At 43.5% G+C, this 144,179-nt stretch overlaps 3 protein-coding genes across 7 annotated transcripts; 2 read left to right on the forward strand and 1 right to left on the reverse strand.

The window, feature by feature from the left end:
• The first annotated feature begins 13,880 nt into the window (after positions 1 to 13,880).
• On the forward strand, positions 13,881 to 95,719 carry LOC147433840 (uncharacterized). Of its 5 annotated transcripts, XR_015185314.1 has the most exons (8): positions 13,887 to 14,767; positions 14,933 to 18,703; positions 18,878 to 18,918; positions 18,994 to 19,368; positions 19,471 to 19,583; positions 20,274 to 20,867; positions 20,955 to 21,011; positions 95,666 to 95,719. XR_015185314.1 is itself a non-coding variant. In XM_086490473.1 (7 exons), exons 1-6 carry the CDS (start codon positions 14,248 to 14,250, stop codon positions 68,015 to 68,017), a joined length of 4,830 nt encoding a protein of 1,609 aa, XP_086346599.1. In that variant the 5' UTR covers positions 13,887 to 14,247; the 3' UTR covers positions 68,018 to 68,062; positions 95,666 to 95,719. The 5 variants fall into 5 exon arrangements, 4 of the variants coding, with proteins under 4 accessions (XP_086346600.1, XP_086346596.1, XP_086346599.1 ...); XM_086490473.1 differs by lacking the exons at positions 20,274 to 20,867; positions 20,955 to 21,011 and adding an exon at positions 68,008 to 68,062; XM_086490470.1 differs by lacking the exons at positions 20,274 to 20,867; positions 20,955 to 21,011; positions 95,666 to 95,719 and adding an exon at positions 85,168 to 85,440 and having other exon boundaries at positions 13,886 to 14,767.
• Positions 95,720 to 96,543: 824 nt separating this feature from the next.
• Positions 96,544 to 97,938, reverse strand: LOC147433841 (uncharacterized). The gene is made up of 2 exons (XM_086490476.1): positions 97,806 to 97,938; positions 96,544 to 97,419 (listed from the first exon to the last, which is right to left on the reverse strand). The coding sequence occupies exons 1-2, from the start codon at positions 97,919 to 97,921 to the stop codon at positions 97,305 to 97,307; spliced, it is 231 nt and encodes a 76-aa protein (XP_086346602.1). The 5' UTR covers positions 97,922 to 97,938; the 3' UTR covers positions 96,544 to 97,304.
• On the forward strand, positions 96,977 to 97,812 carry LOC147433842 (uncharacterized). The gene is made up of 2 exons (XM_086490475.1): positions 96,977 to 97,193; positions 97,384 to 97,812. The coding sequence occupies exons 1-2, from the start codon at positions 96,977 to 96,979 to the stop codon at positions 97,548 to 97,550; spliced, it is 384 nt and encodes a 127-aa protein (XP_086346601.1). The 3' UTR covers positions 97,551 to 97,812.
• Positions 97,939 to 144,179: the final 46,241 nt, after the last annotated feature.

A 144,179-nucleotide genomic window follows, 5' to 3' on the forward strand; every position in this document is an offset into this window, starting at 1 on the left:
GCACAGCAAAAAGGCATAGATTATGAAGAGACTTTTGCTCCCACTTGTTGTATGACTACTGTGCGTTTTCTATGTGCATTGGTAGCTCATTTTGGTTGGGATGTACATCAATCAGACATTGTTACTGCTTTCTTGAATGGTGACATATTTGAGGAAGTTTATGTAACGCAGCCTCGCGGTTTTGTCATAAAAGGACAAGAGGACAAAGTGTGCAAATGTAACAAGGCTTTGTATGGGTTGAAGCAATCTCCTTGTGCTTGGTATGAGAAAGCTGACACTCATTTGGTCAAACAAGGCTTTCGTAACAGTCCAACAGAAAGCACATTGTATGTAAAGCGTGAGGGTGATGTATTTCTCATCGTGGTTCTTTATGTTGATGATTTGCTGATCACTGGACCAAATGAGAGACATATTGCTGAATTTAAGGCTGATTTGAATGCTACTTTCAAGATGAAAGATTTGGGGCTGTTGCATCATTATTTGAACATACAGTTTAAGCAGTGTGATGGTGGTATTGCCTTGTGTCAGAAAAGTTACATAGAGACATTGCTATGTAAGTTTGGACTTGAGGATTGCAAACCTATTGCCACTCCCATGGAAACAGGTTTGAAGTTGAGTCTACATGATGCTGGCGATCCTGCTGATGTCACTCTTTACCAAACTGCTGTTGGCTGCCTCATTTATGTATGCAACACGAGGCCGGATATTCAGTTCTCACAAGTCAGCAGATTTATGCATAGCCCAGGGTCTAAGCATTGGCAGGCTGTCAAGAGAATTTTCTGCTACCTTAGTGGCACTTTACATCTTGGCTTGTTTTATCCCAAGGGGGGATCATTGCCGCCAGACTTACATGCTTTTTCGGACTCAGATTGGGCTGGTTGTTTTGACACGCAAGTGTCCACAAGTGGTTTTTGTTTCATGCTTGGCAATTCATGTATATCATGGTTGTGTTGGGGTATAAAGCCCAATGTGGTCGCCCAGGTAAGTGGGTGGGCCGCCCGAAGGCCTCGGTGTTGTCAAAATTTCATTCTGAGGTCATCTCGGTCACCGTTCGGCTTCGACAAAGTTCTGCGCAGGCCATTTTCGACTACGTGGTCTCAGCGGGTGCAGATCCGACTCTACAAAGTTGGGATTTTTGGTCTACGACTGCAGGTGCTGAGGATATCGACACTCCCAGAGTGTTGATTTGTGGCTGTCTACACATCGAAGGACGGCTCACAGTTCTTGGAGGCGTGTCACATACGACGTGGGCGCATCTACACAGACTGTAGGCGACATCCACTAGTTAATCAGGTAGCTTGTGTTTGCTGCTTGATATTCCAGATTTCATCCTGACATTGCAGGTACTTCCACATGGGATGTATTGTCAGAGATGATGTATGTCTGTTGAGGGTTTGCTGGCTGTGAGTCACGCAGCAAACAACCGCCGCAGCGGTTACAGCATACAGTGGGAAATTTGTGGATGTATGACTTTGTGGGAAGTCTATGTACTGTGTGATTTACTACAGCCTTTGTTGAGGGTCGAGTGAGGTTTTATTGAGCTGGGGGATTCTCGAATGTTGAGATCCTTTCGGTGATACAGGTCTTGGAGCGATCCCTCGAGCACCCTTAGATAGGCAGCTAGGATGTATTGACTGTGAGTTAGACAGTTGGGATTGCATCTTTGCTTTACTGCCGTTGAGGCATTGTCGCAGTCTATGCTTACAGGACAGTGACAGGACAGTCAGAGACAGTACATGTGCAGGACAGATTTACCCACAGCTTACAATGTTAGAGAGACAGTGTTTTTTGGTCTGTTTTTTAGTACACCAGAGCCATTTTACAAAGGAGACTCTACCGAAATTTATGCAGAATCTGAAGCTTTCTTGGTTCATTTGACAGGTTGATATTGGTTCAGAGGTCAGTTTACAGGGGAAACTCTGCCGAATTTTTCCCAGGAAAGTAAACTACTGTGAAGCGTAGCTATGGCTGGATCACAGGACACTGCTCTTTACAACATCAAGAAGCTGGATGGAACCAATTTCCCATTGTGGAAGTAGCAGATTTGGCACGTGTTGGTACAAAAGAAGCAGATAAAACCTATAAAGCTCAAGGGGATAAAACCAGAAGATATGGACAAAGATGAATGGAGCGAAATGGATGGATTGGCACTTTCTACCATTATGCTGACTTTGGCAGAAAGCGTTTACTTCAATGTAGCAGACGAGATGTCGGCTTATCAAGCATGGTTAAAGCTGAGTGATCTTTATGAGAAGCAAAGTGCAGCGTCACAGGTATACTGGCTTAAGAAGCTTGTTGACTTGAAGATGAAAGAAGGGACACCTATGTCCAATCATCTGAATGAATTCAACACAATCTATAGTCAGTTGTCAGCTCAAGGTGTCAAGTTTGATGAACCTGTTAGAGCTATGTTCCTGTTGATCACATTGCCGGAAAGTTGGGACACTTTTCGCACAGCTTTGAGTAATTCTGCACCTCCAGATGGTTTGAACATAGCACGTGTAGAAGGAAGTCTGCTTACTGAAGAAACCAATAGAAAGACAATGCACAAAGGCAAAGGAACAGCCTTAGTTGTCAGGGAAAGGACCAAAGAAAAGTACAAAGGTGGAAAGAGGAATCAGTCTCGTAGCAAGTCCCGCAGTGCTAAAGGCAAGAGTGACATAGAATGCTACCATTGTGGCAAGAAGGGTCACATGAAAAGAGACTGCAGAGAATGGAAAGCAGAAAAAGGCAAAGAGAAAGCTAAAGACCATGGTGAGAAGAACAAGTCCTCAGTGAAGATTCAAGAAATAAATGTGACAAACACTGTTGCAGAGGATGACAGTCTAGTGTCAGGAGACATCTACTTCTTGAAGAATACACTGGACTCAGCTCTTCTTACAGCATCTGATGGAAATGCACTGAGTGACTGGATTATAGACTCAGGGGCATCACTTCATGTGTCTCCAAACAAGGAGTGGTTTACCTCTTATGTGACCACTAAAGATCATGTTCGGCTAGGCAATGGGCAGACATGTGAGATCTTAGGTGTTGGAGATGTTCAATTGAAGTTTCAGAATGGCTCTTCTTTTACGCTGAAGAATGTGAGACATGTTCCCGCAATTACAAAGAGCTTGATCAGCACAGGTTTACTTGATGATGCTGGCTACGTCACCACTTTTGGACAGAACATGTGGAAGATATCCAAGGGTTCTATGACAGTAGCACATGGAGTAAAGTCTAGAGGACTTTACATGATTTATGTATCAAATGTCTCTAAAATGTAATCAATGTTAACCGAGTAGAGCCGAACGTTTCTTTCTGGCATAGCCAGTTAGGACATATGTCCAAGAAGGGAATGGAAATCTTGTCTCATTGTTTATTTGCCTGGCTTTTCATTTAATGATTTTGAATTCTGTGAACATTGTCTGTATGGTAAGCAAACACAGCAACCACATAAGCATAGAAGCAGTAGAAGAGATACACAGTTGGCACTTGTTCATAGTGATTTGTGTGGACCTATGCCTAACCTATCTCTAGGGGGAGCTTCTTACTTTATGACATTTATAGATGATTACTCGAGGAAAGTATGGGTTTACTTTCTCAAGCACAAGGATGAAGCGTTTAGTGTTTTCAAAACGTTTGTGACACTTGTGGAGAATCAGAGTGGCAAGAAGCTTAAATGCTTACGCACTGACAATGGTGGAGAGTATGTTTCAAAGGCCTTTCAGGACTTTTGTGAGTCAAAAGGTATAAAACGTGAACTTACTGCTCCTTACAATCCTCCTCAAAATGGTGTTGCTGAGAGGATGAATAGGACCATACAAGAGAAGGTCAGAAGTATGTTGTCTAATGCACAGCTGCCAAATGGGTTTTGGGTTGAAGCTGTATCAACAGCTGTTCATCTTGTAAATAGATCTCCTAGCAAGGTTTTGCACAAGGATTCAGTGCCAGAGATGGTATGGTCAGGCAAAATGCCCTCATACAAGCATCTCAGAGTCTTTGGCTGTGAGGCATATACTCACGTTCCAAAGGAATTTAGGAACAAACTTGAGCCAAAGAGTAGAAAGTGCATCTTTCTAAGCTATGGTAATTCTGGTGAGATGGGGTACAGACTTTGGGATCCCGAATCCAGAAAGGTTGTCCGCAGCAATGATGTTCACTTTAATGAATCCAAATATCATTCTAAACCAGAGAGGAGTGAGGAGATTAGAAGAGTTGTCTTCCAAGAAGATGGACCTGCACGTGCAAGACAAAATGTCAGGGGTCAAGAGGAGCAAGGACAGGATAGAGTGGAACCACAGGTTGTGGCTGAGCCTGAGCCTGAGCCACCTATTGTGCGTAGATCTGGACGTGTCACGCGACCTCCTGATAGGTTTGTTCCATCTATGAACTATGTCATGTTGACTGATTGCAATGAGCCTTCATGTTACAAGGAAGCAGTGCAAATGAAGGACTCCGGGAATTGGCAATTGGCCATGCAGTCAGAGATAGCTCTGCATAAAAACAAGACATGGAAGCTAGTTAAATTACCACAGGGCAAAATGGCTCTACCTTGTAAATGGGTTTACAGGTATAAGATCACCGCTCATGATAGTCAGCCAAAGTACAAAGCAAGGCTTGTTGCCAAGGGCTTTAAGCAAGAACAAGGCATTGACTTTGATGAAGTCTTCTCTCCGGTGGTCAAGATGACTACATTGAGATGCTTTCTTGCATTGGTTGCCATATTAGATTTGGTGTTGCACCAAATGGATGTCAAGACAGCGTTCTTGCATGGTGATTTAGATGTGGAAATTTACATGCAGCAGCCAGAAGGGTTTGTTGAGAAAGGCAAGGAAGATTGGGTATGCCAGTTGTTAAAGAGTCTTTATGGCTTAAAACAATCACCGAGGGCATGGTACCATAAATTCCACAAGTTTATGCTTTCTCAAGGCTACAAACGTAGTGAGTTCGATCATTGTCTATATACAAAGAAGGCTAAGGATGGTAGTTGGCTGATCCTTATTTTGTATGTGGATGACATGTTGATTGCTGGCAAGCACTTGGAAGAAATTTCAGCTTTGAAGTCAAAGATGGCAAAATCGTTTGACATGAAAGACATGGGTGAGGCAAGTCATATACTTGGTATACGCATTGAGAGAGATAGATCAAAGAAGTTGATTTGGTTATCTCAAACAGAGTATATTGACAAGGTTTTGCAACATTTCAATATGGAGAAGGGAAAGGCACCGAGTGTTCCATTGCCACCATATGTGAAACTTAGCAAACAAGATTGTCCTGTGTCTGAGGAAGAACAGGCTGAAATGGATAAGATTCCATATGCGTCTGCAGTGGGTAGTTTGATGTATGCAATGATTGCTACTCGCCCAGACATTGCATTTGCAGTGGGAGTAGTAAGTCGATACATGTCAAACCCACGCAAGAAACATTGGGAGGCAGTGAAAGGAATATTGAGATACCTGAAAGCTACAAAGAGTATGCGTATATGCTATGGGAGTCAGGAGCTAAGTGTAAAGGGTTTTACAGACTCAGATTATGCAGGTGACTTAGACAACGGAAGGTCTACGTCAGGGTATGTCTTTACATTGGCGAGTGGAGCAGTATCATGGCGTTCTAGATTACAAGATTGTGTTACTCAGTCTACTACAGAGGCTGAATATGTTGCAGCATCAGAGGCATGCAAAGAATCAATTTGGCTTAATCGACTAGTAACAGATTTGGGAATCAAAGAAGAGATGCCTGTGTTATATTGTGATAGTCAAAGTGCTATACAATTGGCTCGCAATCCAGTTTATCACTCAAAGACAAAGCATGTGGATGTGAAGTATCATTTCATCAGGGAAATGCTCAAGGATAAGCAACTTCAGCTTGTCAAAGTTCACACCACAGAAAATCCTGTTGATCTACTTACAAAAGGACTTCCCTCAGAGAGCTTTGCGCATTTTCGCAAGCAGTTAGGTGTAGGGTAGTACATCACTTCTCTACATCTCTTGTATATTAGCTTGTATAGTAGCTTCTCTCACACTTAAAGTACCACATTGGACTTTAAGTGGGAGGTTGTTGGGGTATAAAGCCCAATGTGGTCGCCCAGGTAAGTGGGTGGCCCCCCAGGTATGTACACATATTCTTTTGTTAAAACCTAATAAGAACTCACTAGGCTCTACACATTGCAGTAGAGCGAGTTCACCATATCGTCGTGCTCTTCTTCTCGCACTCTCTCTCGCGTCACACTTCCACTCGTACTCCTTCAGGTTGAGCAAGAAGCAACCTACTGTGGCCACTTCGAGTTGTGAGGCTGAGTACAGGGCAGTCTTCATAGCTACGGTTGAGTGTGTATGGCTCAGACGCCTTATGGTTGATTTGGGTGTTGGACAGGACACTGCCAACACTATCTACACTAACAGTCAGAGCGCATTGGCAATTGCGAGGAACCCAGTTTTTCATGCTCGCACAAAGCACATTGAGGTGCATTACCACTATGTCAGGGAGAGGCTCTCAGCAGGAGAGATCAGCTTGGCTTATGTGCCAACATAGGACAACCTTGCAGATCTTTTCACAAAGGCATTGTCTCGTGAGAAGCTTGAAGCTTTCCGCAAAGCTTTGGGCTTACTCCCCTTTGTGGACTGATCCTGTCCTCAGGGCATGGCACTTCGCTTTACTCATGTGCCAGCTCTCGTTCACCGCATCACTCCAGGGGGGATTTGTTACCATATACATGTGGTAGTGATGTGTGTGAACACACTAGGACCGCCGGGGCATTTTTTCCCTCTTTAGGAGGTTTTTTCCCCCGTGCATTGTATATACGCCCATCACTCTAGGGCTATCTATCTTTCCATTGCACACTAAGTAACAAACTCTCTATTGTGTGCCTTGAGTTTCCTTCGTCTTCTCCAAGCTGTGTGTGTTTCTCTGCAACCCTAATTCCAACAACATGCACTTTATGTGATTTGCCTCCTGGCAAAAAGCTCATTGGTACGAAGTGGGTTTACAAGTTGAAACGTAAGGCGGATGGTGAGATTGATCACTATAAGGCTCGACTTGTTGCAAAAGGCTATGCACATCAGAGAGGCATAGATTATGAAGAGACTTTTTCTCTCACTTGTTGTATGACTATTGTGGGTTTTCTATGTGCATTGGCAACTCATCTTGGTTGGATCTTGGTTGGGATATACATCAATCAGACATTGTTACTTCTTTCTTGAATGGTACATATTTGAGGAAATTTATGTAACGCAACCTCATGATTTTGTCAACAAAGGACAAGAGGATAAAGTGTGCAAATGTAAGAAATCTTTGTATGGGTTGAAGCAACGTGCTTGGTATGCGAAAGCTGACACTCATTTGGTCAAACGAGGCTTTTGTAACAGTCCCACGAAAAGCACTTTGTATGTAAAGTGTGAGGGTGATGTACTTCTCATCGTTCTTCTATATGTGGATGATTTGCTGATCACTAGTCCGAATGAAGCACATATTTTTGAATTTAAGACTAATTTGAATGCTACTTTCAAGATGAAATATTTGGGGCTCTTGCATCATTACTTGGGCATACATTTTAAGCAGTGTGATGGTGGTATTGCTTGTATTTCCTTGTGTTAGACAAGTTGAATAGAGACATTGCTATGTAAGTTTGGACTTGAGAATTGAAAACCTATTGCCACTCCCATGGAAACAAGTTTGAAATTGATTCTTCATGATGTTGGTGATCCTATCGATGTCACTATTTACCAAATTATTGTTGGATGCCTTATTTATGTATGCAATACAAGACCGGATATTCAGTTTCCAGTCTCATAGGTCAACAAATTTATGCATAGCCTAGGGTCTAAGCATTGGCAGGCTATCAAGAAAAATTTTCGCTACTTGAGTGGCACTTTACATCTTGGCTTGTTTTATCCCAAGGGGATATCATTACCGCCATATTTACATGCTTTTTTGGACTCAGATTGGGCTGGTTGTTTTGACACGCGAGTGTCCATGAGTGATTTTTGTTTCATGCTTGACAGTTCATGCATATCATGGTTGAGCAAGAAGAAATTTACTATCGCCACTTCTAGTTGTGAGACTGAGTATATGGCAGTCTTCACAACTACCATTGAGTGTGTATGGCTCAGACACCTTATGGATGATTTGGGTGTTGGACATGACACTGCCAACATCATCTACATGATAGTTAGAGCGCATTGGTAGTTGCAAGGGACCCAATTTTTCATGCTCGCACAAATCACATTGAGGTGCATTGTAGAGAGAGACTCGCAACAAAAGAGATCAACTTGGCTTATGTGCCAACATAGGACAACCTTGCAGATCTTTTCACAAAGGTGTTGTCTCGTGAGAAGTTCAGAGCTTTTCGCAAAGCTTTGGGTTTACTCCCCTTTCTGGAATGATCCTATCCTTAGGGCATGGCACTTCCCTATACTCTATGTGCCAGCTCTCGTTATCGCATCACTCCCATGGGGATTTGTTACCATATACATGTGGTAGCGATGTGTGTGAACACACGTAGGAAGGTTGGGCCATTTTTTCCCTCACTATGTCCCCCCCCCCCCCCCCCCCCCCCCCCTGCCCCCCCCCCCCTGCATTGTATATGTGCCCATCACTCTAGGTCTATCTTATATTTTCATTGCACACTAACACTAGGTTGGTAACCTAACAGGACATAAAAGTGTCCTTTCAGGGTTTTGAAAAAACCTCCAAAACCATAGTAGATCCACTCATTTTGTAAAATCCTTTCATGAAGTTATAGTTCAAGGCCTACTACACATGGAAAAAATAAGAAACTTGTAAAATTTCTCATCTTTTGGTCACACCAAGCCTCCAAAGTTGATGGACCAGTACATTTTCATCAAATTAGTCATTTCTTACGGTTTGTTGCATAAAAATAAGATTAGGGATTTTTGTAGGACTTGAGATAAATTCCCTAGTTAACTTCAATGGGTTGGTGATCAGAACATATGATTGCTTCTCACTCACTATTTTTTGTTTTGCCAAAAGAAATAGGTACAAAAAAGTTGAATTTTTACCATTCTGCAAACCTATCATCAAAGTTTCTATAGCCACGCTCAATACAAATAATATATGCATGTTTTCTTAATTCCCTATTGTCCTTCAGGTTCATAAGAAGCCATGGAGCATGTCAAAAGAATAATACATCTCTTACCAAGGGGAATCTTGGGGACAAAGATGAAGTGCTAAATACAGGAACCATGAAAAAACTGGGTTCAACATTATGAGTTGTAGAATCCTATAGAAACTATTCAATATCTAGCCAAATTTGATTCTTATGACTAGATATGGTTACTACCTACAAAATGCATGTAGTTGTCACAAGAAACTAACAATATTGAAAAAGATATACTTGATATACTAAAATGTTTCATTTTCTTCTATAATTGAAAAATCAACCATCGTTGTCTACTATGCAAAATAGAGTATTAGGTGCCCCAAAACTCAAGGATTATTAGCTTTATGTTACAATATGTGACATAGAAAATCAAAACTGCATTTGGATATCATGAAAGCCACCAAAAAAATCATAGAAGAGCTAAAATTGGCTAAAAAACAGGATTTGACAATTTTTGTAATTTGGTTATAGCTTACAACTTTAACATTTATTTCTCCCTAGAAGCATTAGGACATGTTGAGGACTACTAAAGATAGTTCTCTAGTATTATAGACCTCACAAACATGAATTCTAGAGTGGTATAGTTGCAAAAAGTTGAAAAAAGCCAAAAACAGGACTCGTTTTTTCACACAGTTTAGGTTGTGAAATGTTGTGCAAGGACAAGGTTAAAGATGGAATTGATATTCCAAAAAAATGTCGAGTTTTTTTCAGCTCATGAGACAACTTTCTAGACAGATAGCACCTCAAAATCCATTTTGAAACTCTTGACATAATTCAAGGAAAATGGTCACTTAACAGGACATAAAAGTGTCCCGGGACATAAAAGTGTCCCATTACCAACCTAGTGCTAAGTAATACACTCTCTTTTGTGTGCCTTGAGCTTCCTTCGTCTTCTCCAAGCTGTGTGTGTTTCCTTGCAACTTTATTTCCAACATGTATATGATCCTACATAAGGGTTTTCTACTCATGAAAAAATTCATTTTTTGGCCCAATATACCATTGAAAAACCTTATCCCTCTATCGTATAGGATTCAAGAAATAAAAACCTTTGCTACATGTGAGATAAAAGAAGAAGATACACGAGCAAAGATTTAATGATGGGTGCAACAAGATAATGGAGGGTAGAGAGTGTGAGCAAAGCTTATAGATTCACACTAGTCAATATGTGCATAAGAAATTCCAAGATGAACACAATCGTCTATGTGAATTATGGTGTTGTGCACAAAGTGAGGATGAAGCCACAACCCTGTATAGAAATATACGAGCTTAGCAGGCCTCATGCAAAGTGGCACTCAAATTTATCACAAATGGATTTTTGGGTAAGTTGTGGCATGTATGGTCTCCTTGTTGGAGGAAACACTTTGTTGGGGTAATATCACCAACCAAAATTTTGGATGCAATTAAAAAGCATCATCTTATAATGTCATTGAAAAAAACCTTTTTGTAGGAATTAGAGGATTTATCATTCATTCCCACAACAAACTTGGCGGAAACAAAGCACGCCAACTGATTAGCAAGCAAGGGAAATTTATAGATGTTGAGCTTATATGATGCATGCATGTCTGATCTATCTAATTTGTTACTTCAAAGCATGAAGAAGCTAGCTGTTGTGGAGGGTAGATATCATAGGGCTAGTCCATCTATAGAAAAGTTGGCTTGTCGTGCCGAGCAAGGCCAAGCCTCCATAACAACAGCTATTGCAAGAGAGGTTGAGGGACACATTGGGGGTACTCCTCTCTATCAACATCCAATTGTTGAAGTGGATAATGTTACAACATCTAGGAAGGAAAAACAAACACGTCATGTCAACTATGCGGAGGAAAATGCTTCACATCGACCTGAGTAACTAACACAAAATGTTGCTAGGAATCGAAGAGGTACGCAAGAAGTGAGTGAAATGGTCGCTCAATAATGCAATGAATATGATGAGGGACTAGTGGCAAATGTGACTGAAATACATAAGATAACATGGGCAATTCATCGCATACCAAAGGGCAATAGAGTCCAACACAAGCTTGAAAGTGCAAAAAGAGTATCAAAAACTCTGATATAAGGGTAGTAGCACCGTTGTTTTGGGAAATCAAAACTTGGGATAACGGAACAGAGAGTGCTTATGGAAGAGGCTCAATGGCTCAATTTATGTGGTTGTGCAATGACAATGTGGATCACACATGGCGGATTTGTAACACAATCACACAGTGTCCAATTAGAGTACCAAGCATATGGCCTGCAAGAAGGGAACAACCTTAACACCTAGTGAATTGATGACTTTAGAGGCTGCAGGATACACAATGAAGAAGAGTGCAATGACAGATTCACAAAGTGTGTGTTATCGACTAGGCATCTCAATTGCATTCTCGAAGTGAATAGACTCATCAATTTCAATGGAAGCTCAAATTGTGGGTCGCAGTGCTGTTAAGGCTAACATGCATGAAAAACTCATGGTTGGTACATCTAGCTCACAAGTATGAGGCAAGTTGTATGAAGTTCACATTGCAAATAGTACAATTTGTACATGTGGAGACTTTACAGATCACATAGCACAAAGAAAACCATACATGGCTTGCAAGCATATTTAGTTTCTCTTCCTTCGCTACTTTGGATTGGATGTGAACCATAACATGTTTATCCATCAAAGCAATCTCACAAATAAAGATCTACTTTGAGTGTTCAATTATCATTGTAGTATGATAAGGAGCACCACATTAGTAGTGGATCCCATGAATAACCATGCCATATGGTCTAATTATACCTTGTAATGTCGCTTTATATATTTGAAACATTTTGCAATGATTCATTGTCATAACGATGTTGATTTCCTAATGTCTGCATAATTGTTAGTTGAACAACATTTCCCTTGCTAAGTGTAACTTTTAGTAGAGAGAGGAAGAGAGAGAGAGAGAGAGAGAGAGAGAGAGAGAGAGAGAGAGAGAGAGAGAGAGAGAGAGAGAGAGAGACCTGGGAGAGAGAGAGAGAGTGAGACTAGAGAGTGAAAGAGAGAGAGAGAGAGACTTGGAAGAGAGAGAGTAGAGAGTGAAAGAGAGAGAGAGAGTAGAGAGAGGAAGAGAGATCTATTGTAGCGGTCGCGCCTTTTGTTTGGTATTGTTGGCAGTGAGAGTTCTTGGAAAGAGCTTTTTCTTTTGATTAATGCGATGCAGTGTTGAGAGAGAGAGAGAGAGAGAGAGAGAGAGAGAGAGAGAGAGAGAGAGAGAGAGAGAGAGAGAGAGCTAAACTTAGGTTGTAAAGAGAGGGAGCTGGATAACAATAAAAATAAGCTAGCTCCAATCGCCTTTGAGCAAGCATTTTTGCTAAAATATAGGATTTAGGGAGAAAGAGAACAAAAGCTTGCTCCAAAGCTCGCTCCGTTCCAATCCCTTGCTCAAGATAGTACTCAATTTCATCTCTATTGGTTCCTTAATGGATGGAAGAACATCGACATGTAAACAACTTCCCTCACATTTACTTGAATGCGCCCATGAGAACTGACGACAATACTGTTTTTGGTTGGACTGAAGGGGTAGGTAGAGAATAGGATTGCTTAGGAGGTGGTCACAATTTTCGATAGTGACCATGATCTGAACACAACCATTGGAAGTGATTTCATACCACTCCTAAAAACAACGAAGGTGGATATTAATGCATGCTAGGTAAAATTGTACTTCGCTTCTCCTGCCTACAATTTGTATCAAGTTGTACATTTCTTGCAAGTAATTGTTTATTATTTGCCGTAGGAGTGCTCAATGGACACAAGAGAGAATCCTTTGCAGGCAGAGGTAGCGAAAAACGAGGAGAGCCAGTAGGAGAATGTGAAAATAATACAACGACTTGAGGATGTGTTGGTGCATATTAAGTGGCAATTGCATGGTGACGCTACATATGGCACTCGAGTCATGTCACTCTTTTTGTTGCGAATGTTCCCGCCTTTGCATCACATACCTTGTGCCACTCCCTATTTCACGTTCACAATTTCTACGGTATGTGAACTTGGAATCTAACATCTAAAAATTTCTTTTATGCGTAGCAAATAAATAGCGTTCACTCCATAAAAATTTCTTGGGGGAGATAAATAGCTACTAGGAAGTTAAAATCATAAAAAATCACGCATGCAGAGCTGCTTCCCCCTTTGAATGCACTGAACATTAAAGGGCGGCCACATACACCCTCTAAGCAAGAAGTGTTTGACAGGCAGACGTAAAGCAAAGGCATGCAAGAAGGTTTCAGCTGACAGCACTCGATCGACCCTTCGTGAGCTTTCTCTCCCGCATTTTTGAAACAATAATCTCCTTTTGTCTCTCATTATTGGAACCAAAAATTGACGGCGCATCCTACATTTGGAAGGTCCTTCAACCACCCTCTAAACAAGAGGCGCCAGCTCCACATAGTTTGCTGTATGAGAATGTAGCCTCCATACAATAACACGCCTAGGGGCTCTCTTATCCGGCCTATGTGAAGGCTGTCCTTAGACTTGTATTATGCCAGGATGGTTGAGCGCCTCAAAGAGCCAGAAGAGGTTAAAATATGAGGTTGATCACTGGTGGGATCGCCCCCTTTAGGTACTTCATTTTCAGTTGGAACTCGAGAAACTATTTGCATGTGAGGTGCATGCAGAAAAGTTTGAACTTTTGGAAATTTGGACTGCGAACTTTGACGTTGCATGTGACACAGTGCGGTCCGCTTGGGTTCTTTCTGCTGTTACCTGCGAAGAAGGTGGCCCCCGAACAGTGCTGTCCGGCCTCGGGTATGGGTTCCCAAAGCTTTTGGCCGAGACAACGGCCTCTTAAACGGCACTCTCTCTCTCTCTCTACTGCCGTGTCCTGAGCTGCGCCAGCTCTCTCTCCCCTCTTCTTCCGGCCAGGCTTTCCCCGCCTTTCTTGCAAGATTCCGCAATCGCCATCTTGGTCTATGCTACGCAGCACAATCTTTTTCTCTTTTTCTGATCTCAGCATTGTCCGCTGACATAGCATCAAGCTTCCATATTCCCCTCAAATAAGCTGCTCCTAATCCTGAGAAGCCTGAACACTGAATTAGCTGCTCTCGCCATATAAGACTAAATGCATTCTTAACGCTATCTCCCTGCTTAGCTCGGCATCTTACATGATCCTGTAGGTGCATCTGGCCTTTTAAACTCAAGAGCGCTCTTCGCTGCCATGAATTCCATGGCTCTAAGGAGAAGTGACTGTCAAGCTATGTCAAGGAACACAGGCAATTCACCCCGCAGGCAGGGCGCCACCGACGTTGCCAGTACCTGCGGCGGCTCCAAGCCAGCCCAAAGAACACCTTACACTACAAGACAGAGCCTTTCCAGGTCTTACGACTCTCCTGAAGGAATACACAGAATTTCACAGGTTTCAACAAAAAAGTCGGGATGCCGCATGCTACGCAGATCTGCAAGTCCGCCTGCTTCTTCTGCTGTTCGAAAGCATATCGATGCCTCGAGTGCAAGAAATCAAACGATACTAGATGACGCTGCTTGGATGACTGAAAGAATTCAAAATTTTCAGAAGACTGGTTTTTCCCGCTACACTTCCAGGTCCAAGTTGCGTGATTCAGCTCACATTGCCGCCAGCTGTGGTCAGTCGCTCTCTGCTAGTCATTTGGGCTATGAAGAATCGTTTTGCTTCTCAGAAAGTCCCAGTCAAAGCTCGAATTCTCTGCAAACTCAGACAGGTAAGCTCCGCATAACATAATCATAGCATAATCTCGTTCCTTTTTTTTTTTCCAAGAAAGTAAGTTCAAGAGGCTTCGGAACTCACCTCTCCTTATCACAGGCTAGGTTCAAATAATTTTGCTACTGTCTTAATATATGCCCATACGTTTATCCATGTATACCAGCTATCACCTACGCGGATGAGCCATTATCTGCTTTCAGACTTTCAGAAGTAACACTCAGCGAGGAGGATTTGCTGACAAACTTTTCTTCAACGTGCAATTCGACCCCAGTCTCCCTCCAATCTGGTTGCACGTTTGATCGGACAGCAGCAGATTACTATCAGGGAAATTCTTGTTTGGACAATGCTAAGTGTATGTGCAGTAATACTGCACATAAAGATTCGGCAACCTGTTCACACAATAATTCTTCGAATATACGAGGTGATCTACTTCATAGGCTTGAGGCATTGCAACACCGTGCAGAACTGGCAGCAAAGTCTTCACACTCTAACGAAACTGATTTTAATAAGGACAACCAGAACTGGGATGTACAGGTGTTACTCTGGAGTCAAGACTCACTGTCTTCTACCCATGGTCAAAATGCAATTTCTCTTCGAAGCGCTGCTGCTAGTCCCACTCATTCAACGTTTGAGTCTCCCTCTTGGCTACCAGAGGGACCAGAAAACTCTTCTGATTCAACCTGCTGGCTGCATGCGGAAGTGAAGAACCAACCTTATGTAAGTCATCTCGTGTCCTCTTCAAGTAGAATTATCAGGCCCGAATATTACTTGCCTTTATCTAAAGAAGAAGAGCCTGCTCATAAAGCTGTGGTCAGCAGTTGTCTGTCATCTCCCAACTATGAAAGAAAATTGGTACCAAAAGATGACAACTGTAAAAGGTCAGCTCCGCGAAGATCATCACCTTTGTGCCAACATAGAGCTGAGGATATAATCCCCAGAAAGGGCTTAAGCTGTCACAAGAAAAGTCTTCCAGCTAGAAAAAGCAGGAGATCCTTGGAAAAGTCTACGGATTCAGTGAATAGATCTGCAATGGCTCGAGGTCTTATCTCTGCTACCAGATTTTCATTGTTGGAACCCTGTCCAATTGCAGCCAGAGAAGCCTGCTTAACAGAATCAGTATCCACTCAAATTTCTTCCTGTGCTGGCTATAACATGTATACCAACCCTATACATGACGTCCTTTCAATAGAGGAAGATGGCCAGGTACAAAAGAAATTAGATTATGAAGTTGATTGTGATGGCGAAGCTAGCTGGATCTCAGAGGAGAATGTTGAGGGTTTTTTGCGTAGTCGGTGTCTCACAGTGGATCATGTTGATGCTCTGAACACTTCTCCTGAGTTTTCTGATGCGAATGGAGGTTCCATAACTAAAGAAACAGTATCTTTGCTTGGTATTGATAAACACTCACAAACCAAGGATAAAAAGCCTTGTCCTTATGAGCAAAGCCTCTCAAGTCTTTCTGGTAACAGAAATGGTTGTTTGCACGATCAACTTACTAAATGCAACAAAGTGAGTATGGAGAGAAGTGCAATGTTTAGTAACTGCAAGCAGTCTTTTCGTGGTTCAGAAGGTAGTCCAACTATCAATAGCCAAACATCCTCCTACTGTCAAGGTTTCCTTGCACATTCACACTCTAGTTTGCCAGAACTTGATGATATGAACTTACTCCGTAAGCCAGTAGGCCAGGCCTGCCTCACCGAAGAAGGTAAGCTCCATGACTCTGATCCATTGTTATGCTGTAAGACCATTCCTGACTTTAAACACGCCAATGGGTCTCAAGAAGAAGCTAGAACCATGGGGCAACCTTATAGTGAAGAGAAACATGTTCTTTGTTGCAAAGGTTCAGAAATAGTTTCCTCAGAGGCATTGAGTGCTACTTTGGAGACACAGAAACAGTTGCCAATTGCAAAGATGCCTACACCATTTTGCTTGGAAAGAAGCAGAGTGGATAACTCAAACACAGAGATTGCCAAACAATCTTTGTCCTTAGATACCATCGTGTCATCTGAAATCTGCAGGATTGAATATAAACACTCGCCAGTTGTTGCTGAAGTGTATGAAAAGGCATCACCTCTGCAGGGCCTGTCAGAAGGCTCAGCTTCACAGTTAGAGTACAGGAATTTCACAAAAATTTCCCGTTCTTTATCCTTCAACGACAAAGGAACAGATGAACTTGAAGCAAGGTCAAACGAGAGTACATGCAATGACCTCAGTGAGCTGAAAAGCAAAAGCTTTTCGCATTACTGGATCCGTAACAGTGCTTACTCTCTGGATGTATCTGAGCTTTTAAATAGTGTAACGAGGGGCTCAAGGGAGCCAGATGAAAGGAACTCTGGCAAGATTCTTCAAGGTTCTAAGGGACAGGAGACTAATGGTCAAATGGAACAGGAGCTATCGAAGGAGGTTCAAGGCGTAGTAGGTATGGATAAAGAGCATGGAGGCACTTGTGTCTCCTTATATTTGCCCAAGACATCTTGTATGACTGCCTCAGCAATTGTGACAGGTGAAGTTTTATCTCTAACTGGATTGAAATGCTCACAGCAGTGTCATCAAATTCAGTTGGTAGATAGCTCAGCTGAAACACTCAATGGACTGCGCGATGATTCTAAGGTTGTGAAAGATGGAAAATGTTGGCAGAAGCCTATTATGTCAAAAGAAGTGCCCAAATATCCAGGAAATTCAGAAATTTTTGATAGGGTAAATCTTCAGGAAGCTTTAAGCAAAGGAAAAGATGTTGGCACAAAAGTTGTTTCCAAATACAAGGATGAGCCAGAACAGGAAGAATGTGAAAGGTGTGAGGAGTTGACCTTATCAGAACAGTGTGTAAGCAAAACTTCAACAAGCTACCACAACAATCATGTACTCTTAGGAGGGACAACAAAGGATAGCAACAATCTTGAACCTCAAATTCCATGCTCCCCTAGTCTTCAGGACAGCAAGACGTCATTGAGCGGACGGGTGATGAAAACACCATCAATACTGTCAGTTTACAAAAATCCCTTGTGGCTTGATGAAAACAGTACCAATTTTGAAAACCATCACACTCTTCAGGATGAAGAATTTCTGGATTTCACGTATCGTACTGAAAGGAGCATAGGCTTTCTTGATTCAGTTAAGAGTAGACTCAGTTTTTCAGAAAGATTTGAAAACAAAACTTGGGATACGTATAAAGGCATGGGTGCATTCATTAGCCCGCCCGATTCTCCTTACTGCAATGACAGAGAAAAGGTCTCAGAAGCTAGTCTCCTAGGGTTTGCAAATCTTAGTGATGTGGATTCTTTGTGGGATGCTCGGCGCAAGGTTGACAAGAAGCTTAAAAAATCCAGTGAGGAAGTTGAAAATGGCAATGCTTCTGTTTGCAAGTTGCAAGTGGTAGAAAACTGTTTGGCATCCAAGGACTTGATCAGCTGCAAACTGCCTGGATTTGATGCAAAGCTGAAACTCCCTACTTCTGACCATGCTGATCAGCAGCAGCTGTTAGTCTCCCATGCACAGCCGTCATTAAAATCAGACCTTACTAGCCAAATTGCTTCGTCTTCAAGTTCTGTCAAAGTCTTAAGCATAGTTGATGGTAATTGCAACGGTCTCTCTCTCAGCTCAGCACCTCTTTTATGCTCTGAGCGATGCTTACAATTGAAGGACGCCTCAACAACTCATACAAAAAACTCTTCCTATGGTGCAAAAATGTCTGTTAGCTTGGAAAACTGCTCAAGCGAGCAACTTCTTTGGCCGGACTCCGCGTCTTTAATCAGCAAAAATGTCACGATTCAGGATGTGGCTGTTCTAGCTCGAGAAACCAGAGACCACAAGCTTTTATACACTGCTCCATCAACGGACAGCACCGATGAGGCTGAAGCTGGAGAGGCAGTGGATAATCCTGATAGAAGCATAGACCGATTGAGGCAAGAACCCTGTGCTCCAATCAAGGCTACAGGTGCATCATTAACACAGCTTCACATGCTCTCCTTACTTGAGATTGAAAGATTTGGCATAATTGCTTCGAAAGCAAAAGGGCAACGAGTGCAGTGTGTGAGTTTAGAATGTGCTGGTTACTGCATTTGTTCTGCATTAAGCCGAATGTATAAGATTCTTTGCATATTTGGCGCAGGTGCAGAATGCCGTTACCCGCTGGACAGTGACTTAAGCTTCGTAAGTGTTCCTATTAATATTGCAACCTTAACAATACAAAAGCTGATGAGTTGTTAAACTGTGCTGGTGATAAAGGTGAATGGTATCGACAAAAACCAATCATCAAACGATCCAATTATGCTATCAAATGATGAGATGGAAGCACGCGAGGAAGTAAAGAGGGTGACATTTGTTTATTCCAGCTCCAAAGAGTCCCCTAATAAGAGTGTTAATGCTGCACTCCCGGACGTGCCCCTCGACTTGTCATCAACTTGTGTGTTGTCACTGCTCTCACGTGCAACCAAGGGAGATGGAAATCTCAAGAAAAGAGAGCAAAAGAAATCACTGGAGCCGGACAAAACACTAGAAAATCAAGCAGACTTGAGTGGACTAGGAGGAAAGGTTGAAGCACTTGAGGCACAGATTGATAAGTTCAAGCGAGAGAACGAGAAACTACAAAACCTGGTGACGGTAATCCCAAAATGCATGTGAATGTGTAACTAAGCAGAAATATGTAGCATCTGGAAAAAGATCAAATTAGAAACAATAACCAATATCAATGTAACTTGGCAGTGTATGATTAGAAAAATGAAGCAGTTACAACAGAGTTTTCGAGGCAGAAAAAGGCTCGGGACCAGCAAAGGATGCATGACATGCCTGTATTCACTTCGTGTACAAAGATGCAGGTACGTTGTTACCTTTTGTTTGCCAATGTTCTTAGTGTGTAAGAGGATAGCAATGTATATCAGAAATCTTGAAACTAAAAAGCAGCGACCTTTAGTGCTTCATTATGCCAGTCAATCAGTACTTTAAATTTGAAATATGTACACACTTCGCATGTGTTTTTATTTTCGATGCACCAGAGGGACTACAGGGGGAGGTGCTTATCCCTTCCAAATATTAGCCATGAAACATGGTTGGGCAAGGGCCACATACCATCGGGCAAGAGCATGGCCACCTAATTGATGCAGCACATGCTGGGAACGACGGAGAGAACTCGTAGCAACCAGCTAGGAACCTCCTCCTCGGGTGACCCACCCCAAGAGGAGGATGCACTCGAGTGTCCAAGGGCAATAGCCCTAGCAACGTGAACACCAAGTGAGCACAAGGTGTCCCTCTAGAGGTGACCCAACAGGGGATTTGAACCCACAACCTGTAGGTTGAGAAGCCAAAGCCTTACCGTTATACACACTTCGCATGTTCTTGCGTCTTATGGAAAGAACCAACGCAATTGCAGAGCCGATTTAGTAACAGGAAATACCTGCCTTGCCCTTGACATAATTTCGTGAATTTTAGTCACAATTCGATGTGTATTCAATGGACTAAGAAGACATGGTTATTATCAAAATTCTGATAAAAGCACTTATTGATTGCAGGGGGATATCCCATTGTGTTGCCGACATCAGTGCAATGTGGTTGGATTGAAAGTTTGGGCTTCGAAGGGCTAGTCTTTTGTGATTTCATTTGTGAAAACCTGAAATATTAATTTCAGTTAGCTTCCAACTGAAGCTAGACAAGAGAGAACGCTTTTTGTTAAACAAGACTAAGTGCCCATACCTACCTCTTAGCTTTTCAACGTCTCCTACCTTGTGTTATGAGTCTATAGGCCTACATACCAAAATAATCTATTGTCTAGCTTAGATGCTGGTTGAAGATTGTTAAAAGGTAGCTGTAATCACCTGGCATTGTTAACTGAGAGAACTATTATTGTATACTACCGCAATATGCAACGCTCAGCAATTAAAAAGCTAAATCGAGTAGAGAGACTGGAGGAGCAGAAAAGATAGGAGGCTTGACCGGCGTCTTTGGCTACAAGCATTTTAGGAGTAACCAGAATAGGTGCAAAAAGAGCTAGAAGAAGAGAGGAAAGAAAAGATGCGGACTGGGAATCGACTTCAACAACTGTAGATCTCAGCAGAGCTAGCAACAAGCAATACAATAAAGTCATTTCATTCATCGGTTCTTTGTAGGTACCATCCAAGATACATTGGACCTGTTGATTTCCTCATTATGAAGCTTGAAAATTGTGACGCTTTGCTAACATTGTGGTTTGACAGGGGATCATTACCATACAACACCATGGAAAATCGATCAGTTTGAAAGCCTGGCTCTTTGTGGGTTCCTTCACCCTAGGTCTCATGTGATACCCTTTTGTCATATGCATATATTTTCTTTTAATCAAAATTATATTTTCAAAATTGAAGGATTATGGTTTAAGATTTGTTGAATCCTATTGATCCATGAACACGATTAGAAGTTCTTAGACGGTCTTCTCACATGCAAAAGCGGTTTTTTCTTGACCTACTTCAAACACAGTGGTGGCTAAGTAGTCTAGATCCGTTTTGGCGGCTGGATGGTATCTTAAGACTCTGTCTTGACGATTGAATGGCACCCCAAGACCCGATCTGACGATCATATATTTGAGTCAGCTTAATGGCAAGATGTCATCTCAAGTCCCGTGTTTACGGTTGGATGTCGTCAATCAGTTCTTATGTCTCATCGGATCGGATTATATCAATGACCCGTACTACATAGTTAATGTGGATGTTTTCTTTTTTTGGCGATTGCATTGATTGCATGTGAGTATTGTATGGCATCTGCTGCGAAAGCACAAAGTTTGAGTTAATGATTGCACATATGATGATTCTAGTGCATCCAAGATACCTGCTCTGTCAAAGTCGACGATGTGGCAGCGTACGCCGTAGATACCAAGGGGAGAATGCACGAGAGAGAGAGAAATGAAATGAAATGAAATGTTATATTAACGTCTTCAAAAGGCCAAAATGACCTATGAGACAAATCAGTTACAAAATAGTGAATCTAATACCATGTCTGGGTACAAAAGAACTAGAAAAGAACTAGAAGTGGAACAAAATACTACTACTACTACTACAATCTAAAACTACATGGGTGTAGCAGCTGATACAATAGGTACCCGGTAAACTGGATGTAACAGTGTGTGAAACAAAGATGGAAGAAATGGTGAGGATCCATCCTCATCTGCACTCTGGATGTCGAGAGAGTATGGCTCGAATCTTCTGTTGTAGTCTCCGTCGATGCTGTGTAGCTCCTCTCCTCAGTCGTGGTCGTCTGTATCTCTGTAGCTCCAATGCTCGGTCGATGAGAGTGCCAGTAGTGGTCGAATGAGAGAGAGAGAGAGAGAGAGAGAGAGAGAGAGAGAGAGAGAGAGAGAGAGAGAGAGAGAGAGAGAAATGAAATGAAATGAAATGTTATATTAACGTCTTCAAAAGGCCATAATGACCTATGAGACCCGAAAGTTACAAAAGTGGTGGATCTGATACAAAGTCAGAGTAACAAAATAATGTAACAACATTACCAAACAAAGATATCTACTATGGGGGCCTAAGCTGGTCGATGTGAGCCAAGCATAAAACTAAGCGGGAAAATTTGGGTGGCTTGTTGGGATGGCTGAATCACAAGAGATCTAGCATCGGTCGTTGGCGAATCTCATCAATTTCCTCCATGGTTAGTAGTCTGACCGGGCGTCGTGCATGCCTGGCCAGCGTGCTCCGAATTTTCTATCGTAGAACCTGTCGATGCTGTGTAGTTCTTCGCAGTCGTGGGCGCCTGGATTTCCCTAGTTCAGTCGCTCGGTCAATCAGTGTGCCTCTGGTGTGAGACGAGGGGGAGTGGCTCTTGCGGCCGTCCCGTGTCTGCTTTGAAGAAGTCTGTGATCCGTCTTTGAGACTGGCTAGCCTCGCCATTCATCAGGCTATCTCTGTGTCTGCGCAGCTCGAGTAAGAACAAACCTAGACATCTCTGATCTTCGTATCCCATGACTCTTGAGAGTGGTCCAAAACCCTCTCTGAACAGGCAGTGGAAGCGACCTCGTATCTCGTAGTAGACGGGGCAGCGGCATGTATAGTGTAGCTCTGTCTCAGGTTCCGTGTTACACAAGGGGCATGTCCTGTCCTCTGCTGGTACTCCGCTGTACCTCCCAGTCTCAATCCGCAACTGGTGAGAAGATGTGCGTACCTGGCATAGTTACCAGGAACGGGAAACCGGAACGGGGAACGCGCAACGGAAACTGCCACAAAATGCCATTCCCTGTTACAAGTACTCACGTTTGAAACACGGAACAGGGATTCGGAACGGGAACTTAGAATGGGAACGGGGAACGGAGACCTGAAAACGGCCATTCCCTGTTACTATGGTACCTGGCCAATAGCACAACGTATCCCATGAGACAAGTGAGTATCCATGTATCTGGGTCTCGCCACAAAACCATCTTCCGTAAGCTGGAGAAGGTGGTCTCTGTAGAAAGCCATCTTCGTGCCCAATTCCTGTGCTGGTTGTATCCATGTCCTCCTGGTGTCTAGCTGGGTTAGGTCTTGGCGGATGAGCTTGGTGATCTCTGACTGTGTAAGAGTGAGAGATGGTGCATCCAGTGAGTAATGGAATGGTGGCAGCCTGTCTATGCTGAACCCGTGTGCCCGAAACCATGATGTCATCTCCCCATACTAGCATGTTGTATCTCCTTGTATGGCTAACTGTCGAGAGGATTCAAGTGCTATGTGAGCATATCTGTCTCTAGGAAGTTCCCATGTGCGGTTTATGAAGGAGACTGATCTGGTGAGCGCCTCCACCACAAGTGGGGGGGGCCGCTAGCTCTGCTCGGATAATGGCACATGGTACTGATGCCTTGGCTCTAATGAGCCGCGAGATCATAGAGACGAGGTTTCTCCATGTTCCCCCATCTGTCTGAGCGACCCGGCCTCCCGTGGTGATCCAGTGAAGGTCCCCATATCTCGGTTCCATGGAGCAGTGCTGAAGCCACCAAGGTGTCAAAGAGCCAGAGCTTCGTCCGGGGCTCCTGAAACTGAACCTGCGAACACATCATCTCCAATCTACCCAATGCTGTGTGGGCTCTAGTAAGTCTGGTCTCTGTTGCTCTTCTGAGTGAGAATGTAGGTCCACTAAAAACCACTCCAAGGTAAGTGTAAGCGTCTATGTACTCCACAGTCTCCTGGCCGTATGTGAATGTAGGTGCTTACCTCCTGATCCACTCTGGGGTGGTGTTAAACACCATAACCTTGGTTTTACCCAGGTTGACAGACAAACCACTTTCGTGTGTAAACGTGTGCAAAGCATCCAATTGACGTTGCATTCCCTCTGGGGATTCGGAGATCAACACTATGTCATCAGCATATAACAAAAGTGGAATCCATGTCCCTGCCAACTGAGCACCTTTATCCCCATCGCTGTCAATGTAGTCAGAGACCTCATCCACATACATACCGAAAAGGGTAGGAGAGAGCGGGCAGCCCTGCTTCACCCCAATAGTGGAGTGAACCGGTGTAGAAAGTCCCTCCGGGGTGCGTACATGCCCTACTACTGATTTGTACAATGCCATGATTCCCCAAATGAGTTCTGTGGGTACTCCCATTTCCTGTAATCTGCGCATCAGTCTAGCTCTAGGTACCGTGTCGAAAGCTTTGCGGAAGTCCACAAAGCTACAATAGATCCATCTCCTATGAGATCTGCCTTCCTCGATGATGGCCCTGAGTGTTAGGATATGGTCAAGAGTGGAGAAGCCTCTCCTGAATCCTGCTTGCCCAGTTGCACGTATTCCTTCCCTCTCTGCCAATCTACTCAATTGTTGCTCAAGAATGGATGCATACAACCGTGCCAGTGTGTGCCCAATCATAATAGTGCGATAATTCCCAGGCTCCATGGGGTCTCCTGATCTGAAGATAGGTACGATCGTAGATAGGCTCCAAGTGTCCGGTAGGCCCTCACACATGGCCCGGTTAAACATAACTGCTAGGAGCTCTGCTAGTAGGTCTTTGGCATGCATGAAATGCTCAGCGACTAGGCCATCATGATCATATGCTCTCCCAGTCTTCATCCTATCTCAATAGCTTTCTTCACCATCTCAGCGGTGAAAAAGCCACATGCATGTGGGCATGGATCGGGGGGGTTGGGGAGGGGCGGCTGTCCAGGTACTGTGTACAAAGATGATGCGTACTGACCCCATGTCTCTGTGGAGGAAATAGCTGGGGGGGGGGGGACTGGCTCATGAAAGAGCCGCCACGCCTCACGCGAGTCCTGACTCAAGAATAGCTGATATAGATCCTGCTCGAGTCGAGCCAAAAAAGCCCTCTTCTTTCGCCGCACCAAGCGTCGGAAGTCAATTTGTGACTGTCTGTGAGTGACGTCCCCCAACAGCACCTCCCTCTGAAGTCTGGCTCTAGTCTGGCGGCACTCCTCGTCATACCAGCTGTCCTGAGGCATGCTCCCCGATCGGCGGCTTTGCTCAGGTTGGGTGTGTGGGTAGGCTTCTGCTGCTGCCTCATGTAGTGTCTGTGTCAGTATAGTAGTTAGCTCCTCCTGAGGTCGCCCCGGGTCCTCAGTGCATAGGCGTTTGTAGATTCCGTCCACGTATATAGAATTCGTCTCCCGTGTGAATGTGTAGCGAGTAGGGGCTGCTACTCGTGGCCTGTGTGCTACACTGAACTGGAAGGAGATGGTCATTGACACCAGAGCATGATCCACTGCCACCCCGACCGGTCTGGGCCCAACTGTGAGATCTTGGATATTGGAGATGAGATTCGGCTGTGCCATGACATAGTCCACTGTGCTGGCTCCATGTCTGTGTGGGAAGCATGTAAATCCTCCCGCTGCAGGAAATCTCTATAGGCCGTTCAAGATGGCCAATCCATGTGCAGTGCCCATGTCTATCAGGTGTCGCCCATACTCAGTATATTCCATATCGTGTGATATTCTGGAAAGACCCGTCTCTTCAACATCTAGTTCTCTTAGCATCTCCTCTGAAGTATCATAAAACACTGCCTGGTGATGGGCAGTCCTAGCATTGAAGTCCCCTAGGATGATAATGTCACCGTCCCTAGAGAACTCCCATATGTCATCATCCAAAATAGAGAAAGGGGACTGTCCTCTGGGTGATGCATAAACTGATGTACTCGGGGGAAAGTAGCAAATAGCTACATAGAGGTATCTGCCTGCCTCTGCTTTCAGTCTCACCCACATGTACCTAGCCTGCTCGTCCATGCGGGCTATATGTATCAGTGGCTGCAGATCCTCTCTAAATAACACTGCCACTCCTCCCGAGTCCCGCCCTCTGTGCTCTGAGCGTGTCTCCTGTCTATAGGCTGTCTCCCACCTGTATCCGCTGATGTGAGGCATGGATTGCCCAGGGCCTGGTGTGTCTCAAAGTAAAAGATGATGTCTCTTCCAATAAAGCTATCCTCAAAAGCCCCCACATCAAGACGCATAGATCCATTGCAGTTCCAGGCAGCTACTTTGAGTGTGGTCCCATAAGTCTCGCACCGTCATGTGGAGCGTCGCTCTAGTATCACCACTTTCCCGTCTCGGTAAAAAGCGATCTTGCCTTTTCCCCTTGCCGCTCTAATCTCCGGCATTACTTCCTGCATATGAGCAATCTGCGAGAGGGTGAGATCATCCCCGAGAAAGATGCCAGTCTCTTTGAGAGTTGGTCTTTTCTTCAGGAATGACTTCTTTGCTTCCATGGTGGGAAAACGGAGGATGAGTGCTCTTTCTTTTGAGGTTTCTCCACTGCTTCCATTTTTCTTTATGTTGCTGTTGCCCACTCTCCATGCCCTTGTGTGCATCGGCTCAGGAATCCCTATCAAGGTTGCGAGTTCTTTTACTTCTTCGTCCACATTGCCTTTGTCGTTAAGACCGCAAATTCTCACATGTAAAGCGCGCACCCTTCTCCTCTGCTCCTCCTCTAGTGTCTGATTGATGATGATGTTGGGTGTGGACGTGGGCGTTATCTCCTTGCCTTTTCCTTTCTTTGCCACCTTGATCCATTTCTCGGCTTCGTCCGCCTTCTGTTGAGTTTTGGTAAGAACATCCACCCAAGAAGTCGTCATTTCTTTGTGCTGCTCTTCTCCCTCTTTGATGGCCCGTACTTGTTCCTTGATCGTGTTGATTTCGTCGATTACAAAGGGTTGCAGTTCGCCGTCTTCCAGTGTGTTTCTTGATCGTGCTTTGGCGAGATCTTTCTTGAGTGACGCGATCTCTTCCTCTTGGGCCGTCACTCGGTCTTCCAGCGTTCTTATCTTGTTCTCTTGGATCAGCACGCGTCCTTCGAGTATGTTTATTGTGCCCCAAAGATTGCGGTTCAACTTGGTAACGGTCTCTGTCATTTCCTCTTTGCATTTTTGAATGGCATCCTCCAGGGGGTCGGCTTCATCGTTCATTTTCCTCATGCTTGATCGCCGTCCGCAAGGGAGTTAGATGACGTGTGCACCCACCCTAGCAGCGGGTGCGGCAGCTGAGCGAGTGGGAGGGTCGTCCGCAAGGGGGTCACCAGGTGTGCGTGTACACCCACATTAACGACGAGCGCGGCGGGTGGTGGAGCATGAGGCGGTAGGGGGCCGGGGGGGGGGGGGGGGGGGGGGGGGGGGGGGGGGGTTAAGGTATGGTAGAGAAAGTTGGGGAGGGGGCGGGGAGGGGTTCCAAAAAAAAGCGGGGGCATGCTACGCGTAGTAGAGGCGGAGACATGCTATGCGTAGAAGAAAAAAAAGGGGGGAAAAAAAGGGGGGGCCGTCCGGCTGGGCTGCAGGCGGGCACAGCAGCGCGGGGGCTTCCGATGGGAGCAGCGCGCAAGAGCGTGGGTGCAGAGGCAGTGGGCGGGGGGCGAAGGGTGTAGAGCGCGCGAGCCTGCAGCGGAAGCAGGGGCAGCCAACAGGCGTGAGGGAGGTGCGCGAGCAGAGGCAGCGGGCGGAGGCAAGGTGCAGCGGGAGCAGGGGCAGCCAGCGCGCGCGCGCGAGAGAGAGAGAGAGAGAGAGAGAGAGAGAGAGAGAGAGAGAGAGAGAGAGAGAGAGAGAGAGAGAGAGAGAGAGATGAAATGTTATATTAACGTCTTCAAAAGGCCATAATGACCTATGAGACCGGAAAGTTACAAAGTGGTGGATTTGATACAAAGTCAGAGTAACAAAATAACCTAACAACAGTACAAAACAAAGATATATACTATGGGGTCCTAGGTTGGTCGATGTGAGCAAAGCAAAAAACTAAGCAAAGAAATGGGCGGCTTGTTGGGATAGCTGAATCACAAGAGATCTAGCATCGGTCGTTGGCGAATCTCATCAACTTCCTCCATGGTTAGTAGTCTGACCGGGCGTCGTGCATGCTTGGCCAGCGTGCTCCGAATTTTCTGTCGTAGCCTCCGTCGATGCTGTGTAGTTCTTCGCAGTCGCGGGTGCCTGGATTTCCCCAGTTCAATAGCTCGGTCAATCAGTGTGCCTCTGGTGTGAGACGAGGGGGAGCTCTGCTGTGGGAGTGGCTCTTGCGGCTGTCTCGTGTCTGCTCTGAAGAAGTCTGTGATCCGTCTTTGAGACTGGCTAGCCTCGCCATTCATCAGGCTATCTCTGTGTCTGCGCAGCTCGAGCAAGAACAAACCCAGACATCTCTGATCTTCATATCCCATGACTCTTGAGAGTGGTCCAAAACCCTCTCTGAACAAGCAATGGAAGCGGCCTCGTATCTCGTAGTAGACGGGGCAACGGCATGTATAGTGTAGCTCTGTCTCAGGTTCCATGTTACACAAGGGGCATGTCCTGTCCTCTGCTGGTACTCCACTGTATCTCCCGGTCTCAATCCGCAACTGGTGAGAAGATGTGCGTAACTGGCCAATAGCACATCGTATCCCATGAGACAAGAGAGAGAGAGAGAGAGAGAGAGAGAGAGAGAGAGAGAGAGAGAGAGAGAGAGAGAGAGAGAGAGAGAGAGAGAAATGAAATGTTATATTAACGTCTTCAAAAGGCCATAGTGACCTATGAGACCAGAAAGTTACAAGGTGGTGGATCTGATACAAAGTCATACTAACGAAATAACCTAACAACAGTACAAAACAAGATATATACTATGGGATCCTAGATTGGTCGATGTGAGCTAAGCAAAAAACTAAGCAAAAATGGGCAGCTTATCACAAAAAATCTAGCATCGGTCGTTGGCGAATCTCATCAATTTCCTCCATGGTTAGTAGTTTGACTGGGCGTCGTGCATGCCTGGCCAGCGTGCTCCGAATCTTTTGACGTAGCCTCCGTCGGTGCCGTGTAGTCCTTTGCAGTCGTGGGCACCTGGATTTCCCCAGTTCAATCGCTCGGTCGATCAGTGTGCCTCTGGTGTGAGACGAGGGGGAGCTCTGCTGTGGGAGTGGCTCTTGCGGCTGTCCCGTGTCTGCTCTGAAGAAGTTTGTGATCTGTCTTTGAGACTGGCTAGCCGCGCCATACATCGGGCTCTCTGTGTGTCTGCGCAGTTCGAGCAAGAACAAACCTAGGCATCTCTAATCTTCGTATCCCATTACTCTTGAGAGTGGTCCAAAACCCTCTCTGAACAAGCAATGGAAGCGGCCTCGTATCTCGTAGTAGACGGGGCAGCGGCATGTATAATGCAACTTTGTCTCAGGTTCCATGTCACACAAGGGGCATGTCCTGGCCTCTGTTGGTACTCCGCTGTATCTCCCAGTTTCAATCCGCAGCTGGTGAGACGATGTGCGTAATTGGCTAGTAGCACATCGTATCCCATGAGACAAGTGGGTATCCATGTATCTTGGTCTCGTCACAAAACCATCTTCTGTAAGATGGAGAAGGTTGTCTCTGTAGAAAGCCATCTTCGTGCCCAATTCTTGTGCTTGTTGTATCCATGTCCTCCTGGTGTCTAGTTGGGTCAGGTCTTGGCGGATGAGCAGGTTCCATGTCACACAAGGGGCATGTCCTGGCCTCTGCTGGTACTCCGCTGTATCTCCCAGTTTCAATCCGCAGCTGGTGAGACGATGTGCGTAATTGGCTAGTAGCACATCGTATCCCATGAGACAAGTGGGTATCCATGTATCTTGGTCTCGTCACAAAACCATCTTCTGTAAGATGGAGAAGGTTGTCCCTGTAGAAAGCCATCTTCGTGCCCAATTCTTGTGCTTGTTGTATCCATGTCCTCCTGGTGTCTAGTTGGGTCAGGTCTTGGCGGATGAGCTTGGCGATCTCCGACCGTGTAAGAATGAGAGATGGTGCATCCAATGAGTACTAGAATGGTGGCAGCCTGTCTACGCTGAACCCATGCGCCTGAAACCATGATGTCATCTCCCCATACCAGCATGTTGTATCTCCTTGTATGGCTAATTGTCGAGAGGACTCAAGTGCTATGCGAGCATATCTTTCTCTGGGAAGTTCCCATGTGCGGTTTATGAAGGAGACTGATCTGGTGAGCGCCTCCACCACTAGTGGGGGGGCCGCCACCTCTGCGCGGATAATGGCCCGTGGTATTGATGCCTTGGCTCTAATGAGCCGCGAGATCATAGAGACAAGAGGTTTCTCCATGTTCCCCCATCCGTCTAAGCGACCCGGCCTCCCGTGGTGATCCAAAGAAGGTCCCCATATCTCAGCCCCATAGAGCAATGCTGAAGCCACCAAGGTGTCAAAGAGCCAGAGCTTCGTCCGGGGCTCCTGAAACTGAACCTGCGAACACATCCTCTCCAATCTACCCAATGCTGCGTGGGCTCTAGTCAATCTGGTCTCTGCTGCTCTTCTGAGTGAGAATGTAGGTCCGTTGAAAACCACTCCAAGGTAAGTGTAAGCGTGTGTGTACTCCACAGTCTTCTGGCCGTATGTGAATGTAGGTGCTGACCTCCTGATCCACTGTGGGGTGGTATTAAACACCATAACCTTGGTTTTACCAAGGTTGACAGACAAACCACTTTCGTGGGCAAACGTATGCAGAGTATCCAGTTGACGTTGCATTCCCTCTAGGGATTCGGAGATCAACACAATATCATCAGCATATAACAGAAGTGGAATCCATGTCCCTGCCAGCTGTGCACCTTTATCCCCATCGCTGTCAATGTAGTCAGAAACCTCATCCACATACATACCGAAAAGAGTAGGAGAGAGCGGGCAGCCCTGCTTCACCCCAATAGTGGAGTGAACCGGTGTAGAAAGTCCCTCCGGGGTGCGTACATGCCCTACTACTGATCTGTACAATGCCATGATCCCCCAAATGAGCTCTGTGGGTACTCCCATTTCCTGTAATCTGCGCATCAATCTAGCTCTGGGTACTGTGTCAAAAGCTTTTCGGAAGTCCACAAAGCTACAATAGATCCGTCTCTCATGAGATCTGCCTTCCTCGATGATGGCCCTGAATGTGAAGATATGGTCAAGAGTAGAGAAGCCTCTCCTGAACCCTGCCTGCCTAGTTGCACGCATTCCTTCCCTCTCTGCCCATCTACTCAGCTGTTGCTCAAGAATGGATGCATACAACCGTGCTAGTGTGTGCCCAATCATAATAGTGCGATAATTCCCAGGCTCCATGGGGTCTCCTGCCTTGGAGAGAGAGAGAGAGAGAGAGAGAGAGAGAGAGAGAGAGAGAGAGAGAGAATGAAATGAAATGAAATGTTATATTAATGTCTTCAAAATGCCAGAGTGACCTATGAGACCAGAAAGTTACAATGCGGTGTATCTGATACAAAGTCAGATTAACAAAATAAATTAAACTAGGATAACAAAATATAAATACTGCGGGATCCTTAACTAAGCAGTACAATGTGAAGACAATATGGGAGGGGAGTAGAGATCCATCTTCATAGAGATCCATCTTCATCTGCACTCTGGACGACGAAAGAGTATGGCTCGAATCCTTTGCTGTAGCCTCCTTCAAAACTGTGTAGCTCCTCTTCTCCATCAGGGTCCTCTAGATCTCCCTAGCTCCAATGCTCGGTCGATGAGAATGCCAGTAGTGCGGGTAGACCTCTCCACTGTTGGCTGCTCCTCTGTCTGTTCTTCTGGGTGTACAATATCTAGTGTAAAGAAATCCGTGATCTGTCTTTGGGGTTGTCTCTCTTCAACTCTCCTCAGTAAAGTTTCTCTATGCCTGTGTAACTCAAGTAGATATAGCCCAAGACATCTTTGATCCTCATAACTCATGACCCTAGATAGAGGCCCAAAACCTTCTCTTAATAGACAATGAAAACGGCCTCGTATCTCATAGTACACTGTGCAATGACATATGTAATGTACTTCTGTCTCTGGCTCTAGATGGCATAAGCGGCATATCCTGCTATCTGCTGGTGTCCCTTTGAATCTGCCAGTCTCAACCTCGAGCTGATGTGAAGACGTGCATATCTGGCCAATGGCACAACGCAAACCATGAGAGAGAGAGAGAGAGAGAGAGAGAGAGAGAGAGAGAGAGAGAGAGAGAGAGAGAGAGAGAGAGAGAGAGAGAGAGAGAGAGAGAGAGAGAGAGAGAGAGAGAGAGAGAGAGAGAGAGAGATGAAATGAAATGAAATGTTATATTAACATCTTCAAAAGGCCAAAGTGACCTATGAGACCAGAAAGTTACAATGTGGTGGATCTGATACAAAGTCAGAGTAACAAGATGACAAAATGACAAAATAAAATACTATGGAATCCTAGACTGTTGGGTATGGACAAGCAGCTAAAACAGCTAGCTGGGATAGCTAGATCACAGGAGATCCAGCATCGGTCGTTGGCGGATCTCATCAAACTCCTCCATGGTCAGTAGTCTGACTGGGCGTCGTGCATGTCGAGCCAAAGTGACCCGGATCCTCTGATGCAGCCTCTATCGATGCTGTGTAGTCCTCCGCAGTTGTGGGCGTTTGGATCTCCCTAGCTTAGTCGCTCGGTCAATCAGTATGCCTCTGGTGTAAAGCGACGAGCTCTGATGTGGTAGTAACTCCTCCGGGTGTCTAGTGGCAGCTATAAAGAAGTCTGTGATCTGTCTCTAAGACTGGCTAGTCTCTCCTCTCATTAGTCTCTCTCTGTGTCTGCACAGCTCGAGCGAAAACAAACCCAGGCATCTCTGATCCTCGTACCGCATGACTCTAGAGAATGGTCCAAAGCCCTCTCTGAACAAGCAATGGAAGCGGCGTCATATCTTGTAGTAGACGGGGCAGTGGCATGTGTAGTGCAACTCTGTCTCAGGCTCGATGTCACACAGGGGGCATGTCCTAGCCTCTGTCGGTACTCCGCTGCATCTCCCAGTCTCGATCCGCAGCTGGTGTGAAGATGTGCGTATCTGGCCAATAGCACATCGTATCCCATGAGACAGGTGAGTGTCCATGTATCTGGGCCTCGTCACAAAACCTTCCTCTGTAAGCTGGAGGAGATGCTCTCTGTAGAAAGCCATCTTCGTGCCTAGCTCCTGTACTGGCTGTATCCATGTCCTCTTGGTGTCTAGCTGAGTCAAGTCCTGGTGAATGAGCCTGGTGATCTCGGACTGTGTAAGAGTCAGAGAGGGCGCATCCAGTGAGTACTGGAAAGGAGGCAATCTGTCTATGCTGAACCCATGCACCTGAAACCATGACGTCATCTCCCCATACCAGCATGCTGTATCTCCCTGCATGGCTAACTGTCGAGAGGACTCAAGTGCAAGGCGTGCATATCTGTCTCTGGGAAGTTCCCACATGCGGTGTATGAAGGAGACAGATCTGGTGAGCGCCTCAACCACCAGTGGGGGGGCAGCTAGCTCTGCTCGTATAATAGCACGTGGTACTGAAGCCTTGGCCCTAATGAGCCGCAAGATCATAGAGACCAGAGGCTTCTCCATGTCCCCCCATCCATCATTGCGGCCTATCCTCCCGTGATGGTCTAGTGAAGGTCCCCAAATCTCAGCTCCATAAAGCAATACAGAAGCCACCAAAGTGTCAAAGAGCCAGAGCTTCGTCCGAGGCTCCTGAAACTGAACCTGTGAACACATCCTTTCCAATTTACCCAATGCTGCATGGGCTCTGGTCAATCTAGTCTCTGCTGCCCTCCTCAATGAAAATGCTGGCCCACTAAAAACCACTCCAAGGTAAGTGTAAGCATCTGTATTCTCCACCTTCTCCTGGCCGTATGTGAAGGCGGGCGCTGACCTCCCGATCCACTGTGGGGTGGTATTAAATACCATGACCTTGGTTTTACCAAGGTTGACGGACAAACCACTTTCTGGGGCAAACCTATGCAAAGCATCCAGGTGATGTTGCATCCCCTTCAGAGAGTCAGAGATCAAAACAATATTATCAGCATATAACATATAGCAATAGTGGAATCCATGTCCCTGCCAGCTGTGCACCTCTATCACCATCTCTCTCAATGTAGTCAGAAACCTCATCTACATACATACCAAATAGAGTAGGAGAGAGCGGGTAGCCTTGCTTCACCCCAATAGTGGAGTAAACTGGTGTGGATAGACCCTCTGGGGTGCTTACATGCCCAACTACTGACCTGTATAATGCCATGACCCCCCAAATGAGCTCTGTGGGTACTCCCATCTGCTGTAATCTGCGCATCAATCTAGCTCTGGGCACTGTGTCAAATGCTTTGCGGAAATCCACAAAGCTGCAATAGATCCGTCTCCACGTGATCTGCCCTCCTCAATGATGGCTCTGAGTGTCAAGATATGGTCAAGAGTAGAAAAACCCCTCCTGAAACCTGCCTGCCCGGCTGTGCGTATCCCCTCCCTCTCTGCCCATCTACTCAGCTGTTGCTCAAGAATAGATGCGTACAACCGTGCCAATGTGTGTCCAATCATGATAGTGCGATAGTTCCTAGGCTCCATAGGGTCTCCCAACTTGAAGATAGGTACAATAGTAGATAGGCTCCAAGTATCAGGCAAGCCCTCACACATGGCACGATTAAACCTAACTGCTAGAAGCTTTGCTAGTAAATCTCTGGCATGCATGAAATGCTCAGCCACTAAGCCATCATGATCATATGCTCTCCCAGTCCTCATCGTGTCAATGGCCTTCCTCGCCATCTCAGCGGTGAAAAAAACACGTGTGTGGGCATGGATCGGGGGGGTCGGGAAGGGGGGGGGGCTGCTCAGGAACTGTGTACAAAGATGATGCGTACTGGCCCCCGCCTCCGTAGAAGTGATGGCAGGGGGGGGGGGGGGGGGGGAGTGCTCATGAAAGAGCCTCCACGCCTCATGTAAGTCCTGACTCAAGAATAGTTGGTATAGATCCTGCTCTAGGCGAGCCAAAAATGCCCTCTTCTTCCACCGCACTAGGCGTCGGGAGTCAATCTGTGATTGCCTATGAGTGATGTCCCCCAAAAGCACCTCCCTCTGAAGTCTAGCTCTAGTGTCCCGGCATTCCTCATCATACCAACTGTTCTAGGGCATGCTCCCCGAACGGCGTCTTTGCTCAGGCTAGGTATGTGGGTATGCCTCTGCTGCTGCATCATGTAGTGTCTGTGTCAGTATAGTAGTAAGCTCCTCCAGAGGTCGCCCTGGCTCCTCTGTGCACAGGCGTATGTAGATCCCATCTATGTATACAGAGTCTGTCTCCCCCGTGAAGGTGTAGCAAGTAGGGGCTGCTGCCCGTAGCCTGCGTGCTATACTAAACTGAAAAGAAATGTCAGCGATACAAGAGCATGATCCACTGCCACACCAACAGGTCTGGGTCCAACCGTGAGGTCCTGGATACTAGAGATGAGGCTCGGTTGTGCCATGACATAGTCCACTGTGCTGGCTCCATGTCTGTGTGGGGAGCATGTGAAGCCTCCCGAAGCAGGAAACCTCTATAGGCCATTTAAGATGGCTAGTTTATGTGCGGTGCCCATGTGTATCAGGTGTCGCCCATACTCAATATATTCCGCATCGTGTGATAGTCTGGACATGGCCGTCTCTACAACATCTAGCTCTCTCAGCATCTCCTCTGAAGTATCATAAAACACTGTCTGGTGCTGGGCAATCCTAGCATTGAAGTCCCCTAGAATGATAATGTCACCATCTCTAGAGAACTCCCATATGTCATCATCCAAAATAGAAAGGGGGATTGTCCTCTGGGTGACGCATAGACCGACGTACTCGGGGGAAAGTAGCAAATAGCAATGCAGAGATATCTGTCTGTCTCTGCTTTCAATCTCACCCACATGTGCCTAGCCTGCTCATCCCTGCGGGCTATATGTATCAATAGTTGCAAATCCTCTCTAAATAACACTGCCACTCCTCCCGAGCCTCGTCCTCTGTGCTCTGAGCGTGTCTCCTGTCTATAAGCTGTCTCCCATCTGTATGCACTGATGTGAGGCATGGATTGCCCAGAGGCTTGGTGTGTCTCAGAGTAAAAGATGATTTCTCTTCCAGTAAAGCTATCCTCAAAAGCACCCACATCAAGACGCATGGATCCATTACAGTTCCAGGCCGCCACTTTGAGTGTGGTCCCATAAGTCTCACACCGTCATGTGGAGCGTCGCTCCAGTATTACTACTCTTCCATCTCGGTAAAAGGCAATCTTGCCTTTTCCCCTTGCCGGCATTACTTCCTGCATATGAGCGATCTGCAAGAGGGTAAGATCATCCCCGAGAAAAATGCCCGTCTCTTTAAGAGTTGACCTTTTCTTCAAGAAGGACTTCTTCGCTTCCATGGAGGGAAAACGGAGGATGAGTGCCCTTTCTTTTGAGGTTTCCCCACTGCTTCCATTTTTCTTTATATTGCCCACTCTCCAGGCTCTTGTGTGCGTCGGCTCATGAACCCCCATCAAGGCCATGAGTTCTTTTACCTCTTCGTCCACATTGCCTTTGTCTTTAAGACTGCAAATTCTCACATGTAAAGCGCGCACACATCTTCTTTGCTTCTCCTCTAGTGTCTGATTAATGATAGTGGGTGTGGACGCGGGCGTTATCTCCTTGCCTTTTCCTTTCTTGGCCACCTCAATCCATTTCTCGGCTTCATCCGCCTTCTGCCGAGTTTTTGTAAGAACATCCACCCAAGACGTCGTCATCTCTTCTCCCTCTTTGATGGCCCATACTTGCTCCTTGATCGTGTTGATTTCTTCGATTAATGAGGGTTGCAATTCGCCCTCTTCCAGTGTGTTGCTTGATCGTGCTTCGGCGAGATCTTTCTTGAGTGACGCAATCTCTTCATCCTGAGTCGTCACTCGGTCTTCCAGTGCGTTTATCTTGCTTTCTTGGATCAGGACGCGTCCTTCGAGCATTTTTGTTGTGCCCAATAGATTGCGGTTCATCTTGGTAATAGTCTCAGTCATTTCCTCTTTGCACTTTTGAATGGCATCCTCTAGGGGGTCGGCTTTATTACTCAGCTTCCTCATCCTTAATCGCCGTCCGGAAAAGAGCCACTGAGCGCACATATGCATCCACACTATGCATACATTGTCTCCCACATCAAGCATACATCTGCATCAAGCATTCCTTTGCCGAAAAAATCTACTATCTGGATTTCTGAATTCCCTTGGGTTTTTTAGTTTCTTGAAAAATTCCTGAAAATCCCTGTTGTCTGTCTGCAGATTTTTGAAAAATTTGAAAAATTCTATCTGTCTGCAGATTCCTAAAAAAATCCTAAAAGTCCTGCAAATCCCTGTTGCTAGAAAATTCAATTCAAAATTCTGTCTGCAGTGCAGGGGCGGGTGGGGGTGCTGGCTACAGAAACTGTAGGTCGCAGCAGGCGTGGGCGAGTGGAGGCACGCGAGGAGGAGGTATGGCAAGGGAGGGACAGTGCGTGGGCAGGGCTATGCAGGTGGGGCAGCGCGAGGTGTGTGGGCAACTGGGGGAGCGCGAGCAGAGGGTAGTGCGTGGGCGGGGCTATGCAGGTGGGGCGTGCGTGGACAGCTGGGGGAGCGTGAGCAGAGGACAGCGTGAGGGCGTGGCAGGTGGGGGGGGGGGGGGGGTGGGGGCAACGCGTGGACGGGGCTATGCAGGTGGGGTAGCGCGAGGTGTGTGGGCAGCTGGGGGAGCGCAAGCAGAGGGCAGCTTGTGGGCGGGGCTATGCAAGTGTGGCAATGCGAGGTCCGTGGGCAGTTGGGGGAGCGCGAGAGAGAGAGAGAGAGAGAGAGAGAGAGAGAGAGAGAGAGAGAGAGAGAGAGAGAGAGAGAGAGAGAGAGAGAGAGAGAGAGAGAGAAGCTTTGGTGGAACATTCACAGTAAACCTGTTGTGCTTGTGCTTGAAGAAAAAGGAGAGGGCAGCGCGTGGGCGGGGCTATGCAGGTGGGGCAACAGAGAGAGAGAGAGAGAGAGAGAGAGAGAGAGAGAGAGAGAGAGAGAGAGAGAGAGAGAGAGAGAGAGAGAGAGAGAGAGAGATGAACCAACCAACCTTGGCAATGAATTGATACCATATACAATGGGTTGCAGAGAGAGAGAGAGAGAGCTGAACCAACCAACCTTGGCAATGAATTGATACATATACAATGGGGGCAATGGGTTGCATATATACTCACTAAGTAAATTGCCCTACCCAGACTTGACAAATAAGTGAAATAAATACCTAAAAGCCAAAATAAATATTGGGATCACATCGGGCAGTTCACTTGAGATGCCATAACTTTAACACTCTCTCGGCAGCCATGCCAATCTCTTCTGTCAAATCTTTATCACCGTTATCTCCATCCAGCTTGCCTTTGCCTTTGTCTCTTTGTGAGTTCCTGCTTTTTTCTTTGGTTTCAAACTCCGGAGCCAAACAAAGTGTCGTGTCATATTTATAACAACGACTGTCGAACCTCGTGGGTACCGAGGCAGCTAATTGAGTGTTGGTACTTCCGTCCTTGTTAAGCTTACCTTTGCCTCTGTCCTCTAGCGAACTCGTGCATTTGCTTTTGGCTTCACAATCTCGAGCCAAACAAAGCGACGGCTTCCTTGAGAACTGAGATTGAGCATAGGCCGCTAACTGGGAACTGGTTGATCTGCTTTCCATAGTCAATGGTTGGTGTCGGTCATCAATGTCGTTGGCGCTCGAGCAAGGGGGGGCCAAGTTGAAGTTGAAAGATTTGGAAATTTGTTCTTTCTCACACTCCAAAGAGTGGCCGCACAATCCCGAAGCCGCTCCACAAGCTCTTCGTTGCTTTTGCAGGCGTTATTTAAGATGCAAAGCACAAACTGGCCCTAAGATATGCCGTGCATATACATTTCAAAACACCAACACTAGAGGGCTCCGAAGACTAGCAATTTGTCTATTGTGTTTTAAAACGGTAGCTGATTGCTGCTCTTCACTGGGGCATTTTTTTGTAGCATGCGTTTCAAAACGCAGTCGGGGACTTCTCTTGGGGGCAAGTGGTTTGGACCACAAAGCACATGCCAACCTTGGAAGCATATCAAAACGCAGGCAAAACCGCCTCTGCACCAAGCACTTTGAAACGCTGCCTTTCTTTGCCTCCGAAAAGTGCCGCCAATGCACTAGCATTTTACAACGTTGCACATAGAGCGTCGTCGCCTCCAAGCTTCAAAGCACAAGTAGAGGCATAAACGCCGATGCAAGAAGCGTTTTAGAATGCTGTTGTCAATGCTCTTTCACTTGCCGCCATGTTTTCTTCTCCTATTCCTCTTCTTCACAACGATGCCCTCTTCCACGATCAACGAGTCTTGCGCTTTGATACCATGTCAAACTCGACGATGCGGAACTACAGAGACCAAGGGGAGAATGCATGAGAGAGAGAGAGAGAGAGAGAGAGAGAGAGAGAGAGAGGGGGGGGGGGGGGGGAGATACTATTGAACCAACCAACCTTGCCAATGAATTGATACATATACAATGGGCAATGGGTTGCATATATATCCACCTAAGTAAATTGCCCTACCCACACTTTGACAAAAAAAGTGAAATAAATACCTAAAAGCCAAAATAAATATTGGGATCACATTGGCAGTTCACTTGAGATGCCTTAACTTTAACAAGATCTTATGCAGATCATGAGAGATATCTAAAGTTGAGCGTATATAAGGATACTCTGATTCATGAATGTCGTCTATATTGAGCATGCGATTTGACAAGCAAGATTGCATGCTGTTCGTGTCTATGATCTTTGATGCTTTTTCAATTTTGATAGGTGTAATTAGGGGTGATTACTCTACTTCAAGAGGGGGTATGTCAGAAAATGGTGATGTGGTAGTATCGTGTAGCTGTATGGCCCAAGTATCATGGTGTGATTAACGATGAGTTTCACGGTGGTGCATATGTTCATGATGTGGCAGAACATCCATTGCCCAAGAATCGTGCTGTGATTAACGATGGGTTTCACAGTGGTGCATATGTTGATGATGTGATAGTGCGTTTCTATGCAACTTTATCTAAAGATTTTCCTGAATGCCTTTAAATTGAAAGCTAGGGGCTGTGTTTTCTCTCAAATTATGTGAGTAGTCTCATTCGATAGTTGAAACACAATTGTTGATCAATGATAAAGAAATATTGCCGTTTTTTCTCAAATCATGTGAGTAGTCTCACTCAATAGTTGAAACACAATTGTTGGTCAATGATAAAGAAATACCGCGAGGGCGCCTGACTTGGGGGCCAATACTCTTTTAAAGGGAACTTTATCTCTTCCCGTCGCCTCCAAAATCCAAGTGTGAAGCTGTTCTTGTTCTGTACTCTAATAGTTGTTTTGAGTTTGTATTACTGATTATTTCTATTTGCATGTGGTGCCCACTAGTTACACAAGATGTTAGTCTATCAATGGACCTTTCATTTTTCCCCACAATGAAATTGGCTCTTGAAATTCTAGATGGTGGGACTAGTCTCTTTAGAGAGATGCCTCGCACTTGTCCTCGTGGGACCAGACTCTTCAGAGAGCTGCCTTGCACAGGTTCTCTCTAGAGCCTACAGGTTGAGGCTTTCCAAAGTAATCACCAGTGGTAGATGCCATGTGGAAGCGTAGTAAAGCAGTTCTATACTGTACGACTATGCCAAGCAGTTAGAACCCCATGCCGATACCTATAAATAGGACCGGTTAATCTCATTTTAGTCATCTTAACACTTGCGAGTCCTGCATGGTTTCACTCGGGAGAGCCTAGGAGAGCTTATAATCACTCAGTGTTGATCCTTTGTATCGTTTGTACTTTTCAGTCAATCATTCCAAAGTTCTATAACCTTGTAGTTGACTCTGAATCTGAACTAGTTATACTCTAAACTATACTCTATAAGCTGAATCTGAACCACTTTTTGAGTTGTCTCATTCAGTGTCTTGTACTTTGAACTTGCCTCCTTGAAATCTGGTGCTAGTCTAGTATGAATCTGTCATCGGAAGTGTGCTCTATTTGCCATCTGATAATCTGATCTTTGGTATTTGAACCTGATTAGCTCATCAAAGTGCATTTAAGAGCGAGAATGTGAGGGAGCAAGAAATCTCAGCTCCCACAAGGAAATTCAACGACTTAGTGCAACGAGCTCTCAAAATGGAACAACAAGCCAAGAAGGAGAAGGGCTGAAAAGGTAATCTAGCTGAAGTTCCAGTGAGTCTTCAGACACGTCATCAAGTTTGAGTTAATCTGATGACAAGCAATTCATTTTGAAGAACTGCCCAGAACCAGAAAGAAGGGATCATGATCAAGGAGAATCAAAGGATTGTCAAAATAGATCTCTGAGATCTCAAGGACCAGGCCCTTGATTGGAAAAGTAGAGACTTGGTGCATAAGATGTAAATCCAAAGAGCATCAAACCGATGAATGTGTCTAGTGCACGTATTGCAAGGCTTTTGGTCATTTATGGAACAATTGCAAGATTAAGATACACCACTTCATGGTAGGAAAAGACGTATCCTTGATTGCATTGACCAACCCTGATCCAGAGAAAGTCACTGAGAACGTGGATAATAGAGCCAATACTAGTTGTATGGCTGGGAGAGGCAGATACTAGAATTTTTTTGGTAGAGGTAGAGGAAGAACTGATTTTACCAGAAGGAATTTCAGCTGTTATACATGTGGAAAGTACGGGCACTTTTTAACACAATGTTTCGACAATTTGAAGGCTAAAGTAATCGAGGGAGACATGGCAAAGCCAATACCAGTGCGTGTGATTACTAGGAGCTCTGGCATTGTCATTGAGGAATCCTAGAGGAGCAAGTCACTCGATCCAAGTAGAGTGAAGAGAGGCAGAAGTGGAAAAAGCAGAGGGCAGTATGGAAGGCCAAAGGAAAAGCCAAAGAAGTGGACGAGTGGCAGGAGCAAAGGGTCTTGGTTGCTTGGATCGCGCAAGATCTAGAGCACAAAAAACCAGAGAAGCCTGAGTAGGTTCCTATAGAAGCTTTCGCCAGTAGCCTCAATGGACTAGATTGGGGGATTCCCGACACTGGTTTTGGTGAGCAAACTCCTAAGAAGGTAGCTGGTTTTGACATGAAGAGTTTGAACGGAGTTTTACAAGTCAAACCTGATGTGGAAAGCGTTGATAAAAAGGATTTGGAAACAGAAACCGTTTGGAAAGAATGATCTGACTTTGCATCAAAGAGTCCATTAGCCAAGAGACAGAGAGTCCCGACACAGGCATGACACTGCGAGGATAGTTCTCTAGAAGGGAGATCGTTCAGATAGCAGTTTGAGAAATAAGCAGGACGAAATCTATGTAAAGGTGTGCGAAAGAATCAAGAAGTTGACTAATGAGCTGGATAACATGAGGAAAACTTTGCCAAAGGCGGCAAAGTTCATCAGGAAGCAAAGAAAAAAGGATTCGGATGCAATGACAATTAACTAGTCGGAAATTAAGGATGATGAGGTACCTGTCATTTAGATTGACTATAAAGTAAGAAAGTAGTGGAAGTTGCTGTTGGGGGTCATTCTAGATGGAGAGGCTGGTGTCCACATCCTAGGCGAACATACTAGGTAGAACATACTAGATGAACATAGTAGGTAGATAAGCTTACACCATTTAGGATTCACATGGCAGATCAAAGAATTGTGCAAGCAAGTGGCGTGATCAAGAATCTCCAAATCAAAGTGGATTCAAAAACGTTCAAGACGAGTTTTTTGGTAATGAATTTACAAGGTGCTTATAGTATGTTGTTGGGAAGGCCGTGGTTAAGAAGTGCAGGGACCATACATGATTATATTGGCTAGACATTCACTATACAAAGGCCAAACAAGAGAATTCAAGTTAAGACATATAACACCAGAACATGGAAGAAAGCAATGAGATCTGAAAAACTATGTCGAACATGGAAGAAAGCAATGAGATCTGAAAAACTATGTCGAAAGTATGACACTAAGAAGATAAAAAGAATGCTAGCCTCAATGAATATATTTCCCATAGCTGAAATAGACCTCGACGCAGATTTTTAGATCAGAAAAGGGCTCAAGAGCAGCAGCAACAGTACCCTGAAAATTTGACTGAATATTACTAAGGGGAAACAACCAAGTAGTCTGGATGGGAGAGCTTCAGTAGGGACAAGGAACCAGACATCTCAGATGGGCAATTCGGAGGGTGCCACTGTCACAAACTGATGACGTGCAATGACCACACGGGTGAGGACCAAGTGACGTGGCGGAACAGTACAAACATCACACTGTACGGACATGCCCATAAATGGCACTGACATGCTGACGTGGATTGCCGTATGGATTTTCGTAAAAAGCGCTAACATATGCTGATGTGGTAGTAATACAGATTTTCACAAATTTCATTGGCAGCTTTTTGGCCAGTAGCTTTTGAGTTTAGTGCTTTATGCTTTTGGGGCTTTGCTTCTTGAGCATCCCTTATAAAAATAAAAGAGCCCCTAGGGCCTCACTCTGCAGAGCATTTGGACGCAGAGTTTGAGAGCAGAGGTCCCTCGGGAGTTGTATGTTGCAATGATTAATGATAAAGAAATACGGAAAGGGGCGCTAGACTTTGGGGCCAATACCTTTGGGCTCGGAACTACGCCGGGCCGTGTCGACTCTCTCTCTATTAAAGTTCGGTGATTTAAAGTTCTTGTTCGTGTGTTGCTAATGGTTTCTTGCTTGGAGTGTCCAAGCTTGTTATAGTGGTATCAGAGCTTAGAAAGATTCTTCTTCTACGGAGGATCCGATCCTTTTTACAACACACGCACATTTTTTTGTAGAAGAACCTTCGTGCCGTGACTCCGGACTTATTAGCCACTCCCCCACCCTTCGTACATCGCGCATCAGGTGCGCTCCCATCTTCATTGCTCCGTCTTACAGGGAATAAGCCATAAAGAACCCTAGATTACACATGGGTTCTCGCGGAGAATCCAACAGAGATCACACTTCTCAGTGGCTAGGTAGAGAAAAGTTGAAATCTGGCACGAAAACTAAAGATTTGGACAAATTCTTGGCAGAAAAGTTTGCCAGAACAGAGTACAAACGTCAATTGCATGTTGACATGCGTGTGGAAAGATTGATCAAGTACTCCAGAGACTTGAGATCTGCGAAGCACTTGAAGAATTACCTGATTGATGAAATTTACTCGTGATGGCGCAAAGCCATTGATTCTCCTCTCAGGTCAGGAGGAAAGCTGAAAGGACACATGAGTGCAGACAAGCGGAACCTATACTGGCAGAAACAGCTGAATAGAACTCTTGAAAAGAAGATGAACCAGAGGAACACCAGAAGATAAGCCAGAGAGTCACAAAGCAACAGCGGAGCGCGCAACAAACCCTTATCTTCTTTGATGGAGAAGCCAAGGTCAACTTCAACCGAATTGGTGACTCGATTTGGAATTACGCCCAAGGAAATGGGGCCGCAGGCTAAGGCTGTTCTAGTAGAACCCAGACGGGATGTTGCGGGCACTAGGACTTTTACATCATGCCTTTTGAAGGGTGTGACGCCCTCCGAAGAATCCCTTGGTTCCCCAAGAACAGTGCCGTGGTCGATTATAGGGCAGGGAAAGCCATCTTGAAGAATGAGGAGGGCAAAGGGATTGTACTTGATGGAAAACTGAAAGGGAGTCTGTCCTACTTGATGAAATCCAGTTTTTTTGTTGTTTACCCGATTTTGAACTGAATGATGATTAAAGGTCGAATATGTCAGACCTCGAAAAAGGAACGACAAGATTTTTTGCAAGCTCAAGCTGACTGTTTCTCTGAGGGCTTACCAGGCAAGTTGCCTCCTTCACGTCCTGATCGCACGATTGATTTGATTTCCGATAGTACACCACCGAACTAGCCATCTTACTGACCTAGCCGAGCCCAAAATGAAGAAATAATGAACCATAATAGATTTTCCCATCTCGAGGATCGATGATATACTCGACAGACCTCAAGGTTCTACTTGCCGAATTGATATGAAGAGTGGTGGAGATGTCTACAAGACAGCTTTCAGGATGATTTTTGGTGATGCCGATCTTACGAATGTTCCGGCTACATTCAACGTCATGATGGATAGGGTTTTCAGAGGGTGCAGATCATTTGTGGGCACTTTCTTCTCCAAGAATGAAGCTTAACACAGACACCATTTGTTGGAAGTTTTCGAAACACTGCGGAAGCATAAATTAGTTATAGATGTGAGAAAGAGTGAATTTTTCTTGCCTGAGATACACATCGTGGGACACATCGTCTCAACAGAAGGGGTAAAAATGGACCTTGCCAATATCGAGACTATTCGTGATTGGCCTGATTTGAAGAATGTTCATGAGGTTCGAAGCTTTCTGGGCTTGTGTTTTTACTATTGGCAGTTCATTTGCAGAGAGATTCTCCTTTGCATGTGTTGACTCAGAAAGGGTTCATTTTACTTGGAGACCGTTAAAGATTGCAGCCTTTCAAACTCTCAAGGAAAATTTGACAACGGGACCAGTTTTGGCCTTGCCAAACTTGCAAAAGCCATTCGAAGTTTACTGTGATGCTTGTGGTCGTAGTCTGGGAGCAGTCTTGATGCAAGAAGGCCATGTCATTGCTTTACAAGAGCAGGATGTTTTCATGTCCTGAAGTGGTTGCACAGATTTATGAAAAAGAGCCGTTGGCAGTTACCCAGGCTCTTACACAGTGGCGATACTTTCTAGTCGGAGTTGACTTTACCATCTTCATAGACCATCAGAGTTTACACTACTACTTGTTGCAGAAGCCGCTTTCAGAAAAGCAGATAAGGTAGACTAACATCTTGTCACGGTTTCACCTCCAAATAGTCCATGTTCAGGGACATAAGAATTTAGTGGCAAATGCATTGTCTAGAAAGCCCTTGGTTCTGGCTATTTCCGCGATACATCATTGAAGCTTCAAGGATATGGTAGATCAGTATGCCACAAATCCTGATTTTGTAGATATCTTTCACCGGATGTATAGTGGAGAGACAATTGCAAGCTATTCCATACAGGATGGCTACAACCTTTGAGGGAAAAGATTTTGACAGAGTCCCACTGTATACCTTTTTCCGGCCACTGTGGTATAGATACCACCTTGAAGGGTGTTGACCGTTACTTTTACTGGCCGAGGCTCAAAAAGGATGTGGACGAGTTTGTTGGCAGCTGCTTAGTATGCCAAAAGGTCAAGTTTGACAGGCATAAGGCACTAAGATTTCTACATCCTTTACCCATACCCCCCGTCCTTGGGAAAGCATTGCCACGGATTTTATTTTTTAAACTTCCCAAGACTCAAAGTGGGCGTGATGGCATGTGGACAATCATCAACAAGTTCAATAAACAGCCCACTTTATTTCGGAAAAGAAGACAACTAAGCTCGATCATTTGGCGAAACTGTTTGTCTCACAGATTTTCCGAATATATGGCATGGCTGAGTCCATTGTTTCGGACAAAGATCCCCGGTTTACTAGTTTGTTTTAGAGGGCAATTTGGGAGAACATTGGCTTGCGATTGCAGTTCTCGTCCTCGTTCCACCCGCATACAGATGGGCAATTTGCGATAGGCAATTCAATGGTTTTGGATTTATATTTCGGATGAGAAGACTTAATGGGAAAAGTATTTGCCCTTGGTGGAGTAACACACGGGGAAGGTGCCATTTGAAGTATTCGAGGGTGCTAAGAAGGTTCCTCAATTTATAAGCACCAAAGACAAGATTTTCTGAAGTAGATTCTTAAAAAAGTCTAGAAGGCAATCTAGTAGTTCAGAGGAGGAGAGCTCGTCCTCTTTTGACAGTGACCAGATCAATAAGAAAGCCAAGGAGTTCAAGGAAGGGAGTAAGGCCACCAGGATTGAGATGTTTTCAGGCTACCAAGACACCCATCGAGCCCTTGAGTTTGTACAACAGTTTGACGTGACCTTCTTTGGAGGGCGGTTCACAAAACACTCCAAGGTGCAAAAAGGCTGCATCTTACTTAAAAGGAATTGTACAGACATAGTGGTCTACTTTGTTGTTACGAAGAGAAGCACCTGCGACGTGATTAAAATTCAAGACAATTTTCATGTCAACTTGGATATCAAATGAATATGTAAGAGATGTCATCACGGCTTGGCATCACTTGAAAATGACAGAGAAAAATATATTAGATGACTACTGCCAGAGGTGTTTGGATACGTATTTGCCAGTGTCTCCGTTTCGGCAAATTACTTTGAAAGTCTAGATTGAGCGTTTTTGTTGTGGTTTGCTAAAAGAGATTCAATACTATTGTCTTAACCAGAAGTCTGACTTTATTCAGAGACTTATGCAACATCTGGTTTAGACTATTGTCTAAACCAGAAGTCTGACTTTATTCAGAGACTTATGCAACTTACCCACAGGTCCTAGGGCACAAGGAAAGAAAGGGAAAAGGGAATTAGGGGGCACAAGGAAAGAAAGGGAAAAGGGAATTAGGTGGTAGATCAAAGAATTCCCCAGACCTAGGATAAGAATTTTGAAGCAGATCAGTATGATCTAGATCTGGATACTGCTTTTGCCAAGGTGCATGAGGCTCTTGAGAAGTCTCAAGCACGACATAAGAAGGCAGCCGACAAGATTCAACGCGACTTGCAGTTGAAGGAAGAAGATCAAGTACTCTTATGGTTTGAGAAGGCACGCCTAAGAAACGAAAGGGAAAGGAGCGGCTTTTTCCAAAGCTAAGAATGCGGGACTATGGCCCTTTCCACATTCAAGAGAAGATAAATGATCTAATGTTCAGGCTGAAGTTGCCAAATCCTTAGAAGATTCACAATGCTTCTCATGTGACTCTATTGAAACCTTTCAAGGGTGAGGTGCCGATGGACAGGGAACCAGAGGAGCAACCTGAGGTGGAAGAGAGCGAGGAGATACTCATTCCAGAACAGATACCAGCTCCCAGGAAAGGAAAGCGAAAAGGTAAAGTGAACAACGGTTCTTACTTAGTCAAGAACTCTCCGGCATTGGATGCGAAGTGGATGGAGGAGGACCTAGTAGATACTCCTAAAATTTGGAACTTTACCTTGAGATTTTGGTCTAGCTTTGACTATTCTGAGAGATCTCGGAGATCAGCGGGGTTGAATCTAGTGCAGACGGGACCGCACAAGAGCGGAGTCACTCCGCTCCTTTGTCACAGATTACCTAGATGGAATAAAGTCACTAATTTTCTTTTGGACTTCAAGGATACTGATGTGCTGACAATATTCTACTGGATGACTTTATGAAAGAAGTACTTCTACATGGGAATTCTTGAAAATGAATGTGATTTTTTATGCTCACTCATGTGATTGTGTTTGAGTGCAAGATGCGACCGCACAAGAGGGGAGTCACTCCGCTCCTTTGTCACAGATTACCCAAATGGAATAAAGTCACTAATTTTCTTTTGGACTTCAAGGATACTGATGTGCTGACAATATTCCACTAGATGACTTTATGAAAGAAGTACTTCTACATGGGAATTCTCGAAAATGAATGTGGTTTTTTGTGCTCACTCATGTGATTGTGTTTGAGTGTAGGTGTTTGAAAGACGAAATTATTGCAGCATCTTGGTCTTGAGAATCTATGGACACGATCGCAATAAGAATTAGTTATGAGGTCTGGTGTGGAACTAGATACGATTGCTATATACGTTGCCAGGAATCATAGTCCTAGATCTGAATGGATTCTATGTGATATAACTTGAATGTGATGTAATGTGACTGTTGTCTTTGTACAAGTGCTAGATTTGTGTCGTCTAGTGCGTCGGTACTTAGAGTTAGTGTCTATTGAACTGGTTTATGGCTTGTGTTTGATTTTGCAGGCGTAATTGAGGACGATTATAATTTTTTCAGGAGGAGGGTATGTCACAAACTGATGACGTGGCATGACCAGCCGGGCCAAGATCAAATGACGTGGCAGAAGAATACGAACAGCAAGCTATACGGATAGGCCCGGAAACAGCGTTGACATACTGACGTAGACTGTCGTGCAGATTTTCGTAAAAAGCGTTGACACACGTTGACGTGGCAACAATTCAGATTTCGGAAAATTCCGCTAGCGGCTTTTGGACGAGTAGCTTTTGAGTTTCGTGCTTTTTGAATTGAATGCTTTTGGGGCTCTGCTTTTTGGGCATCCCTTGTAAAAATAAAAGAGCCCTTGGGGCCTCACTTTGCAGAGCATCTGGACGCAGAGTTTGAGAGCAGAGCTCCCTTGGGAGTTGTACTTTGCAATGATTATTGATAAAGAAATACCGAAACGGGCGCCAGATTTTGGGGCCAATACCTTTAGGCACGGAACTACGCCGGGCCATGTCAACTCTCTCTCTCTCTCTCTCTCTCTCTCTCTCTCTCTCTCTCTCTCTCTCTCTCTCTCTCTCTCTCTCGCTATTAAAGTTCAGTGATTTTGAAGTTTTTGTTTGTGTGTTGCTAATGGTTTGTTGCTTGGAGTGTCCAAAGCCTGTTACAACCACAACTCTAGATAGCACAACACCAGGTATGGCGAGACCAGATGATGTTGAAACAAAGTTCATAAATCAAAATGCCCACACACCTAAGGGAAGTAGTCAGGGGACATTTGAGGAGATCAGGCATCAGCTAGTATAGATACCCTTTACAATGATTATGCTGTTGGGATAAGAATAGAAGAAAGGGTGGGGGAATGCCGAATTGGTTATTACCAGAAGATCAAGAGGTAGAAGAGTGGAACCTAGGTACAAAACTTGATCTAGAGATAATCAAAATCAACAAACATCTCAAGCTTGAAGTCAAAAAAAAAGCTAGACAACTTTTTCAAAAATATAGAGATGTTTTTGCCTGGGAGCATACGGATGTGAAGGGAGTCGACCCTGAAGTCTGCTAGCATAGAATACCACTTAAGCCTGATGTGCGACTTGTTAGACTACAGATGTATAGAATGAACCGTAACTATGCTAAGAAGGTCCAGGAAGAGATCGATAACCTTTAAAGGGAGGGATTCATCACAAAGGTTGCAAGCAATGGCTGACTATTTTGTATAGTAGAAGAATGGCAAACTTAGAGTGCGTGTCTACTTTCGAAAGCTGAATGCTTAGACAATCAAAGACATATTTCCATGACTCTTTTCTGATATGATGCTTGATGAGATAGATGGACATGAAATGTACAACTTTTCGAATGGATACAACAGGTATAATCAATTAAAGATTGCACTAGAAGACAGTGCTAAAACGACCTTCATCACTGAATGGGGAGCATTCATATATGTGGTTATATCATTTGGTTTATGAAATGATCTACCAACCTTTGAGAGATGTATGATGGAGATCTTTAGTGAGTTTTTGCATAAATTTTTGGCCATCTTCGTGGACGACTTCACCATATTTTCATTTGAAGAGATACATCTCTTACTTTTGGAAATGGTATTTGAGAGATGCAAAGAATGCAAAGAAAAGAGGATTTATTTAAACCCCTTCAAGTCAGTATTCATGGTATGGAAGAGATAACTGTTGAGATGCCAGATGGTTGAAGACAAGATTCGAAGTGTCCAACAGAACAAAGTACCCATGAATATATATGAACTTAGCTCTTTTCTAAGATATATTAACTATTATCGAAGATTCATTCATATATTTGCAGCCAAGGCTCTTCCGTTAAATGAATTGACCCAGAAAGGTGTTAAGTTTATATGGTCCATTGAGTGTGAAGTGGCCTTTCAATCTCTGAAAGAGGTCAGCAACACGAAACCAGTCCTTCACCAACCAAAGTGGGATATCTTGCCTCTGGGAGGTCGGTGCTATTCTAGCTCAACCAGATGGACAAATTGATTATCCGATATACTTTGCCAGTCGATGATTCAACTAGGCAGAGCAAGGTTATTCAATACATACAAGAAAGCATTGGGAATGGTTTTCGGTGCTAAGGAATACAGACACTATTTGTTGGGAAAGTTATTCCACTTTTATATAGATCATTAAGCTCTTATGTATTTGACTAATAAAGTTGTCATCTAGAAAAGATTGATCAGGTGGATGATGTTTCTGCTAAAGTTTGAAGGCATCTCATCAACGTCATTAAGAGATGAGCCAGTAGATGCTGAGTTTTTTTAGACTTCAATTGGTGAAAAGATAGATCTAGAATGGCAAGAAGTTTATGGTTTCTTGCAGTACGGGGTTTACTAGATCTCTGGACGCAGTTGATTGATTAAGAAGACACTAATCCTCATAAGTGTGAAATCTACTATTATTGTTGGATCTTTGTATAGATTGGGCATTGATGGGGTCTTAAGGAGGTGTTTGCCTATGTAAACAAGATTGCAGATCATATCACTGAGGCCCACACTGAAAGTTTGCGAGGGCACTTCTCTATCAATACCACTCACAAGAAGATTATACAAGCTGGGTTATGGTGGCAAAGCATGATGTCAAATGTTTGAGCCTTCTGCAAGACATGTGATATTTGATAGAGAATGGGCAGACCACCATTCAACCTCTAGAGGTATTCATGAAGTGGAGATTGGATTTGACGAAAGAAAAGTCACACATGGAAGAATAGGTACATAGTTAGGGCAACATGTTATGTCAATAAATGGGTGGAAGCCAAGGCATTCCCCAACAACACCGCCATGTTCACAGCCTGGTTCATATATGAACATATCATATGTCAGTATGGCTACCGTATGGAAATAGTCTTAGATCAAGGAGCTCATTTCATTAATGAAACTATTCAGATCTTGATTGGTATATTCTCCATGAAGTATCGAAAATTGACACCGTACTACCCCAGATGTAATGGATAGGTTGAGAGCAGCAACAAGACTATAAAAACCATTTAAACTAAGATTCTCCAACAAGCTCTACAACTAGGATGAAAAGCTTTAGACTACGCCATGGGCATATCGAACAACTTACAAGATTACTACTGGAATGACACCATTCAAAATGATGTACGAAACAAAGGCCATAGCCCCATTGAAACTTGTAGAGCCTAGTCTTAGACTTACAACTGAACATGATATGAATAATAACACTAACTTGAAAAAGAGATTGGATGACTTATTGAAGCCTGATGAAATTAGACAAAGGGTAATGCTAGAGCAAGAGGTGGTGCAACAATGGAGAAAACAGTGGTATGATAACAAATTGAAAGTGTGAGTATCATAAGGGGAATTTAGTTCTATTATATCAATTTAAGTTAGGGCCTAAGAAACCCAATTTGAAGATTGCATAGTCTCAACCTTATGAGGTTGACTTGGTATTTTTGAACGGTACACTTAAATTGAAAGAATTATCTGGATCAATGCTACCTGGTAATGGATCAAAGATTAAGCTATATTATTTAGCGCTAGAGGAACCCCCAACACAACCTATTGAACGGATACATTGGATTTTGAAACTTAGACACTTAATTTAATTCTGGTAAGATCTTATTGAATAAAGGTGACCAGAGTTTCCTAATTGATGATAGTCTGGAACCTATCAGACATGTGGTTCAATAGCTAGACCATTTGGAGACTCAGCCAGATATTGGGACAGTATCTGAAGGGACCAATGATAACTGACGGTACATTAAAGGGCGAATCTTTTCAAGAAATCAAGCAATGATCATTACAAGGACCCGACCCGAACATGTGCACCACGTCAATAATGATTGTTCTTTCCTCGAAGCGCGAAAGGAGTGGGGCATTCATGGCTCGAATTAGAACTATGCATTCGTGACCCCAAGTCATTTTTGTTGCCAGCCTCTCCAGACACAACACTACCTTCGCAACAGCTTCCACCTGCACCCATTGCGCAAGACATCACCTCTGTCATCGCCCTATTTCTATCTCCAAGCAATTCTAGTGAGTTCTCGTTTTCTACGAGGGTACATCTCAAATCTCAGCCATGGGCAAAACCAAAGCATCGAAGGCCATGAAGCAAATTTTAGTAGCAGAATAGCTTGCGGAAGAAGAGCAGGTTGCAGCCATCACATACCAAGCTATTGGTAAATATGTTTTGAAGGATGCAGAGAAGGAATTGCTAACCAATTGGGGGATGGTTATATCGCTAGAAGTGGCAAATATTCCTATAGACATGTCAGTTATTCAGAAGTGGTGGGCACATTCGACGTAGAAGCAACCACGGCGACCATAAATGAACTACAAATTTAGCTCACTGCAACACTAATTGCACACGTCTTTCGACTCCCCTATCACGAGAAACCTAAGGTGTACACAATTGATGAAATCAGTGATGTTTTGAAGGAAATCTGGAGGATAAGGCATTTCAGATGTTAGCCCTCAAATATAAAGCAATGTTTAAGTTTGCAGCAGAAGCCATAAGTCTGAAGAACAATCTGATATATGTATCTGAAAAGAGATTTAGTGTCATAAATTGTTCACGTACCCTAGCCGACTTGTAGATCCGGCCGATGTGCCTAAACCCTAAGAGAAGAAGTAAAAGGAGAGGTAGCAACAGAAGTTTTGCCAACTTACAAAGTCTCGCCGAGTGGGGGCAATTTATTAAAAGAGTTCCTACCAACTTACGGGACTTGTCTGATGGGGCCCAAGTGACACAAAGATATTAAAGCAAGAACAAACACGAAAGACTAGCGTAAAAATTGATGACATGGTAGTTGTACAAACGTCTGGATTTCACATTGGTTGATGACGGACTTCTGCGAATTGCTCTGCAACATGTTGACGTGGCAGTTGTATCGATTTCCGTGATTAGCGTTGGTAGCTTTTCAGCGCTAGTTTTTGGACCAATACTTTTAGAGTTTGTAGCTTTTCATTTTCAAGCCAAGGGCCTTTAAATATGTGGCAAGGGCTCATTATCTGGCACTCTTCCAGATGAAGGTGCAGATAAGTGACGTCACCGTTGTCGTGATGCTTTGCTTTCACTAGGAGAAAAGCACAAGATTCATCTGTTGTTTTTAAGGTTTTGGTGAAAACATGTGAGGTTTTGATATGGTGTTTTGTAGTATTAGCGATTGCAGATAAGTATGCTAAATGCAGTGAGCTTCATGGTTTGAGGACTTTATTACTGGAGATGGTGTCATTTGAACACGATCATGAACAAAAGGCATGGAAGAGGTTGATATGTATTCCAATATGATGCATTTTAAGGAGTAGGGGAGGTGCTTCAACAATTTATTATCTGGGACAGTGTTACTTGGAATACACTGATAGGAAGCAAAGGCAATTTGGCAGTGGCAAGAAAGCTTTTGATGGAGTTTGATTTGTGTCATATGTTGTGCTTGGCGGTGCCGGTAAGTTGAGAGATGACCATAAGTGCTTAGTGAGTTAATTTCCAGGATGAAGCCCCTTGAAGAGCATTGATTGCGGCGATGGCCAACATGAAGGTGGTAAAGATGCTTCGGAAAACATATGTTGGAAAATGCTTTGGTCGATAAGACTATGCTCAACAATATACCAAATTAAGTGGCCTCCCGGATGTGGCATGTGAATCATTGCTTGAATAGGAGCTAAAAATAAAACTCCACAAAAGCTATTGTAAAAAAAAGCCAAGCTGAGTGAGCGATCAAGGTGAAGGTTGAGGCCGTCGAGCAAGAGAACAGAGAAGCCGCCGCCGAGTTGATTGGGAGAAGCGGTGGACCAAGAGGGGGTTGCTTTTGGCGAGGGCGACCAGGAGAGGGCGCCGTCAGAAAGGGCTAGCAAGGGCTTGGCGAGCCTGGTAGAAGTCGAGCAAGGAGACAGTGAACAACTGGTAGGTTGGCAGGAGCCGATGAGGCGAGCACAGGCAAGAGAGAAAAGGGAATTGGGAGCTACCGACAGAGGGGCGTAGTTGCAGGAGAAGAGCAAGACGACGTGCAGATTCACAGGACCTTGCGAGGGCAGCACTGTTGAAGAAGTTGAGCCACCAAAAGGGTGTGCATAAAAAAGAGAAGGCGGCAAAGGTGTGTGCACAGGGAGAGTTGGCTGAGAAGCTTGGGAATGTTGAGTTCAAAGCCACCAGGTGTGTGTGCACGAGTGACATGAGCAGACAAGGCGAGTTCAATAAAAAAGAAGTCGAGCTATAGAGTTTGGAGGTGAGCGGCGTTTGCAAGCCGACGAGCACCGTCCTGGCAGGAGCCGATGGGAGCGCTGCAATGTGGGGCGACCAGGGAGTAAAAAAGCATGCGAACGTTGTTTAGGCAGAAGGCTTGAAGGCGACGAGCGTGGGTATATTTGAGCCAGTATAACTGGTTTATAGAGGAGATTGAGGAGCAGATAAAAAAGGGCGATAACCAGGGGAGGTGACGAGCCCGAACACGATTAGAAGAAGAGCGCATGCTTTTAGGAGATAGAGAGGTATCAAGAAGTGAAGGCTTTCGACAAAGCTGGCAAGGGGAATTGGAGAGTAGGAGAAGGAGAGCCAATAAGGGCAGTACAAAGCTGCAAAGGAGGGAAGCAGGGGAGCCGGTAAGGGGCGGTACAGAGCCACAAAGAAAGGACTCTCTCTCTCTCTCTCTCTCTCTCTCTCTCTTCATTATCAAGAAGCTAAAGAAGCTACTAGTGTCATTAACATCGTAGTTTTGTAATTAAAGTCCATATTGGTTATGTATTATCAAGTTGAAGTCCTCCAGATATCAGTTGTAAGCTTTTAGAGTAAATGTTAGGCCCATTGTTTGGTGTTATGCATCTTTCTCTAACACTTTTCCTACAGCCAACAGCCCTGTGCTGACCCGGCTCACTAACCGCACAAAATTACCCCCGACACCGTTGTGCCGAGTTCAAGTAATATAAAGAAATACCGAAAGGGGCGCTAGGGTTTGGGGCAGTGCTCTCTTAGGATGGAACTTTGTCACTCCCCGTCTCGTGTGTCATGCACTCTCTCTCTTTGAGCTAATTTGAAGTGTTCAAAGTTGTCTCGTCTGTTGATTTCGGTTGGCACGTGGTGCGCCCCCCCCCCCCCCCCCCCCCCCCCCCCCTTGTTACAGTGGTATCAGAGCTACAGTTGTGTGCTTTTTTGAAAGCATACCGGTCCTTCCTAGAACAAACTGAGCACTATGGCGTTCATGGATTCAACCAAGTATCTGCAGCTTCTCCGCGATGAGCTTCGCAACATTCTTTCACGGCATCCGCAGCAGAATCTCCCGATGTTGCAGGATTTCCAATGTTTTTGAACTGCATGTTAACCCCTCTGATGCCCAAGGTGATACTTGTCAAAGTAATGAGGTGTCTGCCCGAGAGCATGCAGCAAATCTCTAACCCTGACCGTTGCTGAAAAACCCTAATTTTGGAAACCCTAACCCTAAAACCTGCAAACCCTAAAATCTGTCAAAAACCCTAACCCTAAAAACTGTCATAAACCCAAACCCTAACCCTAACCCTAGGGCAGCAGGCTGGAAGCTCTCGAAAAAAGCGCTGGCATGCTGTGCAGCAGGGCCTGGATTTTGCAGCGCTGATTTAGGGCTGCGGCAGATTTTCAGCTTTTGCGTCAGTTTTCTCTATGTAAATTAAGCAGGAAAGAGAGAGAATTCTATTGCTTTTATTTTATTAAAAGCCCTACAGAGAGAGAGAGCTTGTGAGAGAAAAAGAGTTTGCTTTTGATCTGAAGCTTTTGAGGCTCTGCTTTTGGCATCCCTTGTAATTTAAATACGTGGTGAGGGCTCACATTTGCAGAGCATCTGGACGCAGAGTCTGAGAGTGAAACCCTTACCACTCTTGTACTTTGAACTGATCAATACATAAAGAAATATTGAAAGGGGCGCCAGTCTTTGGGGCCAATATCTCTAGGCGCGGAACTCCGCTGGGCCAATGCAAATCTATTGTGAACTGTGAACTGTTTTGAAGTGGTTATTTGGTGCCGTCGTGATTGATTCTTGACTTGGAGTGTCCAAGTCTGTTACAGTGGTATCAGAGCATGGCCGATTTCTCTTCTATGGGAAATCCGATCCCCAATTTTTTTTTCCGTGGCACCTATGGCTTTACGCAAATATGGCTTCACGCAAGGATCAGTCGACTCCCTCTGCATTCGGAGATGCGGGTAGGGATCACAACGAAGATTCCGACAGTGTATGGCGCCTCGGCCTACTCAGGCGGAGCAACAAGAGATGAAGTCAATTGATTGGTGATGCAACAAAGATGCTGCTCAGTTTTGCGAAGGACTCGAAATTGGCAAAATATATGAGCGAGACGTCTTTTCAGGAAGTGCACGCACAGTGGCAGAAAACCACAACACCACCCCCGAAACCCCGCTCTCAAGAAACCTTCTGCTCACAAGCAATATTCAGAGAAGAAATTAGAAGAGGTGGTTGATGCACGGATTGCTCAGCTTTTTGACGCACAGAAGAAGGCCAAAAAGCATGGCAAAATGCAGAAGAAAGGCACTGACTTCCCGGGTTATTTGGGTCGTCAGTCGACATTTGATAAAGCAAAGAAAGACTTTCTGGAAGATAAAAGCAAGAAAGTCCAAGAGTATAAGGAAGGCGGACAGTCGATCAAATTTGACACTTTTTTAGGATACAAAGATGCTTCGAAGGCTTTGTCTTTTATACAGCAGTTTGACATTGCTTTCGTGGGAGGACGCTACTCAGAGCACTCCAAGATTCGGAGAGCTGTCTCTTATTTTAAGGGAAATGCTCGAACTTGGTGGTCCACGCTTCTTTTAAACAAGACCGCGCCAGTTAAATGGCTGAAATTTAAGAAGCTTTTTATTTCTTCTTGGTTGACGCAAGAGTATGAACGCGATATACGAGCTGCTTGGAACCATCTTCGAATGACCAAGAGAGATACAGTGGATGCTTACTGTGAGAGATTCTGGAGCTCTTTTCTACCCGCCTCTTCATTCAAGAAGATCTCGTTCAGAGAACAGATTGAGCGGTTCACCTTGGGTCTACACTACCTACAGAGATCCGAGATCACTGCTTGGAACAAAAGTATGCTTCTATTCAGGAGTTGATGAGTCATGCAAAGCGTGGCTTTGCCGTTCACTATGGCAGTCTGACCTACCCCACCGATGAGGTCATGACACAACGAGCAGAACAGACTTCAGGAAATGAAAGTAGAAAGAGAAAGAGCAACCCAGAGAAGAAGGATGCACGACCCAAGCTTCCTCAGGAGAGAGCTCGCTTCATCAGGGAGGGGAAGTGCTTTGGATGCGGGGAACATGGACAGATATCCGCGAAGTGCCCTAAAAAGGCACAGAAAGAACAGAATGACAAGAACGACAACAGACAGGCCTGTGAGTTCGAGAGCAGCTGAGGAACGTGGAAGAAAAGGCAAGATGAAAACAGAACTGGTTCCAGATTGTGTGGGTACCGATCCCAACACCATGGACGAGAGTACAGAACTTTGCCGAGCTTGGGGTAAAGTGAAAGATCAAGAGGCCCTGATCTTCTTTGATGGAGGAGCCTAGGCCAACTTCATTTCACTGGAATTGGCGGCGCGGCTTGAGATCACTCTCGATCGGATGGGACCACTTGCGGAGGCTGTTCTAGTAGCACCCGACAAGGACGTAGCCATTACACCTGTCATTGGCAAACTTCGGTTGCATTGTCAAGGGTATTTGGGGCATGAGGACTTTTTCATAATGCCTTTGGAAGGTTGTGATGTTCTCTTAGGGATTCCTTGGTACCACAAGAACAACGCCGTGGTCGATTATCAGGCGAGGAAAGCGACATTGACTACATAGAAGGGCAGAACCATTGTACTCGATATTAAACTGAAGGGCGAATCTGTCCCTATTGTATCGGCTTCGGCCATTTCTAAATTAATGAAATCTAGCCTGTTTTTTTACTCGATCTTTATGAAAGAATTGAGCGATAAGGATAGGACAAATATGTCTAAACTTGATAAAGAACGCAAAGATTTTCTCCACTCTCACGCCAATTGCTTCTCGGAGGGCCTACCATGCGAGTTACCACTTGCTCGTCTTGAAGATCATACCATTGATCTGATACCTGGAGGCACACCACCTTACCGCATGAGCTGAGCACAGAATGAAGAGATTATGAACCAAGTGAAAGACTTCTTGGAAAAGGGTCTTGTCCAGCCTAGTACTTCACTCTATTGCTCTCCAGTGTTGTTAGTTTCAAAGAAATACGGATCTCGAAAAATGTGCATCGATTATAGAGCTCTCAACAAAATCACCATCAAGAACAGATTTTCGATTCCTAGGATCGATGATATACTCGACAGATTACAGGGATCTTCGTGCTTTAGCAGGATTGATCTGAAGAGTGGATATCATCAGATCAGGATCCCGTCGGGAGACGTCTATATGACAGTTTTTCGGGCGACTTTTGGGTTATTTGAGTTTTTGCCGATGCCTTTTGGCTTAACCAATGCTCGTGCGACATTTAACCGGATGATAGAGAGGATTTTTCAAGAGTACACGCTATTTGTTGGCACTTTCTTTGACGATATCATTGTTTTCTCCAAGAATGAGGCAGAACACAGAGATCATTTGCTTCGAGTCTTTCAGGCATTACGAGATCACAAGTTAGTGATTAATGCAAAGAAAAGTGATTTTTTCCTACCAGAGATACACTTTTTGGGACACATTGTCTCAGCAGCAGGAGTGCAAATGGATCCTGCCAACATAGAGACTATTCGCGATTGGCCCGATTTGAAGAATGTCCATAAAGTTAGAAGCTTCTTGGGATTGTGTTCGTACTACAGGCGGTTCATTCGAAAGTTTACGAGGTTGCTTCCCCTTTGCATATCTTGACACAGAAAGGAGTCCCTTTCTCGTGGGGACCCACAGAGGTGACTCGCTTTCAGACATTGAAAGAGAAATTGACTCTACAGGACCAGTTTTGACTTTGTCGGACTTGCAAAAGTCATTTGAAGTATATTGTGATGCTTGTGGTCGTAGTCTTGGTGCGGTCTTAATGCAAGAAGGCCATGTCATTGCTTACGAGAGTTGATTGTTCTCAAGGCCGAAGATGACAGTATAGATTTACGAGAAAGATCTTACTCAGTGGCGGCATTACCTACTCGGAGCGGATTTTACTGTCTTTACAGACCATCAGAGTTTGCGCTACTTCTTGTCAGAGACGTAGCTTTCAGAAAAGCAGATGCGGTGGGCGAACATCTTGTCACAGTTTCATTCACAAATTGTCCATGTGCATGGACAGAAGAATGTGGTGGTAGATGCTTTGTCTTGGAAGCCGTTGGTTCTGGCTATTTCCGCCATACATCATAGGAGCTTCGAGGATATGGTCGACCAGTATACCACAGATACAGATTTTGCAGACGTTTTTACACAGATACGGGATGGGGAGACAATAGCGGGATATTCCATTCGGGATGGCTACTTGATGAGTAAAACCATGTTGTGCGTTACACAGCCGTTGAGAGAAAAGGTTATGACTGAATGCCAGCCACTGTCCACCTTTTACGGGTCACTGCGGCATTGCTACCACCATGAAAGGGGTAGAGAGATACTTCTTTTGGCCGAGACTCAAAAAGGATGTTGAAGAGTTTGTGCACATTTGCTTAGTATGCCAGAAGGTCAAGTTTGACAGGCATAAAGCACAGGGATTGTTACACCCTTTACCCATACGCACCCGCCCCTGGGAAAGTATTGCAATGGATTTCATTTTTGATCTCCCGAGAACACAGAGTGGTCACGATGGTATCTGGACTGTTATTGACAGATTTAGCAAACAGGCTCATTTCATTCCAGTGAAGAAAACAGTCAAGCCGGATCACTTAGCGAGACTGTTTGTGGCCCATATTTTTAGATTACATGGCATGCTTGAGATAATTGTCTCCGACAGAGACCCCAGATTTATGAATTTGTTTTGGAAGGCAATTTGGGAGAACATTGGCACGCGGTTGCATTTCTCGTCATTGTTCCACCCGCAGACTGACGGGCAATTTGAGATTGCCAATTCAGTGGTTCTAGATTTATTGAAGTCTTATATCTCGGATCGGAAGACTCAATGGAAAAAGTACTTACCTTTGGTGGAATTTGCCTACAATAACACGTACACTCTTCGACGGGGAAGGCGTCATTTGAGATTGTTGAAGGTGCTGCGAAAGTTCCACCCTTTCTAAGCACGAAAGATAAGATTTTTGAAGTGGATGAATATTGCGAGACTTAGATACGGCTTTTGCCAAGGTTTGCGAGACTTTGCAGAAATCTCAAGAACGACAGAAAAAGACTGTGGATTGCCATCATTGTGACTTGACATTGAAGGAGGATGATTGGGTGCTCTTACGTTTTGAGAAGGCATGCCTGAGAAAGAAAAAGGGAAAGAAGAGGCTTTTTCCAAAGCTTAATATGCGATACTACGGACCTTTCCAGATCACTGAAAAGATAAATGATGTCTCCTTCCGACTGAAACTGCCTGATACTTGGAGGATTCACAATGCATTTCATGTGAGTCTCTTGAAACCTTTTAAAGGTGATGTGCCTGATGAGCAACCCGAAGTGGAAGAAAACGAGGAGATCCTTGTTCCTGAACAGATTTTGGCACATAAGGAGACGAAGAATAAAGGTAAAGTCCGAAGGCGGTTCTTGATTAAGTTCAAGGCTTTATCCTGCATTGGATGCAAAGTGGATGGAGGAGGAGGACCTAGCAGATACTCCTCAGATTGTGAAACTTTACCTCGAGGCTTTTGGTTTAGCATAGTCTACTCCAAATGGAACCCAGAATTCAGCTTGGCCGGAGATCTGGTGTAGTGGGATGCACAAGAGGGGAGTCACTCCGCTCCTTTGTCAACATATGCCTTGATTTAGATACTAGAGTTATTGATGTCTCTTTGAGCTTCAGGGATACTGAAAGCTGACGGTATTCTGCTGTATGACTTTATGAAATGGAATTCCTGATTATGATACTGATTTGTTCTTGGCTTCTTTTAAGTGCAGGAACTGATAGACGAAACAACTGCAACATTTTGGTATGATTGATCTCGAATAGACATGGTTGCAATAGGGGTTAGTCAATCGGACATCGATGAGGTCCCAATTGAATCTAGATGAGATTGCTAGCTACATTGCCGATAAATCATGATCTAAGATCCGAATGAATGTTGAATGTCATGTGATATCCTGTGATGTCGTGTGATGTGACTGTCGATTCGTACATGTGCTAGATGTGTGTTCCTAGTACGTAGGTACTAACAGTCAGTTCTGCTAAGACGGTTTATGGCCTTTGTCTGTTTTGTAGGCGTAATCGAGGGCGATTACAATGCTTTCAAGAGGGGGGTATGTCACAAAGTGATGACGTGTCTGCCCGAGAGCATGCGGGAAACCTAACCCTGATTGTTGCTGAAAACCCTAATTCTGGAAACCCTAACCCTAAAACTTGCAAACCCTAAAATCTGCCAGAAACCCTAACCATAACCCTAACCCTAAAAATTGTCATAAACCCTAACCCTAAAAACTATCATAAACCCTAACCCGAACCCTAGGGCAGCAGACTGGAAGCTCCCGGAAAAAGCGCTGGCATGCTGTACGGCAGGGCCCGGATTTTGGGGCGCTGATTTAGGGCTCCGGAAGATTTTTAGCTTGTGCGTCAGTTTTCTCTACGCAAAATGAGCAGGAGAGAGAGAGAGAGAATTTCATTGCTTTTATTTTATTAAAAGCCCTAGAGAGAGAGAGAGAGAGCTTGTGAGAGAAAAAGAGTTTGCTTTTGATCTGAAGCTTTTGGGGCTCTGCTTTTGGCATCCCTTGTAATTTAAATACCTTGTGAGGGCTCAGACTCTGCAGAGCATGTGGACGCAGAGTCTGAGAGTGAAACCCTTACCACTCTCTTGTACTTTGAACTGATTGAAATACCAACAGGGGCGACAGTCTTTGGGGCCAATATCTCTAGGTACGGAACTCCGCCGGGCGAGTGTAAATCTATTGTGAACTGTGAATTGTTTTGAAGTGGTTATTTGGTGTTGTCGTGATTGATTCTGGACTTGGAGTGTCCAAGTCTGTTACAATACTCTCTCCTCCAGTATCCGAAAGTGCAAGAGCCTCTAACCGACAACCTTCCTAGCCGTCTGTTCCAATCTGGGGAGTCTCTTAGAAATTTGGTGTAGTCATCTGACCCTGATCGAGTGCGCCTTTGCCACCGGCGTTGCCACCACCACTGCCACTAGGATACATTGGTTGGAGCCCGAATGGATATCTTTATTATCTGTATGCGTGGTACGCCCCTAACTAGTCGAAGATTTTCAAAGATAGCAGCACGATAGTAAAATTTTTCACCTTTTCTAGAGTGAAAGATCGGAAGAAAGTATTGCAATTCTACAACAATTCGACAACATCTATGCTTTTGGAAACTATATAGAAGAATCCAAGATTTCTGGGGGAGTGAGATTTCTTAAATATAATGCTATGCAGTGGTGGAGCTCAATCGCGACACAACTGCACGCTCCAAGGACATGGCAAGCTTTCAAGACAATATTTGCACGCAGTCATATGACTTCTCTTTTTGAAGTCTAGATCTTGTCAGAATGGGGCAGCTTGAAAATGCTTGCAACAGAGACCATGGATGACTATAACCAAAGGTTTCTGGACGTCTACCTTACGGTTTCCTTCTTATTTATTCCCTTGGAGGACAAGTGCGAGCGATACACCATTGGACTACAATGACTGTTATAGGAGTATTGTCTGTCCAAACAAGTCTCTACCATGCAAGAACTCATGGGCTATGCATCGGTTGGATATAAGCCTATGAAAGGAAAGCTAGAGTTTGCTACAGAACAAACTCATGCAACAAACCAAAATCCTCGATCACAATGAACCACTTCTCGAGATTCTCGTGAAAGTCAACTTGAAAGGCCTCGTTTGACGCCTCAACAACGAGATACCTTATTAAAAGAAGGTCTATGCTTCGGATGCTTTCAAACAGGGCATAACTATTTTAGTTGTCCCCTTCCCACTGATAGATCATTGGAGGCGACGCCCACGTCGACGGTCGACAAAACCCCAAGACCACCTCCGACCAAACGAGCTAAATCTGCCATAGGCCTTGTACTTGACATTTATGGCATAAACCTTGAAAATACAAAATGAATTGTGTCGAGCATATGGCAAAGTCCTGATTTTCTTTGACCCAGGAGCTATTGAAAATTTCATCCATCGAGAATTTATCTTAAAGTGATGACGTGGCATGTCGAATTGGAAAGGAATGATTGAGTGGACAAGAGAAACTTAACTGTGCAACTGAAAGAACTTATGGAGCATCGGCCAAGGGGCCCGGAACCCTAAAAACTAGAAGCTTGAACTCTGCAACTGAAAGATCTTATGGAGCATCGGCCGAGGAGCCTGGAATCCTAAAAACCAGAAGCTTGAACTCTGCAACTGATAGATCGTTGGAGGCGACGCCCACGTCGACGGTCGACAAAACCCCAAGACCACCTCCGACCAAACGAGCTAAATCTGCCATAGGCCTTGTACTTGACATTTATGGCATAAACCTTGAAAATACAAAATGAATTGTGTCGAGCATATGGCAAAGTCCTGATTTTCTTTGACCCAGGAGCTATTGAAAATTTCATCCATCGAGAATTTATCTCAAAGTGATGACGTGGCATGTCGAATTGGAAAGGAATGATTGAGTGGACAAGAGAAACTTAACTGTGCAACTGAAAGAACTTTTATGGAGCATCGGCCAAGGGGCCCGGAACCCTAAAAACCAGAAGCTTGAACTCTGCAATTGAAAGATCTTATGGAGCATCGGCCGAGGAGCCCTGGAATCCTAAAAACCAGAAGCTTGAACTCTGCAACTGATTTTTGTAAAATGCACTGACATGCTGACGTGGCAGTCCGTACAAATGATGATGTGGCAGTCTGTACGGACGATGGTGTGATAGGACAATATAGATTTTCCGCATTTTGTGCTCTGCTGACACCACTTGGCAGGCTGTACAAATTCTCGCAAATTACACTAGCTGTTTGGTTGATTTTCAGCGCTAGCTTTTGGTGAGCAGATGCTATCGGGGGTTAGTGCTTTTGGGGAAGTGCTATTGGGGGCTCTGCTTTTAGGCATCCCTTGTATTGTTTATACGTGCCCTTGGGGCCTCACTCTGCAGAGCATCTGTATGTAGAGTTTGAGAGCAAAGGCCCACAGGAGTTGTACTGTTGCGACATAATAATAAAGAAATACCGAAAGAACGCCAGTCTCTGGGGCCAGTACGTTTGAGCGTGGAACTCCGTCGTGCCGTGTCAACTCTCTCTCTCTCTCTAGTCAAAGTTCAATGATTTTGTAGTTTCTATTCGTGTGTTGCTATTGATTTCTCTCTTGGAGCATTCAAGCCTGTAACAATGTTATCAGAGCTCAGAAAGATTCTTCTTTCACGGAGGATCCAATCCCTTTTGCAACACACATGGGTTCTCGTGGAGAATTTGACAGAGACAACACGTCTCAGCAGAGAGGCGAAGAAAATTTGAAATGCAACGCGAGGATTGAAGAAAACAATGAAGATTTGGGCAAATTTTCGGTAGGGAGGTTTGCGGAGTACAAACATCAACTGCAAGTTGACAAGTGTGTGAAACGACTGATCAAGTACTCTAGAGACCCGAAATTTACAAAACACCTGAAGGATTATTTGATTGATGAGATTCACTCGAGATGGCGTGGGACCTTAGACTCCCCTCTCAAGTCGCGAAGAAAGCTGAAAGAATAGACGAGTGCAGAAAAGCGGAAACTGTACTCACAGAAAGAGCTGGACAAAGCTCTTGGAAAGAAGATGAACCAGATAATGAAAGCTCTCGAAAGAAGAGGAGATCGGTGGATTTCCTCGGTTATTTGGGCCAGAAGTCGACTTTCAAGGTGGCTAGTAGATCCAAGAAGCGTGCTTGTTTCGAGGATGACCTAGATTTTTATTCGTTTTCGAAGAGTTCCGATAGTTCATTGTCTTCTAGTTCGAATGAGGATGAGAAAAGTTGGAAGAAGTGGAGAAAAAACAAGAAAAGCAGATTTTTGTAAAAGTGTAGAAGGCATGAGAGACTATCTAGCAGCTCAGAGGAGGAGAGCTCATCCTCTTCCGATAGTGAACAAATCAGCAAGAAAACCAAGGAGTTCAAGGAAGGGGGTCAATAGGCCGTAAGGTTTGACATGTTTTTAGGTTACCAGGACGCCCATCCAGCCCTTATGTCGCCTTCTCAAGAGATCGGTTCTCGGAGCACTCCAAGGTGCAAAGGGCGGCATCTTACTTGAAAGGAAATACACAAACATCGTGGTCTACTCTGTTGTTATGCAGAGAAGTGCCTATGACGTGGGTAAAAGTCAAGAAAATTTTCATGTCAACTTGGATTTTAGATGAATATAAAGAAGATGTTATCACGTCTTGGGATCATTTGAAAATGACTAAGAAAGACACGTTGAATAACTACTACCAGAGGTTTGGGATACTTACTTACCAATGTCCTAATTTTGGAAAATTACTTTAAGTGACCTGATTGAGCGGTTTTTGTTGTGGTTTGCCAAAAGAGATTCGACAATATTTCCTAGAACAGAAGTCCCGCTCTATTGAAGGGAGTCTTACCATACACCAAGCGACATTTTTCGAGCAAATCAAAATCTGAGTGAATATTTAAATGGCATGGGCTTAATTGTCGAGCCCTCTTCTCTATTGACTATATGGAATCTCTCAAGATTCCATTCGAAACTGGCTAGCTACCTCGTCACTTTGACAGGCACGTAACAATTTTCCATCAATGACGATCGATCACAAGACATTGCGTCTCAACTCCTCAACAGCCACCCGCCCTTCAATATGTCCGTCCGTTTCTTGTCTTGCACGACACCTAGAAACCCCCCTTCCATTTTACTCTTTAAGACCCTTAGAAAGTTAAAAAAAATGACCCTTAGAAAAGTAAACTCAACTACAACATCTTAATTTTTTTTTGTCTCAAACTAATGTTCCAATAGATGGCCAACATTTTCTTAATTTGTTTTGATGGGAATCACAAGAGATGCTCATGCTTGGTTTAAGTGAAATGTGGAGGTTGAGAAGTTGAGATCAACTTTTCCATGGACTTTTCCATTAAGTTGGGGATGTCATATAAATGAATGGAAATGGAAAGGGGACGGGTGATAAAAATGAATGGAAATGAAAAACCCTAAGGGTGAGGAGAGTCGAAAGAAAAGAGAGAGGTCTCATTCACCATCTGTCAGCGCGACATTTTTTGCATAGGGACAAATGGAGACAGAGGGCAATGTGGGAGCAGTAGTGGTGGATTTTTTTTTACGCACGCACTATGAGGGCAGAGAGAGAGAGAGAGAGAGAGAGAGAGAGAGAGAGAGAGAGAGAGAGAGAGAGAGAGAGAGAGAGAGAGAGAGAGAGAGAGAGAGAGAGAGAGAGAGTGTTTTTCTACCGTTGTCTTGATAGGCTGAGGAAGAGTGGAGTGGGAGATGGGTAGAAGAGCATCCGCCAGCGTCACAAGTTGTGTTTCCACAAAAGGAGGGTAACAACTTGAGCTCGCGAGGGTATCAATGTCATGGCTTGAGCTTGCGAAGGTGCTAGGTGTAGGTTGCCATAGCCACTTGGAGCTATGGGCTGGCATAGTGCTTCTTTGGATTGCAATGGGAGGGGTGATCGACACTATCGCTATGAAGAGCTTTGTCAGGGGCAAAAGGGAGTTGTGTCTGAGTGTAACTAAGTCAGACTTTGTAAATAATTAATTTATTTACGAGAAACAAATTATCTAATTAGTTGTGTGCACATCAGAATAGATTTAGCAGTTATGGGGCCTCAAGTGCGCCCAAGTTTGGGCCAGTGCACCTCAGGGAGACCCTAGCAAAAAATACCCTGAAGCCCTAGCGATTGGGAAATCGGGTCTTCAATGAAGGGGTAGATAGTAGCCTCAGATTTCAGGCTCAGAACATTACGCGCGCTAGTGCAAGCACAAGAATGAGATGGGGTCCTTAGAACAACAGTAATCCTAAGGCCTGAATTATTCTACAGCCTTAGGATAAGTCAATTAAATTATTTTAAATTGTCTACGTTGGACCAAATGGCCGAACAAGTGCGAACAAGTAATGCCAGAGCAATGCTGGTACGGTATTGCGCTGGGGAGCAGCTAACATTTTCATTTGTTGCATCTATGTGTGCAGTTGTGCACTTAATTGCACATTTCAGTAACTAGCATAGGATTTTTAAAGTCAAAAGTTGAATGGTTTTTAAATTTTAAAGTAAGTGTGCCACTTGGCACACTTGGCACACTTTCCCATGCAATCTCTCTCTCTCTCTCTCTCTCTCTCTCTCTCTCTCTCTCTCTCTCTCTCTCTAGTCAGGTGTATGGGTGTTGATGTTTTGTTCATCCTTGGTGAACAGACATGGATAATGTTGTGCATTGTCTCGTCTCCATTGACAATTTGGCCTTCTAAAGGTATAAGCAAACTCTCTTTCTCTCTCTCTCTCGCCATCTCTCTCTCAAATCTCGTGACTGTGTTGTGGGCTCTCTCTCTCTCTCTCTCTCTCTCTCTCTCTCTCTCTCTCTCTCATCACGCCATCTCTCTCTCTCTTTACCATGCTTTCGTTTAGGGTTCGCTGCTGTATTTTAGGGTTCGCGACCTGTTTTTAGGGCTCGCGACCTGTATTTTAGGGTTCGCGACTTTTTTTTTTTTTTTTTGGGGTTGTTGGACAGATCTGCGTTTTAGGGTTTGCTGCATTTTCTGCACTTTAGAAACATCAATCCTCTCTCTCTCTCTCTCTCTCTCTCATGTCATCCCCAACCTCACCTATGGCAACAAGCAAACTCAAATATATGCTTCACTCCAAACGAATTTCCATCATTGAATTGGAAATGAAAGCATGGAGAAAAGAGATGGAAGATTGGAGGAACGCGAAGACCGTTTTCCTCCGAGAAAATGAAGAAAAGGAGAAGAGGTGGAAGGACGAGAAGGATCATCTTCTCAACAAGATCGCTACGTTGGAGAATAGCATTTTGGACCTCCACAAAGAAGTGTTGGAAACACGGTCAAAAAATGGGCTTGAAGAGGGGGAATTTCAGCCCTCTTTGAGGGAAGAAATTGACAACATCAATGAGGAGAAGAAGTCATGGGCCGCGGTCATATCCGAAACGCAAAAGAAAGTAGAGGAGGCCGAAAAATGGATTGAGGTTGCCAAGAAAGGGAAAGGTAAGGAAGCTCCTTGTACACCCACTCTTATCAACATGACCCTCGAAGAGGAACAAAGAAGGAGAGTGCGGGCTCTACATGTGAGGGTAACCGGCCTCAAGGACATAAACAATGTGGAAAAAGAGGTCACAAGCCTCACATCAATGATGGGGGTGGAGAAGCCTTCACACACAAAGGCATGGAGAGTGGGCAAGAAGAGTGAGGGCCCCGGAGAATCTTCAAAGGAAAGAGCTCTCATACTACGCTTCCCTTCATTGGAAGAGAAGAAGGAATTCTTGAGGAAGAGACCTACTCTCAAGAAGACGGGTATTTTGTTAGGCGATGACCTCACTCTCTCACAACTTGCGCATATGAGAGAAGTAATGCCCGAGATTCAAGCGGCAAGGGAGAAGGGGAAGATGGCCTTTAACAGAGATGGTCGGGTGGTGATTGTAGAGCGGCGCTCTACATGACGGTGCGAGACCTATGGGACCACATTGAGGATGGCGACTTGGAATTGTAATGGGTCTATGAGGTTGGATGTTGGTGCCTTTGAGGACAGTTTCAGAGACAAGGACATTGTTTTCTTTTCAGAGACTCACCAGGCCCCTGGCCAACTGTTGCCACATGTGGTGGGATACAAATGGGAGACAGCCCACAGAACAGTCACGAGATCTGAGCATGGGAGTAGAGGTTCAGGAGGAGTAGCGGTGTTGTTTAGGGAGGAGCTACAGCCACTACTACATATTGTACGGAGAGATGATCAGGCTAGATACATGTGGGTGAGGCTGAGAGCTGACACAGGTCGATTTCTATATATTGCTATATGTTACTTCCCCCCTAGTACGTCAGTATATGCTGTATCCAGAGGGCAGTCGCCTTTCTCAATTCTAGATGATGATATATGGGAGTTTTCTAGGGATGGTGATATCATCCTCCTAGGAGACTTCAATGCTCGAACGGGCAACTGTCAGACAGTCTTCTACGACACTTCAGATGAGATGCTTAGAGAGTTGGATGTGGGTGAGCTGGGGTTTGACAGATGCTCACATGACAGAGAGTAGACTGAGTATGGGAGATACCTCACGGAGATGACGACTACACATGGGCTAGCCATACTTAATGGCTTACAGCGGTTTCCTGGAGCAGCAGGCTTCACATGCTTTCCACACAGACATGGGGCCAGTACAGTGGACTATGTTATGACACAACCGAGCTTTATTCCTTGTATTCAGGATTTCACAGTGGGAGCCAGACCAGTGGGCGTAGCAGTGGATCATGCTCTCTTGACACTGTCCGTATCTTTTCAGTTTAGTACAGCCCAGAAATCAGGAGGCAGGTCACACACCCGTTATACATTTACACCAGAGACTGACTCGGTTTATACAGAGGCGATCTGGGATCGTCTATGCACAGTTGCTCCAGGCCTCTCAGTAGAGGAGTGCACTACTTTACTGACTAAGACACTACATGATGCAGCATCAAAGGCATACCCACACACTCAACCGGATCGGAGGCGACATTCTGGGAGCATGCCCCAGAATAGTTGGTATGATGAGGAGTGCAGAGAGATGAGAGCCCAGCTTCAGAGGGATCTTCATTTAGGAGTCATCACCTACAGACAGTCGCGGATTGCTTTCCGACGCCTTGTGCGAAAGAAGAAATGAGCTTACCTGGCCCAGATGGAGCGAGACTTGTATCAGTTGTTCTTGAGTAGAGACTCAGGCGAGGCATGGCGACTCTTCCATGAGCACTCCCCTCCCCTAGTGATTACTTCTCCTGATGTGTGGGGCCAGTATGCGACATCGTTATATACGGTTCCTGGGCAGGATTCCCTTCCAGATCCTACAGAGCCATGTCCACCTACGAGCACCTTCTTTACCACTGAGATGGTAAAGAGAGCCATTGACAGGATGAGGACCAGGAGGGCTTACGATCATGACGGTCTAGTAGCGGAGCACTTTATACATGCTAGGGATATGCTGATGGAGGTTCTTGCAGTGTTGTTCAATCGTGCCATGTGTGAGGGATTACCTGAGACTTGGAGGTTGTCTACTATTGTGCCTATATTCAAGGCAGGTGATCCTACAGAGCCTGGAAATTACCGCACTATTATGGTTGGACACACACTGGCACGATTGTATGCATCCATTATTGAGCAGCAGTTGAGTAACTGGGCAGAGGGTGAGGGTGTACGGGCAAAGGGACAGGCAGGTTTCAGGAGGGGTTTCTCCACTCTTGACCATATTCTGACACTCAGAGCTATCATTGAGGAGGGCAGGTCACATGGGAGACGGATTTATTGTAGCTTTGTGGATTTCCGCAAAGCATTTGACATGGTACCGAGAGCTCGACTGATGCGCAGATTGCAGGAGATGGGGGTGCCCACAGTGTTGATTTGGGGGATTATGGCTTTATACAGATCAGTGATGGGACATGTACGCACCCCAGAGGGGATATCTGACTTAGTTCACTCCACTATCGGGGTGAAACAGGGTTGCCCATTGTCTCCTACTCTATTTGGTATGTATGTTGATGAGGTGTCTGATTACATTGACAGAGAGGGTGATAGAGGTGCCCAGCTGGCAGGGACGTGGATCCCATTGTTGTTATATGCTGATGATATTGTCTTGATCTCTGACTCACCAGAGGGTATGCAGCGACAGTTGGATGCATTACACAGTTTTGCAGAGGATAGCGGATTGTCTGTAAACCTTGGTAAAACCAAGGTCATGGTGTTTAACACCACACCGCAGTGGATCAGGAGATCGGCACCGACCTTCACGTATGGTCAAGAGATTGTGGAGTATACAGATGCATACACTTACCTTGGGATAGTCTTCACTGGGCCGAGGTTTTCTTTGGGGAGAGCAGCAAAGACTAGACTGACCAGAGCTTATGCGGCCTTGGGAGGCTTGGAGAGGATGTGTTTGCAGGTTTAGTTCCAGGAACCTCGGACAAAGTTATGGCTCTTTGATACTTTAGTAGCCTCAGCTATGATGTATGGGGTACAGGTTTGGGGACCTTCTGTAGGCCAGGATGGTTGGAGACGTATGGAGAGGCCCTTGGTATCTATGATCTCCCGATTGATTAGAGCCAAGGCCTCCGTACCTCACGCGATCATTCGAGCAGAGCTAGCTGCCCCCCCCATGGAGATTGAGGCGCTTACCAGATCAGTGTCCTTTGTGCACAGCCTATGGGATACTACTAGAGACAGATATGCTAGACTGGCCCTTGAGTCTTCCAGACAGTTAGCTCTACAGGGGGACACTTCATGCTGGTATGCACAGATGACTTCATGGTTTCAGACGCATGGCTTCACCATGGACAGGTTGCCCCCTTTCCAGTATTCTCTTCAGGCACCCTCGCTGTCTCTTACACGGGTGGAGATCACTAGACTCATTCGTCAGGACCTGATCCAGCTCGACACCAGGAGGACATGGATAGAGCCGCCTCAGGAGTTGAGCACGAAGATGGCTTTCTATAGAGAGCATCTTCTCCACCTCACAGGAGATGGGTTTGTGATTCGACCCAGCTACATGGACACACATATTTCTCATGGTTTGCGTTGTGCCATTGGTCAGATACGCACATCCTCACATCAGCTCGAGATTGAGACTGGTAGATTCAAAGGGATACCAGCAGACAACAGGATAGGCCGATTATGCCAAAGAGAGCCAGAGACAGAGTTGCACTACATATGTCATTGCACAGTGTTCTATGAGATATGGGGGCGTTTCCACTGCTTATTCAGAGAGGGTTTTGGTCCTCTATCTAGGGTCATGAGTTATGAGGATCAGAGATGTCTTGGACTATATCTACTTGAGTTACACAGGTATAGAGACACTTTACTGGGGAGAGCTAGAGAGAGGCAGTCCCAGAGACACATTACAGATTTCTTTTCACTAGATATGGGACAGCCAGAGGAGCAGCCACCACTACTGGCACTCTCATCGACCGAGCATTGGAGCTACAGAGATACAGACGACCGCGACTGAGGAGAGGAGCTACACAGCATCGACGGAGACTACAACAGAAGATTCGAGCCATACTCTCTCGACATCCAGAGTGCAGATGAGGATGGATCCTCACCATTTCTTCCATCTTTGTTTCACACACTGTTACATCCAGTTTACCGGGTACCTATTGTATCAGCTGCTACACCCACGTAGTTTTAGATTGTAGTAGTAGTAGTAGTAGTATTTTGTTCCACTTCTAGTTCTTTTCTAGTTCTTTTGTACCCAGACATGGTATTAGATTCACTATTTTGTAACTGATTGGTCTCATAGGTCATTTTGGCCTTTTGAAGACGTTAATATAACATTTCATTTCATTCATTTCTCTCTCTCTCTCTCTCTCTTCATGCTAGCGCCCCCTCTTCTGGGAGGCTATAAGAGAGCAGCCCCTCCCCGTCTTGCCAGGTTGGCAGTGCACCCCCCCCCCCCCCCCCCAAGTTGACCATCCTCTACGCAGTGAAGCTCTCCATTGAAGCGAGCAGCACCTTGTGGTGTATGTGGAGCCTCTGAGCACCCATCACCTAGAACAAGGCCTCTCATGGTTGCATGGAGCTTTGGGAGAAGTTTCATCGCGTAAAGTAGTAGAAAGCTCTCTTTCTCCCTTGTCTAGCTGCTGCAAATTCCATGTTTTCAGCCCCTAATCACTTGTATTAGGGTGAATTTCAGCAAAGTCTTAATAGAATCTCATTCCCCACTACCTACTCTACACATACACCAAGTTTGGAGCATTTCCATCGCGAAAAGGACCTCCAATTTGACATTGGAACACGCTCAGGTAACAATTTCTGGTTATGTGCAGAAAATTTCAGCAAGCGTGTGTGTGTGTGTGTTTTGCATGTTTCTGTGGTTGGTTATTTGCAGGAATGATTACGTCCAAAGTGACACAGTTAGCGGAAGATAGATCCTCATTCGTGAGAGCTTCCGATGAGTTTTGTGGAAGGTAGACTCTCCCCTACGAGAGCTTCCCAAAATCTCGCAGAAGAGGATAGATCCTTGTGCTTGTAAAGATTCTCCCTTAGTAATAAAGATATTCTCTTTATGGGGGGGGACCAGCCCATCTTCTGGTCTCCAACGAAGTGTCAAGCTTTCTCTCTCTCTCTAATTCTCTTGAGTATTTGAAGTGCAATTAAACGTCAGTTTACGCTTCCGTATTTTTGTGACAGTGGTATTAGAGCCTGGTTATCTCTCTCTTCCTTAAGGGATTGAGGACTCTTTGGCAGACTGTAGAAATGGGAGGACGCGAGATAGAGTTCTCTCTCCATCAACAGTAGGTGGAAGAGTTGCAAAAAGCTCTCTCCCATCCAGAAGTCCAAAAGATTTTCCATACTCTTGAGAAAGGGAAGGAGAAAATGCCGATGGGGTCAGGAGAAATCCCGCAGAACCCAAAGGCGCCAGAACCAAGGAAAGATCCTTTGATTGGAACCTCCCGCATGCACGAGAGGCACAGGAAACCTCCAGAACGTCATGTGCGGTTTAACCCAAAGGTTCAAGAGCAGGATCCCCTTGATTCCCCTCAGTTCTCTTTCATGAAGGATCTGGATGACATCGTTGCTCCGGAAGACTTGTTTCTTGACGATCCGTCGCAGCAAGAAGTGCATTCAAGGGAAAAGATTCCTGTCCATAAGGAGTCTAAGTATAGAAAGAAGGAGCACCATAAGAGGAAGCACCACAGGCAGAAAACATTCAAGTTGGGAGACAAAGATGTGAAATTCGACACCTACAATGAACGGCGTGATAATGACAGCTTTGGCTTTCATCCGCCAATTGGAAGTTGCATTTGCTGAAGGGAATTTCAAAGAAAGATCCAAGCTTCGCCATGTTAGTATGTACCTGAAAGGCACCGCCAACAGTTGGTGGTTAACCCTTATCCTGGAAGATCGCAAACCCCAAGATTGGATTGCTTTCAAGAAGGAGTTTTACGCACAGTTCCTTCCTCCAGACTATGAGGAAGAGGTAAAGAAAGAATGGGATCGACTTTCACAGTCAGAGAACGAAACTGTTCCGCGCTATGTGGATAGGTTTTGGGACGTTCTCTTGAAAGTCACTCCATTCAAGAAGATTGACGATTCGGAAAAGATGCGCAAGTTTGAAGCAGGATTGCATGAAGCCTTGCAAAAGGCTATGAAGCTTTACCCTCGAGGTAACTTGCAGATACTTATGGAATCAGCCCGCATAGCTGATGGAATACATGATAAGGGTACTCGGAGGAAGATGGAGCAAAGCACTTACCATGCCAAGGAGAAGGCTCTCCATGAGCAGTCTACCTCTACTTCTTCTTCTCAAAAGAAGAAAAGAACCGCCTCCGAAGCAGAAGCAAAGCCAAATCAGCCCAAGAAAGGGAGATATCTCTTTCCTGCTGAGCTGCGAACTTACATTAGTAAAGGAAGATGCTTCAAGTGTGGACAAGTTGGTCATATGAAGGGTGACTGTCCTACCAAACCTCCACAACCACCCTCTTCCAATGCAGTCCCGGATGTACAAGGAAATACAACCAAGGATGGAAAAGAAAGAGTTCTTCTCAAAGCATGGGGTAGTATCAACAACCAACGGGCTCTCATTTTGTTTGACCCTGGCAGTACAGACAACTTCATCTCTACAAAGCTAGCTGATGACCTGAACGTACAGCCCAATCGTTTTGGAGTTTCTATTCAAGCACAATCTGCTTTCAAAGGGCAAAACTCAAACTCTACTCCAATCATAGGGAAGTTGAATCTAAAGGTCGACGACTACAAGGATCAAGAGTCTTTCTTACTAGCTTCACTTGAAGGATGCAATGTTATCTTGGGAATGCCTTGGCACTAGAAGATGCATCTCATTCTTGACTATGTTCAGAAAACCTTATCTTTTGCTCATAAAGGAAAGGAGTATCTTGTACTTGCAGATGCAGGTGATTGGCGTATTCCTATCGCCAATCACATTGCCATCAAGAAAGAAATGAAAAAGTGTGTTTCAGCGTACTTGATTTTTGCAAGAGAGAGAGATGTGTCTGTTTCACAACTTTCTTCCTCTTTAGAGCAAAAAAGACTTAAGTTATTAGAAAGTTATAAAGATTGCTTTGCAGATGAACTTCCAAATGAACTCCCACCTTCGCGACCTGAGGATCATACAATTGATTTGATCCCAGGAAGTTCTCCTCCAAATCAGTCCCCTTATCGAGTTAGTCTAATGCAGCAAGAGGAAATTCTCAAGCAGGTTAACGAACTTTTGGAGAAGGGCTTAATAAGGCCTAGGTACTTATCCATATTGTTCACCTGTTTTGCTAGTACAGAAAAAGGATGGCACATTCCGCATGTGCATAGACTATAGATCTCTAAACAAGATCATAATCAAGAATCGATTTCCAATCCCTCGGATTGACAACGTTCTTGACAAGTTACAAGGAGCACGTGTCTTTAGTCGTATAGACTTGAAGAGCGGTTATCATCAAATCCGCATAGCTCCTCAGGATGTGCATAAGACTTCATTTAGAACAACCTTCGGGTTGTATGAATTCTTAGTGATGCCTTTTGGACTCACTAATGCACCAGCCACATTCAACAGAATGATGGATAGAATCTTCCAGTCATATAGAAGCTTCACAGGCGTTTTCTTTGATGACGTCTTAATCTTCTAAGAGACGGAAGACGAACACTATAAGCATCTCGCCTTCGTGTTTGAAGAATTATGCAAACACAAATTATTTGTGAATGCTAAGAAGAGTGAGTTCTTTTTAAAAGAAATCCACTATTTGGGCCATATAGTGTCTCACAATCAGGTGAGGATGGACCCTGATAAGATTCAAGCAGTTGTAGAATGGACTACGCCAACTACAGTACATGATGTACGAAGTTTCCTTGGCCTCTGTTCCTATTATCGGCGTTTCATTCGCGCTTTTGCCGCGATAGCAGACCCCCTCCGTGACCTGACAAAGAAGCGGATTCCATTCCATTGGGGGTCTGGACAAAAACAGGCTTTCGAAAAGCTTAAGTATCTACTCAGTCACGGACCTGTTCTCACCGTCCCTGATCTTTGCAAACCTTTCGAGGTATACTGCGATGCATGTGGAGATTGTGTAGGAGCAGTTTTGAACCAAGAGGGTCACGCAATAGCCTATGAAAGTCGGCGCCTTAAAGATGCAGAGTTGCATGTTTCCATATACGAGAAAGAGTTAATGGCAGTAATTCATGCTCTTTCCATTTGGAAACACTATCTGTTAGGAGCTGATTTTATTATCAAGACAGATCATCAAAGTCTTCGCTACTTTCTCACACAGAGAAAGTTATCAGAAAAGCAGATGAGATGGGCCAACTTTCTTTCAATGTTTCATTTTCAGATTTTACATACTTCTGGAACGAAGAATACAGTTGCAGATGCTCTCTGCAGGCGTCCAAAGATCAATGCACTAACAACAATTTATCATGAGGAACTAGAATCTCTCAGCAAGATGTATCCTCAAGATCTCGACTTCGCCACAATTTGGGTAGATCTTCAAGCTGGTCACTCAAGGCCACCTTATTCCATTAGGGATAATACGCTCTATCGTTAACAAGCAATATGCATAGCTCAGCCCTTACAACAGAAGGTGATGGATGAAGCACATAATTCTCCTTATGCGGGGCATCGGGGAATTGCTTCCACCACTAGTGCCCTTGAAAGGTATTTCTTTTGGCCAACACTCCGTGCGGACATTGAAAAACATATACGTGAGTGTTTAGTTTGCCAAAAAGTAAAATATGACAGACATAAAGTTTATTGCAAGCTTAAGCCGCTCCCTGTGCCTAACACGCCATGGGAAAGTATTGCCATGGATTTTATTACGGATCTTCCTAGGTCCAAGAATGGAAATGATGCAATCTGGACTATAGTAGACAGATTCAGTAAGCAAGCACATTTTCTTCTAGTAAAAAAGACGATCAAAGTTGATCACGTGGCTAGAATATTTCTAGCTCAGATTTTTAAACACCATGGATTGCCAAAGACTATTGTCAGCGATAGAGATCCCCGCATGACTAGTCTATTTTGGCAGGCATTGTTCGAAAACTTGGGAACTAAGCTTGATTTTTCATCAGCTTATTATCCTCAAACAGATGGTCAAAGTGAAATCGCTAATGCCACTGCTTTAGTGCTATGTTTCGAAACGACAATCCGAATGGGAACAGTACTTACCAATAGTTGAGTTTGCGTATAATAATACCATACATTCCTCAACTGGTAAAGCTTCCTTCGAAATTATTTATGGGAAGCCACTCTTACTTCCTATTATTGTGACCAAAGAAAACATCTTCGCCGCAGATAAATTTGTGCGCAATATTGATATTGCCCATCAACAAGTAATGCAAGCGATTCTTCGTACTCAAGAGCAACAAAAGAGAAAAGCAGACAAGCACAGAAGGAATCTCAATCTAGAAAAAGGACAATATTGTCCTGCTTCGGTTTGAGAAAGCTAGATTGAAAAAGCGGGCCGGAAAAGGGAAAGTTGTCAAACTTTCCCATAGATTTTACGGCCCTTTCAAAATTACAGATAAAGTCAATGACGTGACTTTCAGATTGGATTTGCCTTCTCACTGGCGCATCCATAATGCTTTTCATGTCAGTCTCCTCCGACCATATGTTGGACCTCCTCCAGTGGCGCCAGTACAAGAAGATCCTCCAGAAGTCGAAGAGACTGAGGAAATCCTTCAACCTGAACAGACAATACACCACTCGGAGAGACAACTCAAGTCGGGGAGTCTACATCGAAAGTATAAGTTCAAGAATTACACTCCTTTAGATGCAAAGTGGATGATCGAGTCCGATCTTAAGGACTACCCAGACATCTTGCACAATTATGTTGACGCTCTACAGTTGAGGTCAACTGTTTAGGACCAAGAGGGATGTAACTAAGTCACACTTTGTAAATATTAATCTATTTACGAGAAACAAATTATCTAATTAGTTGTGTGCACATCAGAATAGATTTAGCAGTTCTGGGGCCTCAGGTGCGCCCAAGTTTGGGCCAGTGCATATTAGGGAGACCCTAACAGAAAATACCCTGAAGCCCTAGCGATTGGGAAATTGGGTCTTCAATGAAGGGGTAGATAGTAGCTTCAGATTTCAGGCTCAGAAAATTATGCGCGCTAGTGCAAGCACAGAATGAGATGGGGTCCTTAGAACAACAGTAATCCTAAGGCTTGAATTATTCTACAGCCTTAGGATAAGTCAATTAAATTATTTTAAATTTTCTACGCTGGACCAAATGGCCGGACAAGTGCGAACAGGTAATGCCAGAGCAATGCTGGTACAGTATTGCGCTGGGGAGCAGCTAACATTTTCATTTGTTGCATCTATGTGTGCAGTTGTGCACTTTTAACTAGCATAGAATTTTTAAAGTCAAAAGTTGAATGGTTTTTAAATTTTAAAGTAAGTGTGCCACTTGGCACACTTTCCCATTCAATCTCTCTCTCTCTCTCTCTCTCTCTCTCTCTCTCTCTCTCTCTCTCTCTCTCTCTTCATGCTAGCGCCCCCTCTTCTGGGAGGCTATAAGAGAGCAGTCCCTCCCCCTCTTGCCAGGTTGGCAGTGCACCACCCCCCCCCCCAAGTTGACCATCCTCTACGCAGTGAAGCTCTCCATTGAAGCTTGAGAGCAGCACCTTGTGGTGTATGTGGAGCCTCTGAGCACCCATCCCCTAGAACAAGGCCTCTCATGGTTGCATGCAGCTCTGGGAGAAGTTTCATCGCGTAAAGTAGTAGAAAGCTCTCTTTCTCCCTTGTCTAGCTGCTACAAATTCCATGTTTTCAGCCCCTAATCACTTGTATTAGGGTGAATTTCAGCAAAGTCTTAATAGAATCTCATTCCCCACTACCTACTCTACACATACACCAAGTTTGGAGCATTTCCATCGCGAAAGGACCTCCAATTTGGCATTGGAACACGCTTGGGTAACAATTTCTGGTTATGTGCAGAAAATTACAGCAAGCGTGTGTGTGTGTGTTTTGCATGTTTCTGTGGTTGGTTATTTGCAGGAATGATTATGTCCAAAGTGGCACAGTTAGCGGAAGATAGACCCTCATTCGTGAGAGCTTCCGATGAGTTTTGTGGAAGGTAGACTCTCCCCTACAAGAGCTTCCCAAAATCTCGTAGAAGAGGATAGATCCTCTCAGTAGTCAGAGAGCAGTTCTTCTACTCTCTCAGTCAGAAGCAAAAAAAGGCCAAGAAAGAATAGAGGACGGGCTTTCGCCCCGTTCTTGTGCTTGTAAAGATTCTCCCTTAATAATAAAGATATTCTCTTTATGGGGGGGGGGACCAGCCCATCTTCTGGTCCCCAATGAAGTGTCAAGCTTTCTCTCTCTCTAATTCTCTTGAGTATTTGAAGTGCAATTAAACGTCAGTTTACGCTTCCGTATTTTTGTGACAGTGAGCATGAGCATAAACTTATTCGGAGCCAAGTTGAGGGATTCTTGAGGCTGAATTAATGAAAAAGTTTTAGAATGGAGCGCAATGTTCGGGAAAAATGTGTCTTGGCTTAATAATAATCGAGCCATTTTGAATTTCAAAAAAGCCAGTTGGGGACAAGGGGGGAAACTAGTGTAAAAACCCAAAAATGATTTTTTCCCAGCACTAATGGAGTAGGTAAGAACAAAGCCATGGCGATTCACAAGTGGCAACAATCTGGACGAGCAAGCCGATAGGGTCGTGAGCATCAGATGGCAGCTGTCGTTTCATATGCCGACCAACACGCAGACGAAGGAGAGAGAGAGAAGGAGAAAGAGAGAGAGGATGCCGCGAGAGAGAGAGAGAGAGAGAGAGAGAGAGAGAGAGAGAGAGAGAGAGAGAGAGAGAGAAATGAAATGAAATGAAATGTTATATTAACGTCTTCAAAAGGCCAAAATGACCTATGAGACCAATCAGTTACAAAATAGTGAATCTAATACCATGTCTGGGTACAAAAGAACTAGAAAAGAACTAGAAGTGGAACAAAATACTACTACTACTACTACTACAATCTAAAACTACGTGGGTGTAGCAGCTGATACAATAGGTACCCGGTAAACTGGATGTAACAGTGTGTGAAACAAAGATGGAAGAAATGGTGAGGATCCATCCTCATCTGCACTCTGGATGTCGAGAGAGTATGGCTCGAATCTTCTGTTGTAGTCTCCGTCGATGCTGTGTAGCTCCTCTCCTCAGTCGCGGTCGTCTGTATCTCTGTAGCTCCAATGCTCGGTCGATGAGAGTGCCAGTAGTGGTGGCTGCTCCTCTGGCTGTCCCATATCTAGTGAAAAGAAATCTGTAATGTGTCTCTGGGACTGCCTCTCTCTAGCTCTCCCCAGTAAAGTGTCTATACCTGTGTAACTCAAGTAGATATAGTCCAAGACATCTCTGATCCTCATAACTCATGACCCTAGATAGAGGACCAAAACCCTCTCTGAATAAGTAGTGGAAACGCCCCCATATCTCATAGAACACTGTGCAATGACATATGTAGTGCAACTCTGTCTCTGGCTCTCTCTGGCATAATCGGCCTATCCTGCTGTCTGCTGGTATCCCTTTGAATCTACCAGTCTCAATCTCGAGCTGATGTGAGGATGTGCGTATCTGACCAATGGCACAACGCAAACCATGAGAAATATGTGTGTCCATGTAGCTGGGTCGAATCACAAACCCATCTCCTGTGAGGTGGAGAAGATGCTCTCTATAGAAAGCCATCTTCGTGCTCAACTCCTGAGGCGGCTCTATCCATGTCCTCCTGGTGTCGAGCTGGATCAGAGAGAGAGAGAGAGGGGCATACATCAATAGCGGTGTGATGACACGACGAGGGCAAAGGGATATTTTTTCTGCATTGCGCTCTCTCTCATGGCGCAAGCCAAGCTACGGACGTCAGACAGTGTGAGTGTGTGTGTGTTGGGGGGGTTGTGTGGAAGACGTGTGCACAAGGAAGATGGGGGATGGCGCTACAATGGATGGCGAAGAGCAGATGGGGAGGGTCGCTGTAGTAGATGGCGAAGAGCCTTCATTTCATTGCGAGGGTCGAGCAGCAGATGATGATGCAGAGACTGAGTAGTAGAGGCCATGGCATAGCCTTCACAAGGGAGGATTGCATGCAAGGCAGGGAGACCAAGAGAGACCGAGCCCTGCCTTGCATGCAATCCTCCCTTGTGAAGGCTATGCCATGGCCTCTACTACTCAGTCTCTGCATCATCATCTGCTGCTCGACGCTCGATATCATCCGTGTGCTCGTGACCTTAGGAAACCTTAGTAGGTGCATTACGAGCCTAAAATCCGGATTTGGACCGAGTAGAGTGGATGCATGATATCAACTTTGCATATTCACTCACTAAGAGAGTTTTTTTAAAAAGAAGCCTCCCTAAAGAGATTTTTAAAAAGTTTTTAAACTCTCTCTTTGAGTCCTTTAGGGATGCTTTTTTTTTTTAAACTCTCTTAAAAAGGTTTCAGCTGACCAGCAGCTCTGGGATATGATTAAAGGAAGTCAGTACTCCATTTGGGAAATCTGAAGATAAGCAAGCTGAAGGGTGAGCTGACCTAGCAGGCAAGGGTTTAGACAAGACTAATGTAATACCCCTATCATGAAGCACTCTGGAAAGGGCCATTCAAATGTATCATGTCAAGATAAAGCTTTTCAAACTCAAGCAACCAAGCGCGCAGGGGCATTTCAAGGCTTCACCATTAAATCGTAGTCTGAGACCCATCCTGCTTTCAAACACTTTCCTGATAGACTACAAGTTCAAAACCCAACATTTATTTAAAGCATGGTATATCTGGCAATTCACCTACTGGACCACTTGTGTGCCAAACATGCCAGAGTCGTAGCATTGACTCAGAAGCTGAAAGAACCAGAAGGCGAGCTTGAGCAGGCATAGAAGCTAACTGGACCAGAAGACCAGTCTTAGCAGTCCACACCAGCAACAAAGAAACATGATCTAGAAACTGGCCAAGCAAGCACAATTAAACCAGCTACTGGGAAACAAAAAGGTTTCAATTGACCAGCAGCTCTGGGATGTGATTAAAGGAAGTCAGTACTTCATGTGGGAAATCTGAAGATAAGCAAGCTGAAGGGTGAGCTGACCTAGCAGGCAAGGGTTTAGACAAGACTAATGTAATACCCCTATCATGTAGCGCTCTGGAAACGGCCATTCAAATGTATCAAGTCTAGATGAAGCTTTTCAAACTCAGGCAACGAAGCGTGCAGAGGCATTTCAAGGCTTCACTGTTAAATCGTAGTGTGAGATCCATCCCGCTTTCAAACACTTTCCTGATAGACTACAAGTTCAAAACCCAACATTTATTTAAAGCATGGTATATCAGGCAATTCACCTACTGGACCACTTGTGTGCCAAACATGCCAGAGTCATAGCATTGACTCAGAAGCTGAAAGAACCAGAAGGCGAGCTCGAGCAGGTGTAGAAGCTCACCGGCAAGCAAGCACATCTAAAACAGCTACTGGGAAACAAACAGGTTTCAATTGACCAGCAGCTCTGGGATATGATTAAAGGAAGTCAGTACTCCATTAGGGAAATCTGAAGATAAGCAAGCTGAAGGGTGAGCTGACCTAGCAGGCAAGGGTTTAAACAAGACTAATGTAACACCCTTATCATGTAGCACTCTGGAAACGGCCATTCAAATGCTTCAAGTCTAGATAAAGCTTTTCAAACTCAGGCAACCAAGCGTGCAGAGGCATTTCAAGGCTTCACCACTAAATTGTAGTCTGAGACCCACCCTGCTTTCAAACACTTTCCTGATAGACTACAAGTTCTATACAAAAGTCATGTGTGGGTATACCACTTCTTGATGTTTCAAGAGAACTGGCTTTACCCTATGGACCTCTTGTGATAGAGGTTCGCCGGTGAGAAATAGGATGTCGATTCTTTAACAAATGGGTACAACGCCACCGTACAAACAGGCTGGAACACTATCATCAATGCAGAATGACGGCAATACAAGGTCAAAGGGAGTCTGATGAACTGATTGAAGTAAATAAGCAACTTGCACAAGAGCTCAGTAATAAAGATTAATGGAAAAAGGAAGTACAAAAGCTCCAGAGTTTGTTGAAAGAAGAACACGAAGATGGAGAGCAGTATAGGAAATCAATTAAGGAAACGAAAGAAGAATATGATGAAGGCGGTCACTTCCAATGTGTCTGCTCGGCACAAGGATTTGGTGAGAGAACTAAAGCAGAAAACTTATGATTATGAGTTGACTCAGTCGGAAAAAGGCCAGCATTGACGACTTGAAAGTAGCCAATGTGGTTTTGAGGCATTGTGTTCTGGATAAGTACATTTACCGGTCCTTGGTCAACATTACTGATTTAGAAGGAAACATCACTTTGAATCTGGAAGAACTTAGAAGTCTGGTGGATAACATAAAGAATAATCTAGAGGACTGTTTTGCCAATACACTAATACACTGCCAATTAGGCGTTGATTGAACATCTGCAAGCATATTAAGAAATAGACAATGTGTGTCTGATAAAGATGAAGAAGACAAAGATGAGGATGAAGATAAGGACGATAATACAATTGAGCATGATGCGGATTCTTTTAGGAAGTCAAACGATGATGATGAAAGGACCATTGTCACAAAGTGATGACGTGGCGTACCCAATTGGAAAGAACTGGCAGAGAGGATAAGAGGAATTAAACCTAGAAGATGAGCCGAGGTGTCCAAGGGGTGGTTAAGAGTTTAAAATCCTAACCCCTACCAACTTATGGAGCATCGGCCGAGGGGCTTAAAACCTCAAATATCAAAAGAGTGACATCTGGGGCTGATTTACGTAAATTGTGTTGACATGCCGTCGTGGCAGGGTATATGCCGTCGTGGCAGGGTATACGGATTTGCACAATTTGTGCTGGCTGTTTTGGGCAGTTTTTGGCGCAAGCTTTTGGAATCAAGTGCTTTTAGAAATGAAGCTTGCGGTCTCTGCTTTTGGACATGCCTTCTAAGTTGTTAAATGCTTACAGGGCCACACTTCCTGGAGAGCATATGGACGCAGAGTCTTGGAGAGAGTTGTGTCTTTGCGAAGCAATAATAAAGAAATACCGAAAGGGGTGCCACTCTTTGGGCTAGTGCATCTGGGGACGGAACTCCGCTGTTCCGTGTCAACTCTCCTCTCTCTCTCTCTCTCTCTCTCTCTCTCTCTCTCTTCAAGTTCAATGATTTTGTAGTTTTTGTTCGTAAGTTGCTATTGACTTGTAATAATGCCTAGGAATAGGAAACCTATTTTTAATGGTGATCTTGTTTAAAGCGCTGTAGTCGATACACATACGGAAGGTTCTATTTTTCTTCTTAATAAGAAGTAATGGAGCTCCGTATAATGAAATACTAGGTCTTATAAGTTCTCAGTGAAGTAAATCGGTGATTTGATTGTGTATCTTCGTATATGCAGTTGGGTTTACGCCATAAGATGCTCTACAAAGAGATTCACTATCCACGATAATGTCAGTTTTATGGTCTTCAAGACGTGACGGTGGAATTCCATGGGGCAAATCATGCATAAAACAGTCCTTAAACTGTGAGAGAAAGACATTGTGTAAAGAATGATGTGGATAGTTTTAGCAGAGAGTTCATTTACAAGCACTAGGTATGTTTTCCCTTGCTTCCTAATGGCTCCACGATAATGTCAGCTTTATGGTCTTCAAGACGTGACGGTGGAATTCCATGGGGCAAATCATGCATAAAACAGTCCTTAAACTGTGAGAGAAAGACATCGTGTGAAGAATGATGTGGACAGTTTTAGTAGAGAGTTCATTTACAAGCACTAGGTATGTTTTTCCTTGCTTCCGAATGGATTATTTGGCTTGGGTGTGAGAAAGAAGTGGAAATTTTTGATGTTAGTAGGCTGCTTGAAAGTTTTATTGCCATGTATGAGAGTCAATGTGCGTGTTTTGTAGTTAATCGGTGGGTTAAACTCATGACGTAAAGGCATTCCCAAAATCATATCAACACCATACAATGGTGCTATAAAAAATGTACGTGCCTGTGACAATTCACCAATGCAAACTTCGACAGTTACTTCAGTTTTACAATTGAAACATTGATTATAAAATACAGTCTTGACTTTGTAGTGTGAAGAGAATTTAGAAAGAGAGAGCTGCTGTGCCAGTTGTGCAAAAATGAAATCATGACTATTGCCATCATCTAAGAAAATTATGATATCTGACTGTGCCCTTCACTTTGAGTAACGTATATGAAAATATAGAAATACATGAAAAAGGCTTGTCATTGGTATCATATTTGGGATCATAGCCTTTATCGTAATTGGCTACAACTTCATTGTCGTCGAGGAATGCATCTTCAATGGGGTTAACTGTTGTAGGATTGGACCGGTTGTTGTAGGGTCTTTGGTTGGGGTTAAGTGTGACTCCATTGGGTTGGCAATTGGAATGACCATTGTTCTTAGCAGTATTATTTGGGCACTTATTTGCATAGCGACCAAACTAAAACATTTAAAGTATTTCACCTTTTTGTTATCGTTAGGAGGTTGAGCAGGAAGTTTCTTTGCTAGATGATTTTGGTTGCCACACTATCGTATGTTTCTGTTGTTGTTGTTGCCATAGGAATGAGAAAGTATAGCAAAGTTGTCAAATCTGCTTCTTTTGAAGAATGTTTGGCTTTGATTCTTGTTCTTGGCAAAGTTAGGAGAAAAGGAAACTCTCTTGTTACGGTTAATGTTAGTAGGCCGATCAATATGGGGTTGATGTCTATCTTTCTTCTTCTCCGCATTAAGAGCCAAGTTAACAATGAATCCGACTCAAACATATCTACCTGAGTACCAACTGAAGTGCTAACCTTGATATATATTTATGCTTTAATTTCTGTGGCTGGCATGTTCAATGGCTTGCAGTTAAGTGAGACAATTCTAGAAACGATCAGTATAGACGTCTACTCTTCATTTCTACCTTAACGAATTAAATTTCACTGACGACGTGCTTTAGCTTTATATTGTGTGGGTAAAAATTTAGGTAGAAATAACTTTTTGAATGCATGCAAAGTACGTGGTCATCTATCGTGCTGTTTGGTGGCCTTGCACCATAGTGCAACGCTACTGGTGAGCTGATATCATTTCAAGTTCAGGGAAGTCCTCATTATGAGAGTAGTCATCTAATTGATTGACCCATGCCACAACATTGCTAGCCTCTTCAGGATATCATTTCAAGTTCAGAAAAGGCCTCATTATGAAAGTGCTAGCCTCTTTAGTACCGTCTAAATCTTTGAGAGTGAAAACCTTCCTGCTAATTTGTTTTGCTTTGGAATAGGTGCAATTTCAATACGTGCAACATGTAATAACCTATCTTCCAATTCTTGTTTTCGCATGCGCTCATATACAAGAGATTGTTGCAAATTTGCGAGTTGTTTTGTGATTGCTTGTGGCTATGAAAGATAAGTCATAATGGTGTGCTTTTCTCTTCTTTTTTTGATTAAATATTATATATATAGTAATAAGTAAGAAGATAAACGAAAACGAAATAGAGATTACTTAGTTGTAACATCATTGATCATGCCTAATCTACATGTGAAGTACGAGAGCAAGGTAAAGATTAGCGACTAGTTGAGTAGATTCGCGTGCAAGGGAGCTTAAATCTCTTTTTTTTCGCGTTTGAACTCCGTTTTCCCAGTAACAAATTATAATCAGCAAAAGAATCCGCAATAAAATTCAGAGGCACTTCCTTAAAATTTGAGAGAGTTTGTTGATGAATTTTTGGGGGATCCGAGGTTTTGAAGAACATTCAATTGCAATGTTTTTGAAGCTAACTCCTCATGGTGGCACATAATATTTGTAACCCCAAGATTGAGGCTTTGTGGCTCTCTGCTGCTAGACAAATTTTTGGGCGATTAAGGCTTCAAGTGAAAGGGTTTTTAGCTTGGGTGGGTGATCCAAACAGAGGTTAAATTGGGAGGCCAAAAAGAATTTTGGTAATGAGTGGCCAAGGGTTTTGAGATTGGGCGGTCAAAAGGGTTTTGAAATTAGGTGGCCAAGGAGTTTTGAGACTAATAGTGGTGGACGGCTAAGACTTTAATAACCACCTTTGGTTGAAAGGTGTGAATGCATGGCCATAAAGTAGTTTTGTTTTGTTTTACGATTCAGGTAGGGCACTCTCGGCCGCTCTCCTCATACACCAGAAAAGTGTACAAGGAGAGCGACTAGGACTATGCACCCATAAAGTAGTGGAGCAACGATTGAGACAGCGCGCAAGAGTTCTGGGAGTATGGTGACCCGCATAATGGGTTTCGGTCAGTGCGCATAAAGGAGAAGTGTCCAGCTGTCCATGACGACCAGGGTGACAGTTTTTGCGAGCAACTTGATGGAGGTAGATAGCAAGCCTTGCGGTTTGATCGTGCGAGGGTTTGCCGAAAAGCCAAAGAGCTCTATTTTTTTCTTTTTAATTAGTTATCCCCAGCTCTCAAATCTCTCATACTTACGGAGAGTGTTCAGAAACTCGTCGAAGTTCTCAATCCCTTCGAAAAGCCAAAGAGCTCAATTTTTTTCTTTTTAATTAGTTATCCCCAGCTCTCAAATCTCTCATACTTAAGGAGAGTGGTCGGAAACTCGTCGAAGTTCTCAATCCCTTCGAATTTGATCATTGAAACTTCAAATTTCTTGGTAAAGTCTTCAATGCCTTTCAATTGTTGACTAGCTTCTTTTAAACTCCTTTAAAAGCTTTCTTCTCTACCTTCTCCTCTTAAGCCGAAGCTGGTTCTTCCAAAATTCTTTGAAGGCATCTCGATTTCCGAATTGATATCTCTGCTTAGCCTAATCTTCTCGGAACCTTGCACGTTCATCTTCACAAATCCAACAGCATTTAGCAATTTGCTTTTGAATTGAGTGCTTTCCATATTGTTTATGATCGTCAATAAGCGTAACTAGATGGAAAATCTGCAGATTATATGCCACTTGATTGCCTGTAATTGGATGAAAAATCTACCGATTATATGCCTCTTAATTGCCTATTGAACTCGATTTTCAAATCCGTCGTTGCTAATCTTGATATTTGTCTTCAAGAAATTAAAGCACTCGAGGCTGTGATACCACTGTTGGGAGTTCAAGAGAACGAGTGCTAGAATTCTTCGAACTTTTCTCACACCCCATCAAAATTCTCACCATCTCTCCCTTAACCAAGTACAAATACAAGTACAAAACACAAGTAGACAAAGAAACACCACACACACACAAGGATAGCTTTGATGGTGATAGCTTGTAGAAGAGAAAGATATTGACACAGAGAGAAGGAATTTTGCAAAAGAATGGTTGAAAGCTATAGCCCCAAACTCCACGGCACCTCTTGTGGAGTTGGGTATTTAATTTCTTTATTGATTAAGTTGGTGCCAATTATTAGAGACCCCTCTTTACACTTAATTCATGGGTGGTACCTATCACTTATTGCATGATCCTTCATAGAGTAGGTTTTCACTAAATTGTAGAATGGAGCCATATGGACTTATAAGTAAAATAACTACAACACTATGCAAAAATAAATGGCCGAGAAATATTATTTTATTGCCAACATGGTTGATATGCTTGGTTGTTGCTTGAGAATTTTCATATCTGTAAACCTAGGTGTGATTGCTTTCTTCAACAAGTCTCGGAACTCATTGCTAGATCAATGGGCCAAAATATCACCATCTTTGGGCATTGCCATGGATCAAAGCTTGCCCTTATGTCTAGATCACATTGCTTGAGCTTACTGTATCTTCTATAAGGCACAATTTTAGTTTGGATAAACAAGCATATACCTTGTCTGTTAACCTGTTGAGAGCGCATTTTGACTTTTGAAGAGCACGACTAGGTATCGTTTTGTACGCAATGTACTTTCGCTTAGCAAAGACCAGCACAGAGTGTCACGTTAGGGAGGGAGAGTGTTACTCCTTAAAATGTTTTTTTTTTTTGTCTTTGGTTGCTCGAACTTGCTCTCGCTCGGGGATAGGAATTCTATGTCTTCGGTTGCTCGAACTTGCTCTCACTTGGGGATAGGAATTCTACTCATGGGGAAGTTGAGAAGACTGAAGCCGCTATAGCAGCTAACTGTGCAATCTTTGCTAGGGGTTTGGATGGGAAGTAATCCACACCCAAAGGCGTGCGAGGTGCAAGAGGCTTGTGTGGCAAGAAAGCTGGTGAATCATAGACCAATATTCCCTGGCAACCTGCCATGCCTCAGCCTCTGGCTAAGAATCCTCATAGATGAATACATAACATGGGTCACTTCGGGGGTCGACAAGCATATGCAAAGCAAAGTGTCTCCACTTTGAGCAATTTGGTAGTGCTAGGGCCAAAAGGTCTTCAGCAAACCAGTCATTCTTGGATCACTGAGCTGATGAGAGAACCCTTCAGGCTTGGGTCCCAATATAGCTGGAGATACTCAACCACTCCGATTGGCCTTTCCAGCACAATGGAAAGGAGAAGCCAAACCGGAGTCAATGGCCTCATTCCCACAAGCTCGAACCAAGAAAATGTGTACTCTGTGTGGAACCCTTAAGACTTGGGCCCCGACCACTCCCGTTGGCCTTTCTAGCACTCCATGGTGAGATCCCAACTCCACTCTCTGAAGTGCGGAAGTGGGGTATGCGTGTGTAAACCTCCTCTCTGCAGGCCATCCAGGGGGATGAGGGGAAATAATTGGCGCTCTCCCTTGCACTGCTGAGGGATGAGAAGCAAGCGGTCTCTCTCCCAGCCCCCGTGGGAGAGAGTATTTAGGGGACCCTTATATAAAAAGTACAACGATAATTATAAACGCTCTTGCTTTCTAGCGCTCATTCTTTCAAAATCTCAATTTTCTCAAAGCTCTCAAATATTCTCAAAACAGCTTTTTTCAAAGCTATGGTGGACTTGTGTGTTCAGTGAACGTTATGAGCACACGGCATATCCCTACCGGGAGGAACGAACCCCGGGGACAATCAGGTAACTCGAATGCTACCTTGTGAAGCACCTCGAGCAGAGGGATTGGACCCTTTGCGCGCCTGGGGTAGATAGACTACCCCGCGGGGTGGGGGATTTTACCTTGCGAAGCACCTCAATCAAGGGGGTTGGACCCCCTGCGCTTGAAGTGGATAGACCACTTCGTGGGGTGGGGGATTTTACCTTAGCCTCCGTTGAGGCTGCCTCGAGTGGGGAGATTGGACCCTCCATGCTTGGGTGGATAGATCACCCCGCAAGGCCCTTGCCAGTGACATCAGGCGGACGGAAAGAGTATGCATGACCGGTCTGACATTGGCGACATTGAAACGTGGAGTAGCCTTTGGTGAATTCGGTTTAGCATGTGTTTGGGGAGCGGACAATCATAGTGTCCGAAGCTTTTGGAGGCAGTTGGAGATTGCGAGAGTGGGAGCTAGTGTGATCAAAGCTAGTAAAGTTACTAGCTTGCATAATAGTAGTGTACGCTTTGATCTCTATACCCACTCTCTTAGCGTAGCTGAAGCGCTCGTAGGTAAGCTAGTTCAGAACAGCGCTTCAACAGATGGAGATGCAGACTGTTGAGACGGTTCCGAGACCGGACCTGTAGACCCCACTTCCGCCGCCGAGGAGCAGTCCGTCAACCACGTTAAGGTAACCACCTTCAATGTTAACGGACTCTCACACAAAAGGAGCGAGCTTGGATCGTTGATGAGACCCGGAAAATGGAGCATTGTCGGGGTGCAAGAGACCCGAATGTTTCAAGGATATTGGCCTCTTAGACTCCCCGGACATGTGGTCTTTAATGCCCTAGGCACCACAAAACCAGGAGAACGTGGAATGGCGTCTCTGGTCGCGAATGAGCTCAGGCCCTTTAAGCTCAATTTCTCTTCCCCGAATCAAATTTTCATACAATTTTTCCCCAAAGGTTCAAGGGCTTGGATACATGGAAATGTGTACATTCCGCAACGCCAGTTGGGCGAAGCCAGGACAATCGCTTTGAAGACCCTCGCCCGAATGTTGGGGACCATCTCGAACATGAAGACGGGGGCACTGAAGAAGTGGCTAGTGAGATGCGGAAGAGGATTTGAGAGCTTAAAGGTTCGAGGTTCAAACCTCACGTACCATTCCAGGTGGGGGAAGGGAAAGTCAGACATCGATCACTTCTCAACAATTCAGTACATAGGGGGGTAGACTTGTCAGCTCATTGGCCACTAGTGTGCCACTTGCATTGTGTGGACTTGGGGGTAGCAGCCAAAGCTACTATGCTGTCCGTACCCAAATTCGATTCATGCAAAACGGAAGTGAATTGCAGGTTGTTCCTCAATGACAATCGATGGAACACTCTGCGTCACCTCGAACATGAGGACGGACGTGCGACCCAACAATGCTATGACAAGTTTGTTTCCGTGCCTACGTCTATAGCCAAAGAGGCATGAGCTCTTGCCACAAAGCCCCTGTCGAGGCCAAGGTCAGGTTGTCGATTGAAACCTCGGGCTCGGAAACTCATTAATGCGCGTCGAAAAGCCTGGAACAAGGTGAAGAACAAATCTGCGAACACTAGGGCTGGCCGGCAAGCGGTTAGAGAGTACAAGGCAATAGCACTTCATGCGAAGGCCGCTGTCCGTGACAATAATAAAAAATCCTTTGAGCGCTTCGTGGAAAAAGCGAATGAGCTCCTGAGGGAGGGTCAAATGAAGAAATTCTTTACCCACCTCAAAAAAATAGTTGGGAAGTGGCAAGAAACTATTGCCAATCAACCTTTGAACGCAAATGGGGAGCTACAGCTGGAACCAGAGAGGCAATTACAAGTATGGGAGGGTCACTACTCGAAGATATTTGCTGATACGAACGGTACCAGCAAGGATCCGCTTGCATGGTATGACAAACACGTGCGCATCTGGCCTGGTATGCCTGAGGTATGCGACCCGTTGAACTGGTACGAAGTATGGGAGGCCTGTCGGCGATTGAAGAGGCGCAAGGTAGCGGGTGGAGATGGTTTACCATCCGAATTCTTTAAGCTGCTTGTGAAGGATAGGGATCTAAGAGCGGATCCGCTAAGCCACGAACGGAAATGGGCAAGGCATACTTGCACATGATCGAGGGTATTTATGACACTGGAGATATCCCGGCCGATGCTAGCGACGCAGTGATTGTGTCAAACCCCAAGAAGGACGATTTGACCAACACTGATAACTATCGCGGGATCGCGTTAATCTCTGTTGCCATGAAAATCCTCACTACGGTTTGATTAGGCGGATCACCAAGATCCTTGAAAAGAGGAACTTCTTCAATCGCGGCCAAGCAGGATTCCATACTAATGAGAAATGCATAGGGCAAGTTGCATGTTTGAAGGAGATCGTGAAACTCCACCATAAGGATGGGAAACCAATTTACGTGGCCTACATTGATTTCAAGAAGGCATATGACACAGTACCGCACGAGGCGTTGTTCCTAAAGCTCGCCGCAGCTAGCCTGCAAGATCGAGCGCTTAGATTTTTCCAGGCGCTCTACAGGTCCACCTCTGTTAAAGTCCGACACACGGAACAACGGGGAGTCCGCCAAGGATGCCCGGGATCGCCGTGTCTATTCAACATATATATAAACGATATTCTAGACGCAGATGGGGAAACATGGGGCCTGGAAGTACCTAATCTCCTTAAGAGAATTAAAGGACTCCTTTTTGCCGATGACCCGGTTCTACTTGCTGACTCTCCTGAAAGCCTACAAACGAGCCTTGACAAGTTGAGTGAATGGGCAAGACCTGGGGCATGACCTTTGGAATTGAAAAATGCATGGTCATGGTGTTCCACGGGGACATGCCAGATCTCTCAATGAGGATCTTTCTTCTGGGTGATGAGATGGTTGCAGTAGCTGAAACGTACAAGTACCTTGGTATCGATGTAGACTCAACCTTTTCCATTGAACGCATCGTCAAGGAACGAGCGGACAAGGGGAGCAAAAGCCTACTCGCATGTCAACACGTGCTGGCAAACAGAGCCATCCCAATATGGTCTCAGCTGACTGTTTTTAAGGTGTGCGTGTATCCAGTGATTTGTTATGGCGCAGAAATTATGGGGGCCCACGATCAACGTGTCCTTCACTCTCTGCAGCGCCTCGTCGCCACTGGGATACGAATGTTACTTAGAAAGGGAGCAAGGTCAAGCTCTGTAGGGACGACAACTCTCCATCACGAGTTTAACATCCCACCCATACCTGCCTTTTGTGGGGGACAATGAGAAAGGGCTTTTGACAAGTACCGCTCGGTTTCATCTACCTAGATAGGCTCCTTGGTAAACAAGAAGCTTAAGAACCAACCGTTCAAGAAGTGGACTTGGACGACAAGAACCCAACACTGGATGGATAAGTATATCCCAGCGGTTGACTTTAGCTCAGTTCGCTACCACGCATGGGACAAGTGGGACGAGAGGCATTCGTGCTTGGCGTTGGAGCCCTATAAGACGCCTCGCTTTGGACAAACTCGTGGATACCTGCTGCAGCTCAATAGGAGCACTATAGTGAATAGGAAAGAAGAGAGAGTGCTGGCTCTCGCGAGAGTAGGTGGGCTCAAACTGGGTGATAGTTATATGCGCAGACACAACATTTGCTCGCTGTGCTCGAAGTTAGAGGGTCGTTCGCTTTCGCGTTTGCTAATGAACTGTTCGGCGGTTGATGATTCTAGGGGGCGCTGGCTAAACCGATTCAACTCCACCTTCAACGCTATCGACCCGTCGTTGGACCCTGAAGAAAGGACCGTTATCCTCCTTGGTGGGGAGGCTCGCGGGAAGCGGATGCCCTTCTGGGTATGCCGTGATCCACACTCGAGGGATGGAACCGCAGGGCACGTGTCTGTGGCGAAGTTCCTCGGTGAAGTTGTACCCCGGTACTTGGGTGCTCTGCATAGGCGGATGGGGAGATAATGCTCCCCTTCCTATGCTGTTATTTTGAATCCGATCCCTTTCGAGGGAAATGACGTAATTCTCCCCAAGCGAAGCCAAATGAGCTACAAGAGCGCCCAAGTGCCTTTCCCCGTTGGGGGGGTCAACTTCACCTAAAAGGGGTTGGAGGTGCAAAAGCGAGACACCACCAACCTCAACGGATGCCACCTGTGAGCCGACGCCCTTCCAAGCGGGTATGGCATTTCCTAGGGAAAACCGTCGGGTTACAAGGGCAGTTTAGTGAGGTGAGCGATAAGTTACCTGGAGGAGGCAACTCCAAAGGGAAGACCGAAGCAAGTCCCGCAGTACCTGGGTCTCTGAACATAGGTACTTGGTCGCTGTCCTGCCCATATCAATTTAGCGAAATGGGTCTCTCAAGGGCATGGGTCATGGCTCTAAGAGTGTAGATAATTCTGGCCTTTCAGAGTCCAGAGGAAACTAGTCACAAAAGCGTCTTCCCTAGGATTCTAGGTGCATAGTCTTGGTCGTTCTTCTTGTGCACTTTTCCGGTGTATGAGGAGAGCGGCCGGGAGTGCCCTACCCGACTACTAAAACAAAAAAAAAAAACTTTTTATCACAATAGAAAGGAGAAGCCAACCCGGAGTCAATGGCTTCATCCCCACAAGCTGGAACACAAGAAAATGTGTACTCTGCCTTTGTTTCCCGCAAAAACCGGCTGATGGAATAATCAAACCTCTCCCCTTTGTGACTCGTGTCAAAATTGACTAACCCACCAGGTACTACTGAAACAGGGGAGATCTGAACCACCTGCATCTCTTACGGAGGTGAATCCCGTGGGGGGGGGGGGGAGGCCCAAGAGAGAGGATTTACCAAAGGGGCTGGGGGAGACTACTCGACAACAGGGGAGGATGGAGGTGGAGGCACCCCGTAACTATGAACCATGTCTGTTTAGGGTCAATTGGGGGGAACACAGAGTTCTTGCTGCAAATAACAAATGGAACAGCCATTAATCATTCTTTTCTGTTTTGTGTCACTCATAAAAAGTAGCAGGGTTTATGTGAATCAATGCAGCTGTCGTTAAGAAACTCTCTTTGCTGCAGGTCAAAAACCTTGAGAAAATCATGATAAGGAGTGCAAGCCAGCTATTGGAGCTTGTAAGTGCAATCTGTAAACCTCTGGCAGGTGAGGAAGGAAGTTTCCTTTATATTTGCACGTCTGGTCCTCACAAAATTTCAACAGGCATGCAGTTTATTTTAGCTTCTGCCCAATTGTGTATCAGAAAACAGGAGGCCAGCAACCACTCAGCCAATTGTACACTAGCCATTATACAAAAGCGCTTCTTTACTCGACCAGAAGCTCTTTAACGATTCTTCATTTATCAGAGACCACTTTAGCACCCGCCCCCGGGGTTGTCTTTTGCTGTGTTGCTGCCACCCTTCAAAGATCCTTTAAAAGCGGCAAATTGACGCTGACAATCTTCAAACAGCAAAATAGGAGCTAAAAATTGTTTCTCTTAATTACGGAAATGCCCTTGTGTATTCTCCTGCAGGAAGTTGATGTCATGTTTAACCTTCTAAATCAGGCCTTAGAGAAATTCCAAAAAAGACATCAAACATCTATGTTCTCTTATATTATGCATTTGGTAATCATTAATAGTTCCCGCATGCTGCGATAAATATCCTATGATCTGAGCATGTTCAATCATCATTGGACAGCCTTCATGCACAATAGAGGAACTGAAACAAAGTGAAGCATCACGTTGGCCATATAAAACAAGGGAAGTCGACATGAGCCCGTTAAAGAGAGAGACCCTTTCACAAACTAATTAGTGTGCCATGATTACTCTTAGAAAACGGTTCTATTCAAGTCACATTCACAAAGTAAATCACCATCGCACATGCTCAAATGGAAGGATATTAATGTACCTGCCTTATGTATCAAAAATTGAGCCTCAAACCTTGCAAGAATGGAAAATTCGAAGTCAACGGATGTTCATAATAATAAAAACATTGCAGCCATAGGTTCAGAAAAACATGATCAATACAGTACAAGCTCGCATGTCGTGCCTACTAAAAAAAACCGTAGACACGTATGGGGGAGGTGGCACCATGCTCACCCAAATGGAGAGAACTTGCCCTTCCCCATATACTTGTTTCCTCTCACTGTTAAAGGGTTACGATATGCTTCCTCCAGTGTTGAATGATTATGTTTGCCCCTTCTCCAATATAGAAGGGTCACCTTTTTCGGAATTTGCAATGCATCGAGAGGATTTCATTACCTTCAAGCTTTATAAAATAGTGGCATCATGATGATTCTGCTGTAAAATGGTATGTCTCACAAACTCTCCCACCATTATAGCCATGTATCTGTAATGCTTCCTCTGTCCATGCGCATGACCAACTCGGCCTCCTATGTTCCCAATGCAAACAAACTTCTTCACTATAACTCAGTATATTTCTCTTATTTTTGACACGCATATTTTGCAAGAATCTGAGGTTTGCCATGCATTTCTGTCCTGGCAATCAAGCAGACTCGATGCTCTTCAGAATCTTAGGAGTTGGAAGCAACAACTACTTGGAGTCACAGAATCCAGCCAGCAGCAGCACTGTCATATGCACTGGACCATAGGTACATTTGCTTACATACATGTATGGAAATTGTACAGAAGTCATATCGTGGGCTATGGCAATTTTCTGATTACCAGCTAGAGAATCTTAGGAGTTTGAAGCAACAAAACAACTACTGGGAGTCTCGGAATCGAGAGTCTCTGAATCCAAGCAACAACACTGTAGTATTCACTGGACCACCCTGAATGTAGGTGCAAGGCCTTGGCTTCACTCTCCGGAAGAGGTAACTGAGGCAGAAAAGATGATAATGGAGATCACAATAGACATGATCAACACAATGATGGAAATTGCAATAGACATGATCGACATGAGAGAAGGTATGAAAGATGAAGAGACTATGACAGATATGATGATATAGAAGGGATCCTAGTCACAGGGATACCATAAAAGATATAATAAAACATCCTAGATGTGATCAGCTATTTCTTGCTACCATAGATGGACTCCTGTTATCGTGTTATCCATGTCCTCTGATTCAAGAATGAGCAAGGTCCTCCTTTCTCCATTTTCTATCTTTGACAAAACATGTCTAATCTAATTCTTCTTCGTGGGCTACTTTTAAAATAAAAAATTGCAATATCATATTATATGCCCTTGGTTACTGAACGATTACCTCTGTATCAATTCCCTTGCATTTGGACAAATGCATCTTTGTCTTTCATCCTTTTTCACATGTTCGCCGGGATCTCCATCATCACGTCGATCATGTCTACTGGAAATCTCCATCATCAGCTCTTTTGCAATTTTTGCCGTCTTGTCAACTGTTGCTCGGGTTCTTCTGCTGCTATCTGCTGTAGAGATTTGCTGCTCCTTCCTCGGGTCCTTTTGCTATTGTCTGCTATAGACTTGGAGTCATTCTGCTCAGAGCTACAGACTCGGAATCTCTCTGCTGCAACGTCAAATGCTATGGACTCGGATTCGTGCGGCTTGGGCGGTTTCTATTCCCCATTCGGACTGTTTGAATTGCTTTGATCTGTCGCCTCGTAGAAGGCTGTTGAAGGATTTCCTTTCCACCAACGTGCTACTAGGGACTGGTGCGGGGTGTGGGTCAAACCTGGGACGTCTCTGTTGCCACACGAATGCCCTACCATCACGCTAGTGCGCGTTGTTGTCCATGTTGTCATGGCACATGATCATACCCTAGTTTAGGCACCCCTAGTTCACCCATTGTTCACCCCCAATTCACCCGCCCCTAGTTCACCCTTAGTTCACCCCCAGTTCACCCACCCCTAGTTCACCCCTAGTTCACTGCGTGATCCGACGGCTGAGATTAAAGCTGCCTCGCACCCCCAAATTTGGGCCCTAGATCCCCTTTGACCCAGAGCCATGCCATATAGTGACGAGTCTTACATAGGGCAAGTTATGGCATACCAATTACACTTCAAGCGCATGTCGTACCCCTGACCACCTCAAGCTCGATCGTGCCGAAATTCAGCCGACAACCATCACGGATCAATGACGTGCGTCTCGTGCACGCGTTTGTGAATGTGAAGTCAAGATCTCCACGTGGAGTATCGAAACACCAAATTCGGACGAGCGGTCCATGAGTTACGAGCCATGAAAACCCACCAATGAGACACACCGAAGGCTCTGTAAAGCCCCATCCAAAAGCCGGGTGTCCGGTTTGCCTTGGGTCTAGTTGCCTTGGAGTCCCCATGCGAGGCAGACTCCCCGTTTACCTCCACATTGAGCTACGGAAGAGAACACTCCTGTTACTGGGTCCTCTCAGACCCAACCACGCGTTCGCAACGTGCCATGACGGTGAGTTGAAAAGAAATCATAGGTCAAGCAGTTTGCAGGTTCCAGAAGTAAGCAGTTCGCATGAGCAATTCAATCTTCTCCACAAGCAGTTTCCAGAAGTAAGCAACTTCGAGCTTTGTCTACAGGTTTGTCTCTGGCTACCAAGTGAATAAAATAAAAAAAACTACGCTGTTAGAAGCCCAACACTGAAAAGCTCTAAAAAACACTACGCCTTCAAAAGCTACCAAGTGAATAAAATAAAAAAAGCTACACCGTCACCCAGAAGTACGCATTCTGCGTTGTTCCCAAGAGCAATTCGATCTTCTCCACAAGCAGTTTGCAGGTTCCAGAAGCAAGCAGTTTGCATGAGCAATTCGATCTTCTCCACAAGCAGTTTGCAGGTTCCAGAAGTAAGCAGCTTTGAGCTTTGTCTAGAGGTTTGTCTCTGGCCACTGTTTGAGAGAGAGAGAGAGAGAGAGAGAGAGAGAGAGAGAGAGAGAGAGAGAGAGAAGGCTATGAAGCTAGTAGCATCTTTTGACGCTCCTCCTTTCAACCAAAGCCATCATCGCAAAATTTCCGCACACACATACTCACATGAGTAATTGCTACACGAGACTGCAACTTCTTTCTAGCTAGTACTGCAGGAAGCAAACAAGCATTGTTTGAGAGAGAGAGAGAGAGAGAGAGAGAGAGAGAGAGAGAGCTATGAAGCTAGTAGCATCTTTTGACGCTCCTCCTTTCAACCAAAGCCATCATCGCAAAATTTCCGCACACACATACTCACAGGAGTAATTGCTACATGAGACTGCAACTTCTTTCTAGCTAGTACTGCAGGAAGCAAACAAGCATTGCTGCATGTGGGTCTACAAATTACCCTTCTCTTTCCTTGCTTTTTTTATGTGCTCCAAAATAGCTCGCATTTACCCTACGCTTAAGCAACTTATTAGGAGGTTAATTAGCAGCTTCTACTCACATATGAAGTCATATAAGAGAAAGCAATGGAGACAAAAGTTAGAAGTACTTGTTCGCACAGAGCTTTAATGGAACCATCGGACCCTTCTGCCTTCGACTCATTCTCTGATCTATGGTGCTGGGGGTGGCAACACCCATCTATGGTGTTGGAAGTGGCAACGCCCAGCTAGCTGTTGTACTGACACCTTATACCTGTTCACATGAAAGCAAAGAGCCATGAAGAAAAGCCTGCCTCGTCGACATGGCAAGAGCATTCTTTAATATCATAGATGATTATGTAGGCCAAGCTCCTCCCTATTCATTCCAGCAGTAGAAGGTCGACAATGTCACTGTTTGCCTCATCGGCATATTGGAATTGACCTTGTTTTGCAGTAAAGCCTCTGCGCCTTCCCCGTGTAGCAATCATAGTAGCTTTGGGTGTAACAAGACCCAGTGGCTAGTTGAACAGTATGTCCAGCTTCAACTACCTTACTCAGCTCGTTTCTGCAGGCGCAACTAGTTATGGCCTAGCTATACCGTGTTTCACTACAAACAGATCAAGAGAAAGTTGGATACATCTCCTCTACATTTGCAACGGCGACATATTCCAACGTGCGGTGAGTAAGAAGTGCCACATTCTAGTCTTGAACAGTGAGAACACAGTAAAAAGAACACACCAAAAATTGCATGCTGCCGTGGGAATGGCACATTCCCTTGTATTATAAAAATTGGGGAGGATTGTGCTAACTCTCCCATGCAAGGACACCAACACGTTTTCTTTTTTTTTTTTCTATAACATAAGAATGAAAGAAGACATACAAATAATGAGATTACTCTCAGAACCTTCAACATTGTGCTATTACTTTTCTAACGGTTCAAACTTATTCTTTGCAAGAGACATTCGGAAAATCAGCTATCGCTTGCCTCTTCCCAACTCGAAAGCCCACAACAACACAATCTAGCACCAGGTACATGGTTGTTTCAAACGCTTGCATTGTTCATTGCTTAGACGTGACTAGTAAGTAAATATCACAAGGTTTTCATCGCATTGAATCATTCAGATTGAGTCCGACTTAATTCTTGAATGGACCATCACCAAAAGCATAGGATACACCTCAACAGATCGAAAGCGAGACATCGCACTTCAATTAAGAAGAAGGCTATATTTCTACCGTGCTCACAATCATGGATTGATATCGTCAATATAGTCTACTGATGGAGTTCAGACGTTGTAGCGATATTCAGACCTTTAAGCATATGCTTTGTTTGTGGTGTAGTTTTCATCCAAAGAAGTGCCTCTTTTGATTGTACTCAAGCTCCAGACGAGACATCGATTGCAATGTTTGCTAGCAGTCTATTGGTATCTATCAGTCTATTGTGTATCTTAGAGGCTACACAAATAGAAACGCAATGGGTGCAGTGCTCCACTTGTGAGAACTCAAGTGTACGTCGCAGATATTGTGTGCCCTTACTTCTAGAATACACAAGAAGAATATTGAACGAAAATCAGCTTCACATACAGCTCCAGAGCGTCATTGACATATCTGTCAATGCCATCTCAACAATGACAACAATTGCACGAGGTACACTAGACAGACGTTCAATATCTCTACTATCATAGAGTAAAGAGCATAGAACAACCTTCACAGAGCAAGATCTAGCTACATCACAAGTGACAGACATTTTTGCATTCAATCTCGAGAACAAATTCGTACTACAGAAGTACATGTTGATGGCTGAACAATCGAATAAGAAGCTTGGCCTCTGTATACTAAGTCAAGATAGTGTGAGAAAGATCATTCAACAGCAACAAGACAACGCACCATTTGCACTGATGGCGCAGCTTGACACAAGTTTGATGTTTGGTATCATCGAAAACATCGTTGAACCAGCCAGGAGAAGAGCATTCACCGCTAGCGATACTTACGAATTTGCTTCTCTGCAGCTCCGTGGCTATCAACAGTTGCGTGAGAGAACAATTACTTTCAAGCCCAACGGCATGCCTGCCCCATCAAGCTCTGCAAACGACATCACAATAGAGACAACAACGTTTCCATTCATGTTCCCTTTTGGGAAAGGCCAGTATGATGGTAAAAGCAACTTCAGTATATATGTAAAGATACGTGCATCGACTCTGTTTTTCGTTTATACCTTGAACAAGCCATACCTGCTCATAATGTACCAACTAAAGCAAGCACTTATGTTCACTAACAATACACACACGAGCTTGTTGCAAAAGGACATTGACAACTACAAGAGAGCCAATCGTACAGCAACTGACGAAGATACTATGAGGCATGTGCTTCGATACAACACCCCATCCACCATGCCAGGCTCCTGCTCGTGGCACTGCAAGAACCTAAAGGACTTGATAGCAATGGTGGACGAATGGGGAATGCCTGATTTCTTCTTGACTTTCACTGCCAATGAGGTCACAGACACAAGATGGCCTGAGATTGACACGATCGAGCTAATTGCACATCAGTTAAATGCCTCCTTCACTTGGACAGACTGCCCAGTCGAATGCGCCCTCACCTTCCACTCTAAGTTCCAAATGCTTATGTCCAAATATATACTTGCGAAAGGTGTGTTGGGCCGTGTGCAACACCACTTGGTTAGATATGAGGTTCAAAATAGAGGATCATTGCATGCTCATGTCATACTGTGGATGCATGAAGAAGACAAAGAGCAAATATCTGCTGAAATAGCTGCATACATCCCGACAAAAACTGGCTCTGTGGTTTTGCCAGAAATAGGCCAGCTCGGAGAACTCGTACTCAGGAAACAACTTCACAAGTGCCGTACCAGTTGTTACCATGGTCAAAGAGATGGAGTATGTAAACACGGGTTTCCATTTCATGTGCAGACGAATCCAAACCCAGTCTTCAACGAACAAAATCATAGATGGCACTACTTCAGGCCTTGACACGAAGACAGAAATGTCGTACCGTACCACCCTACACTACTCTTGCTATGGGGTGCACATATGAATATACAGCGGGTCACCAATTCATCGTTGTCCTACTACCTCTTGAAGTATACACTCAAAATTGAACCAATGGGCCATCTCAACATCCGCTCAGAAGATGCAGAGCGCTTAGGCCTAGGTGGCCTCAACACTGTAAAATTGAAGCTGATCTCAGCCTCTTTGCTGTCGAAATCTATCTTAGCAACAAAAGTGGCATTAAATGGTTTGCAAATCCCAATCATTTCAAAGAGCGATAGCGTCCAATATGTTGACTCATCGCCCCCGGCACTACGACAATGAATCATTTCTCACAACAATGATGTCGTGCTACACCCTGTTGATCTGTATTGCGCACGACCACGAACTTTAGAGAAGCTTACGTTTTACGACTTCCACAAGAATTACATAGTGATGAAGGGAAAAGAAAGGAAAAAAAATCTTTCAGAGGAGAATACCTATGGCCAATCGTTGTAGCGGCAACGCCGACTGGTCCGTTTCAGAGACTTTCACCCAGGGCATCATCCGGAGGCTTTGTTTTACAACGTGTTGCTAAAGACCCATACGAGCCAGTTGCAAAGGCAAGTATGGATAACAAGTATCACTACCTTCCATTCATTTCTCGGTAGCACCGTCATTTTTTTGTTGACCTAACCAATCTGCAGGGACTACAGATCTAGACACTCATCAACAACCAGAGACAAGCATTGGTCTTCCATCCCAGAAAAAGCAACGTCGCGGGAAGAATACATAGTCTACAATATACCATGCACGAACAACGATAGGAGATATATCGGAGTTACAAACAACATCCATAAGCGCGTTGGCAAGCACAAATGCAATCCTTCGAAGAGAATGCAAGCGAACATGCATGCACATAGTCCTTTCGAGGATAATTTTGAAATTACTACTTTAGCAACTAGTACCAATATACGTAAAGCTAGAAACTTAGAACATTTCTATATTAAACAACACAAAACAACAACTCCATTAGGTTATAACGTTTGTTTTGGACATCCACCAAGGTTCAGAAAATATTATTTTTTAAAAAAACACAAGAAAATATAGCTACGAATTTCTTTTGTCTTTATTTCATTGTATTGTTCACTGTCTTTGTCACATAACTTTGATCATTGGCTACAACAATGTCTTTTTGTTTCGATTCAAACTATGAAAGACATAACAACTTATCAACTGCTTCGATTTAAATGCTTTTTCTTTTTTCGTTCAGAATGGGTAGGCCAATTCCAAATGATCTGATTGAGCAGCAGACAGAATTTGAGACTACAATGTATAAGTTGCAATACTGTCTTTACCCATATTTGCAAGAGCGGGTGCTCAGAAACTACATGCATAAATGGAGTGAGTTCATTCCATGGCCAGTTCAACCACCTACCCCATGGCATCCATCCACATTACATCACTTGGAATACACTCGGTCGACAAATCACTATCGACATCGCCGTACTGGCTAGTTGCTCCACAAAACACCATTGTATGCTGTTCGTGCAGATTGTGGACGTGCTCGGCCTACTCGAGACTATAGAATTAAATTACTCTAATGTGGTCCCCAACTACCTTCAGCCAGCTAAACAATTTGTTTCACGCTACTTTCCTGACAACTAGTTAGACACACGTGCAACTTTGAACAACATCTTACGGATATAGCCCTTTCTTCCTGCATCAAATACTCCCACTGATATGTGTTGTTACCTAGTCCTCCTCCTCTTCTTCACAAAAGTTTTGTCCATGCATAGTAAAGCAGTCATTGCATGCTACATTCAAGGTCTTTCCAACTCTCGCTTGCTTAGTTTCGTTCTTAATTCATTAACATTTTTTTTTGCATACTCTTTACATCAAATCGTTTCAGTGACTTATACTCACTTAGAGTAACAAGATTTGTGCAAAACAAATAATAAGCGTTCTCTCTCTCTCTCTCTCTCTCTCTCTCTCTCTCTCTCTCTCTCTCACCTTTCATTTCTACATTCTTCTTTACGGATGTATACTCTTATTCAGTGCTTCCATGAGAACAAAACAATAAATACAATCTTGTATGTATGAGTGACTTCTGCTCACTTAGGGTAACAAGATTTGTCGAAAACAAATAATAAGCGCACAGACTCTCTCTCTCTCTCTCTCTCTCAGCTTTCACTTCTATGTTCTTGTTTACTAATGCATACTCTGGTTCAATGCTTTGATGAGAACAAAATAGTAATTACAATAGTGCCCTTGCTCTCCATTCATTTTCATACACATGCAACTACCAAAGGGAAGCTCTCTCTCTAATTGCAATCGCCTTGAAGGCTTGTACCGTTCCATCAGTTTGTTATCCACTTGCGGTCATGCAGGCTAACGAAGCACTCTAGTTTCCTCTGGCTGATTCTTCCTCATTTAGGCAATACCGAAAGGCGGTTGTTTACTTTAAGTAAGTCTTGGAAATCTGGCAACATTAGCTATTTTTGTGCAACCAACCAGCTCACAGTTTGCGTAAAGTAACTCATGGAAATTGGGCACAGATGAGAGCTATAGACAAAAGGTAGCATTAGATATTATACTATAATGCTATATAATATATAATATCTAATATCTAATGCTACCTTTTGTGTGCCCTATTCACACGACGACTCCACTTTAAAAAATTATTTCACTCACACAAAAGGTAGCATTAGATATTGTAAGCGACATCATGGGGAGGTTCGTAGCTTGCGGGCAACGTCTCACAGCGACAGCCGTAGGGGGCATGTCGTGCAAGCTGAACCACGTGTGCGTGAGATATTCTCTACATGCACGTGTGCGTGCGTGCACGAGAGAGAGAGAGAGAGAGAGAGAGAGAGAGAGAGAGAGAGAGAGAGAGAGAGAGAGAGAGAGAGAGAGGGAGGGAGGTAAGAGTGCCTTCGGCAGTCGACAGAGAGAGTGGGGGAGGGAGGTAAGAGACCAGATAAGAGACAAAGAGAGAGTCGGTTATCCCCCCCCCCCCCCCTTTGTTTTGAATAAGCAACTTCTATTTCAGTAGAAATAGAACCTTTTTCCTTTTCAATTCCAAGTGAAAGATTGACAAAATCTTCATCAGCATCTAATCAAAACATTGACACTCAACATGTGGGTTCTCTATAGACACAATCCCTTCCTCGCTTAAAATTGGCCGAGTTCGCTCTTCCTGGGTGTTGAAAAAGCGCTCGCACTAAAAAGCACGAGGTTCGGTTTCGGTTGACGTTTTTCGTTATTGTAAATTATTCTAACCCCTGGTGACGGCCAACGCGTCACACAAATAACACCTTGGATTTTACACACAAGAGAGAACCCTTTCGGAATATCAATCTCACCTTTCTTTCTTGCAATGTAAGCCCTAATCCACTTGGTTTGAAGGCCACCATTGCCTCATCCCCCCCTCCCCCATATAACCCCACCCCAATCCCGTTGTCTTTTGCCCTCCTCGCATTCGTAGCTTGCCTCGTTCCTGCCAACCTCACACACTCTATCACAATAACTGCATTTACTACAATTAGGAATAAAAAATGAGAGGATAAGAATATTAATGCAACTGGAAGTGCATAAAAAGCGTCATGAAATAACATTAAGCTCGGAAAAAGGGATCAAAGTATGTTGTGTGCATCCATTTACTAGTGTTTTCTATGAAGAAAAATATTGGTCTGTTTGTGTATTGTAATAAAAATAAGTTGCGGAGCGTTTTATGGTTGTCCATGATCTTTTGGATGTTGTATAAACCAAAATTATGCAGCTATTGATAAATATTTTTAAATCTTATATGCCATGCTCTAAGTAACAACCCAGATATGAGAAAACCCCTCACCTTGAAAATGGTTAGTCAACTATTAATCGTGGTAAATGTGTTGTGTGTGTGTGTGTGTGTGACTTGTATGCTAAGATTCTTGCCCCCCTCCACTCTATTGCTTGCTTTAGCCTTAACATAAGGAGTGAAGGCCATTTGTAGTCTTGCGCTATTGAGTGTTCAATTTGGCTTCAATTTGGCAGTGACCCTTGTGCAAGATAACGGTGTTGCATCTCAATTATAATGATTGCATCAAAAAGCTCTGACCTAGGAGAATTTAGGGCACAATAAAGAAGTACTAAAATAGCACTCATGAAAAAATAGTGTTCCATATTATGACCTTGACAATCTCTTAGAAAACCATCAATATATATATATATATATATATATATGCAAATTTAGAAGCTATGGCTAGTTATTGATATATCTTACGAGTATCATTAAAGATATCAAATTTCAATAAGACGCAACTATCCTATTTGGATCGAGATTGAAGATTTTGCATGTAAATGGAACTAGCTTGCCTTGATTGTTTCACTGTGGAAATGATGTGAATTGAAAAAGCAGAGAGGTGGCATACATTTCACTTCATATCATCACTCATTCTCGAGGATTTGCAACATCTATTCTCAAAGCTTTTGCCAAAAGTTTTACAACCTCACAACATAAGTAAAATTTCTCATTAACAGATGTGTGGAGGAGACAATTTACACATTGTAATTATAGACGGGTGGAGATGCATCTTGTGCATTGGGATGCTTGTGTCCATCAAAAAAAGAAAAGACCATACATATGATACATATGTATGGTGTGGAGTTGGCATCGTTCGATTTATGATTCTCCTTCAATGTTGAAGGGGCTTTCTTATTATTAAAAGATTACATTTGCATAGGGAAGGATTACCATCGTTGATTTTATGCAGGCTTGTGATATTATAGATTGCCACCCCGTGTAGTATTTGATCAATGGCCAAGTGATGTTTGGTATTATATGCTGCAAGATGTGATACCTAGCTCACTTACACTAGAACTAGCTAATTGATCTAAATCCAATCCACACCAGCAATAGCAAATTACTGGTCGTTAGACCTGGCAGACCTTATCCCCATTGGACATTATATTTGTGAGGACCTTGGTACCATCTTCCTCAATAAAAGATTGTGGATGGACGGTAGCGTAAGTTGAAAGGTGACGGTGAGCTTGGCCAAGCTATCATTTGCAGTGGTCGTGGGGAAGGAAACGCCATGATTCTTATACATGGAGGAGAGGCGAATCCTGCAACATGTGAAGGGTATCATGTGTAGGAAGAGGCTTGCCTTGCTTGGATGACTCATGAGGGATGGCTTGCCAGTGGCAAGGTTGTAAGTATATTGGAATGACCAGGGAGTGGCCACCTCATAATTGAAGATGTGGTAGTGCCACCAATTATGGAATGTGGAAGACATTTGCAACAAGTAGGTAGACCTTGTCACTTAGACCCGACCACTGGCATGTGCAATCCAAAATTAGCTTTACAAATTTGCTTGCCTCTCAAATCAATGCATGCCAAGTGACATACCTCCCCTTCCTCTATCAAATCGGTCTCACACAATCAAGGTAAACATTTGCTTGCAATTTTGGTTGCACAACGTAGAAAGGTAGTTTGTCCTTCCAAAATGGATGCTAATTCAAATACACTCTATGTATTGTGGAATGTAGATGTTCCTACTGCATACTCATTTTGTGGAATCTCTAATTAGAAGATGTTCTTTTTAGTTAACATGGAGTAAATATATACGTCCTTGTTTTTGTTTTGCCAAATTTAGTCATATTCCACCAAAATGCTTAAAGCGTGTCCTGTAACCTTCGTCATGAGCAATTACGCACTTAGATTCTCCTATCTTGTTGAAATCCTTGATCAATGGCAATGCCAATAAAGAAAAGAGGTGTTTCCCTTTGACCATCCATTCAATGCGCATGACAAATGAAAAGGCAAGCATGACAAAAAATTATTGTCATCTTTGTCATCCAACCCTAAAAGCCAAATTCCTATTGTTGATAATCAAGAAGGTTTGAAATAACTTTTGAAGACTTTTAAGGAATGTCGACCCTTGATTCCAAAAAATTGTTATGCAATCTTTTGCAAGAGAGTAGGGGAATGGAGGGAGCTTTTGAGGTAGCTTTTTATGGAAAATAAATCGGTTGGTAAATTTATTGAAAAAGCTCTCTCTATTTACTTTGTGTTGGATTTCCTAATCTTATGTAAAAAGCTCCCTCCACCAAATGCTACTGAATGTCGCAGGCCGTCACCCAAAAATATGCCGCCACATAAACAGAGACCACTATAGAGAAGCAATTGTGTGGTTGAAGGTCTGATGTGCACTTTTAACAATGTGCTTGCACATAAGTTACAGTAAATATGAAGACAAGTGTATAAGTTCACCTTGGGAGACAACAAAATTAAAATACGAGCATTCAAGTAAATGGTGTTGGATTGAACATCTTAGATGTAGTGTTTGGTCCATTATAGAGGTTAGCCAAATACAATGCATGTGTGCATGTTTCAATTATTAAAGGATGCAATGCTCGCGATGAGGTGTGCGAACGGGGGCAGATGTACTTAAGAATTCAAGAGAGAAAAACACACCTCAATTGGCATGTTGCAGCAGGTGCGAGCATGCAATTGTTTTTTTAGTAATTTTTCTATATTAATTCTCTAAAATGACCTAGGGCAAGGTCATGTGATCCCGCTTTACTGCTATCTAGCTAGAGCAATCCATTACTATTCTGTGATGTTTTACCTTCATCATTAAGGTTAATAGCGGGTCAGGTTAATAGAAGGTCAAACACATGAAAGATCAGCAATATAGTGGTGGGTAGCGTGCAAAGCAAGGTTGCTGCTGTACTTAGATAAATGACAAGTTGTGCGCTTTTCATGGAATTGTGGTAAATGTCGCAGCCCGTCATCCAAAATTGTTTCATCACATCAACAAACATCGCTATATAGTGGCAGTTAGGTGGTTGGAGGTCTCATGTTTCTAGCGTATAAGACTGAAGAAGAGCATAGAGAACATTTGACATTCACTAAGAGTATCCTTACAACTGACACAAGTCCTCAAAGAAATCCACAAACACAAAATGCTGATCGCTAGAAAGAAAGAGCAAGTATTATGTCCTTAGTGCGCGCACGCGCGCACACACACACAAAGAGATGCGAAGAGAGAGATATTAGAGGAGAGATAACGAATCACGATATGAACATTGGAAACTTGAGAGTGGTAAACTCAACTACCAACAAAGGACAAGCTGAGTGATTGCAAATTCATGCAACTCTGTGTGTGTGTGTGTGTGTGTGTGTTTCTCTCTTTGGCACACATAAAGTCTATATAGGTCTCTCACATTTCACAAGAAGGTTACAAGGACAAAAAAAATCCAATTTATTGCAAGATCAAACCACCTGAGTATAAGTATATCTCCATTCAAAAGCATCTTAAAAGCGATCGTTCATAATGGTTCACAAAAAATCGCATTGTACACTAAATGTGAGGAGCAAATTGAAATATCTACTCTAAATCATGGACTGGTGGAACTAACTCTGCAATGTTCTATAGAGGCTCCAACAGAAATGCTGCGATCCACCTCATCTGCATGCCTCTTGCATTTCTCTTAGTTGATGGGCTTGCATTTCCAAAACGACATGTAGTTTGATGGAGAACTCTTTGTTGCTCTTGAATATTGTCACCATACGGCCCATCTGGCTCCTTAACAAAGCTAACGCCCCACAGTCTCCTCCATACTGGACAACAATGGCGTTCTCGTTTGTATACTATGCGAGCAATCGCCAAACAAGCCGATGCCGGAATTCCATACCCCCTATACAACAAACAAAAGTCAAAGCAAGCTAAAAAACTTTATTTTTGGATATAAGGTGCCAAAGTGTACCTCACATAGGTGTCCCATCCTCCTCTTTCGTCCAATCATCCTCCTCTACTCCATCAAACCAAGTGTTGTCTAACAGTATGTCAATGGCCTCTGATGTCCAAGTCTGCTCTTTTCTCATTGCGGACACCAACATTGTGCGCATAGTCCTACTTTATTTCTTACAGATTGGTGTCTTGCAGATAACTACGTTCAAATGGTTTTCACGCTGTTGGGCGCATCTTTGACACCCCGTTTTTTGTAAATTTGTACATACGGACATGATGCCCGATGTCAAAAGTGTGAGTGGGCTTTCTTTTTGTGGGGTTTTTAGCTTGCTTCAGCAAGCACATGTACATGCATGGCAAGTCACTAACATAGCGCCAACTGTCGGGCTACTGTAAGTGCCCGTGAGTGAGTTTTTTGAAGTGAGATTTGTATATAACTAAAACTCATTTACAAACTTAGAAAAGTTCATCCAAACTCCAAAAATTTGGAGGTTTTAGCTCGTTGTGCCTCCTTGATGATTTTTGATGCAGTTTTTTGCATTGCCTTGCCTGCTCTATGTGTAGTCGTGTTGGGACAGCTCTCTGTTCGCATCAATTTTTCATCTAGCGGTGTGTAGATTCAATTTTGGTCATCTTTAGATTTCTCTCTAGTCGTTTTAATCTTTCTCTCAAGCTTTAAAGTGCCCCAATTGGAGTTGTGCTCTTTAGGTTACGACTAGTTCTCTGCAGGGTTCTGACTATGGCAGCCTAGTGGCAAATTGTGTGCAGACAGATTGGGAGGGAATGTATCCATGAATTGTGGAGTTGATGCTGAAATTGTGGCTTTGTGATGTTCAATTTTGAAAGGGTAAGCCCTTGTATTCATATACATTGGTCGACATGTGTTGAAAATCCGTGCTTTGACATGGTTTTTCTCCTATGTGTTATGGTCCTTTGGGTGGGCGTGTACCGGTAAATTCCCAAGGGAGAATAGGCCTTTTGATTGGGGTTTACTAAGAGTTTTTGGGGTATACTTTTTGGTGCTGAGGTCAAAGTTTGAGCACTCTTGGGCCATATAGCTATAGAGGTGGCCCACCTTTTCTTTTGCCCAAGAGTGTTTTGGTGCCCCCGCCACCGAGGAATCACTTCAAGTTACCTTCAATTTACAGGTTTTGGAAGACATGGAATTTAGTTTTCCGGAGTTTAGTGGGAAATCAAATGAAAGTGCCAAAGGTTTCATTTTGAGCGAATGGAGTTTTCTTGCCTTCTTGCTGACAAGCAAGACCCAACGTTGGTGCTACGAATCTTCTAATTTTGTTTGAATGGAGATTCTAGGGAATGGTTGGAAGGCTACGAAAAGGAGCTACAATTAGCCCAACCTCCTCAAGTTATGACATATGAAATGGTAAGACATGCTTTTCTTACACACTTTCAACAGGTGGAAGACCCACAAAAGGTATTGCAGTCTATTCAAGGCTTGGTACAGGGTGAAGGCCAGACCATAGAGGACTTTGTGAAGGCATTCAATGCGTTATGAACAAAGTGGTGTACAACTTTGGGGGCTGAAATTCCTTTAGCCATGTTGAAGAAGGATAGATTCTTGCAAGCTTAAGGAGTAGTCTACACTTGAAGGTGGAGCTTAAGCAGCCAAAGACCTTTGAGGAGGTAGTTGAAATTGCAAAGAATAAAGAGTGAGAAGCAGAGCATCTTCACCAATTTGGAATCAATGTTGAACCAAAGGTTGAAGTGAAAGCTATAGAGCAACCAAGGGTCCTCATCAAGGAGCCAGGTTATGATCAACAAGCTTCTCATGATGTGAATGTTTTTCACAAGGAGATGCAAGAGGTTGTAGGTCTTATGAAGAATCTTAGTGTGAATATGATGGGAGGTGGAAGATGTCAAAGCTATGGATATGGACATGGGTATGGAAGCAATAAAGGGTTTACAGGTGCTAGAGGAAGAGGCATGACTGGAAGAGGGGATATGTTTCAATGTTAAAATTGTGGTGAATAGGGTCATAAAATCCCTCAATGTGACTAGCCAAAGAGAATGGGTGGTGACATGTTTCCTGTTCCTTCACAAATTCCTTCTCAAGCTCAAGATTATGGTATTGAGATTAAAGGGGAAGCAGGACCAAGTGGTTTGAAAACTGAAGAGAAGGGAAAAACAAAGGTGGTAAGCATAATCTATTTTGAGAAGGAAGAGGATGATTTAGAAGCTATGGTCATGCCTGTAGGTAAGAGGGTTACCAGAGATCATGACATGAGTGATGCAAGTCCCAGCCATAAAAGAGGGAAACAGGTTGAAACAGGTACATGCAAAGAGAAGAAGAAGAGAAAACCCAAGCAACATTACAATGCATCCGACTTTCCTTTGGGAGAAGGGCAACCAAATTATAGTTTACGGGCTGCTTTGGTGAGTAGAAAGGTTTATGTTACCTTTGGGAAACTTAAGGAGATGTGTGCTAAGTTGAAGAGGCAATGGAAGTATGTAGTCAACCCCATGAAGAAGGAGCCTTCAAGGGGTCTGTGAGAGTCCTGTCTTTGAATGGGCTACCTGATATATACCCTACTATGGATGCATGGCATAAGAGGAAGTGCATTGGAGAGGCATATATTGATGGAGGTGCACATGTAGTGTTATTACTCAAGCTTGTGTATCAAAGTTGGGACTCAACATGGTGAAGAATTTAGTTTTTCGCATAAAGCTGACCAACCAATCAAGGGTGAGGTGCTTGGGAGTTATAAAGGACTTGGAGGTGGATGTATTTGATGTTGAAGTGTTTATCAATTTCTATGCTATGCCTGTGGGTATTGATGCTTTCTCTCTCATCCTTGGAAGACCATGGTTATAAGCAACCAAAGCTGTGCACGATTGGGTGCAGGTGGATGTATTTGATGTTGAAGTGTTTATCAATTGCCATGCCATGCCTGTGGGTATTGATGCTTTCTCTCTCATCCTTGGAAGACCATGGTTATAAGCAACCAAAGCTGTGCAGGATTGGGGACATGGTACCATCACTCTCTACAATAGAAGGGGTGATAAGAAGAGGTTTGACATGGCTAGCAAGCAATGCTCGGATGCTGATTTTGCTGAGAAAAGTGACGAAGAAGAATACTCAAGTGAAGAAGAAGACAATGGGGATGATGGCAGTGAGGTGGAAGATAGCAGCGATAGTGATCTAGATGTTTCCTCCTTGTTTCTTGAAGAAGAGCATGATGAGAAACAAAGAATTCTTGGCCTTATGGAGAATGAGGATGTCTCTGGTCCTTATGAGAAAATTGAAGAGCTGATGCAACCCAAATTTCAACCTAGTGTCAAACAAGAGCTGATACAAGGTATGTTGTCTCCCGACTTGACTAGAAGACCGAAAGAAGACCACATTTGTCACACCATGGGGATGCTTTTGTTATTGTGTGCTTCCTTTTGGTCTTATGAATGGCTATGCATGGTACCAAAAGCACGTCAATAAGGTGTTCTCTTCCTTTCTTGGAAAGTTTGTGAAGGATTTTATTGATGACTTTTGTGTTTATAGTTCTAGAAAAGATCATTGTGCAAAGCTTGAGATGGCATTGAAGCAATATGATGAAAGTGGAGGTCAACTCAACCCAAAGAAGTGTCATCTTGCTCAACCAAGAGTGATTTTTTTGGGGCATATGATCTCCGAGAATGGGATTGAAGTGGATCCTGACAAAGTGAAGGCTTTGTTGCTCCTCCCATCACCTAAGGATACAAAGCAACTTGCTACTTTTATTCAAAAGGTGAAGTACATGTCAAGGTTCATTCCTTTGTCCTCTCAACTTCTTTATCCTCTACAACAAGTAGCAAGGTTCGATCCTCTACAATGGACAAATGAATGTGAAGAAGTTGTTTTTCAAGGTATCAAAGAGGTTCTTGGTTCTCTTCATACCATGCAAGCTCCTAATTGGGATAAGGATTTTTATGTGAATCCATCAGTAGGTGACGATGCTATTGGAGCTATGCTTCTTCAACGAGGTAACAATTACCACTACATGAAGCCTACGTATTGTGCTAGCAGGGTGAAGCTAAAGGTGGAAAGAGGCTATACTGAGGTGGAGCTCATCATGGTGAGTGTTATTTATGCATGTAGAAGGTTTAGGCACTACATTCTCTTCAAACCATTCACATTTCTCATTTGCTACACTCCTCTACCTCAATTGGTGAATAGCCCTACTTTGTCAAAGAGGCTCATGAAGTGGATTGTGGAGCTACAAGAATTCCAATTATCTTTTCTTGTTGAGGAGAGTACAAGGGCTACATTGACTGATTTTCTTACTTATAAGGAAATTCCTAGGCTTCTTCTTAAGGAGGACGCGGTGAAGAAGCAACACATGGAAGCTCCTGACATAGACAATGCCTATCTATTGTTTTTTGATGGCTCTTACAGGAAAGCGCATGGTGAAGCTTCAGGAGGTGTTGTAATTTATGATCCTCAAGGTGCTTTGGTAACTAAAAGGAGTCGGAAGCTTACGGCACAAAGCAACAATGAAGCCGGGTATGCTACTTTGGAGAAAGAGCTCAACCTTTGCCTTGAGCTTGGCATCCATCGTGCGAGGGTAAGAGGTGATGCTCTTTTGGTGGTTAAGCAAGTACTTGGGGTGTGGCGGAGTAAGAACCCAAGGCTGAAAAATATGTGTTTTTAAGTGAAGAATCTGCTTAAGCGTTTTGAAGCTTGGAGTTTAAAGCATGTGGACAGGTCTCAAAAGGAAGAAGCACATGGTGTAGCGCAAGCTTCAATTGGACAATTGTATGTGATAAGGGCTGATTCTCCTCTTTATTTGGTAAGGGAAGCTTTGGAGAGGGAGGAAGTGTTTCTACAAACATGTATGCTTCCATCAAAGTTGGAGAAGTCAAAAAAGTATGCCTTCCTACATCGTACCAACAGGTATGTGCTACTTGGTGATGCCTTATATATGAAGGGGGTTGATCTTGTGATGATATTAGTGCCTTGGAAAGAGGATATTTACCAAAATCTAGAGGATAATCATGAGGATTCTTCTGGTGGTCACTTTGCATAAAGTCTTGCAGGAGGGGTATGTGTGGCCAAGCATTCAACGTGATGTTCATCATTGGTGCAAGTCTTGTAAAGAGTGTCAAAGCATGGAAAATAGGGTTCTCAAATAAAAAATTAGAGGCACCATTGTGGCTTATGATGTGTTTGAGAAGTGGGGTATTGATGCATTAGGTCATCTACCTATGATAACTAGAGGCAAATGCTACATACTTACTGCTGTTGACTATCTATCCAGGTGGGCTAAAGCCAAAGCTGTTAAGCAAATCACAAGAAAAGATGTTTCCCAATTTGCATATGAAAATATTTGCTACAAATTTGGCATGCAACTAGAGTTACTTTCTGACAAGGGTCCATGTTTCAAAGGAGAGCTGGTTGATTATCTATGTGAGAAGCTTCATGTGCATCAAAGGTTTACTACTTCATATTATCCCCAATGCAATGGCATGAATGAAAGGTTTAATGGATAACTCATAAGGATTCTTACAAAGATGACAAGAAACAATGTGAAGGCTTGGGATTTAGAGCTACCTTGTGCTCTATGGGCTTACAGGACTGCCATCAAATCAGGTACCAGTTTCTCTCCCTTCCATCTAGTTTTTGGCGAAGAGGCTTTACTTCCTATTGAGGTGGAGATACCAGCTTTGAAGAGGATTCTAAAGCTTAAAGAAGAGCCTAATGATGTACTCAAAGAGAGACTTTTATATTTGCAATGTGTACAATTGGATAGGTTGCTGGATTTTGAGCATTATGAGCATGTCTTCAAGAACAATCAAGCAAAAGCAAATGAGAAGGTGAAGAACAAAGACATCAAGAAGGGTGACATGGTGCTTTGTTACAATAGTAATCTTGATAGAACTTTTTAGAATAAGTTTCAAATCAAGCGGCAAGGTCCTTTCTTGGTCTTAAACAGGTTTCCAAATGGCACATATAAGCTTGCTGACTTGGATGGTACCCCACATAAAGCATGTGTGAATGGCTACATGTTGAAGAAGTATATTGCAAGGTTGATGACTGTAATTTAGGATGAGCCTTTTTTTGATGGATTTTTTGATCATGTGGCTAAGTATGAAAATGAGACGAAGACGCCCTCATGTGGTTTACATGATCTCTTTGTGCTGCTGTGATCATGAATGATGTAGCATGCTGGGGTGTGGCAAACTATGTTGGGAGCATCTTTGACACCCCATTTTTTGTAAATTTGTACATAAGGACATGACACCTGATGTCAAAAGTGTGTGTGGACTTTATTTTTGTGGGGTTTTTAGGCAAGCACATGTACATGCATGGCAAGTCACTAGCATAGCGCCAGCTATCGGGCTACTGTAAGTGTCCATGAGTGAGTTTTTTGAAGTGAAACTTGTGTATAACTAAAATTCATGTACAAACTTAAAAATGTTCATCCCAACTCCAGAAATTTGTAGGTTTTATCTCGTTGTGTCTCCTTGATGGTTTTTGATGCAGTTTTTTGCCTCGCCTTGCATGCTCTACGTGTAGTCATGTCGGGACAGATCTCTGTTAGCATCAATTTTTCATTTAGCGGCATGTAGATTAAATATTGGTCATCTTCAGCTTTCTCATGATTCATTTTTCAATATTTCTCTAAAGATTTAAAGTGCCCCAATTGAAGTTGTGCTCTTCAAGGTAAGAGTAGTTCTCTGCAAGGTTTTGGCTATGGCAGCCTAGTCTCAAATTGTGTGCAGACAGATTGGGAGGGCATGTATCTACGAATTTTGGAGTTGATGTTGAAATTGTGGGTTATGTTCAAAGGGGAAGCCCTTGTCTTCATATGCATTGGTCGGTGTGTGATGGAAATCTGTGCCTTGAGGAGGTTTTTCTCCTATATGCTATTGTCCTTTGGGTGGGCGTGTGCTGTTAAATTCCCAAGGGAGCATAGGAATTTTGATTGGGGTTTACTAAGAGTTGTTGGGGTATACTTTTTGGTGCTGAGGTCAAAGTTTGAGCACTCTTGGTCCATATAGCTATAGAGGTGTCCCACCTTTTCTTTTGCCCAACAACGTCGTCCAACAGCAGCAGCGATGTCACAAACCATGCCATAATCATCTGCTTGACAGACAACTACGAAGATGCCTTTGTCATCGGTTTTTGCAAGAGCAAGTCGAGAAAGTTATCCAAGTCGACGGCCTTCCATTTTGCTCCAATCTGGCACATCAGAATCAGACAACCCATACACAGCAGAAACAAAATAGAAGCGTTCACTGTAGACTCAACGGCCGATACTTCACGGAATGGATGAAGGCATTTCTCTACAATGTGCTGCCCAACAAAGCTCAACAAAGCATTCTTTGAGTCATGCTCTGTCTTGTCCAAGCTGAAATGCACAATGTGAATACGATCACCATTGCTACCTGCAAAAACCCTCAAACAGATCAAACAATTTCTGAACCAAAGAACTTCCATTTAAGAAGGCCACTCACCGATCAATGGGTATGTGACTAATGGCAGGTCCCCGGCATGCAATATTTCTGTTTCAAGTCTCGTTTGCGAAGTCAATCACTTCCTTTGCAGACAATCCACTTCTTTTTTTGAGCACCACAAAGATAGCAATAAAAAAGTGAATAATGCTTTTTAACCCTATGAACGGCAAAAGCACTTACGTTTTTCTTGGAAACGAGCCGATCTTTGCAAGCCTGATGCTTCCTCGGAATGCTCCATCCCACATTAATATTGAAATAGTTATCAAAAAATAACCCACATTAAGTTACAGGAGGAAGGTCCTACTGAAACTAACAACTTTGCTACCTGAGATTTTGTATCAAACCCCTCTCCTTGAAGCATTTGAACACTGGACTCTGCCAATGTGGATATTTGAGCACCTCCACACACTCTCTCCTCCCTATCCTTCACATCGTCATTGTGTGTCTTCTCCTCATTGGGAGGGAAGCACCCCTCATCATACTCTAAGAACCAGGACAAATCCAGGTAAACTTTGCTCTTGAAGTTGCGTACTATCTGCTGTGGGTTGAAAACATGATACGCTTTCTCAATTTCAAGAATTATCTGCAAGCTTTTTACACTTTTAATGTTGAACTTGCTCTTTCGCAACCATCTAACACAAGCAACAATATTGTAAGTAGCATAATTTTTTTGTTTTTTCTCAATTGAATTATACAATGTGCATACCTGCAAAGACATCTTTTCCCCGCATCTACCAATGCCTTGCACACCTTAGATTGTGATCCTTTTTTCATAAGACCAAGCTCATAAGCAAAGGTCTTTCCCTTATGTAGCAGTTTAACGTCCTCGAGGAACGAGGGAAGATCAGGACCCGACATCGACTTCAAATGTATACTACGAATACTGTTGTAGACATTCTCGACTTCTTTCAAAATCGATGCCACAAAACCTCAATCCACAACCACTATCAAAAGACAATGAGTTCACATGTATGAAAATATTTTATACGCCTATCCAGAGAAAAACAATGTTGGGAGTTAATGTACTCAACAGTCTGAGAGATGTCCAAACTCTTAACATCTGCTGGATCATTTGAAGCCATTGCACGTAGAATGAAGGTTTTCTTGTTGTTGGGAAGGTCTGCACAGGCTAGCCTGTACAATCTTTCCTCCGCCATCCACTTTGGACGACTGGTCCACTCGATTGTGCACAATGTCATGCATCGATGTGCATTGGGATCAATTTTTTCTTGTACTCTAAACATATTTTTACATTCCACTAGAAAGTTTAAATCAATGAGCATCCACCAATCATCACCCAAGGCAGGATTAACAATGGCCAATACATGTTTTGTCATTTTTTTGGAAGGCGTGCCGGAAGCATTTTACCTTTCTCTGCTATAATCTTTTTTAGGACAAGGGTATATTGTCCTACACACACACACACACACACGGGGCTAATGTTAGTTCTATTCTTCGTTGATAGTAAAAAACTATACAACTTAATAATTGAATACTTTGATGCTACTTATTGGATGAAGTAGCTATGACATCAGAGCAACATGCACTTTGTACCATGATTTCTTTGCTACCCTCTTGTCCATGCCTGCCTGCATCCAATTGTAGATCACACACGATAGTTTCTTTATGATTGCCTCCTTTGAAGCAAGGGCCATTGACCGCACCATCCAAAGCATGCCTCTGTAAGAGGCAGCCACATATCTTGTCTCGTTCAATCTTTATATCATTGAAAAAAAAGGTAGATACGATAATTTGACACTAAAGCCAGCTACACAAGCAAATATATTCAAAGGATCTTACTTGTTTATACACATCGCAATGCTTAGCATATCAACGTCATTTGTAGAATCTACAATCACTAGTGCTACTCGAACTCTAGGGTGCAGATTGACATCTTTTTTGTAGGAAACACCTAAAACCAAAGGGAATGTCACACACAAATTGCATTTAAGAACATGCAAGCAAAGTAGCACCATCAACAACAGAGATTACTCTCTTTAAGAACTCCCATCCATGCGGCTAGCCTATGGTTTTCATCCAAAGTATGGAAATTTTTCCGCACAGGTCGCCTCAGCAAGTGTCTTTGATCTTGGCCTCAATCTCTTCGTTAACAACTCGCCACAAGGAATCCCATGTCTGCATGATATTGTTGTCTACATTGATGGAAGGATGGCTTGGAGCTTCAAGAGAGTATATGAATCATCCCTTGGGCTCATAATACCCCTCCAACAAGAATGTATTGGCCAATGGTTGCAGCCGCTTTGGGTCCCAACTAACTTGTCTTGCTTTCTCTAGCTTTACCAAACGACAAAGTGGAACCCAAGGCAATGGAGTTTCATGCTCTATCTGCATTGTTCAAATTATGTTTAAGCCCAAACCTTGTAATAGTTATTGCTCATCAAACTCAAGTGCTCTTACATACCTTCAAATTGCTAAGATGTTTCAATAATATATCTTGGCAAATTGTATTATCTTCATTTATTGGAAATACACCTCGAGTGTTAGCCCCCGCTGTCATGTATGCCTCCATTTCTTTGTCATCAACAACAAATCCAGATGATTCTTCTTCTTGCACTTTTTCTTTTCCTTTTGCTGATATTTTAAACTTTGCCGATGTTGCAATAGGTGGAGATGGCATAGCACTGATTGGTATGCTCTTCGATAGAGGCACACTAGCCGATGGAGACATTTCCTGTGGTTCTTTCCTTGTTGGCTCGGTAACTTGTTGGTAAACAAACAATACAACAATGATCATTCAACAACATAATTAATTCAAACATTTAACAATTTACACTCCCAAATCAACGTCTATCAAGATGAACCCAAAAACTACCAGACCGCTTTTAGGCCACACAACAAGACTTTTTTTGGCCTTCTTCACAATAGTTATCTCTTTGTTCGTGGAAGGAACATGAAGAAAAATTCCAAATTGTTACCATATACATGTGGTAGTGATGTGTGTGAACACACTAGGACCGTCGGGGCATTTTTTCCCTCTTTAGGAGGTTTTTTCCCCAGAGCATTGTATATACGCCCATCACTCTAGGGCTATCTATCTTTCCATTGCATACTAAGTAACACACTCTCTATTGTGTGCCTTGAGCTTCCTTCATCTTCTCCAAGCTGTGTGCATTTCTCTGCAACCCTAATTCCAACAATTGGTATCATAGCAGGTTACATCCTCCCGGGCTTAGTCATCGGCTGCTCCAGCACACACTTGCTCACTTTCTCCGATTACAGTGACGTTTGGAGAGCGTTCACAGGTTGACAAATATTTTGGGCTAGCTCGTAGAGCTTAGATCTGCTCATATTTCTGAATCGGGCTCATTTCGGCCTCCGTTTCCACTATAGGTAGGTATGCACATGCAATTTCGTCATTTTCTACAGAATTCCTGTCAATGCCGATTTCTGCATAACAGGTGCCTTACAGTCTTCTACGGTTTGTGCTATATAGCATGCATTGTTCCCGCTCTATTTCTCCTATTTTCAAGCAAATTTCACATCGGGTGCAGCATTTACCATGGCTGACAACAACACAGATGTCTTCAAGATGTTTGCCACCGAGAACAGGTTGGATGGGAACAATTACCCTATGTGGGCTTATATGATGCAACACGTTCTTGTGTCAAAGGGCGTTTGGAATATTGTGCAGGGCATTGATGTACGTCCTGGTTCTGAGGATGTAGGCGATGTTGAGGATATTGCAGGTCTTGCTGCAAGGATTGCTGCTCTTAGAGTTGTTTTGCCTACGGCAGAACAAGCTAGTTGGGATGTAAAGGATGCGCAGGCTCATGCATTGATTGCGTTGTCTGTGAAGCACACCATTGTTCCTCACATCCTTTCAACGAAATATGCAAAACAGGCTTGGGAAATTTTGGATGGTCTTTATGCAAGTCGCAATGAGGCTAAAATTGCTTTGCTACGTAAAGAGCTAGAGTCAAAGATTATGCATGAGGAAGATGATATGGACATCTTTCTTGCTAGTGTCAAGGATATCAATGAGCAACTTATTTCTGCAGGTGAAGTCATTTCAGACAGATCCCTTGTGCAGACTGTTCTTGATGCCTTACCAGATTCTTACCAGACTTTTGCTAGTACTTGGAGACTTATGACCCAAGGAAATCCAGAAGTTGTCAAGTTTGATGCATTATGCACATTGCTGTTGCAAGAGTCACTTTCTAGAAAAAACAGGACTAGACAGCGTGCAGTTGAACAGGCTTTTATTGCTTCTCAAAGAAAGGGTGGTAACAGCAATGCAGCCACTTCTTATGGTTCTGCTGCGAGTGGAAAAACTTATGTTCCTAATGCTTCTGTTGGCAGCGCTTTGTCTTGCAATTCTGGTGATAAGGGCAAAAAGAAGATGCGTTGCCATTATTGTAAAGCTAATGATCACTTGATAAAGCAGTGTCCTAAGTTGAAGGCAAAAGAGGCTAAGAAGAAAGAGGGTGGTTCCATTGCAAATGCTGGTTCCACTACAAATGCAGCCATTGTTGAGTCTTCTGTAAAAGGAGACTGTAATGCTGATGTTGATGCAGAATGGGCTTTTACCGCAGGGTGCACTTACAATCCTGTTGTCCATGATGCATGCTTGTCAGTTGTTAGTGCAGATTTGATATGGTTGCTTCTTTGCCGCCTCTTGAAGCACCTGTCAAACATGTTTGTGAAGGCTGTATTTTTTATAAGATGCAGCGTTCTAAGTTTCCAAAGGATGGTTCAGTTCGGGCCACATGCAGGTTGCAGCTTGTGCATAGTGATGTTTGTGGGCCCATGCAAACTCCGTCCTTGGGAAATCACCTTGACTTCATGACTTTCATTGATGATTACTCCAGGCATGCATGGGTATTTCCGCTTAAAGCGAAGTCCGAAGTTTTTATGTGCTTCAAACAATTTCTAGCTATGGCTGAAAATGTCTCGAAATGTACTATGGCACCCTCCGTTCTGATCGAGGGGGGGAGTATATGTCTCATGAATTTAATGCATTTCTGGCTAGTCGTGGGATAAAACACCAACACCATTTTGCTGAGAGGAAAAACAGGTCACTTACAAAAATGGCACGATGTATGGTCAAAAGTCAAGCTTTGCCGCATTCTTTTTGGCTTGAGACCATCATGTGTGCCACTTATGTACTAAACAGTGTCCTACGAAAGCTTTGTAGTCTATTACTCCATATGAAGCATGGCATGATAGAAAGCCTTCTATTGAGCACATGCGTGTTTTTGGCTGTTTGGCATATGCTTTCGTGCCACAAACACAACGCAGAAAATTGGATGATAAGGCTGTCAAATGTATTTTTGTTGGTTATAGTGCTGAAAGCAAAGGTTACAGGTTGTATCATCCGCAAACAAAACGTATTCTGGTTTCACGTGATGTAGTGTTTGTGGAAGATTCTGTTCAGCCCTTGCTATCATGTACTAGAGACAATAATGTAAGCTCACAGGACATTTATGACACTTTGTTGCCCCTTTTCAGTGGTAGAAATACGAATGTAAGTTCCAATGAGGCAAATGTACAGCCTATGGGGGTTTCTGAACATGTTACGGATCAGCCTATTACTGATGCATTTGTACATGATGTACTTGATGAGGAAAGGGCTGAAAATGAGCAGGCTAGAGGTATGCCAAAATGGCTGGTGCACACTTTGCGTGACAGTAAATTGGATGCACCCTTGTCTAGTCGTACTCGTTCAGGCTCTCGGCATGCATCTTATGCATTGGATTGTTATGCTTTGGCTGTGTCTAGCTTACATGATGTTGAGGAGCCTCTATCTTTTGATGAAGCACAAAATTCAAAAAATTGGATGGCTGCCATGCAATCAGAATATGATGCACTTATAGAAAATGACACATGGACTTTATGTGATTTCCCTCCTGGCAAAAAGGCCATTGGTACAAAGTGGGTTTACAAGTTGAAACACGAGCCAGATGGTGAGATCGATCGCCATAAGGATCAACTTGTTGCAAAGGGTTATGCACAACAAAAAGGCATAGATTATGAAGAGACTTTTGCTGCCACTTGTCGTATGACTACTGTACGTTTTCTATGTGCATTGGCAGCTCATTTTGGTTGGGATGTACATCAATCAGACATTGTTACTGCTTTCTTGAATGGTGACATATTTGAGGAAGTTCATGTAACGCACCCTCACAATTTTTTCATAAAAGGACAAGAGGACAAAGTGTGCAGATGTAAGAAAGCTTTGTATGGGCTGAAGCAATCTCCTCGTGCTTGGTATGAGAAAGCTGACACTCATTTGGTCAAACAAGGCTTTCGTAACAGTCCAACAGAAAGCACATTGTATGTAAAGCGTGAGGGTGATGTACTTCTCATTGTGGTTCTTGATGTCGATGATTTGCTGATCACTGGACCAAATGAGAGACATATTGCTGAATTTAAGGTTGATTTGAATGCTACTTTCAAGATGAAAGATTTGGGGTTGTTGCATCATTACTTGAGTATACAGTTAAAGCAGTGTGATGGTGGTATTGCCTTGTGTCAGAGAACTTACATAGAGACATTGCTATGTAAGTTTGGACTTGAGGATTGAAAACCTATTGCCACTCTCATGGAAACAGGTTTGAAGTTGAGTCTACATGATGCTCGTGATCCTGCTGATGTCACCCTTTATCAAACTACTGTTGGCTGCCTCATTTATGTATGCAACACAAGGCCAGATATTCAGTTTGCACTCTCACAGGTCATCAGATTTATGCATAGCCGAGGGTCTAAGCATTGGCAGGCTGTCATGAGGATTTTCCGCTACCTTCGTGGCACTTTACATCTTGGCTTGTTTTATCCGAAGGGGGGATCACTGCCGCTAGACTTACATGCTTTTTCGGACTCAGATTGGGCTGGTTGTTTTGACACGCGAGTGTCCACAAGTGGTTTTTGTTTCATGCTTGCAATTCATGTATATCATGGTTGAGCAAGAAGCAACCTACTGTGGACACTTCGAGTTGTGAGGCTGAGTATAGGGCAGTATTCACAGCTATGGTTGAGTGTGTATGGCTCAAACGCCTTATGGATGATTTGGGTGTTGGACAGGACACTGCCAACACTATCTACACTGACAGTCAGAGCGCATTGGCAGTTGCGAGGAACCCAGTTTTTCATGCTCGCACAAAGCACATTGAGGTGCATTACCACTATGTCAGGGAGAGGCTCTTAGGAGGAGAGATCAGCTTGGCTTATGTGCGAACACAGGACAACCTTGCAGATCTTTTCACAAAGGCATTTTCTCGTGAGAAGCTTGAAGCTTTCCACAAAGCTTTGGGCTTACTCCCCTTTGTGGATTGATCATGTCCTTAGGGCATGGCACTTCCCTTTACTCTTGTGCCAGCTCTCGTTCACCGCATGACTCCAGGGGTATTTGTTACCATATACATATGGTAGTGATGTGTGTGAACACACTAGGACCGCCCGGGCATTTTTTCCCTCTTTAGGAGGTTTTTCCCCCCGAGCATTGTATATACGCCCATCACTCTAGGGCTATCTATCTTTCCATTGCATACTAAGTAACACACTCTCTATTGTGTGCCTTGAGCTTCCTTCATCTTCTCCAAGTTGTGTGCGTTTCTCTGCAACCCTAATTCCAACACAAATTGCAAGCGAGATTTTTCGAGCAAGCCTTAAACCGAGTAGGAAAAAACAAGGTACTTCATAAAAAAAGGCAAACTCTTCTAGGTTTACCTATTGATTTGAAACACCACCACAAGTGTAAAACGAGAATTATTCTCATCTCTCCTTGATTATGGCCTTGAGGGGACATCCCCCATGGGTGTAATAGTTGGAACCATTTATGGGAACGTCACACATATAATGTACAACAAAGTAAAGATAACGTATTTTTATTGACCTTGGCTATTGCTATTCATGCATGCTATGGACCTTGGTTATTGTGACATCAACATCAACAATTTTTGGACATAGTGGCCCATGATTCAATGGATACCATTCTTCTATTACTACCTCTGTTCCCTGTGATCGAGTGAAAAATATGGCACTCAAAGGCATATTATGAACACGACTACAAATTCGCCATCCACATTTAAAGAGTATTATCCATGGGGGGTGAACTGGTATCTTTGTATTGAAAACTTAAGGTCTCTACCACTGAGATAGATATCATGACTTGAAATTAGGTTTTACTGAAATATGTTTTTAAGATTGTTTTTATAGTTTTTTTCATCAAGCTATATAAAAGAATATTTTATTTGGTTTGGTTTTATAATTTGTGGTTCACATAAATACATTATCATGCCAATCATTAAGCATTGTTGTCAAAGACAAGGAGTGACATTGCCAACGTTTAAGTGTTCAAAATTTAAACGTATAAGATTAAAAGGTTGCAACATACTTGGTCATCATTGTTTCAATATGCATCGAAGCTAGTGCAAATTGGCTAGAGAGAGAGAGAGAGAGAGAGAGAGAGAGAGAGAGAGAGAGAGTATGTCATTTCTCACATATCCTAGTTCATTGTAATGTCAAATTTCTTTGATGAATCAAAAAAATTTCAAATTGCAATCTCAGGTTGGGTTCAGACAAGCCGGCGGTAGAGAGAGGCACAGGTGTGTGCATCTTGCATGGCACGCACGGATTGAGCAAAAGAATCACAAATTTTCTCCGGACCCATCGTTCCTTAGGCGATCCCCCCCCCCCCCCCCCCAATAGGCTTTAGGCACACCATGAGGGAAACATGAGGAGGAGCGTGACAAGTGTCCTATTTGCTTTCTTTGTACCAAGCTTGCCTTGTGTGAGGGTGTGTGTGTTCTCTCTCTAGCCCCCTCTTGTAGGGCTCACCCCCTCCTTGTAGGGATCTTTTCGACTTTGTGGAACACCTTACCCTCAATCACCTTAGTTAGAAAGCATGTAAAAGCACCTCAAGCTTGGGTAGTGTTCCCACAAGCACCTCAAGCTCCCTAGTCGGCAAGCATGACAAGCACCTCATGCATCTTGTCAGCAAGCACGAGAAGCACCTCAATCTTGGGCCAGGTTCCCATCTCAAGCTCAACCCTAGCTTACCTAAGGTCAAAGGACTTTTAACAATAACCTTTGGAGGTCTTCCATGAAGCTAACCCTAAGGTATTTTAAGCTCCCTTGGCTAGCCTTGCTCTTTGACAGACCATCTCTCATTTGGGCCCCTTTACCATTGGCTCTCTGTCGAGATAGACCCGAAAACACATGTCTATATCCTAACCCTTGTTCTTGGCTATTCACCCACATTAAATGATCCCTTTAATATGAGAAAATCATTTGGGGTTGTTAGATATTAGATTTTTATGACACTGAATACAACTAGACAGGGTTGTTTATCCACATCAGAGTCCATAACCACCCCGTCGTAAATGAAGTTTTGCAATCAGAAATACAACGGATGGGAGAACTTGTGTCTCGTGTGGTGTCTGAATTAGCAACCACTGGACCTAGGCATTTTCAATTTAATCTTGCAAAGCAGATGATAATGGGAGCAGTGGTTCAAGAAAATGGGAGGAGCTAAATAGAAATAAGCTCCTCTCCATACTGGAGGAGATTCAACCATTAATCCATAGACGGAGGTGATATAAGATGCCATGTTTTCAAAATGTTGATCAATGGACCCAGATCTGGTGTCGAGCTGGTAAATAGAATGCAACAAGAAGGGAGTGGGGATTTAAGTAGAAGCTGATTTTTCCTTGATCACGTGCGTAGGGTAGCGGGGTGGACAACAATGGTAGCATATGTATACAATCCTATGTAAGGCCTGCAAAGACAACTTCCAAATTAATCTTCTAACCTAGTTGGATGGATTAATCATTTTATCTTTGCAGGATTCAAAAAAATGCAAACAGTTTCCATCTGCGAGATGAAGGAAGAAGGCACACAGGTGCATATTCTATTCTAAGAAATGATGAATGCGGTGTTGTTGGACATCAGTCTCTGTCCAATTGATTTAAGAGGATTCATGGCAGATGAGGCTAGAGAAAATTGGAAGCTATTTCCTTTTACCTTCTTTTCTGAGCATAGATAGAGGATACGACATGCATACAAAGCTCATCTAGTTTTTCCAGGTCATCGACTCTTGAAGAAAATTCATGGCTTGTCCATTTGAGTTGTTTGGCTACTCTTAGTGTTGGTATCAGGAACTCCATCGGCAAGATCGCATTAAGGCCAAACACCATGTTGTACAATGTTGTTCAATAGATGTTTTGTAGGCTACCCTATAAGCCCACAATGTAGCGTGTATATGTTGGTCCCAATATGCTCTTGAATCTGATACTATTTTTGTCAAGGCAGTCTTATTTGTAGCTTCAGCTTGTCCATTAGCCTGTGGATGGTATGTAGTAGACTTCCTATGAACTACCATGAATTTGTCCAAAATATTTTCAATAACTTTATTAATGAAATGTGTGCCACGGTTACTGACAATTTCTATGGGTAAACCATATCTAACAAAGATATTTTCATATAGAAACTGTGTAGTGGTCCTTGCACCTGCTTTTTGTGTGGCCTTAGCTTCATCCCATTTTGTGAGATAGTCCATAGCCACAATGATATATTGGGCACGAGTTCTATAAGCGAGGGGTGAAATTGGTCCAACAAAATCTATACCCCACTTAGCAAAAGCTCTGGCTCCCATCATTGGTCTTAAGGGCATCTCATCTCTCCTTATTGGTACTTTGTTACGTTGACATGCATCATATCTTTTAACGTATTAGCGTCCATGTGTAATGTAGGCCACTAACATTATGAGCTTCCCATCAAATTTTCATTACATTTGGATATCATTTGACCTATCTTTACCCACAAGGAGGAAATCTAGATGTACAAACCACTTTCATGGCTTTTGACATCCATTTTCAAGCTCAATTTCAAATTTGAAGCTATGCACACCATGCACATGCTGTACACATTTTGTTTCATAAGTTTCAAGCAATTTTTCATGCACAGACATCATACACGTATGGTGTCTACTCACTCATCACATGCCAAGCTCAACATTTTTCATCATGAGCATGTTCACCACATAGTATAAAGGCCATGCATTCAATTTGGACAAGTTTGAGTAAGGTTGTGACCACTTGGAGCCCAAAGGCGGAAAATTCTGGCCTAGGACACAATCTACGTCCCCAACACATGAATCCATCTCCAAATCAAAATCTGAGATGATTAGAGAATTACCCATCATCTAGGGATAATACTGATCAATTTTGGGCCAAAAATTTTAAAAGAGACATCATACGTGTATGATGTCTCGAGAGGCCAAAATGACCAATCTGGGGGAGTTTTTCACTTCCAAAGCCTTATCTCATCAGTCAGATCATAGCTCAAGTTCCATCAAGTTTCAACTCTTTATACCCATCCAAACCAAAGTTTTGGAACTTTGAAGCTCTATAGATGATTTTTGGCTTCAAACTCTTATCAACTTCTGATACCACATGGGTCTATGCCAAGCCAAAACCTAGCTCTGATGCAATTTTGAGACCTCTTGGACAAAGTAGACATCATACAGTTATGATGTCTGCCTAGTGTGAAAATGAACCTAGAAGCTAACTTGACCTATTCTAAGCCTTCATCACATGATTATGAGAGCATCTACCAAGTGTCACCCCATTTGAATCTCATTGCTCAAAACTAAGCCAGAATCCAACTTCAAGGCCTGAAAGGAGTTCTAATGGTCACATCTTGCCCAAATGACATCCAAATTGAAATACAGGCATATATACATGATGTAAATGACATCTTGCCCAAATGACATCCAAATTGAAATATAAGCATATATACATGATGTAAATGCTATGCGATATGCACATATGAATATCACCTCATTTTGAGCTCTTCGACATCATACACGTATGATGTCTTGCAACATGATTCAAGCATCAAAATGTACTGTCAACATGCGTAGCAGCCTTAGTCCCTAATTAGCTTATGTTTCAATTTTGAAGTCCTTTGGATAGCTAGAAGCTGATCAATTTGCTAGATTTTTGAAAGATGCTAGCTTTTGCACTTGGAGTGCACGTAGGATCAATGGAAACCAGCAAATCGCCAGCAAAGAAGAAGAGAGTTTCCTTGAGAGATATAATTGCAGCAACAGAGCCCTATACAATGCCTAGTGAGACACTGAAGCCAGCAAAGGCTTGGGTGGATGAAGGAACTCTGGAAAATAAATGTCTGACAATTTACCAGGGCACATTCAGAGACCTGTAGGGAAACACTATGGATATCCCCATGAATCCACAAGAGATCATAGAATATGCCAATATGGAAGATACCCTCACCTAGATGGAGAGATCTGGCTTGCATAACTTCTTCACAGTGCAACTAGCAGGAGTGGATACACAAAGAGTCTATGAGCTAGCCAACTCCATCCAAAAATACGGCAAAGCATTGATTACTGTTTTAGATGGCTAGAAGATCGAGGTGATAATCACCCCGAAATCATTGCAGATGCTTTGAGGCTACCCAATGCTGGTAGCTCAGTCAGAGAAAGAAGAGACAAAGTGAAGGTCTACTATCACAAGAAAACCAACCCCACTTTCGAAGACCTAGAGGATCCAAGGGCAGCAAAGATCTACAAGCTATATATAATCAATACTTTAATTTATGCAACAAGAGACCTCAAAAGCATAAAAGACACCACATGCAGTATCATAATGGCTGCTAACGAAGAAGATGTGAGAGACGCTCATCAAATACTGGACAAAATCAGAATGCGATCTCTCACACTAGCAGAGGAAAATTGTATGCTCCAAACAAGGGAGGGGAATATTCAAGAAGAATATGACAACCTCACAAGAACTCTGCACGTAACAAGTCAAAGAGTTGAGGTGGTAGAGCAAGAGCTTGAGGCTCTCACTACTAAAACACTAATGGATGCTGACGGTGAAAGAGACACCCTTACACTGCAAATGGTAGAGGTCTCAAGCAAGACAAAGAGCATGCATGATGAGAAAGACAAGATAGAAGATGAGTTGGAAGCGGCCAAGGATGAGGTAGTGGAGGCTCACCATACAAAGACTCAGAGCAACCCCAAGGATTTCAAGAGCAAGTGTTGGAGCTGATAGCTAGGTTGTGCAAGCCTTGGAAGCCCAAATCGTAGCACTCCAAAAAGAGCTAAAGTTAGAACAACAACAAAGAGTGCACATGGTAGAAGGATCTTTGGCGACATAAGAAAAATTAAGAAAACAACAACAAGAACTTTATAATGAGAACGACGAGCTAAAGAAGCAACTAGAGATGATCCAGGAGCTACTGGTGGTCAATCAAGCAGAGGAGGCTACGAGAAAAGATGAGCTGGTACAACAATAGCGATTGAAGCTCCTACAAGAAGTAGAGGAAGCAAGGTCATAGGAGACAGAGCCAAGGCCTAGTGATACTTTTAAGCAAGAAGAAAAAGAACAGACCTTAACGGCGGAGGAGGAGGCACACCTCCAAACTCTGACTGAATAGCCACAAGAGAAGACCATAAGGAAGCCTTGGAGTGGAAAAAGTGGATGATGTACTCAGTTATGAAAAGTAAATATATACCAATTCTTGAGAAAGCTCGTGTTGGATACGTAGACAGACATTTTTTTAAAGAAAAAACTGCGAAAGCATTGTTGCAGGAATTTGGTGGCCAACCTTGTTTATGGATGCTGAAATATTTGTAAAGAGTTGTGATGAATGCCAGTGCACCAAAGCACCTATGAGGCAAGGCGCAAAGTATCCATGATGATGGAAGCAAGGGGTTTTTCCAAATGGGAAATTGACTTTGTTGGACCTATCACACGTCTTGCATATCAAACACATGCGCAATATATCATTGTGGCCACATATTATCTAACCAAATGGGTAGAATAAAAAGCAATGCAAAAAAATAATGTGGGAATGACAACACAATTTTTGTACAAAAATGTCTTTACAAGATATGGGCTATCAATTGATTTTGTGAGTGACAGAGGGACTCACTCATAAACAAAATGATTAAATTCTTGTTGAAGGACTTCATAATAATTCATCGTAAAAATCAGTTCCATATCACCCTCAAGCAAACAGATAGACAAAAAGCACCGACAAGATTCTATGCATAGTGCTCACCAAACTAGTGGACAAATTAAGAGCAGACTGGGAACAAAAGTTACATTTAGCTCTTTGGGCATATCAAGTTGCTTACAAAACAACAATAGGAACACCACCTTTCAATATGGTGTTTGAGCTTAACGCCATACTACCCATGGAATCTTGATTCCTACACTTTGAGTAGCCAAGAATTTAGAGTGGATCCGACATGAACTGTCAGACATGATAAATGAGCTGCAGAAGCTAGACAAACTACGTGTACGAGTAATCATTGCCATTTACATGCAAAAATGGCTCATGAGGGAATTCCATGATCAACATGTGATCAACAAACAAGGAGATTGAAAAGGGTGATTATGCATTAGTCATCACCTTAAAACAACACTATAAGGAGTTGAAAATGGGAGATAATGGACCATTTGTGATTAGTGACATATCATCCAATGGCACCATCAAAATTGTAACATTGGAGAAGAAATGCTCAACTGGATTAGTGGTTGTAGGTTAAAAAAATTCATCTACCACTAACCATTGAAATGCTGGAGAAGATTCATAAAGTAGCTGAATGGAAGAAAAGTTCTCAAGCCATTCAAGCACAAGCTCAGGAGGAATAAAATTTGTGAATTTTGAAGCGCAAATAATGACAAAACACAATCCCAATTCAACAACTTGCAACATCACCTCCTATCGAAGTGATTCAGACATATTCAAATTGCCTTAGAGGTATGGATGTACGCATCCGTATATAGTTGGCAGATGGATCCAATGAGCAAGCACTTGTTGATACTAAAGTGCCAATCAATGCCATGAAGTATTCGGCATACCTAAAAATGTCAGATGTACAATTGATGCCTTTTCAGATAGACCTCAAAGCAGCGAACAAAGGGACGATGGTTAGTTTAGGTCAAGCCAATCTATTAATCAACATAGATGGCCATCACTACCCACACTAGTTCCATGTAATGGCAGATACTGATCTCAATGAGGCAATCATATTGGGTGTCTCATGGATGGGCATGTACAAAGAAGCTCCAAATTGACACGAGGAAACCTTAAAGTTCAACCTTAATGGCACCTCTTATGTCTCTCCCTTGGCACAAACTAATTATATTTGGGATGTACAATTTATTAAAACCAAAAAATAGCATGAATTGCAACCCAAATTTTCTTACCAACCCAATGAAAAACCAATCAGGCACATATGGGTAAAGAACTCAATCATGATGAACAAGCCAAAGAAAATATGGTTACTAAAGCCAAAAGCTCCACAGGTTCCTTCCATCACAAAGAAACCACAACTGGAAATATCTTGCACCCCTCAAGCAAGTTATGCGTGGAAGTAGAAGCCCAAACCAGGGACCAAGTCTTAACACACCAACTAGAGTATGAATGGATTCCAAAACACAAACCCAAGAACAAACCCCAAGCCGATAAACACATTGGCAATGGAGACCCAAGCCAAAGACACAACAAACAACTCATCTATCTCCCCAACCAAAGTACACGTGGGTACCAAAGAAACACAAGAGCAACACACAACCACTGATGTCAAGCCAACAATACTCACCCCTCCCAATAATCAAAGAACAAGTGCAACATCTATAAAAGCTTTTATTTGAACAACGTAGTCTAGATGGAGCCTCGCCACCAAAAACCATTGAACAATTTATCCAAAATCGCATCTTGCACAACATACTCTTACCCTATGCATCTCTTCTATTGCCATTATAGGTCCACATTACACAATCTTGCATAGACACACTGTTCGCGCCCAGGCCCATAGCACAAACCTTTGTTTCATATGACTCAAAATAGGAAGGGGGGAGTAGTAGTAGCTTTGGCCTCCCATTGCAAGACCTTAAGCTGCAAGATGATGAGAATTTATGTATACATTGTACAAAGCGTGTTTTTTTGGTTTAAATTTTTACTTTCTAGGTGATTTTTATTCAAAATTATCTCTTATTAGGCATAATAAAGACCCGTATTGACAAATTCTTAACAGACACAATGCTTAGAGTGAGAGTATGTATATATAAGTGTATGGAATAATTTTGGCTAATTTTTGGCCGAATAACAACAATTTTCAATAATTTTCTTTAACTCTTAAGCTAATAAGGTTAAAAAATTAATGAAGTGAGCCAGAAAAGTCGGAATCAAGTTTTGAATGCAAATGGCAAATCAAAAATCAAGAGCTTCAAGCATGTCAAGTTTGGAAGAATTTGGCACAAGTCAAATTTTGGGCCAACCTATGACGGACCAAAATTGCAAAATCAAGGGCAATTAGCAACCGAATATCCAAATGATGAACCGTTCAAGTTGCAGGTGATATACCATGAGAAATCGAGACAAGCAAGGTAAATACGCACTTGTCACTCCGGGCAGGTCGCGTACATATAGGCAAAATAGGGCTCATTTTCATATGTCACACACACACACACACACACACACACACACACACACACACACACACACACACACACACACACACACACACACACACACACACACACACAGAGAGAGAGAGAGAGAGAGAGAGAGAGAGAGAGAGAGAGAGAGAGAGAGAGAGAGAGAGAGAGAGAGAGAGAGAGAGAGAGAGAGAGAGAGAGAGAGAGAGAGAGAGAGCTTTTTTTTAAACCTAGAGCTACACTATCGTGTTTCTGTCTACTGTAGGCACTCAAACTACCACACCTGACCAGATTCAACAGGTATGCTCCTCTACTATTCACGAACAAATGTATACACAAAAAATAACAAATTGACTATACAAATCAGAACTAAACTTGATTGATTGCAAATTGTCGTGGGCTATTAAGAGCATCAATTTTTTTCCAAAAAGAAAAAGATCTCATTTAGTGAGCTCCTCAACTAGAGCAGAACCCAACCATGCAATCACATTACAATTTGGGGTTGGAACATGGATCGGGATCCATGCTCCTCCACCTCCAAATCCAAAAAAAAACTCATCAAGATACTCCTCTCAACTGCGCCTATCCACTCATGCAATCACAATTGCAAAATGCTTCCAAACATGGATCACGATCCATGTAACCCAAATTGTCAAAATTTTGCAAAAAGTTGACCAACAACTAGATTTGAATTTGGGGTTATCACTTGGAAATTTTGGATAAAAATTGACTAGAATAGACCCTAAAACCCTAAAAATTGGGAAAGTCAGTCTACAAACGGTCATTTTGACCTAGGCAAAGATCATTTGATCCAAATTTCAAAAAAGTATGATCAATAGCTTAAGGGGTTTGTCAGGAACCTTTCCCCCAAGTTTGGTGCTATTTGACTCCAGAACATGGATCGCAATTCATGTACCTGAGGGGAAAATTTGACAGAGTCAGAGTCCACACTGTCTGAAAAGGCTAATATCATCAAGCTATCAAGGAATTAATACAAGATTGTCTTAATTCTAGCGGTTGTGCAATTTTAGAGTATACGGTGCAAAGTTAGGACATTTCCAAAAACAAGGGAAAATTTGACAGAGTCAGGGCCCACACTGTTTGAAAAGGCTAATATCATCAAGCTATCTAGGAATTAATACAAGATTGTCTTAATTCTAGCGGTTGTGCAATGTTACAGTATTCGGTGCAAAGTTAGGACATTTCCAGAAACAAGGGAATATGAAGTTATGGTATGCTTATATGATTCAAAAGGAGTCCCAAAATGCTTACCAATTGAGCAAATACTGCAAGATCATTTAGAGAGTCCAAACAGACTCCAAAGGAAGTGAAAGTTGAAAGTTAACTGGCCTTGGGCACAAAATTCAACCTCAAAGCATCAAATCAACCAAATTCAACATAATCTAGCCACAAGGATCAATCCAACTTGACCCCAAGAAACCAATATGGAAAAGTAAAAAAAACTGGGCCATAGAGTGGGAAATTGGGTATACTTAGGAAAAACAAATCCAAATCAGAAAAGATTCCACTAGTGTGCTAGGATAGGCTATAAGAACATGTCCCCAAAGTTTCATCTCCAGATGTGACCAAACATGGATTGAAATCCATGTACCTTTTTACATTTCTAGACCAAAACCTAGCAAATCAACTCCCAAATGCCAAGTAAAGGTTAACCCGAAATTTCCAAGTCATTTGGATATCAAAACCCTTGTAAAGATGCAAAAATTCTCCAAGTTTACAGAAAATTTCTAAGTTTTGGCTTAAATTCCAAACTAGTGATCCAAATCACAAAAGTTTTCATCCATAGCATATCCATAATATGCTAAATCATTTGGTGCAGGCAGATCTTCAAAATGTGTTCCAACATGGACCGGAATCCATGTATCTGTGACCCAAAATTGACCTGCACCCCATTGATCTAGTGCCGATAGTTGTCCTAGTCACACTGGTGAAGTTTGGTCAAATTTGGAACTGTTTTGATCAAGTTATACTCATTTTTCATTTTATGGTCAAGTTTGTGATATTTTGACTTTTTGACAATGTCTCAACCAGTTTTTAGCAAGATGCCTCGCCAAAAGGCTCAGAAGGAATGGTAGACCATAATCTTTCCCAAAGAGTTATGAACTTTGCATCAACAAAGAGAAGTCTTGAAGGGAGCAAGGTGCTTGCAACTAGAGAGATTTTTTAGACTACCACCTTGTGGCACCAACCACCAGTGAGCCCATGAGTTAATGAGCTCAATACAATATAATGTTGAAGCTACCTTAATGGACAAGGATGTATCTACTGTCAAAGTAAGAATCATAGATGAATTGATCAACAAAGCCCTTCAGTCACTAGCTAGAAGGGATTTCATTGACATAATCACGATTGTGTGATTACGTTAATAACTATAGTATTTACACAAGAAAATCATGTAATCACGTTAATTGTTAACATGACTTTGATTATGACCTGCAAAAACCCATACAGCCGGTTAGCCCGTCGTGTTACCATATACATGTGGTAGTGATGTGTGTGAACACACTAGGACCGCCGGGGCATTTTTTCCCTCTTTAGGAGGTTTTTTCCCCGTGCATTGTATATACGTCCATCACTCTAGGGCCATCTATCTTTCCATTGCACACTAAGTAATACACCCTCTATTGTGTGCCTAGAGCTTCCTTCGTCTTCTCCAAGCTGTGTGTGTCTCTCTGCAACCCTAATTCCAACAATTGGTATCAGAGCAGGTTGTGTCCTCCCGGGCTTAGTCGCCAGCTACTCCAGTACACGCCTGCTCACTTTCTCCGATTTCAACGAGCTTTGGCGAGCGTTCGCAGGTCGACAAATACTTCGGGGGAGATCGAACAGCTAAGTTTCCTCAGCTTTGGCAATTCGGGCTCATTTTGGCCTCCGTTTCTACTACAGGCAGTACTGCACAGGCTATTTCGTCATTTTGTGCAGAATTTCTGTCAGTGCCGTTTTCTGCATAACAGGTGCCTTATAGTCTTCTATGGTTTGTGCTATATAGCACGTGTTGTTCTCGCTCCATTTCTCCTATTTTAGAGCAGTTTTCACATCAGGTGCAACATTGACCATGGCTGACAACAACAACACAGATGTGTTCAGGATGTTTGTTGCTGAGGACAGGTTGGATGGGGACAACTAACCTATGTGGGCTTATATGATGCAACATGTACTTGTGTCAAAGGGCGTCTGGAACATTGTGTAGGGCATTGATGTACGTCATGGTTCTGAGGATGTAGGCGATGTTGAGGATGGTGCAGGTCTTGGTGCAAGGATTGCTGCTGTTCGAGTTGTTTTGCCTACGGCAGAACAATCTCGTTGGGATGTTAAGGATGCGCAGGCTCATGCATTGATTGCGTTGTCCATGAAGTGCACCATTGTTCCTCACATCCGTTCAACGAAATCTGCAAAACAGGCTTGGGATATCTTGGCTAGTCTTTATGCAAGTCGCAATGAGGCTAAAATTGCTTTACTGCGTAAAGAGCTGGAGTCAAAGATTATGCATGAGGAAGATGATATGGACACTTTCCTTGATAGTGTCACGGATATCAATGAGCATCTTATTTCTGCAGTTGAAGTCATTTCAGACAGTTCACTTGTGCAGACTGTTCTTGATGCCTTACCAGATTCCTACCAGACTTTTGCTAGTACTTGGAGACTGATGACCCAAGGAAATTCTGAAGTTGTCAAGTTTGATGCATTATGCACATTACTGTTGCAAGAGTCACTTTCTAGGAAAAAACAGGACTAGGCAGTGTGCAGTTGAACAGGCTTTTATTGCTTCTCAAAGAAAGGGTGGTAACAGTAATGCAGCCACTTCTTATGGTTCTGCTGCGAGTGGCAAAAATTTTGTTCCTAATGCTTCTGCTTGCAGCACTTCGTCTGGCAATTCTAGTGATAAGGGCAAAAAGACGATGCGTTGCCATTATTGTAAAGCTAATGATCACTTGATCAAGTCATGTCCTAAGTTGAAGGCCAAAGAGGCTAAGAAGAAAGAGGGTGGTTCCACTGCAAATGCTGGTTCCACTACAAATGCAGCCATTGTTGAGTCTTCTGTGAAAGGAGGCTGTGATGCCGATGTTGATGCAGAATGGGCTTTTAGCGCAGAGTGCACTTACAATCCTGGTGTCCATGATGCATGCTTGTCAGTTGTTGCAGATTCACATGTGTGGTATTTTGACAGTGGTGCTACAAAGCACATTACCTCACATCGTGAATTGTTTACCTCTCTCGAGTTTGTCCCTCATGGGAATTCTGTCACTTGTGCCAACAATGCCTCTTATCCAGTTTAGGGAGTTGGAAAGATTGTGCTTACTGCTGCTAATGTCAGTTCTTTCACACTTGTTGATGCACTTTATGTACCTGGGATCAAGAAGAATCTGTTGTCTGTATCTACACTTGCTAGACTTGGACTTGTAGTCAAATTTGTGGATGACAAATGTACAGTTCATGATCTCAGTTTTGGTGATGAAATTTTTGCATCTGGCCTTTTGTGTCATGGGATGTATAAGCTCACTTTGTATGACAAGTGTGGACAAAACTTTGCAAATGCTGTTGCAGATTCAAGGGCTATTTCAAATGCAAAACTTTGGCATGCACATTTTGGTCATCTGAATTTTGCGAGTTTGCTGCGTTTGCAGAAATCTTATATGGTTGCTTCTTTGCCGCCTCTTGAAGCACCTGTCAAACATGTGTGTGAAGGCTGTATTTTGGGTAAGATGGAGCGTTCTAAGTTTCCAAAGGATGGTTCAGTTCGGGCCACATGCAGGTTGCAGCTTGTGCATAGTGATGTTTGTGGGCCCATGCAAACTCCGTCCTTGGGCAATTACCTTTACTTCGTGAATTTTATTGATGATTACTCCAGGCATGCATGGGTATTTCTGCTTAAAGCGAAGTCTGAAGTTTTTATGTGCTTCAAACAATTTCTGGCTATGGCTGAAAATGTCTCGAAATGTACTATGAGCACCCTCCGTTCCAATCGAGGGGGGGAGTATATGTCTCATGAATTTAATGTATTTCTGGCTAGTCATGGGATAAAACACCAATGTAGAGTGCATTATACACCTCAGCAAAATGGTGTTGCTGAGAGGAAAAACAGGTCACTTACGGAAATGGCACGATGTATGGTCAAAAGTCAAGCTTTGCCGCATTCTTTTTGGCTTGAGGCCATCATGTGTGCCACTTATGTACTTAACAGGTGTCCTACAAAAGCTTTGCAATCTATTACTCCATATGAAGCATGGCATGATAGAAAGCCTTCTATTGAGCACATGCGTGTTTTTTGGCTATTTGGCATATGCTTTGGTGCCACAAGTGCAACGCAAAAAATTGGATGATAAGGCTGTCAAATGTATTTTTGTTGGTTATAGTGCTGAAAGCAAAGGTTACAGGTTGTATCATCCGCAAACAAAATGTATTCTGGTTTCACGGGATGTAGTGTTTGTGGAAAATTCTGTTTAGCCCTTGCTGTCATGTACTAGAGACAGTAATGTAAGCTCACAAGACATTTATGACACTTTGTTGCCTCTTTTCAGTGGTGGAAATATGAATGTAAGTTCCAATGAGGAAAATGTACAGCCTATGGGGGTTTTTGAAAGTGTTTTAGATCAACCTATTACTGATGCAGATGTACATGATGTACTTGATGAGGAAAGGGCTGAAAATGAGCAGGCTAGAGGTATGCCAAAATGGCTGGTGCATACTTTGCATGACAGTAAATTGGATGCACCTATGTCTAGTCGTACTCGTTCAGGCTCTCGCCATGCATCTTATGCATCAGATTGTTATGCTTTGGCTGTGTCTAGTTTACATGATGTTGAGGAGCCTCTGTCTTTTGATGAAGCACAAAATTCAGAAAATTGGATGGCTGCCATGCAATTAGAATATGATGCACTTATAGAAAATGACACATGGACTTTATGTGATTTGCCTCCTCGCAAAAAGGCCATTGGTATGAAGTGGGTTTACAAGTTGAAACGCAAGCCGGATGGTGAGATCGATCGCCATAAGCCTTGACTTGTTGCAAAGGGTTATGCACACCAAAAAGGCATTGATTATGAAGAGACTTTTGCTCCCACTTGTCAAATGACTACTGTACGTTTTCTATGTGCATTGGCAACTCATTTTGGTTGGGATGTACATCAATTAGACATTGTTACTGCTTTCTTGAATTGCGACATATTTGAGGAAGTTTATGTAACGCAGCCTCGCGGTTTTGTCATAAAAGGACAAGAGGACAAAGTGTGCAGATGTAAGAAGGCTTTGTATGGGCTGAAGCAATCTCCTCGTGCTTGGTATGAGAAAGCTGACACTCATTCGGTCAAACGAGGCTTTCATAACTGTCCAACAGAAAGCACATTGTATGGAAAGCGTGAGGATGATGTACTTCTCATTGTGGTTCTTTATGTTGATGATTTGCTGATCAATGGACAGAATGAGAGACATATTGTTGAATTTAAGGCTGATTTGAATGCTACTTTCAAAATGAAAGATTTGGGGCTGTTGCATCATTACTTGGGTATACAGTTTAAGCAGTGTGATGGTGGTATTGCCTTGTGTCAGAAAAGTTACATAGAGACATTACTAGGTAAGTTTGGAGTTGAGGATTGCAAACCTATTGCCACTCCCATGGAAACAGGTTTGAAATTGAGTCTAAATGATGCTGGCGATCTTGCTAATGTCACTCTTTACCAAACTGCTATTGGATGCCTCATTTATGTATGCAACACGAGGCAAGATATTCAATTTGCAGTCTCACAGGTTAGCAGATTTATGCATAGCCCAGGGTCTAAGCATTGGAAAGCTGTCAAGAGGATTTTTTGCTACCTTAGTGGCACTTTACATCTTGGCTTGTTTTATCCCAAGGGGGGATCATTGCTGCCAGACTTACATGCTTTTTCGGACTCAGATTGGGCTGGTTGTTTTGACACGCGAGTGTCCACATCAGGTTTTTGTTTCATGCTTGGAAGTTCATGTATATCATGGTTGAGCAAGAAGCAACCTATTGTGGCCACTTCGAGTTGTGAGGCTGAGTACAGGGTAGTCTTCACAGCTACGGTTGAGTGTGTATGGCTGAAACGCCTTATGGTTGATTTGGGTGTTGGACAGGACACTGCCAACACTATCTACACTGACAGTCAGAGCGCATTGACAGTTGCGAGGAACCCAGTTTTTCATGCTTGCACAAAGCACATTGAGGTTCATTACCACTATGTCGGGGAGAGGCTCTCAGCAGGAGAGATCAGTTTGGCTTATGTGCCAACACAAGACAACCTTGCAGATCTTTTCACAAAGGCATTGTCTCGTGAGAAGCTTGAAGCTTTCCGCAAAGCTTTGGGCTTACTCCCCTTTGTGGACTGATCATGTCCTTAGGGCATGGCACTTCCCTTTACTCATGTGCCAGCTCTCGTTCACCGCATCACTCCAGGGGGGATTTGTTACCATATACATGTGGTAGTGATGTGTGTGAACACATCACTACCATACACTAGTGTGTGTGAACACACTAGGACCGCCATGGCATTTTTTCCCTCTTTAGGAGGTTTTTTCCCCCATGCATTGTATATACGTCCATCACTCTAGGGCTATCTATCTTTCCATTGCACACTAAGTAATACACTCTCTATTGTGTTCCTAGAGCTTCCTTCGTCTTCTCCAAGCTGTGTGTGTCTCTCTGCAACCCTAATTCCAACACGTCGGAGTTTTCATTTTTCCCTGTGGATCCCGTCGGGCTGGCGGGCCCGTCGGGAAAATGAAATAGCCTGGCGGGATTAATTATATATAGTGTTCTTACCGTGGTCCTTTAGCTAGCCAAACCCTTGGGGAGTGTATCCAGTGCCGGGTATAGTCATCTCCTTGTGAATTGACCTAAGGTTACAAAGTCACGGGTCTTTTTTTTGGGCGGAACGTGATTCTTAATTCGGTAACCACTTCTAAAAACTTTTAATTCCTTTATCGAACATAAAGTACACAACCAAAACAATTGAAAATTTGGAGAGTCATGCTCATTGCGACGAAGCTATTGGTCCAAATGAGGGTTGTAATTGGTTTTAGAAGAGGAGCATATGTAAATGACGAGTCGATAGTCAAGTGTTGGATGTCCTATACTAGTGTACTGGGCATATAAAGACCTTGAAGTCTTGCATTTTTCATCATCATAGATTTGAGTTGATATACACTATCATTCCACAATATAAGAGCTAAAATCCTTCATTGGGTGAAAATAGCTTTTATGTATTAAATTGGCTGCATATGGGGGCTACAATCCTTCACTAGGTACACATAGTTCTCAATTGTGTGATTATATTGACAATTTATTTGCGTTAGTTCATGCATTGGTTTATACAGAGAGTACATTATGTATTATGATAGATTATTAGTGTATGAAATGACTAATCATATATTTTATTGCTTTCATTTGCTTTTTGAAAACAACTGACATCGTTCAGTGTAGGAGTTGATTATTCTTTGTAGCATTTGAAATTAGATGTGTCTTGAGAATAAATAATTATGTAAATAATCATCATCATAATAATTGCATTGAGAAATTCATAGCATTGTTGTAGTTATTATGCCGTGAATAGAGTGTATTGCAATGTGTATGCTTGCTCACAACATAGGTGATCGATATGTGGATTGACTAGTGTGCATTGAAAATCTCATATTGTGCATTTTGGTTACTTTCATAGTGATTGGTTTTTTAATATATATTGAGAATAAGAAATGTGTTTTAAAAATTGAATATCTGGTTCTCTTGTCTTCAATTTTAATTTAAAAGCAATGAAGCAAAATGTGAGCACAAGTGGTACGTAGGAGCCAAAGAATAAAAAAGCTCCTGGCAAAGAGTGGGGTTATGCTCACAACATATGCGGCCGATATATGGAGTGGCAATGTAAATTTTGTCTCACAACAAAATCAGGCGGTGCACCACGTATTAGGGACCATTTTGTGGGTAGCGTTAAAAAGAGTTGTAAGAAATGTGAACATCCTCAGGCACCTGCAATTGCAAAGCGTTTGAGAGAAGAGCTTGCCAAAAAGGGTGGCAAGAGACAACATATATATAGCTCTATGGCTGCAAGTCAAGAGTTGTTAGAGCCAAATATTAACTTCGTAGATCCTATGGTGATACCAACTAACCTAGGAGAACAGCCTGCGCAGGGGGAGGAAATTTCAAGCAGCGTTCCTTTTAAGCGTCACAATGAAGGTGGACTTGGTCAAATGCGTCAAAAATCATTACATCAAAACTTTCGAGTGCAGTCTCTAGAAGAAGCACAAACTGCACTCACCAAAGCAATATTCTTCACTGGAAGTGCTTTGGTCATGGTAGAGAACAATCTCATTGAAAGACTACTTGGAAGAAAATTGATGAGTTTGGCCCAAGATTTTCAGCTCCTTCTTATCACACAATATGAAACGTTTTCTTGGACAAATGTTACATCGAAGTCAAAGAGCGTGTTGGAAAAATAATACTTGGGAATATTTCGCTTTTAGGATGCACAATTGTGAGTGATGACTGGTCAAATGTTCAAAGAAGATCGCTGATCAATGTAATGCTGGTTTGTCCAAGGGGAGAAATGTTTATAAAGGCGATTGATAGTTCTGGTGCAATTAAAAGTGTCAAATATATTTTTGAGGTCTTGATTAATGTAATTAAAGAAATCGGTGCTGAACATGTCGTTCAAGTAGTCATGGACAATGCAAAGAATTTGTAAATTAATAAAGAAGTGCTTTCCACACATTTTTTC

Source organism: Adiantum capillus-veneris, chromosome 19 (assembly GCF_014529385.1).
Source record: "Adiantum capillus-veneris isolate H3 chromosome 19, ASM1452938v2, whole genome shotgun sequence".
NCBI lineage: Eukaryota > Viridiplantae > Streptophyta > Polypodiopsida > Polypodiales > Pteridaceae > Adiantum > Adiantum capillus-veneris.

Bases quoted from the DNA above. Each gene is read 5' to 3' on its own strand.
- LOC147433840 (XM_086490470.1), top strand. From the start codon at position 14,248: ATGAATTCCATGGCTCTAAGGAGAAGTGACTGTCAAGCTATGTCAAGG. The intron at 18,704-18,877 runs GTGCATCATTAA...TATTTGGCGCAG, and splicing joins TGCTCCAATCAAGGCTACAG to GTGCAGAATGCCGTTACCCG. The intron at 18,919-18,993 runs GTAAGTGTTCCT...CTGGTGATAAAG, and splicing joins TGGACAGTGACTTAAGCTTC to GTGAATGGTATCGACAAAAA.
- LOC147433842 (XM_086490475.1), top strand. From the start codon at position 96,977: ATGTTCCCAATGCAAACAAACTTCTTCACTATAACTCAGTATATTTCT. The intron at 97,194-97,383 runs GTACATTTGCTT...CCCTGAATGTAG, and splicing joins TCATATGCACTGGACCATAG to GTGCAAGGCCTTGGCTTCAC.
- LOC147433841 (XM_086490476.1), bottom strand. From the start codon at position 97,921: ATGATGGAGATTTCCAGTAGACATGATCGACGTGATGATGGAGATCCC. The intron at 97,420-97,805 runs GTAATCGTTCAG...TTTCTGCCTCAG, and splicing joins GCAAGGGAATTGATACAGAG to TTACCTCTTCCGGAGAGTGA.